General features: G+C 37.6%; 2 protein-coding genes across 6 annotated transcripts; both read right to left on the bottom strand.

Annotated features, from left to right (window-relative positions):
• Positions 1-26,804: 26,804 nt before the first annotated feature.
• LOC129133762 (uncharacterized) lies at positions 26,805-71,236 on the bottom strand. 2 transcript variants are annotated; one of them, XM_077171016.1, is made up of 12 exons: positions 63,660-71,236; positions 60,109-62,631; positions 57,516-57,698; positions 54,077-54,244; positions 52,367-52,468; positions 49,505-49,615; positions 47,733-47,911; positions 40,239-40,396; positions 39,212-39,254; positions 36,064-36,250; positions 33,804-33,939; positions 26,807-33,081 (listed from the first exon to the last, which is right to left on the bottom strand). In XM_077171016.1, the coding sequence occupies exons 1-12, from the start codon at positions 63,715-63,717 to the stop codon at positions 32,982-32,984; spliced, it is 3,948 nt and encodes a 1,315-aa protein (XP_077027131.1). In that variant the 5' UTR covers positions 63,718-71,236; the 3' UTR covers positions 26,807-32,981. The 2 variants fall into 2 exon arrangements, with proteins under 2 accessions (XP_077027132.1, XP_077027131.1); XM_077171017.1 differs by lacking the exons at positions 52,367-52,468; positions 54,077-54,244 and having other exon boundaries at positions 26,805-33,081.
• A 148-nt stretch (positions 71,237-71,384) lies between these two features.
• On the bottom strand, positions 71,385-84,359 carry NUDT12 (nudix hydrolase 12). 4 transcript variants are annotated; one of them, XM_054653440.2, is made up of 8 exons: positions 83,859-84,042; positions 83,608-83,657; positions 83,194-83,407; positions 79,995-80,587; positions 78,870-79,037; positions 77,773-77,886; positions 76,193-76,392; positions 71,385-74,632 (listed from the first exon to the last, which is right to left on the bottom strand). In XM_054653440.2, the coding sequence occupies exons 3-8, from the start codon at positions 83,397-83,399 to the stop codon at positions 74,522-74,524; spliced, it is 1,392 nt and encodes a 463-aa protein (XP_054509415.1). In that variant the 5' UTR covers positions 83,400-83,407; positions 83,608-83,657; positions 83,859-84,042; the 3' UTR covers positions 71,385-74,521. The 4 variants fall into 4 exon arrangements, with proteins under 4 accessions (XP_054509415.1, XP_077027134.1, XP_077027136.1 ...); XM_077171019.1 differs by lacking the exon at positions 83,608-83,657 and having other exon boundaries at positions 83,903-84,359; XM_077171021.1 differs by lacking the exon at positions 83,608-83,657.
• Positions 84,360-144,179: the final 59,820 nt, after the last annotated feature.

Below are 144,179 nucleotides of genomic sequence, written 5' to 3'. Positions count from 1 at the left end.
GACTAGACAAGTCTCATTGTTGTTTAGTACAAGAATCCATTTTATTTCTCCCCCGAATCCCATGCTGGGGTGGGCAGGAGGTGGAGGCCCGGGAGCCCGAGCAAAGCCCAGAGAGCCGAGAAAGCAGAGAGAGGACACAGTCTTGGGGCTGGGGTTTTATCTGGTGTCCCATGGGAAGAGTCTTAGGATCAGATTACAGCCTCCTCAGAACGGAAAAGCTCCACAATTCTGCTGAGAAAAGGGTAGAACCAGGCTTCTGTACTACCCATGTTCAAAAATTCCCTGTTCCTATTATGTAAAAACTACTGTCACAGCATAGTTAAAGACAAAAGTTCTGACCAATTCTCATGTAATAATTACTTCCAGGCTCACATTTCCCTATTGTTGAGAAGCAGCTGTATTTAAATGGACATTTCTTTTATGAAATTGTTTCCTAGGCTGTTCTGTGCTAATCTAAATTTGGACTGAATAACTGTTGGAATGCATGAAATGGAAGGCTCTCCGAGTCCCTCAGAGAGAGAAAAGAATGCGGAGTTTGAATTAGAGCCTCTAGAGAAGCTTAAATACATTAAGCCACACAGATACGAAATAGAAATGTAAGTCTTAGTTTTAAGTAGAAATATATCTTAAGTGCCTTAAGAGACTGTATTAGCTAGTAAAAGCCCTAAAGCCTAGTTTAACTTAGCTCCAGACATAATAAAAACATAGCAGAACATTATTTGTGTTTCTAGATGGAATAGATAGAACTACTCATGTAAATAGATCAAATTACATACCTAGATTTTAGGTAAGAAAACAGATAGTATATTTACGTGAATAAATAAAATCATGTACATAAATTTTAGGTAAGAATTGAGACTACTTTTGCAAATTAGAATTAAGATCGGGTTGGTGTAGAAAGAATATTTTACAATCATGCTTTCAGCTGATTGGATGTTTTATGGATAAAAGTCCCCCTGTATTGAAGTGCAAAAAAAAGAAGAAAGAAGAAGAATGAAGAAAGGTGGGAGCTGCTTCTGCTGCTGCTTCTGCTCAGGACTTTATGCCAGAAAGCTTTTAGCATGGACTTTAATACTCTGGACTCTTGAACTCTGAACTCCTCCTCCAAGACTGATGCATTCATGCAATAAACAACTTTACTACAACCAACATCTGCTCTTGTCTCTTTGAAGACCCAAGACCCACAAAAACCTTGACAAATAACTACAAATGAAAGCCAACATCTGATATGTTGACCGTAATGATGCAAAAAGGTGCTTTTTAACATACATCTTCCTAAGAAAAAAAAAAGAAATGGTAGAACACAAAAGTGGTGGTGTTCCATGCTGCCAAAAATCTGAAATTTGCCAGTTTTGCTATTTATTTTGGCTTAGTATGTCTCATTAATTAAGATTTTAATTCAATCCCCCTTCCATTATGTTTCCACTTCTCACTTTGTGTTAGCAGTCACAGTGCACCACCATCTATGAGTTGCCTTATCTTGCTAGAATGATACAAAACAGATAAATTCTTCTGGAACAAGTGGCACATTCATATAACTCTGCAATAACCATGTGCATATTATCCACATTGTTTATTTTGAATTCTTGTTTTCCCCTTGCCCCAGTGGTCCCAATTAGTTATTAGTTAAAATTAGCTATTTTCCTCTACATCACAAAACTAACTGTGTCTCAAATTCAGTGTTTAAAAATTATGGAATCAACTCTCCGACAGGGTTTCAGAACTAAGTAGTAAAATTAGAAAGTACACAAAGCATTACTCAGAAACATAAATGCGTTCCTTGCTTGGGTATTAACCCTCTGAAGTGTACATGTGTCTTTGTTGTGTAAACATGAACAATTTCTCAAGACCAAAACCTAGTAAATTTTTGTTAGTAGGCTGTGGAGCCTGGGGTCAAACTGAATCCAATGGCAGTTGCTGGGGTAATGAGCATTATTTGTGATTGCTTATAAGAACTCCTCTTTGTGAGAGGGCTTTTTCCTTCTTTCCTCCTTTTTTATTCTCTTCTTCTTGCCTAAAAAAGGGATGGAAGTGGCATTTCATTTCCACACATTTTTTACAGCAAAACATGATGGGTTTTGACCCCTATTTTAACTAATAGAAAGAGAGAGGCTTTCATAGATAGGGCCTCATTTATGTCTGCAAGATACGTTGAATTTTAGAAGAACACATTTGACTTTTCCAAGCTTTTCTGTGGCAATAAATTTTGCTGCTGCTGAGAGCACAAATGCTTTAAGCAGAATAAATATTGAGAAATATTGGGAAATATTGAGTGCTGTTATCTTGCTTATTATTGTAACTCAGTCTGAATTCATAGGAATCCAAAGCAAATAGAGCACTATTTGCAAAAAGAGAATGTTGGTTTAACACAGCCTCGCTTTTTGGTGGGGGCAGTGGAAGCAACAGAGGCAGCTTCTGAGAGAAGTTGCTCGAAGCTTCTACTATGTCTGGAAGAGCCAGTCCCTGATGGCTCTGAAGCTGGACAAATTAGAAAACTTGGTCACTCTTCTGTGAAAACATATTTAAGAAAGGAAAAAAATTGCCCATAGTCCTCCTTCCAAGGAATGGGAGGCATGGAGGCAGGGCCCGCACTGTGAGTGGCCACGCAGCTACTGTCATCTTGGCACAGCCAGCAATGGACTTTGCCTGCCTGGCTGCTTTTAGCCAGCTGTGCTGAGGACAGAAGGACGAGGGCGGTGGCAGCAACTTCTCCTTTCCAGCACTCTGCATGGAGAGGTGCTGTGGCAGCTGGCACCACCTGTGCTGTGCCGGTGGGGACCACATGGCCAACATGAGTGATTCCCCAATGTGGAGCCTGGACAGGATCAACCTTTCAGCACTGCTAAACCCTGTAAGAACTTTTCAATTGATAGAACTTGAGAAGAAAAGAACCCATGGACACCAGTTCTCTCCCAGGTTAGAGAAAAGGTGTCTTAGGTTGCAAATGCAAGATGTCAGTGGGGGTGTGTATTCTATTGCCATCTGTTAAAACCAGGTGGGTCAGTTTTCTTTATCTCTTCCATGACCCATCCTCCCTCTAGGGAGACATCTTCTGTTAATGGGCCATTGAGTCTCACTGCTTGACTGATAAAATTAGATCATCCCCTTGTGAGATGCTTTGCCCAGGGGGAGGAGCCAAGCATTCCTTCCTGGATATAATCTGAAATTTAGAACACCACAGGCAGCCTTTTCCCACTGGACTCCCAGAGGAAGACCAGGCCCATCAACACCACCACTGGACCTTCACAGGAAAACCACATCCCTTCTACAGGTTTGTTGTTTCAAAAGAACTACATCTGTAACACTACATCTGTCACTCCAGGAGGACTGCAGCCACCATTTAATCAGACTGCTACCAAGACCCTGACCAACTGGGTGTCAGGTTGTATTCTGACTCTGTTGGTGTTATTTTGTATTACTGCATTTTTATTTTCATTTTTATTTTTATTTTTTCTTAATAAAGAACTGTTTTTCCTACTCCCATATCTTTGCCTGAGTGCCCCTTAATTTCAAAATGATAATAATTTGGAGGGAGGAGGGTTTACATTTTCCATTTCAGGGGAGGCTTCTGCCTTCCTTAGCATACACCTGTCTTTTCAAATTCAGACAAGAGGAAAAGGTGAGGACACCAGAGGAAAACAACATGGCAGCACTAGGGTCGATGAAAGGAGAGAGGGGCAGGAGGTGCTCTGAACATTGGAGCTGAGATCCAGAAGCCATGATATGGACTATAATAAAACAAACAGTTTCCCTGTAACTCATGACGTGCTTGGGCAGATGCAGAGGTCCACTTGCTGCCCATGAGAAAAGGTGTTCACACTGGAGTGCATGGATGCTGAAAAGCTGTATTCTAGTGGGAAACTCAAAGAGAGGGATAGAAGACCCTTGTTTCCAGAAATAAAGAGAGCCATTGCTTCCAAATAGAGCAGCTTATCCTTAAAAGACTACATCCCATGAACTAAAATGTCCCATGCCATGTTGTTGGAGAAGACTGTTTTGCCCATGGGAGGGACTCGTTACAGCAGGTCGGGTGGGACTGCTACTCATGAAAATTAGAACCACGTTGGGGAAGTTCACAGAGGACTGTCTCCCATGGGGGGAATCCAATGGCATAGCAAAAGAAATTAACCTTCCTAAGCAAACTGAAGGTTTTGAGTGAAAAACTGACCAAAACTCCCACATCCTGTCTCCTTGTACTGTCGGTGGAAGGGAGGGAGGGGCTGGAAGGGGAAAAAGATGACCTAAAGGTTTATTTTAGTTTTCATTATTATCTTTTAATTCTGTTAATAAGTTATTTTCCTTATACCTTATAAGTTTGAGTCTGTTTTGCCTTAAGTATTCTCTCCTAATCCTTAGCTCATGAACCCTTCAATTTTTCCTTACTTCCTCCTCCACTCAACTATATCAGAGAAGAATGATTGAATGTTTGCTTGTATTTTTCATGGCTGCCTGGCTTTTAGCCAGTGTCAGACCATGACAAAGACATAAACATTTCATGGATTTCTTTTTTTTAACATTAGCAGTTATGGCAAAAATACAGTGTTTTACCTATTCATAGCAAAAAGGAGAGAACTACTGGCAATGCAATAAGTTGGTTTTAAAATTTTTTCTTCAATTTGACATATTGTTATTTTTAATTTTAAAGACATTTGCAAGTGTATTCTACTTAAAAGTGAAATATCTATTTCCAATCCTTTTCATAAAAATTGTGAAATTGTGCTCTCTAAAGTTGTTGGTTTTATTTAATCAACAATAATATATTTTTTACTTTGAAACTGATAGAAATAAGCACAGTTGATATTATTTTATTGCCAAATCATCTTTCTCTGTGTGTATGTGTGTGTGTGTGTGTTTTGGATGAAAATAAATTTGAAGGAAAGCTGAAAAAGCTTATTATTTTCAGTGCAGCCTTAGCAATCAAACCTACTTGGTTTCAGAAGATACTGCAATTTGTAATACTTACATGAAAATTAAATGTCACATTGATTTCTTTAAATAATTTGAAAAATAATTGCTTTGCTTTTGGTAATTTTCCTCATATTCTATGGAAAAACAAAGCTGTTTGAAACTAAGTACCAGCACTTAAAATGTTATTGAATTTAGCCATTATTTCTGAATGTGAATGATCTTTTATTATAGATGCTGCTCTTTTATTGTTATTTGCTGCTCTTACTGAAACCAGCAAGCCTGAATGCAAAACATGGGTGCAAATTAGGGGATTTTAGGAATTCATGTCTGTAAATGGTAATTGACTTAAGCAGAAAAGATGATCCCAAACCTATTCACTGGAGGTATACTTTCTATTGCTTTTAGGCATGATAGTTGATGCTTGTTAGAATACACAAAAAAAAAATTAACAATCTGAAAAAAAGTGGTAATTTTTTTTAGCCATTCTCCAAACTATTTACAAGCTCATTCTGAATTTTCTAAAGAGTTTTTAATGAATCATAGAATAAAAACATATGCTGAGTTGGAAGGGACCCACCAGGATCATGGAGAACAACTTTTGGGCCTGCATAGGACCCTCCCAAGAGCCACACGATGGGCCTAAGAGAATTGTCCAAACACCTTGAACTCAGGCTTGATGCTGTGAATACTTTCCTGGGGAGCCTGTTCCAGTGCTCAGCCACCTTCTGGCAGAAGAATCTTTTTCTAATATTCAACCTAAATCTCCCCTGATACAACTTCAGACCATCCCCTTGGGTCCTGTCTCTGGTCACCATGAAGACATTGCTGAAAGTGATATCTTACAAAAATGGAATGATAAGTTCTCTGTTTTCACCAAGGAACAAGTTTCTGAACAGGGCAGGGTTTGCAAGCACAGATTATCTTACAAGATCAGAGTCAGAACTCTTCATGACTGAACCTGATTCTCAGTGCTAGATTTAAGTGGCACTGGTAATCCTGTAAATAAAAAAAACCTGGTGTCACAGCACCAAACAGAATTGAAATGTGTATCAAAGGCACCTTGGGCTTTTTGTATGGTAGAGTTTACAAGAAAACATAGAGTTATGATGACATTTCCTTTCCTGGTTCTTGAATTCACAAACTAGAAAATTCTGGTTGCTTCAATAACTATGTAAAGTAATTTGATATTAAGATCAAACAATGCCTAGAGATAACTACAAAAACTGTAAGCTGATGCAGGTGTGATTTTGCTAATTGGAATATTGTTGGATAATTTCCCTGTTTTAATGGTAAGAAACTTGGCTCTTTTCTAGATGCTATAATCTCTCCCTGTAATCTGCAATAATACAGGCTAAAATTCATTTTGTTGTGTATGCTTCTTTTTCTGTGTCAAGATACTTCACAGCTTTTGTTAGGCTTATTAAGGCACACAAAAAGGTCTGTTACTTTTAACTGATGTTTTCTTATGTATCCTAAATCACTGAGAAGTAGATGAGCAATTTTTAAAATGGGATTTAGAGAGATTTATTGCCAGCAAAACAAAAAGGAAACATTCAATGAAGAAAGGTAATCATAAGTTTTCTTTAATAGCTCCCCAAAAAAGTGATCTGAGCATGAATGGGACTTTTTGGATTTCTAGCAATAACTAGGAATGACTTTAGGAGGCACACTGCAAAGCTACAGTTTTTTGTACCTATTACCCTGTCACCTGTATAGTCTTGCAGAAATCATAAAACTTTGCAGAAGAGTTGTGAAGAAGCATGGTGGAGAGATTGCTACAGTATGTACAGTGGGAACAACCTAATTGCGCTATTGCAGCTCAGGGCTTGAAATAACATGTCCTCCTAAGACAACTGCTTAAACTTAATAGAGGTAGACTGTTGCTCTGGACGTGAGTGAGATCACACATAGTTATGTATTTATTGTTAATCTAGTCCATGCAACACTGGGCAGAGACAATTCACTTCTCTTGTCATCTGCCAGCACAATCCCTGTCTTTGTTGCTCCTTTACTTTTTGTTCTTTTTCACTTAAGTTATAACTTCATTTTGGTTAAAGAGTTTATCTCTTTGGACAACATCTCTTCAGCTGCACTAAATATTGTGACCCTTAGAGATGGTAATAATAGTATTTAGAATAAAAGAAACATAGAACCATGGAATGGTGTTGGAAGGGAGCTTAAAGATCATCTAGTTCCAACCTGCTGCTGTGGGCAGGGACACCTTTCATTATCCCAGGATGCTCCAAATCCTGTCAAACACTTCCAGGAATGGGGCATCCACAGCTTCTCTGGGCAAGTTTTCCCTAATATAACTTCCATTCTCAGTCTGAAGCCATTCCCCTTAGCTCTGTTATTACATGCTCCTATAAATAGTCCTTTTCCAACTTTCTGGTGGATTCCCTTCAGGTAATGGAAAGCCACAATTAGGTCATAGATTATAAGATTCATTCTCAGCTCATGCTGGTTCTAGGTTTTTCCAGTGCATTTTATCTTCCACCTTGATGGCATTCTTTCTTTAAATTATTAGTACTAATACGGAAAGATTATTTTTAATTCTTGAATTCTAAAATAGGTTATTTACTGAAGATGAAATGACAAATAGCTACAGACAGGAGTTGTGCAATAGTGAAATTAGCTTAAAATAAATTATACCAGTTGAGGGAAGTGGGAAAAAGTACTTTGAAATTTTACTGGTTTTATGCTAGGATTTAGAGAAGTTTGTAAGAACTGGCCTTTCCTGTAGAAAGTGAACTTTATTTTTCTAAAGTAAATTCTTGCTGTTCTTTCAGTAGTAGGAATTTTTAATTCTGGACTTTAAGAAAGCAGTGAGGTGGCATTAAGTATGGTAAAGTATATCGTTCCACATCTGTACTTGAATAAAAGAGGTTTTGGGGTCTGAATTTGTGCTCTAAAAAATCAATGTCAAAATGGCGGAATAAAATACAAGGATAGAAATTTGTTAAAAAACCCCAAAACCTTCTGTCAGAAATGTCTCTTGTAGTAATATTTAGCTTTATTAACAGTCCATGTCAGTATAGTTCACAGAATGACTAGGTTGAAAGAGACCTTCAAGATCATTGAGTCCCACCTGTTCCCTAACACCTCAACTAAACCATAGTACTGAGTGCCACATCCAGTCTTTTCTTAAACACATCCAGGGATGGGGACTCCACCACCTCCCCAGGCAGACCATTCCAGAACTTTATCACTTTTTTTGTAAAAAATTTCTTCCTAATATCCAACCTATATTTCCCTTGATGCAGCTTGACCCTGTGTTCTCTGGTTCTGTCAGTTGCTGCCTGGTGAAAGAGACCAACCCCCACCTGACTACAACCACCTTTCATAAAGTTGTAGAGAGTGATAAGGTCTCCTCTGAGTCTCCTTTTCTCCAGGCTAAACAGTCCCAGCTCCCTCAGCCGTTGCTCATGGGACTTGTGTTCCAAGCCCTTCACCAGCCTTGTTGCCCTCCTCTGGATGCACTCGAGTGTCTCAACATCCTTTCCTAAATGGAGGGGCCCAGAACTGGACACAGTACATCCTCACCAATGTCGAGTGTAGGGGGAGAGTGACCTCCCTGCTCCTGCTGGCCACACTATTCCTGATACAGGCCAGGATGCCATTGGCCTTCTAGGCCACCAGGGCACAGTGCTGGCCCCACCAAGGCACACTGCTGGCTCACATTCAGTCGGCTGTTGACCAGTACCCCCAGGTCCCTTTCTGCCTGGGCGCTCTCCAGCCACCCTGTCCCCAGCCTGTAACATTGCTGGGGGTTATTGTGGCCAAAATTCAGGACTCGGCACTTGGACTTCTTAAACTTCATCCTATTGGACTCTGCCTATCCATCCAACCATTCCAAGTCTCTCTGCAGAGCCCTCCTCCCAACAGATCAACACATGCTCCCAGCTTACTGTCGTCCACAAATTTACTAATGAAAGACTCAATCCCCTCATCCATGTTGTCAATAAAAATAAAACAAAACTGGCCCCAGCACAGATCCCTGAGGGACACCACTGGTGACAGGCCCCAGCTGGATGCAGCACCATTCACCACCACTCTCTGAGCCCGGCCATCCAGCCAGTTCCTAACCCAGCAAAGAGTGCTCCTGTCCAAGCTGTGGGCTGCCAGCTTTTCCAGGAGTGTGCTGTGGGAGACAGCGTCAAAGGCCTTGCTGAAGTCCAAACAGACAACAGCCTTTCCTTCATCCACCAGGTGGTTCACTTGGTCATAAAAGGAGATCAGATTGGTCAAACATGACCTACCCCTCCTAAACCCATGCTGGCTGGGTTTAGTACCCTGGCCATCCTGTAAATTCTGTCTGATGACACTCAATGTAACTGTTCCATAATCTTACCTGGTACTGAGGTCAGAGGTTGCTTTCTTTCATCACTTAAATAGAATCAAATAAACGTTTATGGGTTGTCATTTGCCTTGTCAAAATAAACACCATTTTTTAAATTTTAAAAGGATGCTATCTGGAAATGAGTCTGTAAAATAGATTAATGATGTAATATGAACTCTGTGTGTTCTGTTTTGAAAGCAAAACCAGTGAGACACTCCAAGTCAGAAATAGAATTTATTAGGAAATGGGAAAAAACCCAAATACATGCAATAATACAAACAAAAACCCACTGACAGAGTCAGAATACAACCTGACACCCTGCTAGTTAGGGTGGTGGTTGCAGTCCAGATGAAATGGTCTTGTTGGAGTGGTGATCCCATAGAAAAGGTCTGGAAGCTCTTGTCCTCTGGAAACCAGTGGGTAAGGGCTGCCTGTTCTGTCCCAAAGCCCAGATTATATCCAGGTGGGGATGCTTATGTCCTCCCCCCTGGGCAGAGCATCTCACAATGGGCTGATACCATTCTGAGTCATGCAGTGGGTTCTTGATTACCCATTAAATAGACATGGGTCCTGGAGGGAGATATCTCTGAGTCATGCCACAAGGCATTGATGGACCCATTAACAGGAGATAAGGAAAAAACAATGCCCCTCCTGGTTTCAGCAGCTCTTGAGGATGGGAATAGAATACATCTTTATATTGTAACCTAGGACAGTGTGTTAGCATGAAGCATATGCTAACTGCTGTGGATTGATTAGTAAGAGGAGAAAACTGAAATAACTAGGAAGTAGCAAAATGATGCAGTAATATATATTAATGATACATATTAATTTCTAATAACCAAATATGAGTTTTCTGTGGCTGGCCTGTATTTTCACATGTACAGCTAATTAATAGCAAGATTTCTAAGGAGTATTTTTTTAAACTGGAATAAACAAGGGTAGTAAAAAAAAAATCAGTGTTTCTGTCATTGTTTGGGGGTTTTCTTGACTATGTTTGAGATGAGAAGCTGAAATACATTTTTACAGAGTTTTCAGGCCCTCTCTGGAAATGAGTTCAAACATTCCAGTCTCATGCTTTCTATCTTCATTTTCAGAGTTGAAACACCTTCTGGAGGTGTTGCATAGTGTGAAACCATGCTGGTGTTGTTTTAGGTGCATGGTTTCTGTGCATGTGCACACAGCTGAACAGTTCTGCATCCCTAGCATTTGTAGCTTCTTTGAAATTCAGCCCAAGGAAGATGAAGGTGGCTATTTGTAATGGTAGTTGTTTCTGCCTGTGTTACACAGGCAGTAAGTAAGATGAGGCAGTTTAAAATCTAGAATATCTAAAATACAGGGAAAATTCAGTCACCACTTGGGAGAAATGAAATGTGAAGGAATTGTCAGACCTGAGCTGAAATGTTTTTCCTGGTAATTGAATACAGTGTAGACAAGGCTTAACAGTTCCTGATACAAATGTTTTTCTTACACAATGGAGAGATGGATGGGGAACCAAATGCCATTGCCTGGCTGGGCAGTAGAAAGTCAACTATCATGACATATTACTATCAGAGATGAATACTCAACCTTCTCTTTTATCTGTTCACACTAGAAAGCAGGAGCATTTGAGAAACATAGAAGTAAGATAAATTTTATTTTGATTTATAAGATGTGAAGAAAAGTTGTTTCTGTAGTGGTGCCTAAATTATTTTGGCCTGCATATGAGAAATGGGATTTTTTTTTAAACAAGAATTGCTTCTCATCTCAGTTTTAGCATCTCTCTTTTAACTTCTTTTTGAGACAAGCAGAATTTATATGCACAATAGAATTAAAATCCTTGTATGGTAAGAATTGAGTTAAAATAAAAATTGCCAAAAGGAATTATTTCATCTTATAACCCATGGCATTCTCCAATATCACACTTTTAAAGATTATTTCCCTGATAAATCATTATTCAACTGCTGTGTAATTATCTACTCACTGTATTATAGTGCCTTTATGGGTACATTGCATAAAAAGGCATATTCAAACTTACTTCTTCTTTAAGAACCAACCATCTGCAAGACCATTCCTCATTTGGCTGCTTCAATGTAGCCTTTATTCCAGCCTATATATCACCATTACATTTGGGCCAATTATGTCTCCAAAACTAGACTTCTCTGTATAACTGGTATTTCCTGCTAAATAGCTAATAATTGCATCTTTCCTGAATGATAAATACTTATAAGATTAAGTCTGAAAGTTGAGGGGGTTTCTTGATCAGGATGTAGTTGTTCCTGATAATCAGGAAAAAAGTAATATTTAAAGGTTTGCTGCAGGCCCCTGTCATAAAAAGAAAACACCTGAGTCCCTGCTTTCAGCCCTGGCAGGGGGCTTGCCATTTGGGAATAGCAGAGAATTTCTAAAAACAGAAGAAAGTGTTTGAGAAATTTATAGAAAATATGGGAGAGGAAAGAAAGGATAAAACATAAAAATATCTTTTCTGAAGATATTCAGTGAACCTGAGTTTGAGATGAGCACAGACCACATAGCTCCCTGGTTTGCATCATTGCTGAACAAGGGAGACGTGGGTGTGAGCTGCAGGCAGAACCACAGCAAAATAAATAATAATGAATGCCATCTAAGCTAGGTTCAGATATGCAGTGGCTTTAGGTGGAAAGCCAGGAACTGCTTAAAATAATATCTTCAGAAATTTTATGTGTTTGTATCAAAAAATCTTGAACATTTACTATGATTTGGGGTAAGGCATTAAACCAACACAAAGCTTTTCAATAGGCACTCAATGCCTATAAATGTTTCAATAGGGATTGTCTTGTTCCATTAGGATTCTAAGAACAGAGGTTTTCCTATCTGATTTAAATCAAAGTCCAATGGAGCAGCTAATGAGATGAAGAGTTGAAATATAATCTTAAGAGCATATTCTCAGATTTTAAACAGAAAGCTGAGTGTGAGATTCATTGAGTACTATGTACTCTGGATATAAATCACTTCCTGTAGCATCCAGTTAGAGGGCTGATTTTTATTTACCTTTCATTGCCCAGACAAAAATAAAGTCTGGCTTGAATTAAATCTTAACCTTGGATAATTTTGCTTAAATGTTTTTAATAACATTTAAATATTTTATAAATTAAATACTGAACTTCAAGCTGAAAAATTGAAATAAGGTCTTTTTTTCAATTTCACTTTTGAATCAAAACAACTGAAATACCTTCTTGTTCTTTTAATGTTAAATTAATGAACTTTGGAAGTTTGGTTGAAAAATCTTTCTGCAGGTCAGCTGGAAAAAATCCTATGCACTAGGATTCTCTTCACTAGTCTGTTAATAAACTGATCTGTGGTCATATACCTTTCTGTGCTCAGATTATTGCTGTTTCCTCTGTTGTTTCTGTTATATGCATTAAAAATAGATAAAAATAATGAAAAGCACAAATAGTCAAATAAATATGTTTCGTTTGGACTTACATATTTTTTCTTTTCCTGTTGATAGAAGTATGTACTTAAACCCCTTTAAGCACACTTGAAATGACTGGAGTAAATCTATATGAGACTTGAAGAGTGTGGAGCCCACAGATATTTGTATCATGTTTTTATTGCTTCAAACTGACATCATTAGGATCTCAGAAGAGATGGCAGCGGAAAAGGATTTGGCAAAGATCACTCTCTATTTGGGTGTAATGCATGATGTAACCTGCCTGGGAAGGACAATTACAACCTGTCCAGCTTCCTGAGTGGAATTTTTTCATGAAGTATTTGAGAATTAAATGTGAATACATTGTGAAGGATCTATTTCATATGCATTCCAAAATAATAGCAACAAAGCCCAAGGATATATATGAAATATTGATTTCCTCAGAATATAATCCCTTTACCCCCAGATTTAATTCCCAGCTATTCAGCTTGTACTAATTGACTCTTCCTACAGGTATTCAAGCAATTAATAGGATAGATTTTATGCAAACATATGGTCTCATATCTATCCTTCAGTCATAACAATAAAGAGAAAAAGAAGGATGAAATAGAATTTCAGGAGAGAGGAATGGAAGGCTTTATGAAACCTGCAGTATGTAACTCTCATAGTACCTGAGTGATAGGTAAATGTCAGGGCTATAAGATGTGTAATTATGGTCTTCATAACTGAAATATTTTCTCTTTTGGTCAAAAATAGAAAAAAATATTAAGCAATGGATTTAACATCTCATTCTTCCTTCAAAGATTTGGCTTCAATATTGCTCCTTATTGTCTGCACAAGTAGCTGATACCCATCCACTGCAATAACAAATTAACATTGCATTTTAGTATCTCTGCTCCCTCCAGTATGAATATATTTGTGGATGGCATTTTAACTGCTGTTTCTCCACAAAGAGCAACATTTCACAACTGAGAAAGGTCTGTCAGACAGGCTATACTGACTTACAGTAGGATATCTCAAGTCACTATTCAGAATTCATACCTACAAGGGTAAGCACTGTATTCGGAATACTGCTAGTTTAGCTTTGGTCAGGATCTATGTTTAATGTATGTCAGTTTCCTATATTTCCTGAGAATAAATAAAGCTTTGGGTATATGATTATTAAACTTTTCATGAGGCAGATTTATACTCCATCAGGGTTGCTAATATTTATGGTCCTTTTTCATTATTTTGTGTATATATTAAAATATATATAAACACAATCTATGCATTTATATTCCTTATATTAACTGCAACAAATTCAGCTTATCGGAAACCACTTATTCAATGCCAAAACAGAAAATAACATACAATAATAGAAAATCGCTTACAATGTAATAGAAATTGTGATCTCTTTTAGCTTGTTAAAGTAGCACTATGAGAAAATTATTGACATTTATAGCTCTGCTTGTTAGAGAGCCAAATGCCTGCAGGTCCTGTTGATTCCTTCTGGGGTGGATATTCAGCACTCCTGTAAACCAGTCTCTAAGTGCTTGCCACAGATATCTTTAAAATAGTCATTGCTTATTTGGCAAGAACATGAATATGAGAAAAGTACTGGTCATCACCTCAGTATATTCCAGAAGCAAACAGTATGTGAGGTGTTGTCCTCCTGTGGTTCTGCAAGAGCTGTTAATAAACAAACACTACTCCTTCCAAACCTCTACTATTATCACTGATGATGCTGTTGTACAAATATGTTCTGATGTGATAAGGAGATATGTGAATTGACGTCTTTTTTGAAACAGGAGGTGTTTAGTCATTTCCTGTTTCAATTTTGATTTTGTATATGCTGTTTGCCTTACACAATGTGAAGACAAACTTATTTAAATTATGTGTATATGGGTAGTAAAGCAAGGTTGTAAAGGAAATACTGCCTGAAAGTTTTAATCAGGATGTATTAAAAGTATGTCAGTTTCAGTATATATTGTGTCTGATTTGAAAACCAAAAAATCTATTATATATTTCTGGGCTATGTATACAAGATATACTGCCTTATCTTTCCCCTTGCTTCAGTGGAAAGGGAATTTTAGACTTGCTATCACAATATTGATATCGGGAAACCTCCGGTGTCTTGTATCTATACAAATGGCTACAAAACCAAATCTAAGGTGAAACACCAGCTAAGCTAGGCAGAACTCATTACATTTGTAGGTAAAGAGGGTGACATTTGTAAAGGACATGTAACAGAGGCCTGATTTCAGTATAATGTGGAAGAGGCTCACTGCTTTGCATGTTCAGGTTATGATTACAGAGATTTTTTTCTTATCTGTGTTTCCGATAATTATGTATATAGTTGCCAGAATGGTAAGTGAAATCTGCACTCAAACTTTACTCTGGAAAGTGTACAGGAATATCGTAGCTCTATAGTATGAGGTCAGAGGCATGGATCATGAATCTCAAGAAACATTCAGTAGCTAGAGAATGCTGTGGGCATTTTGAACTACACACAAAGGAAAGGTGCTTTTGGCCTAGTTTCACTTACACCTTCTTGTGACACTGACATTTCTCCTACATGACACCAACAAAGTCTTTGCGCTTTGACATTTGGGATTTTAGATCTGATTTATTTTGCAGAAGGCTGACTAGGGAACGTTCCCTGATTGCAGTCTAGTTTTTCTGGTTGCAAGATAGAAAGTAACATGTTGCCTATCACCAAAGTGATGGCTTTCATGAGGTTCACTAACTTGGTTTTGTCTTCAAGGTGAAGTTCAGATCTACTGTTTCCTGTTAAGAAAATGTATCCATCTACAAAAATACCTATAAAGGTATATAAATAGCTGAATAGGTACAGCAACTGCATTGGCTCTTTGGTGAAATGCATTTGGTATAAAATTTTAGAGAGGGCAAGAAAAACTTTCTGGTCACATGACAGATGTAGAAACCATTTTCAATTCTCTTTCTGTTTACTGCTATAAAGGAGGTTATTCTTGTGTTTAACCCCCAAAGAGAGAGACAGACAAACAAAACCACAAAAGACAGACCACAAAAAACACAATACAAACTATTTGTTATGAGAGAGACCTCAGAGCATTGAGGTAGCACTACAGATAATCTGTCGATCTGAGGTATCACAGTAAAGAATTTGTTGATGATTGCTGTGGGTTAATTGAGTATACACAGACATGACTTAAAGATAAGAATGACTGGGAATAATACTTCTCTGCAGAGCAGGCCCGATGCTTTTACCAGGCTTGTTGACAACAGCTTTATGCAACAATTGGCTTGTTCTGTAACATGGAACCTGCTGTCATCTTCATTAATTCACAATGTCGCTCCAAGGGCATATGGAAGATGAAAGAAGAACTGAAATATTTGTTGACTGAGGTACTATTTAGGTAAGCAAACCTCTTTAGGTTAAATAAGTTAGAGTTTTAATGGCTATTTTTCCAGACTTGCTTTACAGAGAAAGGTTTGAAGAGACTTTCTATGTTACCAGTTTTTCAGGTTTTAATGGTACCCAGTATTAGACAAACATGACAGGTGGCTCAAGCAAGGACAATCTGTCAAAACGCAATGTTCCTCTGCCCTATCACTGCCAAAACTTTTAAAGATGTCTGTGCTGTGCATACACTTATAATGAGTTGTAATGTTATTTGTTTACTTCACATTTCTGCCAGCCTTGCTCCCTCAGACCTATGAAGTAGCAGCTTTGCTGAGGAACATTAGAGACTGTAGTTTAGCTACACCTCCACTTTCTTGTGTGTCTTCATTGGCATCATACTTCACTGTCTTGCTGTACTCAAAAAAAATCCCCATTATTTACTACTGCTTTCCTTTTCTTCCCTGGTTTGTTTCTGCTTGTCATGCTCCTTCCTTTTTATATCCTTTCTTTGTCTCTCTAGATCTCTGCCTGGTACTTTTTCTTGTGCAGTTCCTTTGGCCTGGATAGCTGGCTGTATCTGTCAAATTCAAATCATCACTGAAACCCTTAAAATTTTGGTTTATTTGCTTTCCCTGTAGTCTCTGTTCTTAGTCTGTTTGGGTTTCCTCCTTCTCCCTTTTCTATTGGATCGTATGTGCAGGGGCAACAGGAGGCACAGAAACCCATTAATCTGGGCTTGGGAATCTGTTGTGCATTACTGAAGGCTGTAGCAGTGTCTAGTGCCTTTTCTACTCTTGGTACACCAAAGATACAAAGCTGTTAAAACTCCAGTTCTTATTTCATGCTTTTGGTTCTGGCAGTTCCATCAGCTGGACAGCAAAGCAGCTGCACAACCTGTATTTGCAGCCCTCCTTTCAATGTCACCAGTGGCTGTTTGATTAGAAAGAGATCAGGGAGGAATGTACTGTTTTAAGCCTGGCTCCAATGAAGTTGATACATGAAGTCCACAAATGATTGCTTCGTTGTCACACTTTCTTGCTTGCTCTTACTGCTCTTACAGAACCAGAGCAGTTTGCTGTTCCCTTACTGAGACGCTGAAGGCAAAGGTGGTGGAGATGCTGCTGGGGTCAGAAGACTGAAAAGTTGGAGCTGACTTGCTGAAAGACATCTATCTTACTGCATCTGAAAGATACCTTTGCTTCTTTGCATAACCCCTAGGAAATCCATTGTAGTCTTTGAAGCTGACAGACTGTCGTTTGCTTTAATGGTTATAAAGCCTGCGTTGCAGTTTCACTCTAAAAGCTGAGTGTGAGGTTCTATGTATACAGTATGTGTTCAGATGTGTATAATCCTTTTGAAACTGTTTCTCTAGAACTGTTCACTTTTTGTATACCATCAGGAATTTTAGTTTTAGTTTGTAGCTGAGTTTAGCTGCTTTTGCTGCAGGAAGTTATTTGTTCCTGTCTTACAGTATGCATTTACATTAGTAATACATAAGTCTTTTCTATGCTTGCTCTCTGGCATACATTGCATAGGCACCATAATTGATTTAAAGGGTTTTTCATCTCTGAGGTGAATCCTTTTTCTGAATGCTTAAGAGAAGAATGTTAGAGGCTGCTGGTTAGAATTTAGAATATGGAAAAAAAAGTCCCATACATGTGTTATATTTGTTTAGGAATTAATGATTTTACAGTATGATTTAGTGTTTAATGCTTTGTAGTTTTCCCTCGCAGGAGAAACATTGATAAGAAGAAAGGTTATGTGGAGGGGAAAGCAAAAGTAGTGTGTCTCTTTGTACAGTTAAAACAACAACAACAACAACAAACTATCTCAGAGGGTAGAGCAGAAAAAATGTGTGATTTTAGTGAATATCATGGGATCAGAAACTGTATTTCTCTTTGTGTGATCTTGATTAATTGCAGTGCATCCCTTGTCACCATTGAATAGTTCTTCAGTGACCATCCCCAGTGCCTCCCTTATTTTACCTCCTACTATGCAAGAACTTTCTTTTTCATCACAGTGCCACTTGCAGATTTTAAGGTCAAGCAGCTACACACTGTGGATATGTATAGATATTTCTGCCGAGTTGTTGTTCTTCCACTGATCCAGCCACTAGACTGAAGATGCAAAGGAACAAGAGAAGAAAAACTTCCCATAAGCACTTCCATCTACCAATTTGCCCCTCTCTGAACCATAATTTCTAGGGTTCAGTGCTTTTGTAAGAATGCCAGTTTGGCACTCTAAGCAAATAAATGAGGGGAGAAAAACTTGAAACTGAAAAAATGTCATGCTTTTAATTAGGAGAGGCCTGGCTTTGTATTAGAAATTTTTATGCTCAGCAATATGGAGATCTTAAAACTGTTCCCTTAAGGGTTTCTTGGTAGAGACTTTCCAAAAGGCTCTTTCTAGCATTGTTTTTGCTAACAAGTTTTCTTTTTACTTTCTGTTGGCACTGCAATTCTCCAGTAGCAGGTTTACTAACTGCACTGTGCTCAATTTTTCTTCTGAAAGAGTTTTCTTTTCTTTTTTATTCTCTTTTATTATTTCTAGATGCAGAAACTCAAACTTTTAAAGGAAACCACCATTTTTTCTGTTAACCAGCAGTATATTTTGCATACATAGTGGCTATAATGCAGAGGGAAGTTTGCAAACTTTCATTTTATATCAACAGGGGCTTAGGTATCCCAGACTGTTAAGCCTCAGCCAAGTTGGTGAAAAGCCTGCATGTGCAACACACCACAACTGAGACATACCTGAATGAGCTTGTCACCTCATAGCCCAGCCACAGCATTGCGCACCCCAGTGAAGCTGCCCTGGGGATCTAAGACAGCCTGTTTGAAGCAACCCGAGGGTCAGGAAGCATGCTCTGTGTCCACACATGGCAGTGTGGACCCATAGGCTCATTTGCATATTTAGCAGTTTTTGTATATTTATTTTTACCACTAACATTGAGAAATCACTACTTCTTTGGAGCTATTACTTGGCTATTCTTAATGGGTCGCAGTCAGTTTATCTCTTCGGAGGTAGCTCTGAGTAGTAGTTACAGGCTTATTATACTGCTGGGTAAGAACTTACATTTTGTGATTACTAGTACAATACACATAATAATATATAAGAAAAAAAATTCACAGCTCAAGACTGTGGCAGATGAAAATAGAAAAATATTTTATGTCATTGTTACCTGGACCTGAAAATAGTATTTTTCTGTAACAAAAGTCTTACAATACAATATCTGCTTCATTCTAACAACTAAAACTCAAGAAATTAGGAGAAAGGCTAATGACATGGAAACATGACTTTTCAAATTCTGTTCTTTATCCTTTGCCTTTGATCTGAAGTCTCTGAAGCTGGAGCTGTGCTCTTGAGAGATCTCAGTAGCTGATAACAAGTATTGAAATTTCATCTCCAAACTTGATGTCAAATAAATTCCCTATGAAAGCTGCACAGCACCCTGTAACAAAGAATATATAGCTGCTATTAATCTATACACTGCTCTAATCTGAAGGACGGAGTATGCTTTTAAAAGTCTTCAAGAGTAGCCTTTTCTTCTCATTGATTTTAGCAATCAATTGTTATTTCAGCAAATCAGCACTTAGAGCTCTCTGTAAGAGTTCTTCATGCACTACCTCTTCTGCCATTCCTGCATGTTTGTTTGTGTGTCTGTGATGATGAGGGGGTCTTGCTGATGCCACTCCGTCCACTTGTTGAAAATTCTTGATTAAAATTGAGATCCTTGATCCATCTTCCTGCTTGATGGAGGGAGATGACTGTTCTTACTCTTTTTTTAGCATTGAATAAATCCTGTGGGATTACCTTGTTTACACTGCTGTGATGTGGGTGGAACTCCATCAAATCCACACTTGCAATCAAATCAAAGCAACAGTCCTGTCCTATTTGCAGCCTACATTTCTTCCCACAGATTGTCCTTGGAATGATTTTTAAAAGTATCTGGCCATATTCTCTTCTCTGTTGTTACAACTTGTTGATAATGTTGGGATTATGCTGTAGTTGTTTTGCAATCATAATGAAATTGGCAATGACCTAGCGATGGGACAGAGTAACTGCAGATGAACAAGCTTTGCAGCAGTGAACATACCCTGAATGCATGGCACAGAGTGACTGTTGCCAACATAGTTAAACTTCGTTTTGTGCTACCTTGCTAGCACAGGTATTTACCATCATGAAGGCATAGCAGACTCAATTTCACTGGGATTATGTGTATTTCTTCCTATTTCCAATCAGCGCCAGCTTGTATTGTGTCTAAGATACAAAGCTAGGATTAGATTTCCCTGCCCCTACTATATCTACTGTGATTTACTCTGAGAATCCCCTTTTCCCATGGATTGTCAGTCACTGTGTATACTGCTGCTCTTCATTTAGTTACTGGTGATCATTTATGTTAATTCTTTTCTTCTACCTTTGCACAATAGCTGTTACTAATATTATTTTAGCTTTCATGTTGTCTCCTTGACAGTGGATTATAATGAGTGTATTGTTGTCTAGGGCTGCATCTTGAGTTCTTGCAGACTGAGGTTGAAAATTTACTTCCTGGTGGTTCTCACTACTTCAATCCTTTCCTTCATCAGATTACTTTGCTAATTATGTAGAGAGAAGTCTATTTCATTGGTAAATTTTCACACTTGTTTGTGAATCATAACTTGAAGTCTCTCTATCTCACATAGGAGCACAGAGTACAGACTGACGTGCTGGCTCTTTTCTGTGGTGCTGCACAAGGGCACCCTGGATCTTGCTTCCAGCCCTCCAGCAAACTGTACTGGGCCACCAGCAAATGGTCTTTTCACTCTGAGTGATTTGGCCAACACATGCCTGATGCCAAATTTCCTTACAGGAAAAAAATTCAAATAAATAATTTTAAAGAAGAATATTTAGCTAAAGAATTCATAGTGTTCCTAAATAATATTGCATGTTGTCTTATTTCAGAATAAGCAACAATGGTGTTATTTACAGAAAAATCTAGGCCAAAATCCAACAGAAGATTTAAAGAAAAAAAAAAAGCTGCAATTTATTGCATATTGTATATCCTTTAGTATTGACTCAATATTAATAAGTTTACTTCTCAGTAATCACATCTTGAATTTTGTTTTTCATTCCTAACTGGGACAAGTGAAAGTACATTGCTACTGGCAACTATTTACAGACTCGAACAGGATGGGACACTCGAAAATCAGTGTCTTGAACTGGTTTATTTCAACATCAGTCTCAATGGAGACACTCGATGTGAACAGCTCACTGATTTACACAGAATGCTAAAGAAACGCGATGTTACAACACAGCATAAAGCAAAATCATTCTAAGTTTCAGCTAATCACATATAGAGCAAAAGCATATTGACATTACTTCTACTCAATTACATGGAGCACACGTAGCTTCAGTTAAAACAATAGCGGCCTATTTTCTAACACAATGGCTCGTTCATGTTAGCCTTCTAAAATATACATTAAGTAAATTTGTTGCAACCGAAAAGGACAAACCACATAGGCTTATTGTTCTATTTCTCATGTCTAAGCTGCAGCCTAAAACTCTTTCTGCTATCTTAGCATTTCTCTGTCTTCGCTGGCTTTTTGGGGCCTGCTTTTTTACCTTTTTCTCAAAACTCTCTAACTTTATGGATTCCAGCACTTCCCCCTCTCTGTTGACCTAAAAAGAGACCTTCATACTCTTGCCGTTTACTACTTGTGTTCTATAGCTCTACTCTAAATTTTTTGCTTCATGTCTGCTGAAGGCTTATTTTTGCTGATACTAAGCATTGCTATATTACAGCACAGCAACTTAATGCTGTGAAGGCTCAGTCAGTGAAAGAGATTTGAATCACATCTGACATTGGTTACAAGTCATTGTTCAAAAAATTCTTGTCGATCCTAGGGTCTTAATTCAAAACCTTCCTCTATTTCTATACTTTCATCTACCATTTCTGTCAGATTTTGAACACTCTCTGCTTCTACTTGCTAATTCTCTCTCTTGTATGACAAAAACTTTTCTGAATGCTTTGTTCATCATTTGCCGCACACAATGAAGTATGCAGGGAATTACTATCAATATCACTACTAGAATACCCAATACATAAAGACTTATCTTGCAAAGTTGCCTTAGCTAAGGTGCAAAGCTCCATTCTTGGAACAAATTATCTAACTAGGAGCTACTATCTTCTTTAATTTGGGCTGTCAAATCTTTCGGTTTTTGTATGCTTTTGTGAATGGATTCGAATGATCGGATGAGCTCATACAACACAATCCTTCAAATTCTTCACAACCATGTCCCTGTGCCATAAAAGAAAATCAATTGCTGCTCTATTTTGAAGGGTAAACTGCTCTGGGAAGTTTTTTGGCCCAAACATTCCAATTCAATGTGGGATTGTTCGCATTGTTGATTTCACCTGATTTACCATTGGGTTGTTTTTTGACCAAAGGCAACTCTTTTACTGGCACACCAACCAGACAGGTTGACAAAGGTTTTTTGGTTCTGAATTAGACAAACATATAGTATCCGAGCCGGCTGCCTTGGCTAAGGTCACCTAAACATTTGTTTTCGGTTGTTCCACAGGCAAATCTGCACGACAAAAAACAGTTAAAACCCACCAATACCAACATACAACTTGCATTTGCTCCATCTTTTTCATGAGCTAAATTTTGGCAGAATCCTTACATGTATATCAATTTCAAAATTTTGCTCTCAACAAAAACAAAAACTTCAACTTTTGCCAAAAATTAGCTCTGTTAAATAAACATTTAACATACAATTGACACACTTATAAAAAACATTAACACAAAATCAGTTTGCAGGTTCTGCTGATGCTCAAACAATGTCAGGCACAAGGAACGTCAGGAGTGACCTGGGATCCCTCTGCTTGGCTCACGTCTGCGTACTTGCTTCCTCAGTTCTGGGCTCATCAACATGTTCTGGAGTGCGATATGGTTTGACGTTTTTGGCGGGGACCCACTTAATTCCAGCACTTGTAGAGACAGAAGCATACCCTTTGCCCCAAGTGATTAATCGAAAAGGACCTTCAATTTGACCAGACTCAGGGTTTTTAATTAGAACAGGAGGATTTTCTTTCAATTTTGCCTGAGAATTATTTGAAAAGTGCCTAAAGATTGGTGGATCAGTTTCTGCACCCGAACTGTTTAGAAAATTAAAAACATACAAAGCTTTGTTCAGCCTCATCTGTGGTGTCACCTCAACTCCCCCTCTCTGTTGATCTAAGACGTGTTTTAACATTTGATGTGTTTTTTCAATAATTGCTTGGTTTGTGGAAGAGTGAGGAATACTAAAGATGTGACGAACACTTCATTCGTTTAGAAAGGTGGCTAATTTTTGAGATATATATGCGGGACTATTGTCAGTTTTTATTTCTTGAGGTACACTCAATGAAGCAAAAGCTTGCAAAAAATGATGACAGGCATGGTTGCTTGTTTCACCTGTGTGAAGAGAAGCAAAAATTGCACTGGAGAACATGTCTATTGAGACATGAATATTTTTAAATTTACTAAAGGAAGGATATTTAGTGATGTCTGTTTGTTATAACTGCAGACTTTGCAAACTTAGTGGATTAACAGCTCTTGTAGAAACAGGAGGTTGCACAAGCTGACAGTCAGGGCAAGTGCTGATGATTGCTTTAGCTTGATTTTTAGAAATTTGAAATATTCCCAGAAGTGCTTGTGCATTTTGATGGAAAAAAGCATGACTCAGTTTTGCTTGTTCAAAAATGTTTGGCAAAGTATTTGAAATGACTATTGTGAGTTTGTCTGCTCTCGCATTTCTTTCTACTAAAAATCTAGGAAGCGAAGAATGAGCTTTGATGTGAGAAACAAAATATGGATTAGTTCTATATTGTGAAGTTGTAAAAAGACATGAAAGTTAATGATATAAAGTATCATTATTAACATGTTTTAAAATTGATTTTTCTAATCTCTTAACTACATTAGTAACATAAGCAGAATCTGTGATTAAGTTAAAAGGTTGAGGGAAAAGCTGAAAGGCTTGAACAGCAGCAAGCTCAACAATTTGAGGGGATCTTTCTACTATTTGAATGTCAGATTCTCAAGCATTAGTTTTTTGATCTAACTAAGTTACGACTGATTTGTGATTTTTGCTAGAGCTATTAGTGAAGAGAGTCACTGCATTTAAAGGTTCTTCACTTAATTTAGGTTTTTTTTTGAAACTCAATTTTGCTTGTAATAGTTTGTGAGCTGGGTAGTGAACAGAACAAATACTTGGGAAACTTAGGAATGCATATTGTAAATCATTAGAATTTTGCATTGCCTAAATAAGGTAATCTTTTTTCAATGGTAAATAGATAACTGAAAACTCTTGGCTTGCTAACGTTAACAATCTGGTTTTGGCTTTCATTACAATGTGTGCAATCATTTCTAAAACTGTGAAAATAGTCTTTGAAAACTTGTAAGGAGGAAAAATTTACTCTATTATCAGCAAAGGATCTGGCTCAGAAGGGTTTTATTGAAAAATGAGATTACAAAGTTGCATATTTTCTCTTAAAACTGCAAAAAAGAAAGGACTTTCTGGAACACAGTGATGAGCTTGTCTTTTCTGAAGAGCTTTTGTGATCTTGTCATCTTTGGAGAGTTGATGTCTTAGCTTTAGATTTTTTTGGTAGAAATGTTAAGTTTAGCATTTTGGATTTCAGTCACAACAATAGCACAGGTTGGCTCCATCTCTGTTTGCGTTGGAGCTGCAATGGGCAAATCATCTATGTAGTGTAGCATTTTGGATCTTGGATACTTTTGTCGAACTGAAGATAAAGCTTGCACAACAAGGTATTAGCAAATCATATACATCATGACAACTATATTTTACAGGTAATGCAAGGAATTGTTTCTTTGAATCTAAATATTTTTCTAAATTTTGATTAATATTAGACTAATTAGATAATAACGAAGGAGGTTCAACATCTGATATAGGTTGCGTTTGATTTTTCTTTCTCATCACTGCTTTCTTTGATTCAGGAGAACAGGTACTTTCACTGACAGTAATTGTTCTGGGAACTCTGCCAGTGTCTGAATTTGAGACACTGTTGCAACAAACTTTTCTGGGAACTTTGCTAAGATGGACAGAAGAACATGCCCTCTTTGGTTCACTGCCATGAGGGATGGAGGAGGAGGGCTCAGCTAAACAACATACCTTCTCCGAAGCCTTGCTTACAGGGGCTGGGCAAAGGGCGTGCTCTTCGTTTTGTGGAGGGAAGCTAAAATTCGAGCTCTCCTGGCTTCTTTGGGAGACTGACCTTGAGTTGTTACTTTTAGTAATTTCTACTGAACAATGACACGTTTCACAAAGTCTCTTTGCTTGTGAAAACTCAGTTGGAGAACAGCTAACATCTTTTCTCTCAACAGCAAAAGAAATAGCTTTCGAATTCTCTAAAATCTCAGTTTCTTTTTCTCCAGAAACCTTTTGAAAATCTCCTGCTCTTTTTTCAAACCTCTGTCTGGGCAGAATTCTTCTAACTTGGCTTAATCCTTGACTGCTGTCCATTGCATGTGTCTGCCACCTTGCTCTGCTCTTCGAAAACTGAGCTGCAGTTCTAGCCATTTCATTATCTGTATCAAAACTTTGACAAACCTGGCACTGACTTATTTGAACAATTTACTAAAAAAGAACTCTTCGAATCACAAAGCACCCTATTTTTCTGAACCGAATCTGAGGGGTTCCTTTCTCAAGAACAACAAACAGTGACAGGAGTGGTCTTCACAGTTTTCTGAACAGGCAAAGCAGATTCTAAATCAGTTTCAGTTGTCTCTACTGGTACAAATTGAGAACACATAATTCCTTTAACACAAAACCTCTGCGAATTCTCATCTCCTCACTTTGCGCGGCTTGCATTCCCCCCTGAACAAATTTCATGAACTCTTACATTCTCGGAATACAACGAAACTCTCGAACGCTTTTCTTGACATGGAAAGAGTTCATCATCTCCCGGAGGGGTGATAGAAAGATTATTTTCTGCCGCAGGGAGACTTGAGGAACTCAGAAGAAACTCGGGGGACTCAGAAGACACGACTCTATCTGAAAGCTATTCTGGTTCACAAATAACCTTTCTGGGAGATTCACCGGGTGAGTCAGCAGATTCCTCTCGACTAAAACTCGAAATCCCCCCAGAGAGGGACGCAAGCGCAATTTCATTCAGATTTAAAGGATCTGAACAAGATAATTTGTTCTGTAGTTCTGAAGAATTTTTGTTACAGTCATTTTGCTTAAAGCTCTCCAGCAGAGCTCTAGATACAGGCACTAGCTTGTATACAGTTTCGTCTTTTTTAAGAGAGAACAGATTATAAATCTTCCAGTTTATTTGATCCTAAAAAGCAAAAGTAAAAGCAGACTGTAACATTATATTTTGAGTATTGGCTTTCACCTAAATTAACAACTCTTTCAGTTCAGTTTTTGAGATGTCTGAACATCCTTTATATTGTAATATTTTCTCAAGCCGGTAGAAAACGTCCCATTCGGTTTTACTTAAATTATTTCCCATCTCTGTAACCCAAGCGCCTCTGAAAAACTACTTATGTACACATGAGATACAAAGTCCAGGGGATGAACTAAGCTTCCGATTAACACTTGGGTCTCCAGTGGCCAGAATTATCTAAGATTTTCTTCTTCTCTTTTTTATGCTATTCTACCAACGTCCTCACAGAGGGGCACCATTTTGCCACTGGCAAATATTTACAGACTCGAACAGGATGGGACACTCGAAAATCAGTGTCTTGAGCTGGTTTATTTCAACATCAGTCTCAACACTTAACAATGGAGACACTCGATGTGAACAGCTCACTGATTTACACAGAATGCTAAAGAAACGCGATGTTACAACACAGCATAAAGCAAAATCTTTCTAAGTTTCAGCTAATCACACATAGAGCAAAAGCATATTGACATTACTTCTACTCAATTACATGGAGAACACATAGCTTCGGTTAAAACAATAGCGGCCTATTTTCTAACACAATGGCTCGTTCATGTTAGCCTTCTAAAATATACATTAAGTAAATTTGTTGCAACCGAAAAGGACAAACCACATAGGCTTATTGTTCTATTTCTCATGTCTAAGCTGCAGCCTAAAACTCTTTCTGCTATCTTAGCATTTCTCTGTCTTCGCTGGCTTTTTAGAGCCTGTTTTTTTACCATTTTCTCAAAACTCTCTAACTTTATAGATTCCAGCATACATTTTCAATTTCTTGCAGGATGTCTTTGTTTCTTCCAAGTATTTTCATTTAGAAATGTAGAAATTAATTTATATTTGAATATTTTATTATTTTTAATGTAAAAACCTCTTACCATTTATTTTTTATTGAAATATATAATCTCCTATTTAATTTTTTCAAATATTTTTCCTAATCACAGTAACTGCAGCTTGCTATCTAGCACCAGATGGTGCTAGATAGCAGATGTTCTCAGCAATGTAAAATTAGGAAAATACTGTTACAAATTATAAATATAGATATGATATTATACATTACCACAGCTAATCTAATCTAACATGCAAATGAACCCGCCATGAAATATAATCTTCAAAAACTTTAGCTGTCCTACAGTATTGAGAAATTACTTTAGGTCTTTTTGCTTGTGTATTTTCATTAACAGGACACTTTCTCCAAAATGATGTAGCCTTTAGATGAAAGCAGCACCTTTTCCCCAGAAAAATGAATGTCTTTCCTGACTCTGTCAGCATGTTTTCTGTTAGTAAATATCTGTCTTCGTTGGCATAAATTGCCCTTGAGAAGATCATCTTGAATAAGATTTGTCACATTCTACATATTGCTGAAGTCATTCCCCTTTGTTTAGATAAAATTAGTGTATTGTCTTGAGAGGGGTTGTGGTGCTGACAGAGGAAATGGTCATGCGCTCACGAATCAGCAAAGTCTGGGTATTAGTCAGATTTCTGTCCCAGAGTGATGCAGTGTTTCAGCTTTTGCTACTATGTATCTCATAATTGCTGTGTTTGAAAAGTGGATTAACTGTGAAAAATTAAAAATAATTTCCCACTAAAATGACTTTCAGCTGCTAGTGGTTAGTAGTTCTGGTATCAGAGTCTGGGAGAAAGAAGGTAAAAAAACTAACGCCAGTGCCTTTATCCTTCAAAAACCTGCTACAAAAGGGAGTTATGCACTTCGCAAAAATATTTTTGTGGATTCAAAGCTAAATATTTCTAGCTAAATAACTCATCTCTTTGAAGAATGCCTTGGTGACCCTCTGTGGCTTTCCTACTGCAGAACCTTGTACATATTTTCTGCTGAACAGAGCAGAAAAATAGCTCAATTCGGAGGGCAGAAAACCGTCTGAATAAACCATGCTTCAAGACCACACCCCCATTTCTTCTCAGTACAATATCATACTCTGTTAGTGGAAGCATTTTGGTTTCTACACATTTGTGTTCACTCTTGTTCCTGGTAGTGGAAAGAAAACCTTGAAAGTAAATATACCTCATACTAATTATGAAGCCTTCTTTGCAAACAAATGAGCCTTAAACAGGATACTGACAATACAGTGACTGCACATCTTTCCTGACCCCTAAGACAGCAGTGAAGTAACTCACCTCAGTTTCACTTATTTTGAAAGAATTGCAACAAAAGCTCAGAAGGGAACTAAAACTTAAATTCCAAAGGAGAACTTTAACTAAAGTTTTAAATCCAAACTTCCATGGCCTTTGGAGAAATCTGGATTTGGATTGATTATTATTTCTTTGGTGGCAAACTCAGAATTCTCTGTCTCACAGAAAAATATATACCACTGGTGGGGTTTTATTATGGTTTTTTATTTCTTTTTTTTCTGGTTGGTTGGTTTGGATTTTTTTTGGTCTTTTTGTTTTGTTTTGTTTTGTTTCTTCAATTGTATTATCTAAGATGTGTCTAATTTTCACAGGCTTTCTCTTCCTGGTTCTTCAAAAAGATTTCAAATCTACTTTCTTGAGTTTCCATTTAAAGCATTGTAAGTATTAAGACAATAGAATTCTGTTGACATACTGAAATAACTTGAAGACTGGAAAAATTAGTGTTCATGTTCTTTCAGACAAGGAGTGTATTTCTTTCTCAGTTCAGTGGGAAGGCCTAAAACGACTTCATTTTCCCAGGATGGAGGCAGGGTTTTTGCTGTGATCAGAGTTTTCTCACTGTTCTCCAACATTTTTCTCACTGTTCTATATCATTTTTTCATATATAGGTAAAGCTGTCAGTAGTAATTTAAACTCTTCCATTTTCATTAGAGAAAATGAGGAATTATTGCACAATTCTTATGGCTCAAAAAATGTATCATTTTAATGTGTATCTGTCCCTCAGGTGAGGATGATAACAAACGTGGGGGTAAAAACAGCTCAGCATTTTTTGGCATTTATTGCCGCAACTGGAGGTAGACTGCATAAATAACAAACTGCGACTTGCAGAGCAAGACCAGTGTATGGGCATTTTTTATTAACAAAATACTGATGCTTTTTAAGTTCACAAGTTCACATGTGTTCTGTTTGTGCTATAGGTATTACTGAAAGTGTTTCAGATTTTTGGTTTTTTTAAACAACCAAGCACTTTTGTTTATGGTTTTAGTGTTATTAAGGTGATAAAATATTTATTACAAGATAATTGCTATATATATAAGAAAATGGTGAGCTTTGATGCTGAAAAACTACTAAACATGAAAATTTCTTAAAATATCTTTTATGAACTACAGATCAAATAATGAGGAAACTATTTTATTTGTTTGCATCCAGGATACTTTCTAACCCATTTTAAACCCAAACATTTTTATTATTTGTTTTAACTCCAAATTAACTGTGCTCTAGCCTAGTGTGGATTAAAGTCACAGATGTAATCAACGGGATGTAAACAGCAACCACAGATATGGGACTTTTAAGTGCTAAGCACCACAGACATGCTCCTAACTTGTAATCACATGTTTAATTTTAAACAGACAGAGGAATGAAACCATATATTTGACTGTCAGGATTGGATTTGGAGTATTTTGTAGATTTCATATTTGCAAATTTCATATTTCAGCCCTCAGACCGCATGCATTATGTTGTAAAAACTAGAGAAAAAGTATTTTTTTCTGGTAAAATGTGCACATTGCAGTGTGCTTTATGCTGTGGTGCAGTTACCCAGGAAGGGAATGGATGTGACAGTTCTACTTATGGATTTACCCTACTTTGTCAATAAAGGCACATTGTTTATTTATTTGGCCTTAAAACTTTCCACTATAAAGATCTCAAATAATTAAACACAGACTGCATAGTACTGAAATCATGCATGTTGAAGGTTACATGTGTAATAAACATCAAAGCTGTTAGAATTAGAAATTAATTCTACATTCCAACACATGCCATCCAGTAACTTTAGTTCTGGCTATAGGTACCATGTTTGCCCTCGAATAAGTGGAAAGGTCTTTTTTGCTATTGAACTGCTGCAATTTCTCCATCAAACCACCTCATCCAATCCCTCAGCTTTTCCCTGCCTAAGAGATCCAGGTTTTAGTGTTTTTTTACTTTCTTCAACTTACCCATAACTTCTTCATTATTTCTGTTTGTACTTGGAGCATGGTAATAACATATCCTCTGATATGAAATGTATTTGGATTAAATGTTTAGGCTAGTGAAAGGTAAAGTGAGCACACTGGGTACTCTTTTGCTATTCTCTTTCCTACCTTAAAGAGACATTCTTGGGAAGGGCTATTCACTAGCTACATGCATGTATTAGATGTCTCATTATAATAAATAAAATCTGGTTGTGTTATGGAAAGGATGCAGAAGTAACCTCCCACTTTAGTTTTTTTTAAAAGGCATGGCTGACTTGATGACCATGACTAACATTTGTCCTGTAGTTCATATGTAAGCCAAGCTTAAGTGAGCTATAATTCATGCTAGAAATATTGCCCAAAAAGTGGTGTGAATACCTGGTGAAAATCACAGTAAAATCACGTATGGTCACTAAGCTTGAGAATTTTCAAATTTCTCTGGTGATAATTTTCATGATACATGTTGAGAAAAACTTCAGTATACTTTTCAGAATGCCTTTGGTTCTTCTACCAAGAAAAGGAGATGAATTGGTACAAGAAGGAGTGCATGGCAGTCCAAGTCTCTGGGGTCTGTAGCTACTTCCTAGGAAAAAAACAACAGTCATGGGCTAATCTGATCTCTTGTCAAGCAGACAGAAAGGAACAAGCTTTGACTCAAAGAAATGTAGAAAGCGTGCATTGGCTCCTCCTCAAATTCCCTGGGTTAAAAACTAAATGTTCTAAAGCTTGATAGTTTTGGTTTTCTCTTTCAATAATTTTTCAAACTTTATGGTCATTTGAGAAATCCTAAGTTCACTCACTACACTGAATTTTTTAAATCACAGACTCATTAAGGTCCCCCTAACCATCCTTTTCTCCAGGCTAAACACCCCCAACTCCCTCAGTTGCTTCTTACAGGATTTCTACTCCATACCCTTCTACAGTTACATTGCTCTTCTCAGGACTCGCTACTGTTTCTAACAGAAAATACATTTCTTGTGTTTCATTTTGTTTGCATTTGTTTTATATATTAGTTTTTTTGTTTGCTTTTCTGCTTCCTAGCTCTGAACTGTCACTCTGAATTGGATAGCTGTTCCCCAGGGAAAGTAATTCGTCTCAAGTAAACAGCATTTGTACTTGACCCATAAGTGTTATTTTCTTCATTGTGAAAATGAGTAAGAAAAAGAAGTAATTCATAGCTATTTCATTATTTATTCTTGGAGTTGTAGCAGAAATGCAAATTGCATTTCTGAACAAAATTTTTTAAAAATACTGTAGAATGTAGAATACGGCTGTGATGACAGCTTTTTTTCAAATATAGTTGTGCATTTTACCTCAGAATGCAGATTTATACAAAGCAAACATGGTAACATATCTAGGGTTGGGTGCCTGTTTTCAAAAAATTTCTTACACTGTTTAACTAACCACTCTTATTTCTGAAATAAATCACTGTAGCAAATAATTGGAACAGATTATCAGCATTCTTTGAAGTACTATTGCTTCAAGCATGTAAAGCTAATGAATCTGTCTCCTAAAAAATACATTTCTAGTGGCTGGGGGAGCATCACTTGCTTTTTTAAAACTTTTTTCTGCATTGCAATTGATATTTTCCAGGCTAATGGTACCAGCAAGTGAGTAGCTGAGTTTCTAGTGTGTTCAAACAATCTTAAGGTATAAGGATCATACAAAAAGCAACTATCACAGCTTTTATAATTAGAATTTTACAGATGGGCAATTTTTTTTGTTTATATTGGGTCCATCTTTGAACTAACCTTTGTAATTTTACTTGAATTAGTGTTTTGATAAGCTTGGAAATTGAATATCCAGATTTATTCATAGGAAGAGTTATACTGCTGTCTTTTACTGCTAGCTTTGGAGGAAAAAAATAATTTGACTCTTGAATTGATTTCTGTTCACAAATGTGCTGTGATGTGATGGCAGATGACCAAATCAAAATCATCATAAAATTAAGACAGAATGTGCAATAGTACAACAAAAATGTACAGATTTATTCCATGTAATAGTATATAGCTGCTAACCCTTCAGTAAACCCAGCTGGTCTCAAGCATCACAACACCTAGAAACTTATAGGTAAACCTACATATAAATTATCTGGATGAAAAAACAGAACACTTTGCAAAGACTGCATTTGCAAAAAATCCACCAAAACCCCAAAAAAACCAACAAACCACAAAAAAAAAACCCGAGCAGGGAGTACAAAATGTATGCGGAATGTATGTCACATCACAGTTGTAAAGTAGACTCTTTGTGTGGTCTGAGTTGAAGTAGAAATACAAAATACAGTGACAAAGAAGGCAACATTGCTTTGCATTTATTTTTTAATGCTTCCAAAAGTTCTGAATGTGTAGCAATGCTAAAGATTTGCTGCTGCTAGAATATCTCTTGAGATGACTCAGAAGATATAGTATGGAATTTTAAATGCAGAACAGAAACAGGAGAAAACCTGAGCTTTCTTCTCACATCCTTGTCTCCTCCAGTGGTCTGTTCATGAAATCTTGGATTGCCTGGTGTAGGGGTAACCATTTATTAATCGAAGCTTTCAAAGCTGTAATCCACCTAGAAGAAATGAAAGACCAACAATTGTCCCTGATCAAGTGTTATGTATACATTTCTCTGCCCTTTGAGACCAATTCTGTTACTATGTGTACTCATAATCAGTGGATTGGAGAGATGCAGAAGGTGGAGGAGTTGGCTACAAAAACAATATAGCTTAACAGCAATTTTCCAGCATACTGAAAAGCTTGAAAAGCTTTGTCTTCTATTCATTAAGTTAAAGCCTAGGTAGTGTAATTAATAGGCTTTAGGTAAAAACTCCTACAGATGCTGGAATTTGACTGGATTATGGTGAGGGAATTTACCTTCAGAATGTGTTTCCATTGCCCAATTTGCTTAAATTAATTAAATTACAATGGTCATTGATCAAAGTCAATAATTCTTGGGAATGAGAAGGATATACACTCTACTTTCACTAATGAGAAGTGCCATAGCTTTTGTGTTCAGTATAATCACCCACACATAATTGTGAAAAACACCTTATCCAGGTTTATTTCCAAACTTCTGCAAGCCAGCCTTGCTGTTGTTCCAGCACTGAAAAGAACAGAACTGATGACTCACCTGTTACAGGATATGTTTTACTGCAGTTTGACTAAGGCTACTGCTAAAGTAAAAACAGACTGCAAAGCTGTCACTAGATCTTCCCAAGTTACAGAGTTCCTGGTCTCCTAAAGTCTGGTAAATAAACTGGGAAAAAAAAGAGAAATTAAAAATATTTGGTTTACCTTTTGTTTTCATTTACATTCTCTGCACATAAGTAAAAAGTTTTAAATTCTTCGGATGGAGGTTTGAGTTCAATGACAGATCTCTTGGAGCCCAGGGACTGCTCACTTACATTATAGCCCTGCAGGTAAAGGCCACCTGGATAGAATAAAATAGTATGCATTATGTACATTGCAGATACCATTAATAGAATTACTGCCAATTACAAGCACACCAACAAATCTGGCAAACTGGATTTTCAGATTGGTGTCTTCACAGAGTTTTATATACTTAATATTTAAAAATCTGAAAGTTCTGTTTCTTTTATGAAAATTATCTCAACAATGTTAAACAGGCTTTTTATCTATCAAATGATGAGCAATAAAGATTTATTTAGCTTTTGATTAAACAGGATATGGCGAAATATTTTTCCTAGTTTTTGGCTGCCATTAATGAGGCTGCCTCTAGCTACTGTAAAGTTCTTTGGAAGGGAGGCTCTTGTCACTGATACTTTCTTTCTTATTCCTTTAAAAACTAAAGGGATATGAATTTCAACATGAAAAACAACGTGCCTAAAATCAGTTTTGGTTACTGCTGATGCCATTAGTAACTGAGGTGTCATTGCAGGCCACATTACCCAGCTGTGAAGGAGACGCATTAGACAGAACTTGATCTTCTGGGCATTTTCATTTTAACTGTTTTTTGCTTTGATCTTTTTATTTAATTTTTTTGCTTCAGACTTTACTTCAGTGCAACTTAAGGTGTAAGTTCACTTTATACATACATGGTAAATAGCCAGAAAGACCTGCAGAAAACAGTCTTTATTTTTGGGGAGTCTCATATTTAGGCACAACAGCACCAAATTAATGTTCTAGCATTGAGAATGATGTAACAGAATGAGAATATGTGGTGAAAATGGAAAAGAAATGCACTAACAAGAAAAAAATACTCCCACATAGAAGAATTTTTATGTGGTAGGATATTTAAACACCAAAAGAAAATATTTGGCAGTAGGAACATAAGCTTCAGGGTCATAAATGCATAAAACCTAATTTCTGGATTTCTGATAATTCATTGTTGTTCTCTGTGGAAACCTTAGCTTTGGTTTAATGTAAAGAGGAAATCCTTAGTCAATTTGTAAGTATGGCCTTGGGCAGATGAAGAGTGTAGCAGTCTGAATTGCTGCTAGCATAGTCCAGGGTAAGGAAGCAGAAAAGGCTTTTGCATAATATCCACAGATGTTTTATTCAGCCATGTTGTGAGATGTTCAGGTTCCAGCACCAAACTACACGGGCCTGGGGGCTGAGCCTGGTCTTGGGGCAGTACAAAGATGAGGGTCAATCAGGGAATAGGGAATAGATGTGGCTCAGGAACGTAGGAATAGGGGAAGGAGCCAATGGAGTCTAACAGAGCTTTTTGATGGAAGCTTCTTGTGTCTCCCTAGACCAGGGAATGCCCCCCAGGGTCTCCACAGAAGAGAGTTATGCAAATGACAGAAAGTGGAGTACCTTCTGCCTGATCATAATAGCATAAGTGCTAAGAAAAGTTTTTCCCTTTTGGTCTGAAGACTGGCTAGCAAGTAAAAAGAAAAGTATTTTCTTTCTGGTTCTTCTGACTGCCAGCTCCCTTAGCACAGGGAGGAAGCACTTACAGGTCCTCAGCCATCCCCCCTCTGTGTGTGAAGTAAGCTCTGCTTGCAATTGACCCCAGTAGCATTATTTGCTGCTTTGAGAGCAGGCAGTCACCCTCTCCTGCTGTGGCAGGAGAGATGGCAGCTTTAGCTGCAAATGACTGTGGCCGAATCCCGGACCACAGGCTCTCCAGCAGTAGGAAACTTTTGCAAATTGAGGGATGGAATAGCTTTAACAAGGTCATGTGAAAACCTGGTAGTTTCAGGGCAACCAGTCAGAGTTCATGATATCTGTGGATACTTCCTAACATGCAGGATTTGACAGCTTTCAGGAGACTACCATCAGTGGGACTGCCTCAACCCATCATAAAGTGCTTTAGAAGGGTGAATCTTGTTTCTGATAACTGCTCCTAAGATAATGTGTGCAGAATTAATTCAATTTCAGAAAGAAAAAAATAAAAATGTGGGAGGAAAAAATACTAGGGTCAGGAATTAGGTGGCTAGTGAATAAAGAGAGACTGAGTCATTCACCTTCATGGAACAGCATGAATTTCCTGATAAGAAACTCCCATTGATGGTAAAAGTTCTACTTGGAAACTGAAGTGAAACATTTCTACTTCAATAATAAATTAAAATCTAGCAGCCATCCCTACCTTGGGCAGGTGTAGACCGGAGAGTGGCATAAAAGTACAAACAACCATCCTTCAGAATGCAGTAGTGCTGAATCCAGACATCTTTGCTCCTGTCCAGCTGGTGGAGAAGCCCCAGGCACTCGGGATTCTTAATAGCCAATGGTGGGAGTGTAGTGTTATGCAGTGTGACATCTACCCACACATGGTTCTGTAAAGTAAGTTATGTAATGAAATGTTCTGGTAAAAAATTAAGGAGGACATGCCAGTATTGAAAAGACACAAGCTCTAGTCTTCTAAGAAATTAGTTTTTGTTGTGAAAATCTTCTGAAAAGTTGTGCTGACTCTGGCTGGAATAGAGTTGATTTTCTTCACCGTAGCTAGTATGGGGCTGTGTTTGGGTTTTGGGCTGAAAACAGTGTTGACAACACAGGGATGTTTTAGTTATCGCTGAGGAGGGCTTGAACTGATCCAAGGGCTTTCTGCCCTTCACCCCACTAGTAAGGAGGCTGGGGATGCACAAGGAGTTGGGAGGGAACTCAGCTAGGAAGGTGACCTTAAGCAACCACAAGGATATCCCAGAACATACAACATGATCAGCATATGAAACTTGGGGAAGAAGATGGAAGCGGGGGGAAGTTTGGAGTGGTGGTGTTTCACTTCCTGAGTACGTATTGTGGGAATCCACAAAATCAGAGGGTTTTGGGAAGCTGCAAAAGGCAAGCCTTAGAGACAGCAGAACTGTGATTAGAGCGAAGCAGCAGCCATGAGATAGGTCAGCAGAAAAATTATGTGAAATGTAGAAAAGCAAGGACAAATAGAACAATGGTCTGTGTATTAACGCTTGTCTAGAATAACTCTCTAAGCTACAGAAAAGTTTATCTAGCAAGATATTAGGAAGGTTAAAGCTTAATAATGGAGCTCTGTGCATTGTGTTTTAAGGCTTACAAGATTCAAAATAAGCAAGCATTGTTTTAACCAAAGGTACGTGTGCTTATAGTGGTTGGATAGAACTACTGTCAATATGCTTTTGCTTTGTGTGATTGGTCAAGAAACTTATAAAGTAGGTTGTAACATTAAGTTCTTTGCCTGCTGCCTAGGATGTGAGCATCTTCCCATTGTCATAATCATGTAATGAGACTGATGCTGAAAAATAAAACGGCTCAAGGCACGTTCCACAGCAGCCCCGTCCCATTTGTGATTTGTACATAGCCCCCAGCTGGCAATACCCATTACATGTGATGAGGCCCTACTCTCCTGGGGATGGCTGAATACCTGTCCAGCCACGGGAAGGGATGAATGAATCCCTTGGTTTGCTCTACCTCTGTGTGTGGGTTTTGCTTCACCTCTTAAAATGCCCTTATCTCAACCCACTAGTCTTCTCACTTTTAGTCTTCTGATTCTTTCCCCCCTCACACTAGGAGCTAGTGAGTGGGCAGCTGTGTAGGGCTGAGCTGCTACTGGGGTTGTAACAACAAAATTCAATGCTGAAAATGAAATTACTGTGTATGTGATAGAAAATATCCAAATGTCTAGTTTCTTCTTAAAATAATGATTTGCCTTTTCTGCACCTATTTTATTTTTCAGTACATGTCTTTTAGGTACAAACAGGTCTACTTCACAGCTGTATGAAGTTTTTTTTAAAAATTTGTCATGTTGATTACTTGACCTCAGTAGTCTTTATATAATCTGGCAAGAGAAAACTCACCATCTGCTCTTTGGGTTTCAAAGAAAATGTCGTGGTGTCTGTCAGTGGGATACTGCATTCACACTTGGATGGAAGCACTACCACACACTAAATGTTTCCCTTCCCTTCCCTTCCCTTCCCTTCCCTTCCCTTCCCTTCCCTTCCCAGAACTTCCCAGAACTTCCCAGAACTTCCCTTCCCAGAACTTCCCTTTTTTTTTTACTGTGTTGTTAATGGATGAATGCATGAGTGATCTTTCTGTATGTCCAATGTTGGAAATTTTATCTAACAGTTTTATGCATGCTACACTAAAGATTGACTCTTTTGATGTGTTTTGTCTGTGTAAGCCTTTATTATCCTTTTTGGCTCAGGTTGTTTTAATGTTTCTTTAGGTTCGGATACACACTTTCAATTATGTGATCTGTTTTTGCTGTTTTCAAGTGTGTGGATTCCTTCATATTGAGAAATGCTCAGGAAGAATATACTTGGAAACAAGTTTGGTTTCGCACTTAAAACCTCATGTGAAAGTTAAGCCAAAAGAAATATAAGTTCAATCAATTTTACATCAAAAGGTATTAAAGCATCAAGAAACACCGTTCACTGTTTTTAAACCTAGCATGAAATACTGGTGAAGAAATCACTCATATAATTTTTTTTTTTCACTCATTAATGCAGCTTTTAATTTGTACCTTGCAATTTTCATATTTTTATAAAGGTGGTTTGTCTATAGCAGGAGAGTAGGACTCATGGGGCCAGGAAAGGGCAGACTAAAATGTCTTTGACCTCTATGGTTCAAAGTCTGGAAATACTAAAATTAGCTTTTCAATTCCCATTTCAGGCGTAAGCCAGAGACCATTGATACTGAATTATGCTGGGCTGAGTAACGTCTCCATGTAGCAGCTCAAGATCAATTATGACTGTATTTTTCCCAGCCAGAGGGGCCAGCAAAGAACATAAGAGTGTAAAGAGATGGTTAAGTCAATTTTTATCAACATACTTATCTTTCTTTATCTCTGAAAACACAGAAAATAAGAACTCAGCAATCATGTCTCATTGTCACCCAATATTCTGTTGGAAAAAGTGGGTTGCCTGCAATCAAGGCAGAAATGTGGGGAATCCTTAGGAAGATATGGCCCTTTTCTTCTTTTACACCGAACAGTATTACATAAGGCTTAACACAAGGCCTTGCTTTCTGTCTGCTACAATAATTTCATGTTATGTTTCCAAACCAGCCTAAAGCTGCTCATATCTGGAGAGGAAGTATTTTGATTAATTCCACCATATCGCAGCAAAGCATATAAGCTGAGTCATAATTCTGTATATGAACCACTCTTAGATTGGGAGTGGTTCACAGTCCAACAGAACAAAAGTGTGCAGCTTCCATGTTGTTGTCGGCATCTGACCATGTACAAACACAGCTAATCTCTCTCTCAGTCTTCTGCACAATCTGCTGTACACATGCTTCTCACCTAAACACAGCATTACCTGATGGATGGGATGCACTGCTTTATCCATAGCCTCCAGCCACCTGTAATATGATAAAAAGTGAGAACAGATTAATTTGGTAGATCAGAACAAATATGCTTCACTGCCTCTTCTAATTCTTGTTGGCATATGCAGCATCTAAAGGGATGCACAATTTTCAGGACATATTTAAGGCTTTAAGTCAGAAAACAAATGGATTAAATCTAAATAAACATTGCTGGCTCTCCAAAATTTAAGTCACAAAGCTTGCTGTATAACACTTTGTAATAAATAAAGGCAATATTGCGGACAGGAGAATCTACATATCAAAATATATAGTTCAAATATAGTTCAACTTGTCAGGCTAAATGATTACTCTCCTTGTGTTTGTTATAATGTAGACAATGAATTAGTGGGAAATGTAAAAACCCTTTAAAATATTATGGGTGATTTTAATCTCTTTGTTTTGTCACCTGTTATCTTTGGGAAATGCAAAACATTATTTTTAAATTCTCTCTCTGTGTCAAACCTAAATACATGGCCTCTTATCAGTACCAACATGTTTTTGTGGCACATTTGCATTTTAAAATACTAAAATGAAAATGTGACAGAAAGACAGAAAAGGAGATGAAGATGGGATTGTATTTATTACTAGCACTATTCTCCTTGTTGGGCAGAAGAGAGACTGATAAGCAAGTTTACATCCACAGGAAAACTTACATTTCCATTTGCTATAAAATTGGGAGAGAAAGCATGAGAATAGGGGTGAAGTTTTTGTTCTCAGGATAAATGAAGAAATCAGGGGGGTAACAAAATGTGAATGTTAAAGATTTTATTTAAAGAAAAAAAGCTATGAAACTGAAAAATAATTTTTGAAGCTTCTGCAATTGAGAAATAGAAACATTATCTTCCCTTAAATTGCTGATAGATTTTTAATTTTTTCCCTAAGGATCAAGGTAGGTATTGTGAACATCCTCCAAAGATGCAATCTCCTTCTTCCCACACTGGAGTAACAAAACAGAAGCCATTAAAATGAAAGATTTCTTACCTCTTCATTTCTTGATTGGAAGTTGCACAAAAGTAGAAAATCCTGTTTCCAGCTTGAGGTATACATTTAAAAACAAATGGTTTACCCAGACTTGTGTCGACACCAATTTCTGCTCCTTCCAGCTTTGTTACTTCCAGGGGTCTGCACTTCCCTTCATCCTGCAATTAGAAAAAAAGAATGCCCAAAGTTCAGAGCTAATATGAAACTAATCAAACACCCTCTAAACTTGCATCTCTGTTTTTGCTCTCTTAATTGCTTTTGGTTCATCAGAAGCCATATCTGCATGCAAAAAAACTTTCTAGGTATGTGTATATATTCCAAACATTGAGGGTGCAGCTGAGTGATACCAGGATTTTCAAAGTGCACTGAAGAATTTAGGATCCTACATCTCTCTGATAATCAATGCAGTAGTCGCACTTTGGTTTATGCAGAAACACTCATCTTAAATGCATAGATACAGGGAAAAAATACTTATACTTGAAAATAATGAGCATAATTTCAATTCCTTTGCAAAGTTGCTGTAAATATCATTATGTTCATAAACCTTCCCACACAACAACAACCTTCAATGCAGAGCACTTCAAAACCTTTTTGCTTGCTTCTGATTGTATCAAAGCTCTTTGAGAGTGAAAGGCACTGCTAATGTCTTTCCCTGTGGTTAGCAATAAAGAGCCATTAAGCTCCTTTATGCACATGGGCAGGTGAAGCAGTTTATTCCCACAATTTCCCAGCCCAGCTCTCCTTAAATACATGTCATAACTCAAAATAAAGGTGCAGACATCTGGACAATGAACTCTGGCTGTATTTTAAAAAATATTCTCAGCCCCTTTTCCTTGACAATCTGTGACCGGAGCTCTAACAATTGCATCAAATTTGGTGGGAATAAAATTTAAAAAGAAAGTTAATGCTGGGGGCTCTGAAGATCATGAGTGCAATCTGCAAAATACACAGATGGTGGAGTCTCATAGAATAAAACTAGTTGATTGCTGGGAATTAATTAAATTTAGTCAGAAGGAGCTGAACTGTAACTGCCTGATGTAATTTTTTCTTAGCCTAAAAATAAACATAAAGAGCTTTCCATGAAAAAAAATGCTCTTGTGGGAATTAAATAGTTAAATAATTGATTGCATTTTCACTGGCACATGGAAATATCACTTTGTTACACATAATTCTTCTGTAGAAATAAAACAGTCCCTAATAATGACAACAGTATAAATAAATATTCATGAATACATTTCTTCAATTTCTACACTTCCTTGTCTTCTTATTTTTTTAATGCCAAACTAAAATTTTTTAATGTAAAACTGAAGATGAAGGCAATCCTGCAAATTGTCAGTGCTATGTGACTCCTTTACTTATAATGACTTCAAGACACAAAATAACATTGCAAAGACAGCATAACCAAATTTGGGTCCAAATCCCGTTCCTACAGTGAAGCACAACCTGCGCTGTGCCAAGGAGGAATTCTTCAGTAGGATCCTGTCCATGGTCCTGAAGACAATGGTCGCTTTAGATACTGAAATGACTGATCACTATTACTGTATATCCCTATAAACCTATTTTGTAAACACTTTCTGTGGTGTCTAGAATGAATGTAAATAGAAGTTCTGTGGCACCAAGAATTATTTATGTCCACTGTGTCTCAAATACATCGAGGAATGGAATAAAATGGATTGGACGCATTTAAAGGGAGACCAAATGCCTTTCACTGAATGATAGAGAGCCGTGCTCTCTCTGATAATCCAGACCAGAGAATCATAGAATTGTTAAACTTGGAAAAGACCTTCATAATGATCATGTCAAACCATTAGCCCAGCACCACTTTGTTCACTGCTAACACCATGACTTATGTGTCACATCCACACATTTGTAAGGGGTGTTTTTTCACTCATGTGGCTTTCATGAATAAGAGATCATTCCTTTGGAAAATATCCCTTTGCTAAAAGAATTGCCAAAGGTATATTGCTAAAAAAAAAAAAATAGAAGTATTTTCTTATGCCTGAGACTAAAGTTCAACCCATTGATGATACTGCCATTATGGAAACTAATATACCTATGTGATGCTGCCTGAGAGGATCATGTTTTGTACAGATTTTAAATGCACTAACTCAGATTTTAGCTACTACTGTTCCATTCTGCACTAATTTTTTTTTTCTTTCCTCAAGGTTGTGATCATCTAGTTTATGAATTCTAGGCAGTCTTCAGTATCAAACATGGATGAAGTTTTCTAGGTAGAAGGCAGGAAGCAAGTGCTTCTCTGGTACATGCTATTCTATGAACAGGAGAAACATCTGAAGTAACCATTCCTATACTGCTGGTTTTCCTAAGATGATCTGAGTTTTAGGTTAAATGTTTCTTCAAAAGAAATTTAGAGTATTAAACAATGTATAATGATGAGAAACAGAAATCAGAAAGAAATAAAAATAGAAAGTTAGATGTCTCCTTCCTATATTGTATCAAATGTTCATTAAGGTAGCGCATGTAGTCCTATTTAATTTGGTACAAGTAATTCCAGAATTCCAGTTAATGCCATTCATCGTATTTCCCAAGTGATTCATTGCATTCAAGTTTTGTTCAAGCACAGTTATACATGCTTTAAATTACAAATTAAGTTTCTTCATGTATCATTAGGAAGATGCTGAGAAAATCTATGCACATTTCATGCTATTAGTAGCAAAAAAATACAAAAAGTAATGACATGAGTAACTATGAAATGAACTTGAAAGTAATACACAAAATAGTCTATAACTACTAGTAAGAGAGAATGAAAGCAACTTTACAGAAAACAATATCAAATCCTAGAAGGAATCTAAAAGACAATGAAAACTGAGCAGGGCTAGACAGCAGAAAAGGAAGTCTTGGCTAACTTGGGAGACTGGCAGTAGGAAGTGTGAGGCAGTTGCCCTGAGGTCACTGGTTTAGATTGGTTTCAGGTAAGTAGTGGCATGACCAAATTTTGACTTTCTTTCAAAAAATATCTTCCTGGATGTCCCTCAGTGTTCTTAAATAGACATCTCAACTGAGACAGGAAACTGAACTTTTTTTTCTTTTTGCTAATTTCTTATTTGCCTAGCTTTCTCCACCATAGCAGATGAGTCCACAACTCTCGCTGGAATTTTCACCATCTGTTATTTTCTGGTTTTCTCTGACCAGCTTCTCATTGAGGTCTGGTGCTGCTTGCTTAGTATATCACTGAAAATTTCTTCTCCCTGTGTCTGTTTTTCTAATCACTGTATTTGTGGCAGGCTCATTTTTTGATTCTTTATGGATATTACAGCTGAAGCCTGTTTACTCCTTCTTTGAGCTGGGCAGACATCAATGCAGAGAAAAAACAAATGCTTTTTATGTCTTTTTTCCTTACATCTATTTCCTTTGCCCTCGAGGAAAGGCCTTGCGTTATGTCAGTGAACAGGGAGCTCTAGACTCCAGAACAGTTTGTATGGCATTTTTTGCCAGTAGAGATGAATTTACTTAGTTTTTAATTTTGTTTTGCTTTAAATAATTTACATATAAACTAGAGAGAATATAAATACACTGAAGAACAAAGCAATGTGGAAAAAACATTTAAAAGCTTCTCTGATTTGAAGAACCCAATTATCACACACCAAACAATCCTGGCTGTCAGATGAAATACAATCAAACGGTCTCATGGAATGGTTAATCTTCACATTCCAGTTGGTCCAATTGGTTCTTTCTAATTTGTTGCAATTAATTCCACAAAAGGTAATGAACAGTTTGCAAGATCAAGTCTCACAGAAAGAAATATTCAGTTAAAATTTTCAACAACTTGAGTCAGATCAAATAATGTATCTGTGTATGACTTTCTCTGGGTCAGGGTATGCAATCTTTTAAGCCCAAATTAACACATATATCATCAGCTAGCATTATTTCTCATTTCTCAACAGAAATAATAGAGAGGATGTATTGGAGTCAATGGATTCAGCAGGTTCTTAAAGGTCAGCTGAAAAATACATTCTAGAGCCATGGGAGTCATGGTAAACATTAAGAAATCAGATTATACACAGGCTCTATATAAAGTGGCAGCTTCCAGAGTATGGTGATACAGCTCCAAGCAAGAATGAAGAACAAATAGCAGTGATGCCTCTATGAGCAATGGCTTAGATCTAAATCTATTTCTAGCTAAGCCATTTATATAAAGTGATTAGGCTTAGCAATGAACACACAGGCTTGTTCAAGAGAACAAAGGACTGAATATTTGCCATAGATTGAAATGCTCTGAAGGCTCTGCATATGGCACGCAGGGGATTTCTTTCTTGGTGTAAAAACTGGACTCCATATACCACAGAAATGAAAATAATTTAAAAGCATTTTTTTCCTTCACTATTCTATTCTAATGGAGACAGGGATATCACCTAACACCTAGTGATTTAAGTGATGTAATAGCTTTTTACCAGATTGGAGTGTAATTGTTTTGGATGATAAGAAATGCATGTCTTTGTTCTCACTGACCTGCCCTCAGCTTTGAGATGCTTTGTCTTAGTCACCCACAATATGCCTAAGGGCTTCCTAGAGGCATTAAACTTGGGAGCTTAAGAAATGCAAATCATAATTCTCTTTTTAAAAGTGACATTATTATATATGATTACAAAAAACCACATTCCTGTCCTTCAATGCTGCCACAGGAAGAGTGCTTTTCAAAAGCGTATGTTGTAGTTTCAGAGCATTACCAGCATGAACTGTCATGAAGGCCATTTCTCTGAGACTTGGGGCTACACAGGAAAGTCGATTTTCTCTTTATTCACAGTTCAGTCTCTCACTACAGCTGATTCTCTAAAGCATGCTATTTTCTATTGTCAGGGCAATAGTTTCCAACTTGACTATTCCTTCCAACGTAACTGCTCCTACTTCTTTGCTATCACAGCTTCTTCTTTTGACTTTCCTACTTGGAGTCCATACAAAATGCTGGCAACAAACCCATACTCTTTAGATCTTTATTTCTAACTACTATAGTTCTACATCATTCTTAGCTGAGGGAATTGGACAGTGAAATGGAATAAATTATAAAAGTAATACAAGGACCTGATAGAGCTGGTTTGACTAGAATTAATCAGTCTCTGACATCTGGAAAGGAAGTTTGCATGGAGATACGTTAATAACTCTTTCCTGTTGGAGACAGGCCTCTTTAGAGTTTCTCCTAGATGATAACCACAATGATATTTATTTCTTCATTACCTTTCAGGAGCTAAATTAGTTATCTGTCTTGCTATCCTCTTTACCAGGGTCTACTTATGTCCAAAGGGCTGAAAACAATTCCTAGAAACACTGCAAGATAAAAACCAGATAGGAGCTTGTTATAAATGTTTTTTAGGAAATTCTGGCTTTCACTGGCACTTTCACTTAGTGGTTTTGTAAAAGCCAGTATTAAATTTGTTGAACACCTTACATGATGGATATTTGTAATGAGGAATTTTAGGAAACTAATTTTTGACTATAATGCCTTTTTAATCCTTGTGTTTTCCTATTAAGCCTCAAACACTGTTAGCACTCTAGCAGGTATTTCCCCATGATAAATGAATGCATGCTCCACAGTCTTTAAACCCCTTAATGGCCCATTTGTTCCTGAGTCCTGGAAATTATATTTCTTTTCTTTAATAAAGTCACAAGACCAGTATTTTTTTTATCCTGAAGACTGCAACCAATTTTAAGGTTTTCAAGTTAGCTGTCATGTTCTAAAAGTGACTTGCTGATGGCAGTTTAGAGATTTAACAGGTTGAAGTGATGCTCTGCTGCTGTGAGGTAGATCGTTTTTTCTATCTTATTGGTCTCATGTAAAGCTGATTAAGACTTATTTGTCCTATACTTCACTACAAACATTTTGTGGTTACTTTGCAGCCCCTTTACTGTGATGAGCAGCGAATGGTACTTTTAGAGGAGCAAATGTTGCTCCTTTAGAGCAAGCAGAGATTAATCACCCTCTTCTTTCTCCACTACAAAACATTATATTCTGCATTTCAGGCTTATATAAAAGTTGTCTTCTTACACAACTGGAAACAGGCATGGCCTTGCTGGAGTCACTGGAAATACAGCAATGTAAGCTGATGTTCTTAACAACAGAATGAAGATGAGTAAATTGAATATCCTGGCTATTTTGCTGGATAGTGCCAGCTTTTCCTGATTTTTTTTTTTAAATTCCTGAATTATTCTTGCCTTTAATTAACTATTTCAAAGAACTTCCTAGATACAGTAAGTGAAAATTTTTTTTCCTCCAGATTGAGGCAAGATCAGGAACATAATATTGCCAATTTAATCATGCAGCTGGCATAAAACATAAAAAGTTGCGTTAAACGAAAAATATTGTTTGTAATTCCTGTAGAAAAAAAAGTGGGATGAGCAGTCCTCTTTTTAGATCCTGAGAGAAATCATACCAAAAGAAAGAAGTGCCAACAAATACATTTGACATCCCTCTTATTTCATTTGGGCATTAGGTTCTCTCAGTAGTGAAGAACTGTATTTGTTTTAACTATCTTGCTCCCTCTCTCTCTTACTAAATGATTCTTCAGAGTACTCTGTAAGCACATGAGGCAGTAAAGAAAATCCTTGTGTGTTCATCTGCTAAAATAGCACCTCAATATTTCAGTATTCTGAAATGTATTCTTTGGAGTCCAGGGACAGAGAGCAGAAAATCAGCATGAAATAATTTAAAAAGTAATTGAAGGGCGCTAGTCTTGGATAATGCAAGAAAATAAGCAGTAGTTAGCTATTTCTATAAAATATTTATGCAATGCTTTAAATGTATTTACTCTTTTTAAGAAAAAGCAAATGCACAGAGTTTGCATGATTGAAATATTTATTTTCCTAGTGCAACAAATAAGGTAGTTGAGGAACAAATGAAATAAAAGAAATTTAATTCTACTAGTTGAAAGGAAGAAGTGAAATTGTAATTAAATCTTAGAGAATGTAAGATTATGGGGCACCTTCTAATCCTCACTCCAATTTATCTAACACTCTGTGATATTTAATTGATCAAAAACTGGAAAGTGTTTAAAGTATAACTAGATATGCATTTTTACATTGCAAGAGTTTGATGATGGATCTGGTTATGATAAAATGAAATCTCTCCAAAAGAATGTTTCCTACATGTTTGCATCTTTTTAGTGTGAAATTTTTTACTTGGTTTTGTTTTGACACCAGAATAGCTAGTGCTGAAATAAAGCACTCGCCAGACTCTTTTGTTGCATACCCAGTGGTTCTGCAGCATATTCCTGATTAGATGGCTCATGTGTCTACCATGAGAGATGCAGAGAAACAAGACTACCAGCTATTCTGCTGGAAATGTAAGGTGCATAGAGAACTGTAGAAGAACATTCAACAAGCCTCCTTTGTACACTTCATGCAAAATCCTGTAGCATTGATGTTATGCTGCAAATACCATAAGTCAAGATAATGATCTGCAAATTTGAGTGCAGAACTGCTACACTCCATAATTCAGGACACACTCCTGAATTATGACTTCTCACCAGCCACTCTCCTTACCTTCTTGTGTTTGTAATAGTGTAGGTAACCACTGTGTTTCAGCACAAACCACCTCTTTCTCCAGCCCTTCAGTATTCCTGATTGTGTTCGTTTGTGCAGATATCCTCGGCAGGTAGGTTTGGGGGTGTTGGGGTAACGGCTGATGTCTGATCCCACTATCATCGTCAGGATATCAGGACCTAAAATATTACATGTGAAAACATAAGTCAAAACTATAAATGCGTCAGTATTTCTGAATACCCATCTAGGGTAGGGAGAAGGAAGGCGGTGTTCTATACCATGCCCATGTCCTCCCAGTGTAGCTTCTAGAAGTAAAAGGAAGCAGAGCAGCTGACAAAGCATATTAAATCAAGTGATATTTGGCCTTCTTTTAACACAAATTCAGCAATGGAACTAATTTTGTGTTGAGAACTAGTAATGGAGCCAGCTATCTGAAGACACATCTAAAAAAATTTTTGTGACCTATCTTTGCCAGCAGCATCTTTGGTACTTGTCTATTTTATCAGTTAGGAGAAGTAATTTGAGTAATTTCATTGCTCAAATGGGTGTACATAAATTGAGGTTTAACAAAAAATTGCTGAAAATGCTCTTAGGGGCACCTTCAGTCAATGTCATTTTACATATGCTCTTGAGAATTCTTCATTTTCCATGCCTTGGAGTATGGTAATTTTTTTCTGTGCCCCTCACTGAGGAAGATGGCTGCTGGAAGCAAACCTGTGTTAAAGCTTCTAGTTATCATTTGCAAAATGTAAGGACTCAGAAGAGATTATGGCTTGCAAGATTAAAGAAAAAATGTTATCTTCATCATCAATGAGATGCAACATCACAATATGTGCTGACAGTATCAATATATCTATGATTTTGACCCTAAAGGCCTGAAATTCTGATTGTATCAACACTAAAGAGCAGGTGGTAATGCCTGAAGGAAGATTGAGAAATGTGACTGTGACACAATTTCATCTGCAAAACATTTGCTGGGTTTCTTTTTGGGGGACACTTGATTTTGGGAATGTTGTTGATGTGCCAAGATTCAGTCCAGGGGGTGTTCTCTGAGGAGTTGAAAATACCAGTAATCACAGATTTATCTGCTAAAACACTCAATATTCTCTTAAACAGTGTGAATGGCAGTTCTATAGTTAAATAATACAGTATGTGTCAAGTCAAATTTGACATTGCCTTGTAAAAGTATTTTAATTTATTGAATTTCCCATGATCCTTTGTCAAAAATTTATCTGGGATCAATATGGGAATAGCAGTAAACTAATTTTCCCCATGTAAATATGGCTATCTTTGGGTTTTAGTCATCACAATTCTGGGAAGGATATACTGGACTAATATCCCTGACTGTCTCTGTGGTGCTACAAAAGAATGCCTCATGAAATAAACTCTCCTATCTCCTGACTAGACTTCAGATCTTGGAAACAGAGAAACAGAAGGAAGGTGTGAAGTCTTTCCCTGAGGAAGTATAAGGCATAAATAAGGCATTTGTGTCTCTCTAGTCACTTTAAGGGCTTTCTGAGTCACTTTCTTTGTAAGAGGAAAGCCAAAACCATTACAGTTACATGCTCTTTGGGGACTAATTTTCTAAAATGTCTAAAACACAAGGTCTAGATAAAAAAGTTACCACGGCAATACCACTGTATGAAATAGTAAGGGATTAAACTATTAATTGAGATTTCAGTTGCATATATCACCCCATTTCTCTGGATGAACTTGGAGCATTCAACAGAAAACCTGACCCATTAATTTAATTTATTGTGATTCAGAATTACCTTTCCTTGCCAGATTTGCAGCTTCTGAATGTGGCATGCTGGTGACATCAGTTCCATTTACTGCTATCAGAATATCCCCAACCTGAAGCCCTGCTTCCTCAGCTGCACTATCTGGAAGAAAAAGATAAACAAAATAAAAAAGAGAAAAAGAAAAAGAGAATAAGAAAAAGGGAAAAAGAGAAAAGAAAGAAAAAAAGAAAAAAAAAAAGACAAAAAGAGAAAGAAATGAAACCAAAAACAAACAAAAGAAAACCACCAAAACCAAAAATCAAACACAAAAATTTATTTACTGCTAAGATATCAAGCGTGTCTATATGATCACACTTTTTTAGCAAAACAAGTATCTGTTCAACCAATCAAGAATTATGTTTTAGGGCCTTCATGATGTCAACTTGGAGGTGAAACAAGTTTTACTCACCAACCTGTTACTCATCTGTTAAGGAAGCTTCAGGATTTGGATATGGATGCAACCCTAGATAATCACTGGCAATGGAGAAATTCCATTTAAAATGCCATTAGGATTTAAATGCTTTAAGATTCAAATAGACATTTCAGTATCTGAGAGTTTTTTGGCCTGAAGTGCAAAGAAAGATCTGATGCAAAGCTCAGTAGAGTCAGTAGAAAAAAATATCTATTATTCTGATAAACTTTGAATTTAACCCCAAAAGAGTACCTTCTGTATTGATATTTATCTTTGCTGGTTAATAGAATTCGGATATAGCATTTTGAGAATTTTTGGCTTTAGGAAGAAATTACATGGTAAGTTAAAAAGGCACCAGTGAAGGAAGAACTGAATCAGATTTTTAATGCCTCACCTTTTGTTTATTTGTTAACCATTGCAAAACACATGCATTCCTAATCAAACACTGCTCAGACACATGCAAACCAGGAATGGAAACAAACTAGGGAGGTGATAAATATACTCTATTCATGGGCACCAATACACAGTTACTTAAATCCCAGTTACAAATTTCTCAAATACAGTATTTATCTTCTCATTTATAAATAAGCATTCTGAATGTACTGTAAAATAATAGTTTTGGAAAATATTATTTAATGTCCTTAACATTTACTGTATGCTTTTAAAGATTTTGCACCCTATGATGCAGTAAATGTGATCCTTCAGTGTATTTCTGAGAATGTTTAGAAACTGTAGGGATAAGATTAGTAAAAGCTTAATAATAAACAGGCACAATAAAACCCCAGTCCACCCTCATGTGTATTAAAAAGAATTCGTAAATATCAGAACATTTTGGGTTGTGCTGGCCTTGAGCATGCCATACCAGACTTTACGACCATAGGTGGGCTATAAAAATATTATTAAAATATTCATTATAGAATCATAGAATGATTTCAGCTGAAAGAGACCATCTAGTTCCAATCCCCTTCCACTAGACCAGGTTGCTCAAAGTTCCATTCAACCCTGCCTTGAACTTTTGAAGGGATGGGGCATCCACAGCCTCTCTGGGCAAGATGTCTGAGTGTCTCACCACTCTCACAGGGAAGAATTTCTTCCCAATGAAATAAGTTATATTTTGAGAAAATATAATTTTACTACAAGCTCATCTGAAAAACCTTATTTTTTAATGTTGTCACTGTTTTAAAGCAACTGTGTTTGAAAACAACATACAAATAAAAGTGTGATATAAAATGTGAGTTGCTGTACTTAATTTTAAGTGGTAGGGATAAATTGGTAAGTGTCAGAGCTATTGTATGCATGATGTATGATTTTATTTGTACTTAGGTAAAGAACTTATGAACTCACATGCTCCTGAATTCACAGGCTTTCTCAGTGTTGTCAGGATAATGGACAATCTAATACATAAGGCTGGTAATAGTGACAGAACTATTCTCAGATGCCAGAAGGCATGCACTAGCTTTCTCTGTACGGGATGACATTTTGCATAGTATCTGCTATTTTTAGTAAGAATCTATCATAGTCTCTTGTACCTTCTGCTCTTCTCCTAATTCTACTGTGCCTGTCCTGAGATGCAGAGCAGTAGAGCAAGCAGTACGCTCGATTTGGAAAGGTCTTAGGCAGCAGCAAAATGACAGAGTGCCTGCGTCTCATTCTCTCTGCTGTTACTGACTGAGTCAACTTTTAGCCAGATTTCTAAGTTGACATTATGCACAGAGCCAATGATTTCAGAGACTTTTCAGTGGTGACTTCCAAGATCTCATTCCTGAGCGATAGTGCCAACACCATTATTAAGGCATGGTACAGCTAGCTCATTCTTCTCTAGAAGCAGTATCCTTACATTTCATCTTCTCTGAAAATTATCTGCCATTCTTTGCTCACTCACTTGGGTTTTGGAGTTTCTTTTGGGGTTTCTTACAATCATCATAATTACCAGAAGAAGTTAACAGTCCACCTGTCAAGACTGACAGATGGCTCGATGGATCCAAGTCGAAGTGTCCCTAGCCAATAAGATTTTTGGAAATATTAGAAGGATCACTGCATCCTCATTTTAATTTTTAATGGCCTATTGTCATTCATTGACGTCAGCCCACAAAAGTTTTAGACTTTACATCTTGAGGGAAGCAAAATGCAGGCACTTGCACAAGGTATGAACTGACATGGAAGAAGACAGGGCAGTGGAGTCTGATTTACTACTAGGGATAGAGGGGCTCTAAGACAGTTGCCCATGAGCAGTTCTTGCTCTCAAACATCTTTCCACTAATTAAGGAAATTATTGTGTACATCAATATTATAAATTAATATAAAACAGATGTTCTGTACTATGTAGATCATATTATATCATGTAGATATATATCATATAATTATATCAGTGTATATAATATTATGTATTTAATTTTTATATATTTCCACAGGCGAAATTAACCAGTACTAACACAACTTACTTGTGTCAACTTCAGTCACAAGGATAGGCTTTGAGAACTGGATCCTGAAACCCCAAGGGTAATTGCCAGTTCCTTTAGCAATCTTCACTGTTCTTTCTCGAACTGGAGATAGGAAGAAAGATACCTTTTTTCTTTAAACATTCAATTTAATAAGCAGCAGTCTGTTTTTAAAACTTTTTGTAGGTACTGAGCGTTACTGATTTTATAAATAGTTGGGGTGCTTTCACTATCACTCCTGGCTGTTTAGTGCTGGTCCTCAGGCGGGTGATACCCCTCACACCACAACAAATCAAGTATCATTCATGTCAGGGCACAGGCAGACAGCAATTTAAATTAAATGCCTGGACTTTGTAATGTAGGCTGAAGTATTCAGGTATTCCACTCTACTGATGGTGTTTTAGGAGAGAAAAACACTCATGCCCTCTGTGTCAAACCTCTATTCTGCAAATACAAAATACACTCTAATTTCTCAAATGAGTTTAAATTTGTTGCTTGTAGTTTCATTCTTTTTATATTTCATAAGGCTCTATCTTTTGGATAGTTGTTTCTTCTCCTTTTGTTTATCCATCCACTCCACACTCTCAGAATGCCTTCCAGTCCTGTAGTTTGACCTCCCCACCCACAGTGGCATCTGCTGCCAAGGGGAGCTGAAATATCTTTCAACTCATCAGAATTTAACACTTAAAGGGATCAACTTCCATAAAAAGGAAGATCAGGGTCTAATTGCTTACTTCCATCTTTTTCTCAGGGTCTATTAGTATTATTATTCTGACTTAAATGGCTGGTTCTTTAGCAAATATACTTAAGAATGATTTCAGTGTAAATTTGATTTCTTGGAGTGTCAGATTTTGATCATTTAACTACCTTACTATGTATTTTTTCTTAATGGAGGCCAATTCAATAGTAATTTATGACAGCTGTTTTGTCTTCAAATTGTGTACTATGCAGAAGACAGAAATGTCAAGATTCAAGATTACTTTAATATCAGGCCAATTGATGTTATCTGTCCAAAATAGATACTTCAATACTGACTTTAACAATCATGCTGAAGTTCTGAGCTCTCCCCTGGGAGAAGAAGCAACCAAAATGGTTTTCCAGAATATTCTCATCTGTGTTAAGGAAAATTTTTCATACCAGAAGATTTATAGTGGACATTTGTTTTCTCTCATATTCTGAATTATTTATGAGCTCCAACAAAGGACAATTTCCTGGAAAGCTATAGGGGTGTTTCAGCTTGTCTTAGTTCTTTGAACTGTGTTACTTTTGAGTAACTTAACATCTGAGAAGTGAAGGAAAACCTCCCCTCCAAAAGAAAAAGTTGTTCACTATATCTGTTTGCACAGATTTAAACTACAAATAGAACAATCCTCCATACTCCTAGCAAATGATTAATTTCTTCCTGGATCAATTATGCCTGAAAGTTTGATGTAAACCAGGTTTTATGTCCATTATAATACTTTATGACCATAAATATCTCTAAGATTTTGGCAAGCTTGAAGAAGTCATGGAATTACATTGCCTCTAATTTGCAAATAAATAAGAATTGTTTATTTTTTAAATAAGCTTTTAGATTCTTGGGTTGCTCCCTTTCCTTTCTTTAGCATAAGAGACCAGCACCTACTCCAATATGTTGTTCCCCTGAAATCCTCAGAGTGCCCAAAATTAATAAAATTTTATGACATTTATTACCTGTTGCTCTAGCCAACTTACTTGCCACTGGTCTAGGTCTTTTGCTGAGACATCTAGGACTGTTATCTGGAGAGACATCATCTCCTCTGAAAACCCAGGAAGCAGAATGAAAATTTTCTGTATAAAAACCTCTGTCCTCATTTTCAGAATATAGTCCCAGATCTACTGATCGAGCATCCTCTGAATTTACTGTCATGGTGATAAAACAAGTAAAAGTTATGTCAGGAGGGAAAATGTATGAAGAATAAGAGACCTCAGCCACTCAGCATGCAAGAAGTGCCGCAAACTTCTTAATTAACTGTTTGTAATGTTTATACTGAATTCCTCAATTCTGTTGCTGTTGAAGGAGAAGTCTGCAAGGATTTCCAAATATAAGATCACAATACTGGAGGCTAATGCACGTTGGACTTGAGTAAGAAATGAAGTCTTAATGCAAGTGGTCAAAACAGGAGCTACAACTCTTTAAGACAAATCTGGCTTTAGCTAGTTCTTAAGCTATCTAATGTGACCCGTTTGATTGGGAAATCAAACAAATCTTCTAAAAATTTTGTATGAGTTCAGTTCATATCAGAAGACAAAAGAGAAGATGAAAAGTATCTTCCATGACAGGGGCATTGATGACCATATTTTCTGTTTTCTTAATCTTAGCTCTTCTAGGCATGAAGTTTTTTTTAAAAAGGAGGTGAGGAAATAATAGTTGGGTAGTTTTTGTTTGTTTGTTTGTTTGTTTGTTTGTTTGTTTCGGGCTTTTTTTGTCTTTTGCCATAGAACTCCTGGCTAGTTCCTTCATTGGCTCTTGAATATGTGTATGATGTGTTATGCTGAGGATTTTCAGATTCCTACTTTATAATAATTTACATTCCCAGTATCTTGCAATGAGTTCACATGGAAATGGAGGAGAGCTCACATGGAAACGGAGGAGAGCTCTAATTCTCTGCTAAAGTTGAGACTCTCAAGGCAATAGGATGTCAGGCAGCTGGCTGTGACAGGTTATAAACAACAAGTTGAATGTAAATAAATAGTCCAACAACATCCCAAGCAGACCAGGAGTTGGAACTTCAAAGTTAAGACTGGATTGTGAAAGTCAAATATAAGTATACATCATCAGATGCTGTGCTAACAGATAGACTGAAAATATAAATGGTTTTTATATGAAAATATGATGGTTTTTTCTGAGAGGAAAAAACCATCACATACCTTTCAGTATGAAATGCCTGGTATAATGCAGCTAGATTTAATGCAGCTGGAGGAAGGATCTGTTTGCTTTGTTTATCCTGTGTTTGATGTAAAATGTTTCCCAGTTTAAAAACAGAGAAGATAAAAATATACCTTTATTTAAAGTTATATTTGTTCAGGAAGTCACTCCTTGAATACATCTAAGTGGCAGTCCTTTCTTCTCTTAAAAAATGTGCTCAGTTGTGTCTACCTAGACAAATACTCTAGGTCCACTGGCTCCTCCCTTATGCAGAAAGTATGAGATTACATGATTAACTGTTTAAGAAGCTACTAGCAAATAGACAAATAAATAAATATTACTATGCCGATATGTTTAAAGCTCATTTTTCCTCAAATGCATAAATTAAAACCTAGACTAGCACCAAACAACTCAGTACAGCACAGTATTTTGCCAGTTTAATGCTGAATTTTTGTAATTTTCGTAGAGTTAGAGTAGATTAAAATGTGACAAATAGGCAAAACTATATACACTGCCATGCTGACACTGCCATGGAATTATGCCAAAACATTTCCTTTCTCTTCTCCTTGAGTTTTTGGAACAGATGTCAAACTGGAGAGTCACAAACAAGCACACTTAAATTATTCCCAGACGCTGGAAGTAAGAATGTAAGGAGCTGCTGCTTCCGTATGTCAATCAGAGTTGTCTGCCAACAGAGGATAAGTCAAGCTACCAAACCAAAAGGGACGGAAGTCTCAGGCCTGTGGCATACTATCCAAAAAGATTAGATGTGAGAATCTGTGACAGAATTTTCTGCCCACTCACCTGTTCTGGAGACCACTCTGGGTATATGCCATATGCTACCCAAAACTTTGTCTCAAGGAAAGCAATTCTAGCTCTTTTAACTTGCTCTTTTTTGACTTGTTTGATTTGTTAAAGATATATATATGCTTCCTCTATGAAACCAACACATGCCTAACTTAGTAAAATTTATGGTCCAGCTTTATATTCAAGAGACATCACTGTTGAAATCAAGGAATAGTTTAGCCTGTTGTATATAGCTTCTGGTAAGTTTTTTTGAGCACAGGTGGTTTGACATGATAACTTTCTAGTCTTAATATGATGGCTTAGAACCTGTTTTAGGGGCAAGCAATGAAAATTGCTACCAATAAAGACCCTCTTTATTCCCATGTGAAATGTTAGTCATGCCTTCTTCTTTGTTAACAGGCATTAAAACCATAGGGAGTGGCTCAGTTACCTGAACAGAGGTGGCCTGTACCATATTAGATACCTCAGGGTGTCCTGCTTGCTCTTCAATTACTACTTCAAAAAGGCTTGGGTTCCCTGCTGGTTCACGTATCTCAGGTCTGGTAACCCAGTTGCCAACTGAAATCTATGTATAAGTAGTGAATTAATGTAGGATTTACCTCTTTGGTACAGGCATGGAACATATTTATACTTAATCATCTATTGGACTTGCACTGAGGAACTCAGAGTCTTCTATAGGTCCATATTTTCCCTTCTTCAAAGAGGAGGCTATACACCTACAAATAAAATTTCCTATACCAAAAGAACTCATCACACAAAATATTTCCACAGGGAGGTGCACATTTCTTCATTCCCACGAAGTATTTTTTATATTACTAAAATAGCAAAACAGGAGGTAAGGCAATGTTAAGTAAGAAGTACCACGTATCCACATAGTAGATGGATAATAGACTGTGTAATCCTTGTTTGGTGGTTCCATCTGCATGCAATTTAAATTCACTAAGCAGTTAATCTTAAAAATTCCTTCCCATGAAGTTGAGGCTGATGAATTTGCATGTGGCAAGGTGACAGATCCCTTAAAGAGACAGTTGAGTCACAGTGAATAACAATTTAGGCAACAAGTGTAGATTAAAGTTGGAGCAGATGGTTACCTTTGTGAGGAGGAAAGACTCCCAGCTCAGCATGCTTTGACATAAGTAGATATCAGGATTATGATTTTTGTTATAACCTCAAACCTGCTGCCACATAATTACATGTTTGTGCCTAAAGTTTGTCTTAATATTATTTGAACATATAATTTGAACATGTCCTACCATGAACATGCATGGTAGAATCAACTTTTTTTTAGTCAGATTGTTTGCTTAACCAAGGAGAAAGGATGTTTTGTGTTACTCATGATAATGACTAACACAGACATTTGGATAGTAAACTGGAGATCAATTTCCTTAGTTGAAAAGCCTGTCATATTACCAATTACACATACAGGAAAGATAGTAAGTGTAATACTAAAGTACTCACTTGATCCCTCAGTGATTGTGCTGTTTATGGAGCTTCCTCCAGTTGAACTGCACTTTTTGCTGTCTTTGAACTGTTTCCGTCTTCTGGCCCACTGGTCTATTGCATCTTCCTGGGAACTGTCACTGGCTCTGGCGTCTTTCTTCAAAGGCAATTTTCTGGTTTTATTCATTTCTGATTTCAAGTCTAAGTTATAACCAGATGTTGTTTGTGAGAAATATGTGACACAAGTTTGTATAAGTAATTTTACTGTGTAATATCTCCACATTCTAAATCCAAGAATAATCTAACCAATATATAAATGAAAATACCAAATAATACTGAAAATATTCTGAAAATATACATTTGAGACTAATTGAGTAGAAGTATCTCTAGTTAAATACCTACATAGCATAGTACATCACTATTTTAATGCAGAAACTTGTAAATTGCTCATGGATCTTCAGAAATATACATTTCTGAAGTGGTCAATAGGTATATATATAAACTCCTATTTGAATACTAATAATCTTGTGAGATATGCATGAAGATTTTCCTGGTTCAGACTTTTTTCTAGTTAAGGCAGAATAACCTTAATTGTTGCATTATTATTTCAGGTAAAACAACAATGGTAAAACAGATCTTGTATTATATTCTGTATTAAAAATGTGACTTTAACCATTGGCAAGGACAGATAGAGAGAAAGTCCAACCTCCAGAGGCTCCCTGGAGGACTCTGTAGATACACTCATGGCTGCACAGCCTTTTTCTGGCTTCAGCCAGATGTTCATCACATGTAACTCAGCAAGGGCATTCCAGGGCACTATTCCAGACCATTGCTGAGACTCAAGAAACCTATCTCTTGCAATGCCCTTCTAGTGCCCTTTGCAGGGGTCTTTACTTCTTCGATACAGTCATGAAGTACCCAGAACACTAGAGACTTCTAGAAAGCCTTTCCCCCATCCTGTTTACCACAGTACCATCTCTTCTCCTCTGTTGTAGAAGTTCTCATTCTTTGCAGAAAAATGACACATTTGCTTTCCAGTGTCACTGGATTACTATACTCCATAAGTCCCACACTGCCCAATGTCTTGGTGAAGTAGGTTGTAAAATTTATTCTGGATGTACACACTTATTCATTTAAAGGAGGATCTCCACAGCATTGCTGGGAATGAAGATAAATCAAAATATGACCCTGGACCAAAAGAGGGCCAAAGCAAGATGACAGGTATAGATAATTCTTAGCAAAGGGCAAAAGGGAAGAGAGAATAAAAGAAGAGAAAAGAAAAAAAAAAAGAAAAACATAGCCATATCTCACTTCTGTGCTGTGTCCTTAACCATTTAGGTCTAATGTCTGAGAAATCAAGGATTTTGGCATACTGTTTCCTTTAGTATCTTAATTTTATACCTTGCTCTATAGAGATTTCCATTTCATCAATTCTCCAGTTTACATATTGATAGCAAGATACTGGTATTGAGATACTTATGTTGAGATACTGGTCTATATAGCAATATGAATCTATGTAGTATATCTATATCGTGTATAAAATACTTCAGGTATTTTTTTTAATTTCCATTACCAATGCCAAAAAAGACAGCCATGGAGGTCATACTAGTCTTTCTGCAGGTATGGTGAACTAAAAGATTTTTTTAAACTTCAGCTTCCTTGAACTAGGATTATATAAGACATTTTCCATAAGAAAATGTATATTTTTCAATTATATAAACCTCTTAACCTCCAAATCTGCTGGAAACATTGCCTTCTGGAGAGGTGAATTTGAGATGTATTTGCATATAACCTGATTAATATAAAAAAAATAAAATTAAAGCGTTTGGAGTGGTATTTTAACAACACATACACACATACATGTGTGTACTGACTAATATGTCTTACTGATGATGACATATCTGCAGTCTCATAATAATGTAAAAGGCTCACATTGTAGTGTGCAATATCCCAGGATGACTTAAAATTTTTATACTTCACTAATTTTGAAAGACAAGTTATGGATATGGGTAGATGGATAGAAAAAAGGAAGACAAGAAATTTTGTAAAATTAGCTATTAAAAATAAGCCTTTTTCATACACAGTTTCTTCAAACATATAAAAGAGAGGAAAAAAGCAGGTTAAAGGATCCCCTCTGGTCATCCAATGAAAATGTTCAGCCAGAATTAAGACCGATATGTACTCATATATATTCAGTATTCATGTCGATCACATGGATTTGAAAGCCAGATTTATGTGGTTTTAAACACAGGCTTGTGCTCTGAGTTCATATCACACGGCAACTGCTTTTACTATTTCTTCCTGCAATGATGCTTTCTTCTCTGACTAGATGTACAGAATAGGAGGGACGTTTAATGTAGGAAAACTGCTTCTTGATCAAAGCTGCATTAACTTTTTTGGTTTTTTAAAATTTCAATTTCTTAGCTCTGCAAGATGGATCCTAGAATCCTCAGCAGAATAACTGCATATTATAACCCCATAGCTAAACATATACCATAACAATATCATTGAAAACTTTTAATATACATTTATTTACCAAGTAAACAGATGTCACAAAAGCTCCTATGCAAAAGGTGTGTGATATTAACTTGAGAAGTGTTGTAACACCTACCTTTCTGACTAATATGTCTTACTGATGATGACATATCTGCAGTCTCATAATAATCTTCTTTCATTTCAAAATTTGATTCAATTTCTTCAAAGTTGGATTTGACTAACAGAGGTTGTTGATTTATTCCAGGCTCTCTCCTTAAACTGTTGTCAGTTGACTGTTTACTGCAAAAGTCCTCCAATCTTTGCTTAATGTTTAGATGTTCTGTGAAATTCTCTTTATTTTCTGTGCCTACTGAAGAGGTAGATAACACGAAGATCTGTGCTGAATTATTACGGCAATCAGATTCAACAAGGACATCTCCAGATATGTACTGTACCTCAGAAAGGCTTTCCAACGCTTTATTCATGTCATTCTCTTTGTGATCTATCAAGGATGACAGCAAGGATTTTTCTTGTATACTGCAGGTAAGGTTAGGTTCTTTCTTCACTGCAGAGCCAAAACATTCAGGTATCAATGTAGTGTTGCCTTGGATAAGTCTTCCTTCTACTTCTCCAATTATCACTGGAGGGTCAGTCAGTACTGACTCTCTCCTTTTATTTGTTACCTCAGACTCTGCATAAGGTGGGTGAACATTTAACTGTAAAACTGAACATTGTTTTGGGATGCTTTCTGTAGATGCATAATTAGTACTTTCTTTATCATTAATGAATTCACTTGAAGGGCTTGTAGAAAGTGGAGAGGCTTGTATCAGTTGAGCTTTGTTTTGCCATTCAACATGCTTTTCTACAGAGTTGAACTCTGATTTCTCTTTATCTAAAGCTTCAGTAGACTCTGAGTCGTCTTCCCACATGGATAGGTTTCCCAGAGCCTCTTCATGGTCATTTTCTCTTTTGTCAGGTGTAGTACCTCTGGAATGAAGACTCTCCATTAATGTTTCTTCTGTTTCTTCCTCTTGCCCCACACAGTCTGCACAGTCTTTCAGTGAACAAGTGCCATCTAGACAGACACCTTCTTCAGGCTCAGATGGATAAATGGTAATATTACGATCAAATGATGTTAAAGCATACTGATATGAAGACTTAAGACTTCTCAAATTTCTCAGTGAGGAGGTCAAGTCGGGATACTTGCAAAGCTCTGTCAGAGAGGAGGTCAAGTCAGGACAGTTAAAAATTTCCTTGTATTTCGTAGGAATATGTGAGCTCCTGTTATGGACATCTGCTTTGGTCTCCTTAAGCAATACATTTAAGGATGGCAGTGAGTAAAAGCCAGAATCCCTTCTAGGGTGAACTGGTGATGGTACCTCCAGGGTAGTATCTGGGAAAGACTTTCTTCTTGCTGTTTTGGGTCCTCTGTCTCTGTGTTGGTCACAGTTATTTCTTTCTTGACATAATACGTTGCTCTTATTAACACATTCTTTCCCGTTGTTTGGGTTATGCAAGGTATTAATAGCTACAAGACAATTAGTATTATTTATTTTTGAGAAAAATATTTTATCCTTAGAAAAATCTTCCTTTTCATTGGTATGGTCTTCATAGTCCTCTGTGTTAAGTTTACAGAAATAATTTTCTTCCCCCCAAATACTCAAGGCTGTAGTGAGACTGTCAGATTCCTTTCTGCTATTAACAGGGTATGAAGATATGCCTTCTGCAATTGTATCCAGGTGCATTTTGTCACAGTCAGCAAATTCTTTAGGTGGAGGAAGAAGTGTATATCCATCTGGGAATGTATAATCTGCTTTTTCATGAAAGCTAAACAATGACTCACAGTCTGTGTTACACAGTGCCTCTGTAACAGAATTATCTGTTTCACTCCAGTATGTATCTTCATGTTCCCTGTTGAATGGTTTGCTCTGTTCCTGCTCACTGGCTTTGATGTTAACCTTCAGATTTTTATTTCTGATGGTATATTCCACCTGAATGTCTTTAGTTTCAACGTTTATTTCCAGGGAGGGAATTTCACTGATGGCACTTTGAATTTTATGTAGAGAGGATCCCTTATATTTCCCCCTGTGTTCTGCTGAATGTTCAGTTAAAGGGTATTTGTACTTGGAACATTTTGAACACTGACTTTTCTGGCATTGTCTTTCATGACGTTTCTTGTTCTTTGAACTCTTCCTCTGTTGATCTTCAACTTTTGTTCCAGAATCAAACAAAGAAATATTCTTAATTTCTACTTCAATATTAAAAGAGCCATATTTTACTTCTGCAGAAATTTTTCCAGTAGCCAAGCTAACCGAGTCTGAAGAATCTGGCTTGCGCCACAGTATAATTTTTCCTTTGGATGAGCCCTCTGACTCACCAAAAGTTACTGTAGCTAGGATTTCATCTTGCTGAGGTGAGATCATTTTAGGAGTGCAGATCTTTTCCTTCTTCCCTTCTTTTTCAGTGTCTGATACATTATCAAGGTCTTTATCTTCAGAAGCATCTGAGCTACTCTGATTCTTGTTTTCATGATCTTTTCCATTTTCTTCAGCACCCTGTACATCCAGTGGCTCTGTGAACTGAGACAGAGCCTCATGTGCTTTATTTTCAAGGCTTCCTACACTTTGCTGGCATTTACAAATGGGTGACAACTGTGCATCTAATTCAAGATTAAAAAAAAGAAAAAACATTTTCCCATGATTTGCTAAGCAGTATCATAAATATGTGATTAGCTTTGAGACAGTTTTCATAGAAAATGCCTACACTATCTTTAAGATCTAGTGTATTTTCCACATTATTACTTTTCAATTTCAGTATTAACTAGTTTTGTCATAGTTAACTGATAAGTAATGCAAAATGAGATAAACAGGATGGGCCACATTAATTCACTCTGATCTGAGAAATTCAATATATTTGCAATTTTTTAAAATAAATTTTTGCTTTTGTTAGGGTATAAGATATTCTATTTGTTTATAATAAGAGCTACATTAGAAATTTTATTACTCCTCCTAATATTTACTTTGTTCCTGTGAACACACTGGGTCAATCATCATCCCACTGCCTGCTTGCAGTCTGGGTAAATTCTATGGAAGATGGCTTTTATAATCCTTTTACAGATGAGCAAACAAAGGGATTAATTAATAGAATCACACAGCAGGTCAGTGGCACAATGCCAGAAGATGTGAGTCACAGCTACCTGATTTAAGTAGAATAAAATAGTGTTTTCTGGCTGTAGTAGGCAAGATTTCATGGCATTGAAATGATATAAAATGGCACACAATGACATAAAATTCTCTCTTGCTTTGGTTTTTGTAAGAAAAGGTCATATGCATTACAGGGTAACAGTTTAATAGTGACATCTACTTAAACAGGATTAGAACAAGCTATTAAACTAAGACAACACTGAGATTTACACCAAGAATGGTGACATTTTGAGGCAATTGAACAACAATATATTTGGATAGCTTTTGCCAGAAATAAATAGGATAGCAGCTTAACTAAAATAAAAGAACTAGCTTCACCATTATGTAATACATTACCTGTATGTGTCCACACTTAAGTGTAAATATTTCCAATCTGACAAACAGCTGGGCACAAAAGTGAATTTCTGTCTTGATGAGTAAATTAAGAATAGCCACATATGTTTCTGTTGATTTTATTTTATATTAAACATTTCTGTAAACTTACATTCTCTGGAATCTGAGCTCTTTCTGCTCTTGCAGCTTTTTCTTTTCTTTCTGCTCATTTCTAAGAACCAAGGGCATCTGCGTTCTAGTTTTCTGTGTGGGAGGGAAAACAATGGATAATGAGAAGGATTCTCTGGAATAGTTTTGCCCTCTAACTCTCAGGTTTACTAACTTGTTTTATTATAACTTGTTATAATAAAAAATAGAAAAGTTCTAGTGCATAATATAGTGCAATTATTTCTATAATTTCTATTATTTCTATAATGCATTTATTTCTTCTTTTATTTATTTAGGAAAAAATTTTGAAGATTTAAAAATAATATCTTAAAATCAAGATCTCATGACCTCAGTTACAGGGCCTGAACCAATACCCTTTAAAATCTGTGGAAGCTTTGAGCAGTGGGTGATCTTTTACAGTCTATGATTTTATCTGATTCAGATTTTTAGAGATTAATACTTTGTTTTAAGCATTCATTTTAAATTCAATCTCATTTATATGTGTAACAAAATACTTATAATAATTGTTTTCTTCTCTTGAGAAGGGATTCTTTGAAGTGAGAAGTATTTGAACACCTAATACATCATAGGTGTGGTCTTGGAAATCAATTAAGTTATTGCTGGGAAAAATCAACTAATTACAAGTGTTATTAGTCATAATAGTCTTTGGATGTTTGTTTATCAGAACATGCTATACATCATTGTGGAAGGAGTGTGAGTGAATTTTTAAGGCCACAAACTTACTGGAATTATGAGGATATATGCATCTTGTTACAAGGATAAAGCTTTTAAAATAATTACACTGAAATTTTAAGACTCATGTTACATGTCACTGTATGCCATGATCCATAGTTAGCCAAACAACTGGGATGAAATTTTTTCAAGACACAGTCATTTCTACTTCTGAAAAATTTTAAGTTAGTGTGAGGCTTGAATGACTGAATATGGCAGTATACATTCTTTAGCTGGCTGTAAAATGAAGGCAATTCTCCTCTGTCTTTTTGGAAGACACTGCAGGTAGACTGTGAAAATGGTGTACTCATTTTACAGCAGGCACTTTGGAATGTTTACACTCTCAGTTTCAGTTTAAAGATATATCTGTACTTTTCCAGGAGTTTTTAGTCTATCAGCTCTTGGATATTAATTATAGTATTTACATATTACTTTTATTGTACCTGCAGTATGTTAAATTGTTGATACCTTAAATTTCAAAAAAACATTGGAAACAACTTCATGATGCAAATAGTTTTGCTGCCCCTACTACATTTCCATATGTTAATTTATCCTTTCTACTCTTAGGCCTACCATATCAGAAGAGGCACCCGTTCTTTGCTTTTCATTTATTCTACCCACGCATTGTCTTGGTCTATTCTTGTCTCATTGATCCTGGGGCTGAGATGTGATAAGAGAATTAGGAATCTCATCAACTTGAATCCTACTCCTGAGTAGACCTATTGACTTGAGCAAGGATTAATTGTATGCATCAGGACTGCAGGGTAAGACCTTGTCTTAGGAACTATTTTGTTCACTGTTGGACACTAGATGTACAAGAGACAAATTAGCTTAACTGGGAATAGAAGCATTCAGCATTTGCCTAGATGGAAGCCAAAGTCCATTGACATAGTTTCTTACATGATAGATTACTCTTACTACATAGATTACTGCTTGGGGTAGCTCAGAATAACAACATCCTAATTTTGAGTAAAAGATCAATCTAGAAATGTTTGTATTTATATTTATATCCCTACTATCCCACTAACAGGTAAATCTCTGTTTAGAATGTATTTATTTTCATTGTTGATAGCATCTATAATGCTGTTTCCTTCAGGTTAATGCAGATGATGACAAGTTCTGAGATAATGAAAGCAAAAACAAAAAAACCCAAAACCAATGTAATGAATAGCTTTGAGTTCATCTTGTTATGCAGGAAAAGTTGCCTTAAAAACACTGATTGGAAGTAAATTTGAAAACATAGGAGCTATTTTACTTTATGTTTATATGTTTATATAGTGGAGATTTTACGTGAAACTACATGTTTTGTTTTCTAAACAACCATGTTCAGTGAACCTATAAGGATGAGACTGTCAGAAAAGACAAAGGTGAAAAAGAAAGGAAAATACAGAGAATATATTTGCTAATGCTGAATCAGAATGGTGTGATGACACAATAATTTTGAAAAATATTTTAAGTTCTTTCAGGATAATATAAACCATCCTTTGAAGCTTTAAGTCTCTTTCTTATAATTCAGAATCCTATGCTCTATTCATAGCCAAAACCTATGAAGGTTTTGGCTATGATTATATTCAGAGGTACCTTGCTGAATACCTCCCTACTGAATTCTACAGTGCTCACAGACTTTAGAACAATGATGTCACAGCCTACCAAAACAGGCCTTTCTCAAACAAGAATATTTTACTTCTCTTTCCTTCTGCATTTCAACATTAAACCCTTCTATCTGTTTCATCCCTTTTGATACAGAATCATTTTTGTCCCTGTTTCCCTAGATGAACTTAGTAACACTGAATTTAATTCTCATTTATTTCCATTGTGTCTCTTTGTATTTCACAATATTCTACTGTTCCATACTAATCATTGCTTTGACTTTGCTTCTCAAGTTACTAGCTATGTGTGGTCCAGTCTCTAACTGCTTAGTTCCTCTCCTCTAATTACTAAGGTTTGAATTTTCCAGTGTGAATTAGACAATCACAGAATGGCTCATGCTGGAAGGAAACTTAAAGATCATCTCATCCCAACACCTCTGCCATGGACAGGGACACCTTCCACTAGATCAGGCTGCTCAAAGCTCCATCCAGTTCGGCCTTGAACACCTCCAGAGATGGGGCATCCCCAGCTTCTCTGAGTGACCTGTTTCAGTGCCTCACAGTGAAGTAACTGACACAGTTAAAACCATATAAACTCTAAATAGAATTATCCAAAGCCATCTGAGATTCTCAAATATGTCTAGGCAAATGCTAAAGTTTACTACTTGATTTATTCTTTTTATTTTCTGTATTGATTGTGGTCTGTGTTATTTTCCCTACTCTAAATTTCTTACACTGGGGTAGATGCCCCACATATAATTTACAATGTCATTAGAGTGAGTAGTATAGGACAGTCTTGAGTTCCACAGAGAGCAGGCAAAAAGGGTTCATCACTGATTTACCTTTTACTTATCTCATTGAAATACATCTTATTGAAATACCTTCTAGTTTTGCCTTTTTCTCTTTACCAAGCTTCCACTAGAATTTTATTTGAATAATTTCTGAACACACATTTCTGAAGTACTGTAGAATACATTTCATGTCAAAGAATGCTTATGTCAAACATATATAAAATGTGCCATAAAAATGCCTGTATTAGCAGTGTTTCTCACTCTCTGCCTCAGCTGGAATGGATCCTATCTTCACTTGCTTAGTTTAACCTATGTATTTTCCTGAAAAAACCGGCCTTCTCAAAAATGTCTGCAAAATATCTAGACAAAAGGAAGAAGCCAGCCATTTACAGGGACTGTAACAGTACCATATAGCCCTTTGTAAAATTATTAAAATCATGAACTCTATGTCTGAAAATAATCAGATTCCAATCAAACGGAACTCAGTGGATATATGACAGTATCTACTTAGTTCTGAGAGTAGAGGACCCAAAGTAGAGGACACACAATAAAACATGGACTAGTGAACTCAATTTGCAACAGGTGTTCTGCTAGGACCCACTGATCAACCATTTTATGTCATGAACTGTACTATTGTTGAGCGTGCCCATAAAATCTTAAAATCCTTGCTTGAAAAACAAAGAGGCGGGGAGTTGGGGCGCCTTCATGAGCTAAAGCCTTGTAGGTTCTCAATTTTTAAAATTTCTATGAGACGAAACAAACTGCATGTGAAAGGCAGTATCCTTTCAACACGAAGGCCCATCTAAAACCTCCTGTGATGGTAAAGGACCTACTGACAGCAGAATGAAAGGACCACTGGCCTTGTTGACATGGGGAAGAGGATATACCTGCCTCTCGACAGGCCATCATGTGCAGTGGATTCCATCATGGTGTGTGTGGCCTTTTGTCACAGCATCCTGAATTAATGTATATATATAGTCACTATGTTATAAGCCTATGTTGCAGTTTTTGAAAAGTTGTAATATTTATTATTGTTTTCCCTGTTATTAATGTCTTAGGAGTTGTTTAGGTTTTTCCTAGTACATTTTTCTTGCTTAATAAAAAATAAAAGATTTTATGGGGTTATATATTATTATGGGGTTATAATTATTAAAGTTGCTAAGGCTTATGCTCATCAGAAGGCCCCATGGGAAAGGCACAGCTGCAAGTTGGACAGTTGGAAGTCGCTTGAGAGGTGAGAGGCAGTTATGAGTGAGGAAAGAGTCAGCTAGAAGTGAGATCGTGATTGGCTGTATGAACACATGGACAGTTTATGAGCAAGAAGCTGATTAGATGATAGGACGCATGGACAGCAGCACTGCAGCTGAGGCAGCCAGTGGGTGCCTTCTTTCTGTTAAGTCTCAGTTTGGTTTCAGTCACGTCAGGTAGAGATTAAAGGCATAAAAAGGGTGTGATTTTTTTACAATAAAGGGATCTCCTTCTGATGCATAAGGGGGTTCATGTCACTTGTTCCTCACTGCTACCGTGGCACTTTTTTTTTCCAGACCACAAAAAGATTGCAAACACCAGTCAGTATGTCTTTGGTTCTGATTCAGATGGAAGGTTACTGTCTAAACAACTAAAACTATCACATATGCCATAAATCCACATATTTAGGAAACCCAAACCCTGTGTAATTAGATTTTGCATTATTTTTGACTTTTCTACAAGCAGAAATGGACACAATATGAATTGTTGAATAGATTTTGACCAATCTTTTGAAAAGAAATAATAGTTATATTATTCTCTACAACATATTAAAGCTATCTCCCTGCAGACACCTCACTTTGGATTGAAAAAATGCTACTACAATTGCAGTCAGTCAAATGTTTTCAAGATTATTTTAACTCAGCACTAAGAATGCAGGTACCAGCAAAGTTGCAGTGAAATACAGATTAGCAATCATGGGCTGTATATACACAGGTATTTCTGCTTTTTTAGAGAGAAGTGAAGTCAGTTGTTTGGTTTTTTTTTAATTCTGCTAAATCATATGTAAAACTCATGTCCTGTAAAGCTCCTGTCTACTTATTAAGTAATTCTGCTTTTTGGTTAATTATTTTGAGCTTTTGCAACAGAAGACAATAATGTATTAACAAAGATAAACATTTATTTTAGATGTTGGAGATACTTAATTTCTGCAGCAGCATTTTTCATAATTACCTTCATTCAAAAATGTGCACTGCCATACACTACAACAGACTAGTAGGTAGCCTCTGTGCTGTAAATGGTCTATAAAACATTCCACCATGATTTTAACACAATTACTAAATAATTATTATTCTACACTTTACTACAATGGATGTTCATGTATTTATTATCATATAAGTAAAAACATATTTAAAAACAGAGAACAGAATTTGCTGTGCAGGACCTCTCTTTTCTACTGCATAAAATAATTTTCCTTAATCAAAAGCTCTGAAAATGTGTTTTAAAAATCATATAAACTTCCATTTCTGTTTACATTGTTGGACATCTTTTATTTCTGTTTTAGAGACCAAAGGAAAACCTCCTAAAGTATCAGCCGATACTACTGAGTATCAGCTGGATTAGCCTGTTCATGTCAGTGAGTTTGTCATTCTGATATTCAGAGGGTTATCTATGGAATTCATGCTTTGTCAGTACCAAAAATGACAGCAGGTATCAGAAATACCCTACAGATGTGATGCAACAATTGATAACGAAACTAGTAGAAATCTCACTATAACATACATTAACAATGACATCTATAGCAACCATAACAACCATTTCCAAAAATGAAATGGAGTTTCTATACTGAAAGAAATTACTGTCATGTAATACTACAATTCTTTCTCAATCATTCTCAAATAAATTTCCTTCTCAATTCTTTTTCAAATAAATTAATCCAATTTATGTGAGCTTCAGAATTCCTTGTCCCTCTTAACTGAAACCAGGTAAATTCAAAGTATTTGCTTATAATTGAAACTCAGCCCCCCAGAAAAACCCTGCAGAGTAATTGCACACTATAAAAATTTTACCTGAAAATGAGGTAGTTTTTTATTTTCAAAATGTCTGGGAGTATAAAATATAAATTACTGTTATAGATGAAAAAAAAAACTTCCATTGTTCATAGAATGCAATATGGGCAAAATCTGTCACCCTATCCTAACTTCTAGGATTTGATTTCTGGTGTCTGAAATGGGAACCGTATTTCCTGACCATGCAGTTTCCAGGGTCACTTTCTCCACCTGAGCAATTCATACAAAGTAAGTAAGGAGCAATTTAGACTTAGAGTGACAAAAGAATTTGAGACGCTTATTTCATACACTCTTTTTTAGCTTTGACAGAAGTCTTGAGAAAATACCTACACTTCTTAGCTGAACATTAGAATGCTTCTCTCCTTGGAAAGAAATAGAGATGTACTTTACCAAAGCTAGACTAGTTTGCAGGATGATGAAATGGTAGGAGGAAAAAAATTACTATCCAGGTTTACTTAAGTGCTGAAAAATTATAATGTAAGCTTCTCCACTCAACAGGATCCTCTTCTCTCAACTCAACTCTCAATATTCCTTCTTGACTACTAATTCTGTAGTCTTATCATAGCACTCCTCATATTCCAGTGTGAAATGTTGGTTGCAGAAAGGCAATACTTCTAACAAATTTATACAAGTTCATACAAGTAGGCTTTAATTTTCAAAATTATATACCTAATAGTATATAATAACACTAAACTTATAGTACTTATATGCTAAAATAAGATAACCAATACAGATTTAGGAATCAAATATCCATCTTAAAAATCTATCACTTAGGAAAAAAGTCATATTTCTTTACTGTGAAAAAAATCTGCAGAATTTCTATTTAACAAAATTTATGATGAATTGTAACAATTAGTAGCTACAGAATACTAATTAAAACAGTCTAATTTACCAGAAAAAGGTTTATACTTACCATTGCCATAAGCCAATATTCATTTTCCTCAGATGCTTGCTGTTACGGACTGTGAACAGTTTGCTTTTCTAAGCTCATGAAGGATGGGTTGGCTGTCTTACTAAGGCTTAATAGGATAACAAGTTCAATTTTTTTTCTTTAGACTTACCCCCATAAGTACCATCAAACCCAGTCAGCAATGATATACAGTATATACATATCCTTCAAATCAATGAAGCAATAAAGGACTACCACTTATTTAACTCTTTACAGATAAAGCAGATAATAAAATAACAACTAAATTATCCAGCAGCTACAAAATGCCAGCTCCGTCTGAAAAGTCTTAATCAATCAGATTACCTAATTAAAATTAAAGATAAAAGAGGGAGCAATGTTCACAGCCTTGTTCCACTTCTTTTTCTATTTCTGTCTGCTAAGCTCAGAATCTGATTAGTATATTTAATTCCATGAAGCATCATGACTGGTCTACCTTTAATCAGCCTCTTAACATCCACCCATTTTTCCCTCACATCTTGCAGATTTCAACATAATCAGACTTCAATCAGTAATCAGTTAATTGGCAAGAACTGACTTGTCAATGCTCCTGTAGAAAACATAATGTTCAAATTATAGAATCAATACTGGAATGATTCTACTTTTCATGTGTTTACATACATCTAGAATGAAAAATGAGTTTAAAGAAGTATGTTTATTAGGACAAATGCAAAGTTCGTAAAAATATCATCATCAGTATTATACTTACATTAAATGTCATTACATTGCATGAGATTTCAGTTTCATTAGAAGTATCAGTTTTGGTTTGTGTTCAAAGACCTAATTATCTTTTCCTGCTTTATTAAGCTATTATTTCTATTATCTGTAAATTATTATAAAAACAGATAAAATACATAATATTTTCAAATTATATATTGCATAGAAGGTAGTTCTCTTTAGTACACAGGCAAACTGGGATAAAAGGCATCTCCAGAATTTTCTGCCTTGTACATTTGACATCATGAGTACTATTTATGGTCTGATATCCTTGTACAAGAAAGGGAAAAAAGTGATAGATAATTACTCACAGCATAGAAAAAAAACACTCTTTTTAGTAAGTAACACTATTCTCTTAATCTACTGCATTAACTTTGTGGCAAGAAACAGCCTGCTTTAAAAGCTGCTGCTGTCTTTTGAAGTTGAACTACTGAGATCTTCTGGAGGTGTTGCCCATACAATACTCCAGTCAGAACCACTACACTCTCTTCAACTGTTTCTAAATTTAATTTGGCACTTTCCTGAACTGCTGTAGTTGCCAGATAACCAGAGCATTTGGTTCTTCAATTTGACATTTCCTGTGTAAACTGGAAACAGTAACTGTCCTTAAAATGTATAGGTAATTTTGAAATAAATTTAAACCCTGACCTGCAAATAGGGAAAGTTAAGCAATAAAATGCCAGGAAAAATCTTTCCTTAAATGGATTAAATTTATCTAACTAGCTTTCTTAGATTTGTCTTCTTCCCTGCAAATGGAATTGTTCTCTTGCTAAGGGAAAAAGGAAAAGAAAGCTTCAAAACCTTTTTCAAAAGCTTGGCTTAGATTTTGAATATCTATAAAGACTAAAAATCGTTGACATACCTAAATTATTAAACCTGAAAGATCATTAAAAGATTACTCTCAAAATCAGAGATTATTTAAGTGTTGTTCCTTTTGTCATATTTTTCTGGTTTTCTTCATACATAAAAGTGTACATTTTTGATTTACTTATTAGCATTGTAACTGCACATATATACTGGTATACAGATCCTCAAAAAAAAAAATTAGGCAGATTACTAACATCAGTTTTAATTAGGGATACTGTGTTTGGAGTTTCACTTTTAGAAGCACATCTCTATAGCCACTCACCATAATTTTCTACAAAAAAACTATTCCAATAGTTTTAAAAGTATTCCTATGGGTCTTAGTCATGTACATTTAGCTACCTCAAAGCCACAAACTACTTATTTTTATGCTACCTATATTTGCTCTACACTTTATCCTTCTTCTACCATCTGGCTCCTCACTCCCTTGTTCATCTCTCCAAATGTAATCACCACAGCACTAGTTGAAACTTCCTTTCACTGCTCAGCTTCCACCACTTTTTGCATACTTTCCAATATACTTTCCAACATACTTTCCTTTACTCTATGAGCAACCTGCAACTGATAATTGCCATTGGTACCATACAGTCTTGCTGGTACATGTGCCCTACGACAGCTTTCCATAACTCGCTTTCTCTGTAAAAGCAATTTTTAAGGGAAGGACTGTATTGTTTCCTTCTCCTTGCCAGACAAGAAATAGCCTGTATTTATTTTTACATATGGCTAAAACAAGGAAGAGAATGAAGCAACATAACATGTCAAATACTCCAAATCTGTCAGGAAGGCTTCTTGCTTTAAAGTTTCTTAGGTACTGCCTTACAAAAAAACCCATGAAAACTGCTGAGCATAGTGTGACATGGATGGGGAAAACAAAGTACAATCAGAATTTGTACAACAGTTTTACTGATTCCAGGTTCCTGAGAATTTTGGAAAAAAATGTGACACCATTCACTGTTAAAAACAAATTACTCCAAATAAACAAATCACAAAATAATAAGTTTACATTTGTCACTACAACTTCTTCAGGTCATTTGCATTTCTTTTGATATCACTGCAATGACTGCAGAATGACAGAGTACTATTACACAATGAAATAAATATTAAACCAGTATACTTCTCTTTTTAGAACATCAACACAATCTTAAATAACTTGATAAATTAAGGCACAAATCTGAACTGTAGCATTAAAACCACATAAATACATATTTTAATTAACATATCCCTGCAGTCTTATAGCTGCAGTTAATATACTTCTTTCAAATATAAGATTCTTAATAGCAGTAACAATCTTGGCATCTCTATTTCCATAATGAACTTTGTGCATATTTTGAGATACGTCTTGTTCCTCCTTCTCCATTATTCTGTAATTTCATTTCTAATTATCAGAGAATGAAATTACTCACTGCCTAGCATCAATAAGTACATTATTATCTTATGAAAACACTAATACTTAGGCTTTCAGGGATGGTTCTCCAACACCTTTTTCAAAAACAAAGTATTGTGTTATACCTTTAAATTCAGGCTGACATACAATTGGATAAGTGCAGGCCAAGTCAGAATGTACGAGTAAATGCTCTGCTTTGAGCATTAACATAAATTATTAAAGTAAAAGATACGAAGTACCACATAGCTACATATGCTTTCACTAGTTACATAGTTTCACTAGTTACATATGCTACTGACTTTAAAATAACCATACTTGGGTAAGGCTTTCAGCACTGAATGTAGATTTTTGCGACAGGTCAAATTTAAAAAATGGAGATAAGCAAAAATGAGAAAGAAACAATTAAGGCCAAAGAGGAGATGTAAGTAGAGAATTCAAAGAGCAGGCAAGGTCAGACAGCCCTCTTTGTAATGCTGTGAATCCTTCCAGTGGGGGAAGACCAAATCAAACATAAAAAGTGTAAAGAAAAAGGCATAATAATTTCATTCTAGAACAAGAAACACAGCCTGTACTCAACAAGGTACCAATTCTACTTATTTGGTGCTTGCTTGCTTGAGATAATTATTGGGTTTTGTCCAAATCTAATTCAGGTCTGAAAACACCTACAAAGATTGCATGGTTTAGCTCTGGAACCAACGTAAAGGCTCAGAAAATCACTTGGTTACACATTCACTAGACAAAAAGTTCTAATTTGTTCCTAATTAAGCATTCAGTAGAAGAAGTAACTTAAAGAAATCAATTATTTGAACTAAAGATTAGCATTCATTCCAATCCAATGTTTCATCAACTGGTGTGCAATAGCTCGACTTGGTGGTACAAAGAAAGAACGCTGGTTTCCTTTAATGAGAACTTCCACGACCTGCAATAAAAGCAGACTTTTTAACTTTAGAAGATAGCATTATAAACTATACAGAATCTAACATTGTATTAATACAGAAATTATCTTCCTATAATGATCCATCAGTCTGCTACTGCTATACCTATTAAAGAGCTACTAAGAGATTCTCCAAGGTAAATGCAGAGAAAGTCCAACATTGTGTGAATTATGACATTTTTGAGCCTAATATGCTCCAAAGGATACCTTCTTCCTAACAGAACTGTGGAGACCACTAATATATTATTTAAGGTTTCTGCGAAGCTTTTTTATGGCAAGGACCACCAGATGGTGCTCTACACTGTGACAAAAATATTTTTTTAATGTTTACATGTAGTGCCATGGAGATGTGTTTTCTTGGTCATCTGAAGAAGTTGCAAGTAACATGTGAATTCACTTTCATCACATTTTTGAAGCTTATTTCCAGCTGTATGCCAATCTGCATGCAACTAGTTGTATTCAGAACTGATATTCCTTTAAAATAATGCTCCCAGTGTTAACAGAAACACACTGAGATTGTACGTGATTAACTTTGCCTTCAAGGTGACTTGCAGTCAAAATGCTTTGAACAGCTAGGCAGATGTCCAGTGTTATTAAAAGCTTAGCTTCTAAGTTGTCTATAGGAAAACCTGTGAAAACTAAGTTGTGCAAGCAACCTTTCCTTCTACTCATGAACTGAAATATTTCTGTGAAAGTCTTTTCTGCCTCACTTTTATTTGACTGTATTTTAACTACTGATGGAAGCTAAGTGTAGGATTTCTTATTAATGCACAGTAAGCTGCATTTAATAACAGAGTATTAAAATAGTACTGCATGAAAAAAAAGATATTCAATCTAATTAATTCCCAGAGTCCTTACTTTAACTTCCACCCTCACAGCATATCTGGTAGCATGCCTGGTTTGAGAAACTGTAATGAATAATGCTATTAAATACTACTACTGCATGAAAAGCACAGGCTTGCTAAGGACACGGGTTAAAATAACTTGACTATCTCACAGAAGGGAAAGGTGAAGAGCAAACTGGCAAAAACCTCATAAAATGAACATGAAAGTAACTCAGACATTACTGTGAATACCTATCTTTTTCTGGTTGTGTCTAACCTACGCCAATATATTGCCTCTCAACCCTCCAACTATGATTTATCAACCTAGTCACAAAACAACTAATAATACCCCTAGACAGAAAAGGACACAAATGAGCCCTAATTTTAACATCCCTCATAATCTTCTTTCCTACTCATTAATCTTCTAGGCCTATTGCCTTACACATGTACCCCAACCACCCAATTATCTATAAACTTAGCCCTGGCTTTCCCCCTATGACTAGCCACCCTCCTAACAGGACTGCAAAACCAACCCTCTGCCTCACTAGGCCACCTCCTGCTAGAAGGCACCCCTACTCCACTAATCTGAGCTCTGCTGTATGATAAAATGAAGAGTACACATGCTTATTTGACTTGCTGAAAAAGCAAGTGTCTGTTGTATGCCAGAACCAATACAGTCACAGACTAATCAATAGAAGAAGAAAATGAAATTGAACTTCACCTGTTCTCTAGTGAACCAGCGGGCATCCTCTATTTCATTCTTGTCAACTCTAATTTCTGTGGACACTGCAACAGCTAAGCAGCCAATCATGAGGGAAGAAGGCATTGGCCACGGCTGACAAGATATGTACTGAACATGGGCAACTTTGACTCCAGTCTCCTCCTCTACTTCTCTTCGAACAGCATTTTCTATGGTTTCACCTTATCAAAAAGGGCAAAGAACAAGCAGCTCATGAAAATACTCCAAGCAATGATCACATGCTGTGCTTTGAACTGACTCAAAAGATTTGGAACTGCCCAAGGCAATTATCTATAAAGATCTAGTTCACAGATCAGGGCAAAGACCTCAGCACAAGACACAAAAGTCCAATAAGGTAAAACAGCCAAAAAAGCAAAATGGAACTTTGAAAATAAAGTGTAGTAATTTCTCCACAATAATATTTATTTTCTGAATTGATAATTCCTTATGCACATAAACCATTATCACTATATCTAAAATGTCAAAAATTGAGTAGAAAATACATAATTCCTATAATTATTCTTGAAACATTCATTTGTAACTAGCACTGTGTTAATTTCTGGATTTTCAGTATGATTGCAACAGCATGTACTACAACTTGAAAAATCAGTATTTAGAATTACAATAGTAAGAAAACAGAGATTTAGAATACTTGCTAACATTTCTGTGTTGTATTATTCCCTTTGCCTGACTCATTCTTCATTGTCTTAATACATGCAGACAATACTGTAAATTGAAACTGCAATGGAAAGCTCTGCTTCCATATCCATAGAAAACTGTAGATGCATGTGTGCGGAATGCTGATGGTCACTAGCCTACATAGGCACACATGCACTGTGCTGTAACTGCTGCTTACAGGTTCATTAAAGGAATCATGTCCATCCATCAGAAATAAATATCTTGACTTCTTTCAAATGATACCTGAATAAACTTGTCCATGCTGTCACTGTATGTCAACCTGCACATGTTTACTGAATATATTTATTCACTATAATTTCACTGGTGATGAAGATCTATTCACAATACAGAATATTTTGCAAGTTGATCTGCAGGTACTTATAATTGTAACTAATTTCAACTATTATTGCTTGACATAGCTATTGAAGAATCTCTTTATCTTTCTTTCAGAATTATGGAATGTCTACTTATCTTTCACAGAATCAATCAGGCCCTAAACATGTAAGTATATGCTTAACTTCATGTTAGCTTTAACTTAGACTTTAACACTTACTTTTCCTATGCTAAAATCCTTTGCCTAAAGTATCACCGGCCAAGGTGACATGTTTTAAAATAATTTTTTTTTTTATTTTAAGTAGTGATTTAAGACTACATGATTTGAAAACTGTTCAGTATTTTTATTTACTCAAGTTGCTCTTTGCTTTTTTTTAAATAAATCAACAGCTGCAAAGTACAGAATGGGTATATTCATTGTAACAACTCATCTATCAGGAAGCAAAAAAACTTCAATTTGAGATAACACAAATTATAGTTCTCTGTAATTGTAAAGGTATAATACTTTCATTGAGAAAATACATTTGATAAAGGAAAACAAAATTACTCACCAGGTTCTACAAATCCGGCAAGGCAGGTAAACATTCCTGGGGGAAATCTCCTCTGCCTACCTAAAAGGCAATGGTTGCCATCTGGATGGATGACTTGCATTATCACAACAGGATCTGGAAAGGACATGAAATTAATATATTTCAACATTTGAGAGACTTAATGCAGTAAAAACTTCTAGTCTATTCCATACCAATGCATATAAGGGCAAAAATTATATTGAAATCATAACTGTGTCTGTACCCAGAGTAAGCTGTTATTTCATTTCACTTTGGGGTTACCCTCCATGCAAGATACCTCTTTATATGGTTGTGCAACATACATGCTTAATAGAAGCAGCTTACTAACCAAGGCTTGAAATGCAGGACAGAAATTACCTGTAACCAAAGGACACAATTTGCTAAGAGTCAGTACTAATCAGCAATACTAACCTGTGCATCCAGCATATACCAACAGTTTCTGCAACAAACTCGTTTATCATCGTCTCTTCACCACAGAGGTCTGAGGAATGTCTTTTTGACTAAACACCAAATAACTAGACACTTTGCTGACAACATAAATACTGACTAACTACTGACTACTTTCCACCTTTGATTTCATTTACTCTTTGCTATCGGTTTCTCATATGATGTTGCACTTTGACAAATTTTCTCACTTCTGGTCATTGTATCTTTTTCTTTCCAACTAGTAAAACTTTAAAATATTACTAACATAATATTTTCTCCTATTGGTCTAAGCAGCCCTATCAACTTGTGATCTTTTCCCCTTTTTACTGTCATCTAGTTTTAAGAAAAAAAGTAAAATGTGACCCTTTATACTGCCAATTCTCATTTATACTCTTGTAACTTCTAACTGATATTAGTTGTTGAAATAAGGTTTGCATTTTCACAGCAATTCTGTATCACAGACTACTGAAAGAAAGAGAATCCTACTTAATCCTAAACAGAGCTGAGACACACACAGCCTGTGGAGAAACAAGTATGGAAGACCTAGAACAGAAGTAAGCAGCTGAAATAACTAGAAATAAATTGATATACATGCATAGCAATTTACAAGCAAATGATTTAAAAGCAAGCCACTTCTCAGTGAATATTCTTACCAACTCTTGGATATGATGTGTTGTGAACTCCTTGGAGACTGGGACAACCTTCTTTTAAGCAAGTTTTCTTGTAACCCCCTTCTTCAATCTTGGTTGCACTCCCACATGTTGGACAGAATCGGTAACGCTGGTGCCATGCTAGAATAGATCTCGCCTGGGCTATTACTCCTTTAAAACAATACATTGAGAGTGCACAAAATCAAATACTAATTCATGTTAAGGTTTTTTAAAAAAAAATCAAATACTGAGTTTTAACACAAAAAATCAGAGTGTGGTTTGAATCATAATTATGGCTACAGGAGAAGTTGAGCAAAATGAGTTATGCAGACCTTTTTCTTTGCAGCACAGCAAACACAACAGAACATAGTATTAAAGAGCTACAGGGCAATTTACACATATTCAGGAACAAATTCATCCAGATCAATATACCCTGTTTCTCACAGAAGTCTCTTTGTGTAGGCAAACTGCCAAAATTACATGTATCAAGTCTTCTTCAGATGACCATTTTAGGGCTACTACAAGTATTGACATAATAATGCATTGTTCCATTTAAACTTAAGGTTCAAGTTGAGCTTTTCTTTATCCTTATGTAAAAACATAACTGTTACAATAGCAGTCATTAACAACATTTATTGTTAATGTCCTTACTAACACAAATTCACTTTGGTATCCTAAATTTTCAACACTTTCTTGTCAAATGAGTATCCAACACACTGTTATGAAGGACTTAGGTTCTCATTTCCTGTAATTAATAATTTCATAATTATTAATTTTAATTAACAATTTCATTACTGAAAACTCGGTAATGACAGCTTTTTTCCCTTTATGTTTACAATGTTCGCGCATTAATAGTTAAATAGTACCGTTTAAAACCCATGATGATCAATAGGTTTTACAGTCTAATACTGTCATTGCAGAAATCAGTCCTTTGCAAATGCAAATGTTCTTACATACAAAATTCTTCACAAAACTACCAGGCTTTTAAAATCAAAATATTTCTAAGACCACTGAAAACACAATTTCTTTGCAGTGTTTTGTCTTTTCTTTGAATTAATACCTCAGGAAATACCAAAAGGAATCTTTCTGATTATGCATCTTGTACTTGCTGCATTTTATGCACCTTACCAGCTTCTTTTTCAGGTAACTGCAGTAGCGCTGGCATCGGTGGGTGAAGAAAGTAACAGTCCTCATGCTTCTGTTTAAATTTTTCAGCAGAAGCAGAATCTATGCTAAGAGCAAACCAAGCAACTAACCCATCTTCATCTTCTTGCTGAACTCTTCCACTGCAAGCAGCCATCAGGTTCATATCAAACTTAAGGTCCACTCCAAGAAAAATCAAGGTACATTCTTCAGTTTGGTTCATGCACAGTTCCACATCCTTGTGGCACAACCTGCAAAGCTTTACTTCTGGTTGCTGCGAGCTCTCTCTTCCCCCACCCAAAGTAACCAAGGGACTTAGATTTGAGAAGAGGATGTACACTGTAGCTGGATGGCTTTGTTTTTTACTTAGCCACTTAGAATCTGTTCTTTTATCACTCCGTCTGTCCAGAAGTGTCATGCCAAAATAATTTTCATATTCTTTCACATCATTTGACAAACAACTAGGTTTCTGATCACCTTTCACATTAGCCAACAAATTAGCTATGTGTTTGTACCCCCAAAATTTAGCAATGTCCAGAGCTGTCTGCCTTGATTTATTAACGATGGATCTGTCACACCTGAATAAACAGAAAAGAGCTGAGGTTACCAGAATAAATATGTTTAGGAAGGGTCCTGTTGCTGTATTATTCTTACAGCATACATATCTGACACTATTAAGGTACAAGAACTTCTAGACACTCTGTCAATACTGGGATAATCTTTAGGCAAAATGTTTAGCATCATGGTAATAAAATATAATTTACTTCTTCCTTTGCCAAGGCTGTATTTCACATTTTTGTTGATCCCTTCTTGTTGATCCTCTCCAGATTATCATTCACCAAAATTCATGAAGTAGTACAAAGGCAATGAATTTATTAAAATTCCACATACTGTATCATTAAAAAAAAGGCTCAAAACCAGAGCTTTAAAAGTCAGGCTATAGGTCTGCTCCTCATAATCAGTAATCAAAAGGGGAAAAAAAAAGAAAAAAAAAAGAAGCCTAACAAGCATTACCTTCTAGAAGCTACTGGAAGCAGCAACAAAACATTTACAATAAAATATTTTATTGAGGTTAATTGGCTTGTTCAGCCTGGAAAAAAGAAGACTGAGGACAGACCTTACTGGGGTGTCCAACATCCTCACAAGGGCAAGCAGAGGTGCAGATACTAATCTTTTCACTCTGATGACCAGTGACAGGACACAAAGCCGGACTTCAAGGAATGTTTAGACAACGCTCTCAAACATGGGCACATGGCGGGATTCTTGGGATGACCTGCACAGCTGCAGGAGTTGATCCTTGTGGTCCCTTCTAACTCAGGATATTGGATAATTTACCATAAAATTAGAATCAAGAATACACCCTCTCCTTAGTGACAGAAGCTGGTTCCTGTAGGGATTTTTAGTCACCCAGATGTCTGTAAAGTGAAACAGGTAAGGGATATGTTGCCTCATCACATACATTTAAATACTAAAACCAAAAAGAAACCCAAACTTTAAATAGGTTGAGGCTGACTGGGAGGTTAAAATAATACAATTTAATTATTTGCTAATCTTAAATTGGTAAGTAAAACAGAAATGTCACTGTAAATTACAAATTATGTAATAAATACTAGACTCATCAGTTTTTAATACCAGAAGATGCCAGTATTATTAATGTTGCTGATACACAGTTAACTGTACCACAGGCAAGACCATTTTGAGATTTTATATTAAACTCAGTAGTTTTTGAGGGAATTTGAGTATACTGTTTAGAAAACTACTCAAAACTTAAATTACAAGTTTTTGCTGCTAAAGCAACTCTTCGCATGACCAGTAACAGGACTTACGGGAATGAAATTAATCTCTCTCAGGAGAGTATTAGGTTGGCTATCAGGAAAATGTTCTTTATCCAGAGGGTAGCTGGGCACTAGAAGAGGCTCCCCATGGCAGTGATCACAGGACCATGGCTGACAGAGCTCAAGAAGTGTTTCGACAAAGCTCTCAGGCACACGGTGTGATCCTTGGAGACAGTGCTGTGCAGGACTATGAGTTGGATTTAATCCTTGTGGGTCTCTTTCAACTTAGGACATTCTATGATGCTACAGTTCTGTGACAAAAATGCAACTGACTAGATTTCTAGAATTATTGTCTGTAATGTTATGAAATATTTTCTTCATAGACATTCATGTTTGTATAACCAGCAACTATAATTGTCAAAATAATTATTCTAAGCATTAACTAAAAGAAGAGCAATGAGGGTACAGCATCATTTCATGAACTTATTCAATTGCCTAACAGAGCAACCACGAAAAGGACATTTAAAAGTGATATTTACCTTTTATTTTATTAAGAAAAGCTTAAGATAAAAAAACTGATAATCCTATTTACAAACTGATAAATTTCCCAGCATCACAAAAGATTCCTCAATACCCAAAATCTTGCACTAAGATACTCTCTACATACTGGAATGTACCGATTATAGTAGAAACCAGTGGTTCATCTAATGCCCCACTCTGAGCCCCAGCAGAGGCTACAGGCCTTGGCTATGACTGAAAAAAAATCAAGAGTGGGTGGGATGATTACTGGAGGATGTGGAATGCTATGCCTGAAGTTAGTCATTAACTACAGAATGAAGTAAACTTCCTTTTTTCTGTAAGTAGGAGTTCAGAACGGAACAGCCTGGGCTTGATTAATGTTAAACTCAGTTAAATGCATTTGATTTTAACTTAGTTTTAAAGCATTTTCCATTTGGAGTAATTTTGGAAAAGGTGAGTCTGTGATGTCCTACTGAAGAGTCAGCAAACATTCTACACTAACAAAGATTCAAGTGGCTTACAAATCAAGTTTAGAGAAAAAATTTAAGTGGACTGATCAAATACATCCAATTTATCATACAGCAGTTGAAATTAGGGTGCAAACTCTGTTCTATTCTGTTGGCCTCTGTGAAAAGTGACAACATATCCTTGAATATCAAAGGAGTAACTTTAGAGATGCTTATAAGTTTTAGACTTTCTTAGCAAAAATAAAAAGTATGATGCAATAGCAGAACCCAGTTATAAAATGACACAGAATAAATTTTCCTGAGTTTTATCCCTGAAAATTCTGCCATTATCTGTCTGGTAAATTTACTTCTGAGACAAAACTGATAGGGGCGAAAAGGGGGTGCAAAACAGAGCTCTTGAATAGGTTCTACTAAACAGCTTACCCCTCTTGAAGAAGAACCTGCACAACCTCAAGGTGTCCATTTCTAGCACCGTACATGAGGGCTGTCCAGCCATTCCCTGTGGCTGCATTGACCAGTGATGGTGAGCGCCTGAGCAGCACTTTCAGCCCGGCTGTGTCACCAGCAGCAGCAAAGTCATGCAGCTGAGAAACCATGTCCTGATGCAGGCTCTTTTCAAAGTCAGTCATTGTGCCTTCTAAGATTAAAAAAAAGAAAATAAAAGTGCCAGAGAGCATACCTCCCACTACTAAGACGATTTAAGCAAAAGATTGAACTTTAATCCTGTAAAATCAGTATTATTACCAAAAATACAGATACAAGAAATTCTTATGATTGGTGTGATATTATTATTCCAAATCTTCGTCCCACCCATCTCCAAACATTGTGAAACTTTACCTTAACAATCAAAACCAATTTTAAAGAGGATTGAGGACCAGAAGATTTCACTGTGGAAACGAAGATTCTGAGTGTGAAAACAATACATCAAGGTTTCTAAACCAAAAGCACACAGGCACATAGATACAGAGAGATAGACAGACAGACACACGCACATATGCACGCACGCACACGCACACACAGACACTGCTGCCGTGACCGCTGCGCAACGCATCGACAGCTTCTACTTCCTCAGGTCCCGCTCCACTCACTTCCTCAGGGCCGCGACCCGACCTCAACAGCGGGGCCACGTTACCGTGCGCAGCCTCCGCGGGCGGCCAGGCCCTGTGCCGCTCCCACCGCGCCCGGCAGCGCTGCGGAGGAAGGCCCGCTCCAGTGCGAGCCCGAGAGAGACGGAGCAGGGCCGAAAGGGGCCGAGCCGACCGCGATTGCCACGCCCGGCCTTTCAGGCGGGCGCCGGGCTTGAGACGCAGCGTGTTCCCGGAGGAAATTGCCAGTCGTTCCCCGAGCGCCGCTGCTGGATGGGTTGGGTCGATACACAGGGTTAAAGGGCAAGCAGCCATTTTGTCCGCCGGGCAGCAGTGGTTATAAGGAAATGATCAGATTGATTTTTAGCATTGCTTTACCGCGCTAGCAGAAGGCAAAGGTGGGTGGCAAGAGAATGCGGAAGTAGTTGTGGAAAAGGTGCAGCTACTGACATGGCAGGGGAGAAGAGTTAGCGGCGAAATCGGAATGATGTAATCAGCCAGAGGTGTGTCCTGACTAGTCAGGAATATTCTACGAACACCAGAGGTTTATGTCCAAAAAGGGGAGTCCTTCAACTTTTTTTCGAATAAAGGGGGAGACTCCACAGGGGCACATGGCCTCGGGATTTTTTCTCTTGAAATTTCAGAGGGCGCAGCCTCATTTTATTCCAAACTCTCAGCTATATGTTGCCCTCTTCCTTTCCCCATTGCTGAGGTACTAGGAAGGTACCACCTTAGGAACCACCTACCACGTATCCCCCCGTTGAATCTACTGTCATTTTACCCCAAAGATCAGAATTTCAGGCTTGTGCAGACCCTTGTCTGTCCCAGGAGTGTGAAAAATGTATATTTTATAATTGCCTTTTTGCAAATATTAAATGAATATTATATGTGTTGTGTTAGAAAGTAGTGCTGTATTAATTCTCTTCAGTAGTGTGTTAAGTATAGTTTTAGGTTATAGGAAATGTTAAAATAGAATCTATGTTATGTAGGATACTTTTTTTGAAGAAAGGACTCGCAGTGAGATAGCAGCCACAGGACACCTACATCTTTCAGAGAAAAAGAATTTATTGCCCTCTTATCAGAAGAAATGAACTTCTTCCCACCTCGAAGGCGCTGTTAGGATTCGGAGGAAGAAGTTGATGATGACCAGACAGAATCCTATGTTTGAATGGAATTTATGCATCATGTATGAAGTGTATGAATATGCAACAGGCTATTGTTTTTAAGGGTTAACAGGTGTCCTTTTTCGGGCTTGTGCTGTCCAGAAAAAGGTACCCGGATGTCCATAACTCTTTGTTTCTATTGTCTCATATTGTTCTAATTCAAATTGTCCAAATTATTATTACTCTAATTATACTACTATTTTTATAACCATTTTATTACTATTAAACTTAAAAAAAAAAATTAAAAACAAGCGATTGACATTTTTCACAGGAGCCAAGCAGTCTGGGCTCTGCAACAAACCTGCTGCCCAAAGTTAGTAGAGAGACTGTGACCCATTTCAAAGATGCTAACACCCACACCTTCACCCATCAAATTGTATGTAAAGACATTAGCTTCCCTCTCACTAAGAAAAACCTTGGAAAATCGAGGCAATATTAGTCCTATAGAAATGAACATGGAACTGTTGTCCTAATGCATTTGCACCTGGAGAGTGCAGGGGAAAAAAAAGGTGTAGCTTTTGAAATGTCAAAATAAAAGTTTTGTACTGTACAGGGTAATCCTGCAAAACAGATTGCGGTTATTCCCATTGCCTAAAGTTGGAATGCAAAGGTTAATCTAAAACCAATTCTGACATGCAGAGAAAAGACTCCACAACCAACAAGGCTGAAAAGTAGGTATTTTATTCAGCGCACTGGACGCATGGAGGATCACTTCACCACAAACGTGTGTGTCCATTGTTGTCATTTACCTCACTTTTATACACAAAGATATTTCATATTCAAAATAATTATGAAAAGTCTATACATATTCATAACATTTCCCCAGAAAGGCAGGTTTTATTATAATGAGTCCTGGGAAGTAATTTCCATAGTCCCCACCTTTAGCTCCTTTTGATTGCTCCTGTGTAGTGCCTCCTGGTGGTCATGGGCTGGGGGCTTTAGGATGAAGTAAGCTTCTCTTCTTCATGCTGAACTTTTCATCTCTGTTCTTCATGCATGTTCCTTGGACCCTTGGCATTTCTCCAGACCACAAAGCCAGTTTAAGATGCTCCAGGAAACTAGTCCTTACTCTTACCAGGGACAAGTGCTTGTTTTTATCAGGAACTGTCCATAACAGGCCTTTCTAGCCCCTTTATCAATAGAACAGGCCTTCTTAGCCCCTTCATCAGTTCTTCCATCAGTATTACATTATTGGTTTTCCCACTTGGATTTGTATTAAACATGAATAGCTAACTCATATGAATCTTTGTGAGATATTCACCATTGTATTCAAATAGTAACATGATTGGTCATCAGCTTCTTTTTAAATGTGGCTCTCAGAAGCTCCATAAAGTTTCTGTTTTAGCAATAGAGTTTTAGCTGGAGATACATACATATATAAAAGTATGTATATATAGAGGTATATGTATATATCTACATAACCTATTACTCAAGAGCAGTGTCATTTATGATTCAAGAGTATTGCAGAAGTTTAGTAATGTATGAACAGGAATAAATAGCAAAAGGAAGAAGGTTTTATGTCTTGCTGATGGTAGGATACACTCTCTGTGTCCTGATATCATGTCAGCAGTTCCCAAGGTCCATGATTTTAAGTACTTCTGGTGGAATTCATGTCATTTTCAAGTGCATCCTTGTGAAAACAACTTAGTACCCCTTGTTTAAAATACCAGTAACTATAATAAGTTCAATGTGACTTCAAAATTGTAACAGTTAGAAACAGGTCACTATTTGAAAATTTTTTATAAAAGTTTAATAAGAGATAAAAGGGACAATATCCACTGCTGGGGTGCTTGACAATCTGCCAAAAGTATACCATAAGGTTCAAACAATTTTCTTACATATGTTTCGTTACATTGGTTAAATGCTTATTAGTGAGGGTTATACATATTGAAACATTCCTGTGAGTTTACAAAAGAGTAGGAACTCTTTTGTTTGGTTTTAACCTTTGACATGCCATCCTGTAGATTAAATCAATATATTTTATTTCTTCTGGAGGGTCCATTCTATTGTTTTGACACTTCCTAATAAGAGAGTCAGCAGTAAATTTTTCTCTTAAGTGTCCTGGTCCTTGTCACTGTAATAATTCAGATAAGATAGTCCACAACTGTGAGAAACAGCAAAGCTATTTCACACCAATATCTGAGATACTTACACCAATAAAAGCATTTTTACATTACATAACCTCTATTTTAGTATTGTGATAAGGCCTAAGATATATGTTTATCACACTACTATTTATGTAAGCTATATAGTGCATACATTAGATGACAGATTATATTGTACCAAAAAGCAGTTTAAAGGAATTACAAATTGTACCATATCAAAATCTTTGTGGTCAATAATAACTAGCAAAAGTCAATACATAGCTGCAAAAGCCAATGCTATTTTGTCATTTAGAACAGTAACATACAAACTTGTGAGTTTGAAAATAATTTGTTTCTACTAACAGATGTAGTTACTTCACTGGATAAAAGGTTACAAATTCTTGTGAATATGTCAATCTCTATTTAATAATCACTGAGCTGAATTTTCTAAGGGCAATTTAATTTTATTTAGAATGGAAATATGTAATAGTAACTTGCTTTAAAAGCTGTTTTTAGCTTCGGTGTAGTCAAGAGCTAAGTAAAACTCACTGATGAGGTCAAAACAGTGCTAAATGTAGCTGTGCCATAGTTCTTGAATTTTGTAGAAAATAAAGCCTGTACTGGCCAGTATTCATTCAACTTCACTGAATCTGTTAGCTCTTCAGTAGTGGAGAGCATGGTTGTAGAGGTGTAGTGCAAGGCTTCAGGAGTCCAAGATTGTCAGTATGAGAATAGAAATGAATGCAACATCACTAATTTACACTGATCCTGAAAGAAATGGCTCCATGTTGATAGTGACTAACGATAGTCTTTTCAAAATGCTTGCTGATTGCTGTGGACAGCAGTCAAGGAGTAGTATCTGAATGTCTTGATTCATTTGGTGCTGCAGCCTTTAGCAAAAAATTGCATGTGCTGTAAAGAGTGTACCTAAATGCCATCGGGAGCACTGCAGTGATTGGGAAAAATAAGTATTGGAGTGCCTGCAAGAAATGAGACAATTGTGCTTCTGTCTGGTCTGAGTTACCTTCTAAATCTCTTGGGATTTTGCTGAGGTGTATGTCTGAAAAAGACACTAATAATTCTCATTTAGGTTAATAGAATTATTAAAAATAATGTAAAATGTCATTATTTTTATATTTATATTGTCTAGATTCTTTAGAGCGAGAATCTGAATTGTACCCATTTTAGTGTAGGGGCTAGGTTACACACAAGAATTATCTATTTTTAATGCTTTTCAGTAAAACAGTAACAATATGACAAAAGGTTTGTTAGTTCTTCATTTGGGCTTGCATTTCATTCTTAACCTTTTAGTTCCACCCATGTTTCATGAAGGCTCTGTTCAGAGTTGATGTGCTAGGTAAAGTTTAAAAGAAGTTCTGATTTTAAGTTGTTCATTTGAAGTGAAAAAAGTGAGACACTGGATGTGTGAAAGGACCGTGTTGTCAAATATTTTAGTTTATGTACATTGTGATTAGTGTATTGTAATAGACTATGCTTTTCGCACTTCTTAGTATCAAAATAAAGTTTTGATTTGTTTTAAGGAGTCAAAGTTTTTATGAGGGAAGCAGAAATCAGTATTATCAGGCACTTAAGCATTCTGCAATAGTATGCTTTGAAGTTGTAAACAAGGACTTTGGGACAATACAACTAGTGCCTTTCCTAAGCATCTCTCTGATTAGTTTCCAAGCAGTCGTCCCTGGGAAACATTTGGGCAAATACTAAAGGGCCTGATCCAAAGCACCCATTGGTCTAAATATGAGTTTCTTGGTATTGAAGAGATGGAATCCTTTTGGTGGGAGTTTTTACTTTCTTGTAGGAAAGAGCTGTAATAAAGCTGTATGACAGTATTTATTATGAGAAAAATCCATTTACACATATCAGTTAATTTCAAAATACTGTTTTTAGTACTAACTCTGGACCTCAGCAGTCTAGAGAATAGGGAGAATAGGAATTCTTTCAACTTAAAATGCTTTCAGTCAACTGAGCAAGAAGTTTCTTACAGCTGTGGAAGGTACTGCAATACATGCTGTGTCTGACAGTCTGACAAGATAAAAGGCATGTAGAATCTGCCCAGAACATGTTCCTGAAAAGTAAATGGTTTGTCATATGATGGTTATGAAACAAATTTTCTCCAAGCAACTGATGTAGGGGTGAGAGGTGATGAGTGCTGAAGCTTAATGTTCCTGAATTAAATTTGTGGGGATGGTATGCACAATATGGAGAGCTGGAAGGCAGAAGCACAAACAGCTTACTTTTTCAGAAGGGACCACTGCTATGAAAGGTCCCAGCTGCTTCCTCTGTGAGACTGAATCCCTGACCACTGCCCCATTTTCCCCTTCTGCACCTTGCTTAATCTTGATTCATTGGGGAAAGATGAAGCAGCTGTTCAATGACCTAGCACAAGGTGCAATCCAAGTGGGGAATGTTTCTGGTGTAGTAATCTGCTGGAGTCTCCAGAACCTGAAAAACTGTGAAGGCTATAGGAAGAGAAGTAGTGTGTCTAGAGTGGGCATGAGACAAGATGATTATAGTATGGGTAGGATTATTATATGTGCTTTGTGATTGATTAGGATTTTCTAGTTCTTCTCCAAATTATTCTTGGATTTTCAGTTTCTTCCATATTCTAATTTGGTTGCATTTGTTAAGCACTTGTGTTTAACTGATCACTTATAAATTTGGAAGCATAGCTCCCTGAGTTCTAGACTGGTTAATTTAGTTTCTCAAATTTCTCAGGTGATGGCTGAGCTGGTATTTGAATTTTTTAATAAAGGTTTATTAATAAAAGTGGTTTTAATAATTTCTCAGTGTCTGGCTTGCAAGTACTTGCTCATGATCAGTGAAGTCATATTTGCAGCAAATTTGAGTTGAAATGGCTGTTACTCTTCCTGTTCTGTAGACTCTCTGAGGCCTGGAGTTGGCATTAGAAATATCTGATAACATTATTTTTCAAACTGATATGATACCTGCAAATTATTTTTTGCTTTAATCATAATTATCTTCATGCCGCTTGTTTCAAATTCAAAGGATGACTTCCTTTGAAGTCAAATTAAAGTGTATTTTAAAACCAGGAAACTAGTTTTGCTTGTTTTGGGAAAAAAAAAAGAGACTTTCAATATATCTGAGGGAAATAGTGGAACCGATTCAGGGATAAAGATTTAGGTCATCAAAGCAGGTTTCATAAAACTGTTCCTTCTCCGAGTTAATTCTTTGTTTTTATCATATTAGCCTTCTATCTCCTGGGATCTGTGATCTTGCTTATGCTCACTCTCGCCAGTGCCACCCACCATATATTTTGGAAACAAGCACTATTCCTGCCTATGACAGGAGAGGCCCCCTCTTGCTCTCTGTACCTTGTGCTGGGATCCCTCTCCTCACTCCAGTCTCTGATGCCACGGGCCAGGAACACCCACATTCCCAGGTTTACTCCAATGGCTGGCACCACATTCCATTCACACACAGGCAAGTGCAGGTCCCCCCAGGTACCTGGCACTGAGTTCTTGCAGCATGCATATACATGGGACAGTGCAATCAATTATGTAGAGAGGAAGATAAGAGAATTTTTAATAAGAAGCTGCAAGAAGACAAGACACTCTGTGGCCATCAAGTACAGGACTAAGCCAGATTAATGTACTGAGTGGTACTTCTTTACAGACAACTGTACCCCTTTTTGTCCTTTTTGTCTATCTGTTTTTCTTTGCTCTCCCTTTCCTTGCTTGTTGCTCCACAGCTCTATTGATTCCCTCACTCCACATGGTTCAGGGCCCCTGGATTTGCAGAATGATCAGAGGACCCCTGGGTTTGCAGACTGACTAGCTGAAAACTCCAGGTGAGTTTTCATCAAAGTAGTGGCCATAGTTGCATGATAGCTCAGCAGCTGTTGGACTGGCAAGGTTAGTTTACTGTTTCTGTTGACATGTTTGCTTAGTCAGGTGTCAGTATATTTTGCTTCATGCCTTACCACTGTTCCTTTGGTTTGCCAACTGACCAAGTTCCCAATTAAGATAACCTTGCTGGAATAAATATTCCTTTGCCTTCACATGTCTCCTCATCAATTTGTGTGGCTGACCTGACCTGGCTGTCATCACCACCTTCCTTATCATTTTGTGGTCAGGTTTGTGTCCCTGTATCTTCCTGTGTATGGCTTCCTCCTTTTCTCATTGGCTGCACTGAAAAAGGTCCTTTACCAGATAACCTTGAAAATACTGACACTCATTTCCATATACCCTTGCTGCAGCCATGGTGGAACATCTTGTATCTGCCAGCTTAAACTATTTGCCCATCTCCTGGATCTGCTCATGTCTGCAGTCTTGATTCCTATGACAGATTTTCAAGCTCATTACACTGCTTTCTCTTTCTCACTATTCATCATCTTAGCATCTTCCATAATTTTGTCCCACACAATCACAATTATGTCTTCAATATAGCTACTCCAATTGCTACATCCAGGCTGCTGTTATTCAATTGTCATTTCCTATTCTTCTACTTTTCTCAAGATAGTTTAGCATGCTTTCAGGCTGGTGTTTGCTCAGTTTTTAAAGTCCAAGATATCTATTACTTCTTTGACAGTGATTAAAAACATACCTCATGGTGTTAAAGATTGCAAGAGTTCTTCCTTAGACCCTCTTTCAATAATTTGCAGAATACTTTGGAGGTGGTATTCATGGTTATTAACAGTCAATGATCTTTCCTAGAAAGGGTTTTAAAAAAATAGGTTTTCTTTCCAAATAATTGATTTCTAGCATCTGCAGTATTCAATTGCAGGGAGCACCTTAATTGCAGGTTGTTTGGAAAAAAACAAGGTTTTTTTGTTGGTATTGTTTTTGCTTTGAACCTGCCATCTAGTATGTTCTTTTGATTCTTATGCTATTGGAATAGAGTAAGCAGTCATTTCTCACCTATTTTATGTCACTCATAGTACAATTCTTTCATATTCTCCTCTGTCTTTTCTTCAAAGGAAACAGTTGAACCTAATTATTGCTAACACCATATGACTGCTTATTGTACTCTTAACATGTAATTTATATTCCCATACTGTCTTAATGTTGTAAATGTCCTTGTTCAGTCAGCCCAGTCCATCTGCTGTCCCTGTTATGTATCTACAATTCCTTGTCAGTATAGGGGCAGTCATTTAGCTAAGGGATTCTTTATAGTCAGCATAGTGGGAAGAAGAAAGAATTCCTATAAAAAGTATGTGGTGGGTTGACTTTGCCTGAATGCCAGATGCCCACCAAATTCACTTTGTCACTCTCCACATCAGCTGGACAGAAGAGACAATATACAAAGAAAGGCTTCATGGGTGAGATAAAGATAGGTACAGATCACTCACTGGTTACTGTCATGGGTAAAGCAGACTTGGGGAAATTAATTTATTACCATTCTAACTAGAGTAGGATAATGAGAAGTAAACCCAAATCTTAAAAATAGCTTTCTCCCATCCCTCCCTGCTTAATTTCTTAACTTTATTCTGACTCTCTACTCCTGTCCCCTAGCAGTGCAAGTGAGACAGTAATGGGAGTTATGGTCTCTGCTACTGCATCTTCCTTAGGAGAAGAAATCTTTCCTCTCCTCCATGCACTTCTTCAGTATGAGGCCTTCCTACAGGCTGCAGTTATTCATGGACTGCTTGAACATGAGTCCCTTCCATGGTCTGTAGTCCTTTAGGAATGGAGTGCTCCAGCCTGGGTGCCCTTTGTGGTCACAAGTCTTGCCCACAAACCTGCTCCAGCCTAGGCACCTCTCTCCATGGAAGTCCTCTCTCCAGCAGGACTTCTAGTCTTCTACAAGCTCTTCCTACAGCTTCATTCAGATATCTACCTGCTCTGGCACAGCGTTGTCCTTGTGCTGCAGGTGGATCTGTGCTCCACCATGGCCCACCATGGGCTGCAGGGGCACAGCTGCCTCACCATGGGCTACACCTTGGACTGCAGATGGAATCCAACTTCAGTACCTGGAGAATTTTCTACCTCTCCTTCTCCACTCATCTGGGTATCTGTAGAACTCCTTCTCTCATGTATGCTTACTCCTCTCTCTGGCTGCAATGGCTTTGGTGCAGTAACTTTTTCACTTTCTTAAAACAGGTATCCCTGAGGCAGTACCACTGTCAATGATGGGCTTAGCCTTGGCCAGTGGTGGGTCTGTCTTGGAACAGGTTGGCACCAGTTCTGTTGGATAGTATCCTATAGAAACTACTACTAAGAGACTACTTTCTAATAGAAACCACCCCTATATCCCCCCTGCTATGAAAACCTTGCTATGGAAATCCACTGCAGAGCAGAAACAAGTCCTCAGTTTGAATCTTCACATCTGCCCCAAAGGATTGTTAGTGCTTTTTATCCCACAATCCACTCTCTTCATTTTAGTATTTTAGCAATAAACTTTTCTGGAATTCAACCTTCAAGACCAGGCAGTGGAAAGGAACATTTTCCTTCGAACACAATATTCTGAGCAGCAATGTAAGGCAAGCATCATGATAGCTTGGCTTACTTAGTACCCCTGAAATTTAGTAGTAGATTTAGGGCAGTGTTATATGCTTTAACAGATAAACATATAATTAAATAAATTTATAAACTCCCCCACAAACATACATCTCATCTTTTTCTCTCTCTATACAAACTTACAAGAATAAAGTATGTATATGTACCAAGTTTCAATTTCAGAAATAAAATTATTTTTTAATTTGTTTGCTCTTTTGTCTGTACAGAAACCTAGTCTAGTTCTAAACAGAGTTGCAAAGGAAATGTAATAATTTGTCTTTCATTGTTGAATAGCCTCTTCTGATTAAATTCACAGAAGTGTATTAATACCATAGAGCTGAAGGCCTAACTTATATTATAAAATCCCACAACAACTTACTAGGTCTATTTTCTAAAGAGTAAAAGTTACTTCTTCAACATCTAACATCTCCTGAATTTCTGTGCTACGTGTGTTGGCCTAAAAATTAAACAACATAATTTAATAATTTTTTAATTAGATTATTTACTTTTAAATTTTTTACTATGTGAAAACATCTTAAGAAACACATAGAGGAGTCTAAACAAACACTTCCAGAAAGCAGGCAGGAAGTCTTGCTTCTTTAGTGTGATTATTCTGTGCATTTAAAAAAACCATGAGAAGGAGAAAATTATGCATCCACTGCCATAAGAAACTGAAATAATGAGCAGCGTTTTAAATGGTTAAAAAAATCAATGTTGATTGCACAGCTTTCTAATAGATGAGGTGAAATTAGCTGTACAAAGTCAGTAGTTAAAACTATTGAGCAAGAAACAAAATTAAGATGAACAGCAGGTGGCAGTGCTGTCAAGAGCAATGGTTTTGATGAACATCTACTGTTCGTTTACTGTCAGCACTTCTACAAGAGTTAAGTTAAATACCACAACATCAGCTATGCCTTGTGCTTTTGGGGTAAACAATAATGAGATATTAGCCAAATTGAAACAAATCTCTTGTTTCAAGTGGTTTCTCCGACTGCAAACATGAAATTACTTTCATAAGAAACGTTGTATTTTGTTCTACAAAATGACAAGCTTATTCTGTGCTTCCTTCTAGATGGAATTATGAGTGATTATATACAGTTTATATAAGAATAAATACAGAAAATCAAGAAAAGTGAAATCTAATAAAATAAGTTTTGTTGTAAAATTTCAGACATGCAAACATCTCAGTCCATAATTCTGCTACCTTAATTACTGACTTGTTATATCTTTGCTAGTGCAATGTTCTTTGTCGAAGCTGAGACATTTGTTGATATTTTAGAGAACATTTTAAAAAACATTACTGAAATAGTTTATCTTAAAGACCATATTTTAGCATCCTCTCATATAATTGTGCTAAATCACATTTATACATTTTATTACAGAACAAATTGCTAAGCTTAATATTTTTTACTTAATAGTCCTTGGTGCAATATGCTGTTATTTGTGACAGCTTATCCTTTTGCCAATGGTTAGCATCTTGCAAGGAGCTGCACAGCTAGAGAATAAAATCACTGAGCTTCAGTGTGCTTATGCTTCTTCTATTGGTTAGCCTTAAAATCATTCCAGCAGTAGAGAATGCCAGGATCCCAAGTTCCCAAGTGCAGAAAGCATGAGACCAGTTACTGCTGATGACTGTCCCCAGAGACATTTCTCAAGCACTGTTGTGAGGTTCCTCTACAAGTCTCCTTAATGTTGGTGGAGTGCTCTCACCGTGCTTCTTGAAAGAGAAATTGCTAAAAAAATCAGAGGTAATCTAAAGGGAGGTTAGAAGAATAACTTTTGGACTTAAAGGCCCTTTTATGAGATCTTTGCAGTCTGTGGGCGTTACCACAAATTTTTTTGAGTGTAGTATCATTGTAGAAAAGTGAATTGGGTCATGTTGTTTCTGGTAAGTCTAATCATGACTTCCCGATGCTTTCAACTGTAGGGACCATGACCTGCCTTAATTACACCTTACGTAGTAAGAGGAAGAAGGTTGAAGAAATTCAGAACAAAGACGTAATACAAAAGCATTGTGTATAAAATGTGTTTTTTCAAGATTTTTGTAGGGTGTCAGCAGATCCTTAACATTCTACTTTGAATTCAAATTGTCAAAGTTTTCAGTAGATGACAGATTAATATAGTTAGCATTAGGAGTTTAAGCAGCTCTAGTAGTTGTGTCAGTCTGGGAAGAAGAAAAAAGAATTTAATGAAGTGTGTTATAGATGGTCAGTTTTTCATAAAGCTTTACCCACAGGAATATAGGGCTTTATCAAGTCTGGTTTTAGTAATCTAGGTAATAAAACACTGCTCTTTTCAAATCACTGCAAAGAATTCGTTTGTGTACATTTCAGGCAAGGCAGTTTTCTTTGGATTTTTGGTACTGAATTTGCCTTGCAGTTAAATCATCTTTTCCATGTAATTAAATATATATTGGTTGCTTCACTGAGTTGAAACTGCAGAAATATAAGTTAAAAGTCAGAAATATAAGTTAAAAATATAAAAATGCCTTTTTTTCCCCCTTTTTTGGTTTGTTTTTTGTTTTGTTTTTAATAGAAAGATACTGGGATACTCTTTTCTTGCATGAAATACAGCAAATGAGAAGGCAGGGTACTCTGTGTTTTAATTTAAGCTATTTTAGTTGATTTGACTAAGTATCTGAAGAAAAATTCATGTTGTCTTTAAGGAATTTCAATGTCTTCACAGAAATACTAAATTTATTTTACTGATTTCTTTAGTATGTTTTTCACCAGGTGAAGAGTGTACCTATATTCCTGAGCTTTGAAAATAGCTGGCTCTTTAGTAAACTCATTTTTGTAGCAGTAAAGCCCACCTGAGAGCTATGTTAAACTGTCTGGTTATGAGCAAGACTTCAGTTAACTGCTAGTGCCTGAACCAGCTGATGTAGGATGGCAGTATGGCCCATCAATAGGGCATGTGTGACAGTGCTATGTTATGCAATATTGCAATATGCATTCAAAGTGTTGTTTGAAATCTATGGAAGATTTTAATGTTAGTATGTATTTTCCTCAAAGGGATCACAGCAACACTTAGTGTATATGAATGAGTGGGGGACAAAAACCCCCATTAATAATGTGATTTTGTCTGAGTGCTAACAAATTGCTGAGTGCTTCCCTGATTTGTCTGACAAATTAGGGAAGATGTTACAAACATCAATAATTGGTCTGACAACCTCGGTTCTCATGAAACATGAGAGAGTACAAACCAGGGGATCATTCAGATTTCTGAAGAGCTTAAAGGAAACAAAAATATTATCCAAGGGAAAAGAATTTTTTGTTTAAACAAATAAATTTTAAAATTGTACAAGTCAGTTCAATTTTATAACAAAATATATAGTTTGCAATACAGAAGCTAGGGAGTGTGTATTTGTCTACATGTAAGTTAGTGACACTGGGAGACATTGTATTGCACAATACAGAAAAACTGAATTTTTTCTTATCCTGCAAAGTAAGCAAAATAGGCTGAAAGCAAAGCAATGTGTGTGGGTCTCTTTATATACACACATACAAATGATTTTAATTTGTTTTGGGTACATTTATTAGTTCTAAATTTGCCATCTGAATATTAAAGTCACTATCTCAAATATGTACAGAACCTGTGCAGTATCTGATTTTGAGTGTGATTTGCTCTTTCTTTGCAAATACCTAATTTATTTTGTTTTTGAAAGGTCAGTTTAGGTGATTTCTTTAATTGGAATTGGACACAGCATTTACCAGGGAAAGCTCTTCCTTATCCTTAAAATGGAGAGCCAAAAGATGGAGAGGAAAATTATCAGGATAAAATCAAGTTAATATACCCTATGAATATTCACATAATCTCCAGTTAGACTTAAAATAACATGAAGATATTTAATCAGGTATTTGCAGTGATTACAAGAAGACTGTGGAAGAAGTTCCAAAAGTGAGGTGCTTGGTAAAAAAAAAGGCAAAGAAAACTACAACCAAAAAATGCTGTAAGCATTAATCACTAAGTTTTTACAAAAAATGTTTATTTTATGGCAAAGAAGACACTTCAGATGAATAATAGACATTGGAACTAGAAAACTAGGTATGAAGGATAGAAATTTTGCTCATGAGCCTAACAGCTCATATACTAAAGTATTCTGATGTGTACAAGTTTACTAATGCTGTAGCATGCATAAAAGATTAAATACTTCATCTTATCTTTATGACCATAATATGTACAATTGAAACTGGTAATTTTCAGGTACATAAAATCATTATACTACAAAGTTGAAACAATAGTTTTAATACTGTTAATACATGCAGCGTTTCCTAAAGCATTTTTGAACCATATGCTACAAGGCAAATTAATTCTGTCCTTGTCACCAAAATAATTCACTCATTTTTATTTAACACTATTCAGTATAGCATGTCTGTTTAACAGTGATCTATCTGTAAATTAGTAAGGACTTTTAAGAAAAAATGTTACTTATACAAGCCCAGGATTGGGCCTCTTTCTGTAGATTCTATATAAGTGCTTGAGTCAGAATACATTTGTTTTAATGGTGTTCCCTTTCAGTTATTATAAAGACAATGTTTTAATCAATTATTATAGACAATGGATTTATTAAAAACAAAGAATGTAGCTAATTCTATTTTTGGAAACAGTTCAAGTGCTGCTTGCTGCTGAATGAAATACAACTGCATGCGGTTCATGGTAGAGATTGTCTGAAAAACAGGTAATGCATAAAAAAGGACACCCTTCTTTTGTCAAAGTCAGCAAAATATTTCTTTACAGGAGATGTGACAAGCAAACAGCTCTCTGTCAACTCATTGGAAGTAAACTCTAAAACTAGGACTTTATGTCTTGTTAGTATAAATTAACAGCATAACATGGTTATACTTACAGTGGAAGTTCATTGGAGAATAGCTTCTTTATCTTTTGGTGTGATGGTTTATAGAAGTTACAAGAATTCTACCATCTCAGAGAGCATCTGTCTGACAAAGGCATTCTGCAGACCACTGCTCCTTTTCTGTGTATATTCTGTGTACGTATCCCTTAACCTTCTGTAAGACATCTACTAGTCTCTGGGGCTTAGGGTAAGCATGTATTTGCTCTGACTACTTCCATCTGTTTAGGATCACTAATTTGAATTTTGCTTTTGTTATAAAATTGACTCAAAACGAGTAATTTCCAATCAAAGAATTTATTAATTATTGAAGCAGTTATACTACGTAAGCAAAGGCTCAGCGCTGGGCGACAGGGGAGTCTCCGCTCCACCTACTGTCGCCCCAACTAGTTTCTGATTCAGTCCTTTTATCATCTCCATCCTTCAGGAGTCCATGTTATCTCGGAGTTCTCTGCGCCTGCGCTGGTTGTTGCTAGAGGGTCATCCTTCTGTCTCCTGGTGGTCGGTGATAAAAGGCTGCGGAGTCTTCCTCAGCTGCGTCTTCTTCACCCTATGTCTTTATTTGATGACTTCTCCGTGGAAAATTACCAAAATCTTATGATTAACGCAATATGTGCCCTATCAAGCTTAAGCAAGCAAATATCCTGCCTTGCAGACTGTTTATCTGCCCCTGCCCCTTCCCCAGCTTTTCCCTGGTCGTTATCTCTGTGAGTTATCTGCTTGTGCCATTTGTCAGCGGGAAAGGTTTCCCTGCTGGGTGTTAATCTGCCCCTGCCCTTTCCCCAGCCTTTCCCTGGTCGTTATCTCTGTGAGTTATCTGTTTGTACCATTTGCTGGGTGGGACTATGTGTGGGCTCCTGCAACCCCTTCCCTGGTATTCTTGTAGCTCATATCTCATGAAGTAGTACAGAAATAGTCAGCAGACAACTCTTGTAACACACTGGTCTCTTTTTCATGACGAACAAAATGTAGTCCCTCATCTCAGCTTTCATTGTCATTATCTCATCCAGAATCTTGAATTTGCTTACAAATATTTTTTAAGCTATACTCATTGTTTGTTTGTTTACCTATTTATGGTTAGGATTAGTCCTTGGCTGGTGAATTTAAATTTTTTTTTGCTTCTTTTCTCTAACTTCTGACCCTCCTGGTTATCATTACTTTGTGTTCTAGTCACACCAGAAAATCCAGACAAAATCATATTCAGTATTGTGCAAACTACATTAAAATTGTGCTAATCTAGGGGATGTGTGTCTGTAGCAGTTGGATAGGGCTAAATTCCAGGTGTTCAAGAGAGGCATTTATTGATTTTGGCTAAGTAAGTATCTTGCTAATGAAGGGATGGCATGAGTGATCTTGGTTACAACAGAATTATCATGAAAATTTATACAACCTGCACAGTCCTTGTTGCATTGCGACAATCCATTTAAAATTCATATAAATAAGTTCAGCTGTCGTGTGTCATGAAACAAAAGCTGAAATCCCTGAGAAATAGGGAAAAATTCCATTTAATAAAGGGTCTGTCTTACATTGACAGTAAAGCTGAGAAAGGGATACAATATTGAATAATATGGGTGCTTTGTTGGGGAGTTTTTGCCGCTAGAGGGTGCACAATGCACAAGGGCAGCTAAAAACTCTGCAAAATCCTTTACTACTTGAACCATAGGACAGAAAAACATGTCTGAGGAACCTTCTCTGTTTAGCATTTCAGGTACCATTCAAAAGTTCCCAGAACATTTCTCTTAGTCTCTGAGTCTGCAAGTGTCTGTGCTTGAGGTAGATTTAATGAGTGCTTTCTTTACTTAAGTCCTCTGAAGAACAGATTGTCACTGTTTATTCTTGAAAACCTAAAATATCTATAAAACTATTTTAAGAAATGTTTTTAAATATTGTATTAAAAATTGCCTTTTGTACTCTAAACTTTGTAAGCATTTACATGAAACATGACTAATCACTGAATGATTGGAGTTTACCTTCTAAAGTTTCCATAAGAATCTGACTTTTTCCTAGATATTGGAGATCAAGTATTGTGTATGTAGGAAGTATTGATTGAGTGAAAAATGTAAGAGCAATAGCAGGTGATGCACCATAATGGTGGACCATAAAATACCCTTCTCTCTTTTTTTTTTTCCTAATAAATTACTATGTCATTTGAATTACTGAGTGTAGTTATTCTGATCTCTAGGGTGTAATCCTCATTCCTGCTTCGTGTCCAAGTACATGTTATGTACATGTGATTTTTCCCTTTCAATGTTGTTGCTTTTTTGAACCTAATTTTGGGTGCCAGAACCCCATTAAATAAGAAAATAGGACCAAAGTTGTCTAAAATACAGCCAAAGTTGTCTAAAATACTAAGAGATTTTTTGATCTTTACACTGGTTGATATGAGGCATTCCAGGCAGCCTTTTATACTTGATTTTCTGGTTTTCAGTTAATTAATGGGTCTCTGGTAGAATCAAGACATAAGCCAAGAAACAGGTGGAAGGTATGTGAAAAGTATGGCCAAATGGAGTGCTCATTTTCTTGCAGTATGCTTCAGAGACCAATATCCTTGGTCTGGAGATATCAGCTGTAAAGGATCTCATATATCAGAACAACAGTATGAGGCCTGGTAGCAATAACTAGTGGGGGGCTGAAGATAATTTCTGTGCACTCTCTTCTTCAGTGTTGTCAGGGAGGATAATTGTGAGGGGACTCTGGTGAAATCGGTTGTGCACACACAAGTTGTGTTTGTATTTTCCCATTTACTGTCTCAGTCCAAGGACAGGTCCATTTTCTCCCTGTGTCCTGGCAACTTTGCTTCTTGGAGCCAGCTGCCAGGGTTGCCTTCTGGCAGCAACTTTTGTAAAAAGAAAGAAGCACAACAGGAAAAAAAAAAAAAAAGAAAAAAAAGAAAAAAAAGAAAACAAAGAAAAAAAGAAAAAAAGGAAAAGACTACTGTGACTAAACTGTTATACAGTCTGATTATTTCAGTGAAGGTAAAGATTCTTCCTTTTCCTCCCACTCCATCCTCTGTGTAGTTAAATTCCAGACTATGTGCTACTATGAATATTTCTATTGTAAAACCTCAGAGATCTCTGAGCAACAGAGAAGGGTTAAATGGTCATGGAATTGGTCCACATCCTTACCGCTCTGCTTAAAATTTTACTGTACCAAACAGAGCTTTATGCAATGTGTAAATTCTGAACTAAAACACCTTTTCCAGGGCTAAAAGAGAAATTAATTTCATAGACCATAATTCTGCAACCATTCTTTGGAGACTGCCAACTCCTGTTAACCAGTGCCACATGTGGTGGGTTTCTTGATATGGAATAGAGCACTGAGCAGACTATATTTCATATGAGATTTTGGGACATAATTTCATATGGCTTTCATTGTTATTCTTTCATTGTTATAGCATGAAGTTGAAAGGCTTTCTGTGCCCTTACATAATAATCTTCAATCATTCAGGACACTTGTTTCAGATTGTTTGAAATACTTTGTAAACAGCTATAGGTACCCACTACAGCTCTGGAAGAAAAAAAAGTCAAAACAATACTAAGTGCATTAAAATGCTACATTAAACTGCTAATAATATATACCATTTTATAACGAGAACAAAGCAAATATTGGGAAGGAGTAGAGACAAGGAAGATGAAAGCAGGAGACACATTTTCAGCATGTTAGAAAAAAATTATTGAGGAAGATTCAAGAAAATTCTTGACTTCTGTGCTTTCCTTCCTGTTTGGAAGGTAGAGGGAGAAAGTACTTTTGTTTCCTTCCAAACAGAGGCAGAGCTGGTCCTTTTGCAGATTTTCTGATTTTTTTAATGTCAAGATTTGCATTGTAGTGTTTTAGGAGGCACAAAGTAGCAGGAAAACAGAAAAAAGATTGCCAAAAAATGGTTTAGGAGAAAGGAGAGTGATGAAATTAAAGCCATACACTGTATACTTGTACACTTATTCTTTTCCCCCATTCCATCTTTCTTTGGCTCACACCTGCATCACACTGTTTGTCTTTTGCTTAGTTCTGCCATGATGATTCATGATCACCTTGTACACTGTTTTTCAGGATCTTAGTACATGGCTCACACACTGACAGAGCTTTAGAAAATTTAGTCACAGGAGCTGCTTTTAGTCACAGGAGCTGAGTCAGAACTGTGAACTAGAGAGGTCATTCTTCTGATCTTGATGTTGTGTGGCTGTTGGAGCTGAAAGAGGACAAGGAAGAGTTCTTTCAGGGAATGAATGGTGCTGTGATTGTGAAGCTGATTAAGCTTTAGTGACCTCTCAGCTGTCTTTCTAAGGAGTCATGGTCTGGCATTCCTAAATAGTATGAGGTCTAAATGTCATACAATTATCAAAATTTGAAAAGCTATAGTAATTAAAATACATAAATTTAATGTAGTAAGCTATACAATGGTGTACCATCTATTCTATGCAGTTTCTCAGTAACTTCCAAATCAGAGAGTCAAGAAAAGAAAGAGTCTGAAGACAGAATGAAAGGAGTGGTCTGTGTGGCTTTGTACATCATGTGGTCCATCAACACCTTGAGAGGCTCTTATATATTTGAGTAGATCAAAATGCAGCATGAGCAAAGGTGTCATACGCTTTTCTCCTATGTGCTTTGCCTCAGAAAGATTACTGTGCCCTTGAGAAAACATACCCCAAAGTTTAACCAAAGGTTTCAGTTTGTACAAAATGTATATGTGCATTTTTTTCCTCTTTGTCAGAAAAGATTAGATGCTTCAGGAGGTTTTTGCCCAGTGTAGGTATGGAACAAAATTGAAAGTAGTTGTTAACTAGATCGAAGGCCTTTTAAATGGGCTTTAAATTGTGGGTACAGTGGTGCTGCAAAGTGTTTGCAGGATGACTGAGAATTGTAAACTGTGATTCTAGATTTATATGAAATACCATGCTTTTGATATACTGGCAATAGTTTGGCAGACTGTTTTGGCTTTTCTTATAGAAATGGGATGGCTTTTTGAGCATGTTTCTTGGGACATTTGGGGTTTTTACTAGTGCAGATCAGGATGTTTCAGGAATGTCATCTGTTGCACTCCTGTATTTTGCAAAAGTAGTTGATTCTATAATTAGCTGTGCCAAGTAAACACTGGTTTTTTTAAGTGCTTACCAGAACCACATGATTTATCATGTCTTTTATAAGCACACAGATATTGACATGTGCTAGCAATTTAAGCTAGCATTTGCAAGTTCACGGTATAACAGTTAAATTACTAGTGCAATAATTTTACTAAGGGGCCCCAGAATGTAGTATTAACAAACTCTATGGCTAATTAATTTTGCTAACATGAAAAGAACATCTGGCCAAACATACATAATCTAGACTAAAACCAAATTTTTTGCTTTTAAAGTCTATGCCTTGTGCAAAAAACCATGTGTTTCCTGACCCCTTCTAGATAAACATGTCTTTTCTGAAGTAATTTAATGTCTGACTTTGTAAGATCCCAAATAATCTACAACTGGCTAATAGAAACTTCTGAGCACAGGGTAGAAAAAGACCCAAAATATTATTCTGTTGAGACCTTTCAATCAGCAATTCTATTTCACATCAGAGGATTAGGCATTTTGCTGGTAGCTCAAGTAAAACTTAGGTTAAAAGTTATAACCTTTGTCAAATGTTGGCAATGTTGTTAGAATTAATTAGCTTACTGTTTTTAACTTTTTGAGATCATTATATTAGATGCTGTAAAAGTAAAAGAATTGCTTTATGCTTGCAAGAAATTTTGGTCATAGTAAATGAATAAAAGATTATGGTAAACCATCATTCAGCAAATCCATAAAATCATGACTGAAATAGAGAAAATGACAAATAGAGTAGAATAGAATTAATATGTAATTTAAGATTGTGACGAACATTCTCAAGACGAAATATTGTTGGTCTTTGACATGACAACACAGTTAAAAGTTTAAAAAAAAGAAAAAAAAGTGTCCTATTTTTGCTGAACCCACCTGCTACTGATTTTATTCCAAAATGTAAGTATTGTGAAGTTTATTAAAATTGGATCATTCCTATGACTGCTAATGTTATTTTTATTAAGAATGCATATGTCAGAGCATGCAGATTGCATTATGATTATTGAGAAGAGGCAGATGAATTTTTTTTACTTGTACTGCCTTCACAAAACCTGCTTTTCCCTTAAAATAATGATTGCCCACTTGCTACAATACTTGGACAATTTAGTGTAACACTATTATAAACAATTTAAATGAGGTCTGAGTTAATAGTGGAACCTGTAATAGAGCCAATATTTTCTCATGCCTGCTCTATGTCTTGCTTTCCAGAGAGAATCTGCCATTTGTAAGCACAGCCTTCATAGCCACACTGAAAATACTAATTTCAGTCTCCTCTGTAGTGTGAGATTGGAGTTAGGCACATGAGAACAGGCTTTATTGGTCAGACTTGCCTCCAGAAAGGAAATCTGCTTGTAACCATTCATCTTTTCTCTTTCCGGAAGAAAAGCATGTAAAGTTCCCATGCTGTGACTGTGACAATCACTCCTCACGCCTCGCCTTCTTATTCTCTGACACACAGATTGACTGGAACACATTCCCTGCACAGCTCCACAATATGCTTCTGGCTCCCGACTATTTCTGAGGAGAGCACTACCAGGTTACTGCACTACAACCAGGCATGTATCTTTTGGAGAGAAATCCAGGCTCAAGGAAGGTTGAGTTTACCAAGGCACTGGGCTGGCACTGTGGTTGCTGTCCATCGACTGTCCTATTTAGCATGAAGGCATACCCATCATGTAACTGCACATATATTCATATCTGTCCTGTGGCTGTAGAACACCACAGGCCTTTGCTACAGCTTTCCTACCTGGTCAAATAATTGCATTCTTTTACATCAGCATTCAGATAAGTCAGAAAGCTTTGTCAAGCAGGGGGTAGAACTCAAAAAGAGTAAGTCAAACTTGAAAAGAGCTTTAAAACATACTTTGGGGTTTTTTACTCTTTGGAATGCAAGTGTGCTGAATTGTTGTCAAGTGTAAATTGGTATAATTTGAGTACAAAGAAATGCAAGCAAGTTTGTTGACTCATTGCAGTTGTGAGACAAGCAATAATTTTAGTTAGATTCTAATGCAAATAAAATGTCATGTTGTGTCACCCTGCTTCTCCCCTGGCAAATTCATTAGCTGATTATTCAAAAGGGATAAATAATTCCTTATATTTGCATTCCTTTTTGCCAAGTGATATGAACTTTTCCTTCACATGAACAAAAAATGAAACTGACTAATAATGGAATCACTGAGCATACTTAAACATGAAAAGAACCTTTAAAACCAGAATGCAAGTGTGGGTTCTGCACACAAAACAATATGGATTTCCTATCAGAATAACAGATGAACAAAATATTAACAAAATATGAATTTTCTTGTGTCTTTAGATAGGTTTTCCTGTGCATATTTCTGTCCACAGAGGCCTATTTCTATCCAGGAGAAGGGGATGGAGAGCTGTAGTTTTGCTTTGATTCACACACTCATTGTATCTTGAAGAGTGGGTGATGTGACAGTATCCTCCAGGAGAAAAGGCAGAATTCAGGACATCTGTAGTAGAATGTTTTTTGTACATTCTAGAATGCAATTGAGCTCATACTCCATATGTAATTAATCTAAAGAGAGCGTTATCTCTATAATCTCTCTCCCCCCTTTCTGAAGAGAGTTACTGAATAAAGACTGGGAATTGAAAACAAAATTAAGTGCCTCATACTCACAGACCCTTTCATAATCATAACTTTTATTATATATGGCCAAATATTTAAATATATCTTCAGTCCAAGCAATTTTTAAACAGTAGAAAGGCTACCCCAAAGAGACTCAGTGGTTATCACCATTTAGGTAGAATCATCAGGCAATTTGATTTATTTTGTTTTCCGTTATACTTTCAGATATATTTCAGACATATGGCCCTTTTTGTTTGGAGTCTAATCCATACTTCATTAAATCTGATAAACTTGCACTTGAATGGTTCTGGACATTTTTTTGCATAGATGTATGTTGTAGCCTGAATAGCTGCTAGTAAAGTCCAAGGTAAAGAAACAAAAAGGGCCTTTGCATAGTATCCACAGATGTTTAATTCAGCCGTGCAGTGAGATGTTCAGGTCCCAGGCACACACATGCAGGGTCCAGCTCTCTCTCTGAGGGGCCGAGGGGCTGACCCTGGTCTCGGGGGAGTACAAAGATAAGGGCCAATCGGGGAATAAGGAAGGAGTGGCTCAGGGACACAGGAACAGACATAGGAACCAGGGAAGGAGCCAATGGGGTCTTATTGGCTTTTTGAGGGAAGCTTCAACCCAGGGGAAGCCCCCCAAGGTCTCCACGGGTGTGCATGGACATCAGTGGGATGTAAGACAGAGGACTCTAAAAGCCGCTTTGGGTCATTAAGTACAGACCTTTACTGTCACATCTGGGCACATCTGAGAATCCTGTTCATCAGCTTATCAAAGTGTGATTTAAACCCAAACTTACTTGTTCTCCTGCACCTACAGAATCTAAATTTGACTCTTTTGAAGGTCAGAGAGTAGGAACTGGAAAATTTGTCCTTTTATCTCATGTGAAACTTATGCTACACATAAAATCACTCTTAGAATATATATGTTTCCACAGATAGATATATAAGATTTGCTTAAGAATTTTTCAAATGAATTTATAAAATGTGGTGGTTTTCTTAATTTTTGGGATTTGTATATAACACTTTTTTCTAACATGGAATTAACAGTGGCGTTTTCTTTCCCTGTGCTGACCTTGAATTCACTGATACACCTTCCCTCATAGCAATTTAAAGCACTGCCAACAAAAGATGCTTTGCCATGTGTTGAATCTATCAAGCTTTTAACTAGTTTCTCCTCAGGTGTCCATTGAAGAAGAAGCTGGTTTTGAACAAATGTGTCTTGGGGACTGTTTGTTAGCTAATTTTTCATCTGGGTTTCCAGCTGTACCAGCAACCTGAGCAAGGAAAAAAGAAGGTGATTTTCAAGACAAATTCTCACTAAAATAGAATAAGCAATGCAGTGTTTGGTACTTGTCTTTTGAGATAGATTACTTTGACCAGTTATCTTCACTTGTTGCTTTGTTATCTCTACATTTGTGTAAGTCACCAGCAGTACAAAATTTGTCTTGAAATACAAGCAGAGATCTTTTAAGCACATTTGTTTGTACTTCCTAGAAATTGAAGACAAGATTGCTACTCCTGTAATAGGGAATTCTAATTTTGAAACAGCTGTGTCATTCATAACATTGTCAGTGTCTAATAAACTTACAAGTAATTATGGTTCATTATGACATAATAAAGTAATCAAATAATCTGTCTCCCATGCTGCCAGTGAGTGGCTGAACAAGCTGGGGAGAGCATGGCTAGCAGAGGTCATCCAAACTGGCCAAGAGACATTCCATACCACAGAATGCCATACTCAGTAAGAAAGTGAGGTCCTGGTTGCTACCTGAGGACACTCTAGGCATCAGCTGGCAGACAGTGAGCAAATGTATTGGCCATTAATTTGACTTCTTGGTTTTTAGTTCCTCTCTTTTATATGAATTTATTACTCTTCATTATTATCATGATGTGGATTTTTGGTTGTTTCACTTTTTCCAATTCTCCTCCCTATCCAGTGTTGGTTGGCAAAGGGAAGGGAATGAGTGAGCAGCTGCACCATAATTTATTGCCCATTTGGTCTTTACCACACCTATTAATGCCTCTGGGTGCTGCTCTTTCTCAGTATTATCAAATCAACATTTTCTTACAGTGCCTACTAGACACTGTAAGAAAGAATTCTGGCTGAATAATTCCTGCAAATCACCCACAAATGACTAAAGACCAGGAAAGACGTAACATGAGGAGTTTAAGTGGTAGGTGTTAAAATATTTACCCTTCTGCTTTGCAGTATTGTGTGTATGGGTTTTCTAACATGCATCCTCAGACATCTGAGTTTTCTCCTTTTCCCTGAAAGTCTTCAGAGGTTTCTTCTTTGCTATTTATTATAATGTGGATATCTTTGAGTAGGGTAGTCAATTAATTTGGCCTTCCTGTTCTTTCTGCTCAGATTTCCAAAATGCCTAGTGGCTTTACCAAGAGTGAAGATATTTAAATTTTTTTCTTTTTTTCTTTTAAATGTTTAGCTTTTTATGTGATGTGTGGTGTTTAGTAATCATCCTATATCTAAAAATTCTAATCAGCTGTATTGCATGAGGCTATTTAACATGTTGTTTTCTTCATGATGTTAGACTTCCATCAAAATCATGGGCCTTAAAATAACAAGATCTCACTCTGTCCAGGATAGAATTTGGATATGTAGGAAATTTTTCATTGGTGCTTATCAAGCTGCATGTAATCTGGACAGTTTGTGTGGGTGATTTCTCTCCTGGGCTACCTACAGCACATATCACAAAGGCTAAAATTTGGCTTTGAAAGAAAGCATTTGCTTCTCAGACTAGCTAGTAGGTAACTTCTCCTAATGTTTTGACTTTAATAAGCTGTATGCGTCATGGTCTTGTGAGTTCTGCTTTTTTTTTTCAAAAAAACCCAACCAACCAACAACAAAAAAACCCAAAAAACAATACCAAACCCACAAAAAACCCCACAAGTGAGATATTTTGCACATCCAAAACCAAGTAAGAAAAGGAGAAGTGTGGAGAGCTTGGTGGACAGTTGGCTAGCTGAGAAAGGTCATGTCGACATGATACCGTTGGTTAAGTTAGAAGGGGACAAGTCTAGGATTCAGCAGTCAGTGTCCAACCACTGACAAGGACATTGTGCCCTTGCTGCAACAACTGGATAGAGGAGAGGATCTTTTGCCAAAAATATGAGGACAGTGTCAGCAGAATAACCACAAGAATGTAAAAGCAGTAACAACATAACCATAATATAGAAGTAGGCGTGGTTGACTGATAAGTAATTAACCAATAATGAGCTCAGCTTTGCAATATGTACAAGCTTCATTAACACCAATATAAAATATGTGTGAACTATCAATAAAGTTTGAGACTTGCTGATCACGCATATTGTGTGCCGCATTTCTTCCGCCGATCTGACAAATGGTGATCCCACGACGTGATACCGGCAACGGCAACCACAGTGGATTGGTGTAGGAGTTCGGGTCCTGTCGCAGCAAGGACGGCGAATAAGCACCATTGAGAAAGGGAAGGTGCCGCGCCCTGGGTGACCTCAATGGCTAGCCCGGCCAATACGTGCTGCTGAGACCTTGTAGGGCTGCAACAGCACTGACGTTTTTAAAATGGATAGAGAAAGGCAAGCAGCATATGATTTATTTACTTGCTTTTTACAAATGCTTCAAGTTAAGGGCATAGATTTGCAGAAAGAGCTTCCTGGGTTGTTAGCTTATGGGTATGAACAGGGAGTTTTTCAAAATCCTCATACAGTACATGAGTGTGGTGGTTTGACAGGAAATGTGTTTTTTGGGATGCTGTGTTTTTGGCCAATGGATATTCAGACTTTAATATTGGCATTTAACCTGGCCATTGGGACATTAGACACGCCTCTGAGAACACAGGATTAAAAGCAGAGCTCTCCCCTGCGAGGGTCCTTTTGGGTTTCCGGCAGGAAAGAGTTCGGGTCTCTCCCCCGGCCCAGCTGCTGGCTGGGCAGGGGGAGGGGAAAAGCCATGTGGCCGTGAGAGGTAGGCCTGAGCCCGGGGCTGGAAGGGTGGAAGGGAGAGAGAGAGACACCGGGAGCCATCGGGCAGCCCCCCCCGAGAGACACAGAGAGAGAGAGAGAGAGAGAGAGAGAGAGAGAGAGCCGCTGCCTGGGACTGTAACCTTGAGACTGGATAAACATGGGCCTGTGCCGGCAGCACGGCTGGGATGGAGAAGAAGGGGGGTTCAGCCGGCCGCTTGTAGGAGCTTTTAACCCCTTTTCAGAGAATGAGAACTTTACAGATCATTGACCTCTCCTAGAAGATAGAGTGGAAGATGAGGAAGGAATGTGCAAGTGTGAGAGAGGTCTGGGCGAGTGAGAAGTAGTGGAAGAATAGAGAAGAATCCTAGTGGGAAGAGATGATGGAGTGGCTTTTGCTGGACTCTTTTTGTACAGCCATGGACAGAACCATGTTCCTTGTGATACAGAGACTGCATTCTAGGGGGAGGCAATGGCCACAGAACCAAGAGGGTTCAGTGTTGGTGCCCCTTGGCCCCAGGGGGTGAAAAAATATGGGGGGGACCGGTGTCCCAAAGGAGAGACTGTGCCTTTTTTGGATCGGGACAGAGCATTCTTAAAAAAACAACCCTAGAAGCAGCTCTGGTCCATGTTCAGTGGTGAGAGCACTGGACATGAAAGGAAGAGGTCACGACAGCAGATGTACTCTGGGAAGTGCCACGAGTGACACGGAAACACACAAGGCTTCAGCTGTGTTTCCAGGGGAAGCCCATGGTACAAGAAGGACTCCTCTCCTCTTGATGAACTGAGGATTGATTGTTTGAAGAGTGATTCTGGACTAAGAGTTGGTGATTTGAGGAATAGATGTATTGTGTTGGGAATTTGGTGGGGGGAGGAGGAAATGTACTTGTAAGGTTTTCATTTTCCCTGTGTGTGTTCCTTTTTATCTATAGTTGTTGAGTAGTTAATAAAGTTCTGTATTCTTTTCTTTTCCTAAGTAGGAGCCTGCTTTGCTTATTCCTGGTCACATCTCACAGCAGAAACCAGGGAGAAGGTATCTTCATGGGGGCACTGGCATTGTGCCAGTGCCAAACCATGACAATGAGTTAACAGAGTGGCGTAAATTTGAAGACAAGCTGTGAGAGGCAGTCATAGATGATGATAAAACTGCAAAAAAGTTGGGAAAGTTGTGGCGAGCTGTGCATGATGAGTTATTACAATATCAGGCAGAAAAGAAGGCTGCTCAGCAAGCTAGCGTGGCGCATGAAAAGAATAAGGGTTATGGGGACTGGTTTAATTGTCCGGTACCCCCTGCCACATCTACAGTCATTTTGCCACCAACATTGGCTCCTGCTTGGAGCAGCAGCTCACCCCCATTGGCTCCTGCTTCGAGCAGCAGCTCACCCCCTGCGTGTGCTACAACAGCACCATCTGCACCGCCTGTGTCAGACCCTCCATCTCCTCCTAGTAAATGAGCCAATCCCTGGGTCAGAAAGTGACCTAGCAGGGGCCATTTCATGGGGGCGAAGGGAGGCATGGGCAGCGGTAGCAAAAGATATCATGGATACGGTGGGTGAAGAGGCTATAAAAGCAGCTATGGATGTTGCTTGTCTGGTGATATATTCACCCATGGCAGGGGGTGGGTTTCAAGCAACAATAACTGCTCTAGACTGGAAGTTGTTGTTGCAATTACGGTCCACAGTTAGTCAATTTAGGGTAACCAGTGAGCCCACAAAACAAATGATTGATTATATCTGAGAGACTCAGGTTTTGCTGCCGGCTGATTGCAGAGGAATAGCGAAGCTTATCTTCACTCAGCATCAGCAGCTCTTGTTTAATGCACACTGGCAGTCACTCTGTCAGGAATGTGTAGCAGTAGCATGGCAGCCAGGCGACCCCTTACATGGAATAACCCTAGAGGAGTTAATGGGTCAAGGGCCTTTTCTTTGGACAGAAGCACAAGCGTTAATCGGTCCTGATAAATGTAGGGAGGCTATGCGCCTGGTGCAGTTGGCTATAGATAAGATAAAAGAGCCAGAGGAGATTCCCTCTTATATGAGAATAAAGCAAGGAAGAGATGAGTCATTTAGATCTTTTATAGATAAGGTAGCCAATGCTATTGAGTGGGCAGGAGTCCCTGATTTCATGAAGGGTACTTTGTTAAAACAATGTGCACTCCAAAACAGTAATCAGGCTACAAAGAACGTATTAAATACCCTAGGAGCTAATTGGTCTATAGAAGAAGGTTTAGAACCATTGGCGAATGTGCCCGTAGGGAATCAAGCAATGTTAGTAGATGCTATTAAGGAGTTAGGAGCAGGATTACAAAAACAGGCAGAAGCTTCACAGAGTCAGGTGTTAGTTGCCCTTGCCCCCCCCCCCCCCCCCCCCCCCCCCCCCCCCGATAAGCAGCGGCAACAATTACTCCACGGGCTCCATCTACTGGCCAATTCAAATGTTACCAGTGTGGAGGTATAGGACACATGCGACGGGCTTGTCCAGCAGTCAGCATCTGGTGCCAAAATTGTCGCTTGGATACCCACAACACCGGAGCTTGCTGACGCCGCTCAGGAAACAGGAAAGCCAGCGCGTCCACCAGCAGCCGCGCCCAGACACAAGTAGCTGCTGTCAACACCTCAGCCCAGCTTCCCTTCAACCAGCCACCGCCAGGAGCCTTGGATTGGATGTGGCAGCTGCAGCAGCAGTAACCTTGATGACCACCCAACCAGAAAAGGTTGCAACTGGAATAAAGGGACCAATCATCATTGATGGATTACCTATGGGAGCTTTACTTCATCAGGATGATCATCAGCCACCATGACAAGATTATTTGTTTTACCTGGGGTAATAGACGCTGATTATATGGGAGAAATTTGTGTTATAGTGCATACTCTTTTTCCACCTATACAAATCGAGAAAGGACAAAAGATAGCTCAATTGGTTCCATTGGAACAAATGGCTAAAACTTTACCCCCTCGGCAATCACGGTCGAGAGGAAAGCGAAGATTTAGTTCCACTGGAGGACTTACTTTATTAACAACTTTATGAACCTGAATGATCAACCAAAGTGCACTGTAATAATGGAGTATCGGGGTGAGAAGCAAACCTTAGAAAGATTATTGGATACTGGCGCAGACTCCAGCATTATTAGTCCAGACTTCTGGCCCCACAACTGGCCATTACAGCCAACCACAGTGACAGTTACCGGGGTTGGAGGCCTAACACTTGCAAGAAAACCACCCATGTTACCTGTAACTATTGATGGAAAAACTTTGTGGAGTGTTTTCTCAATTGTACCTTTACCCCCTACTGTGCAGTGCCTTATTGGTCGGGACATTTTGGCTCAAATAGGGGTGGTGCTGACAAATGAGCACCCTTTAGGCTAATGGCCATTGTGTGGACTTTCCCAATCCCATTAACTTGGACCACGGACATTCCAGTGTGGGTTAAGCAATGGCCGTTAAAAAGGGAAAGTCTGGAACAAGTTCATATACTAGTACATGAACAATATAAGCAAGGTCATTTACAGCTGTCAACATGTCCATGGAATACCCCTATCTTTGTTATTAAAACAAAGTCAGGGAAGTATTGCTTACTACATGATTTTCTGGCTGTAAATGAACAAATGGAGCCTATGGGAGCCTTACAACCAGGATTACCTAATCCGGCTATGTTGCCAAGAGACTGACCACTTTTGATTATTGATCTTAAGGACTGCTTTTTTTACTATTGTTCTTCATCCTCGAGACACTCGGAGGTTTGCCTTTAGTGTGCTGGCTTTAAACAGGGAAGAGCCGGACAAGAGATTTGAATGGGTTTCTCTTCCCCGGGGCATGCGCAACAGCGCCACCTCGTGTCAACTGTATGTTGACAATGCTTTACAACCTTTGTGGCAAGCCTGACCTGAAACAGTCATTTATCATTATATGGATGATATTTTATTTGCGCAGCCACAACCTTTTACAGGTCAACAAATTCAAAAAATACATGATGTTTTGAAACTACATGGATTGGCTGTAGCTCCTGAAAAAATTCAGTTATCTGCACCTTGGAAATATTTAGGATGGACACTTACCGATCAAATTGTTACCCCCCAGAAATTGCAATTAAATATTAAAATACATACATTGCATGATGCTCAAAAGTTACTTGGTGATCTACAATGGCACCATCAGATTCTCCAGGCTTCTGAGTTAGATACTTTACAAACATTGGAGCTATTGGCTGTTGTATGGGCCATTATGCACTTTTCTGGGCCTCTCAACATAGTGACAGATTCTTTGTATGTTGAAAGAGTGTGTGAGAAAATAGAAGATGCCTCTATAAAAGAAGTTCAAAACAAGAGGTTGCATGAGCTGTTTATACAGTTGCAGAGGGCAATTAAGCTGAGGAAGCATTCTTTCTCTGTTATCCATATCAGAAGTCACAAGTGAGATATTGGTCTAGGAGCAGGTAACGCACGAGCAGATAAGCTAGTCTGAATCACACAAGCAACTCCAATTCCCAGGCAGACTATAGCCAGAGAGGCACATTCCATGTTCCACCAAAATGCAAAAGGCCTCCATAGAGAAATTCAGATATCTATGGAGGAGGCACGGGCAATAGTCAAAGCCTGTCCCATATGTAGTAATCATAATGGAGGCGGTGGACTAGGTCTGGGAGTTAACCCTAGAGGGCTGAATACAAATGAGACCTGGCAAATGGATGTCACACATGTTGCTGAGTTTGGAAGGATGAAGTATGTGCATGTTACTATAGATACTTACAGTAATCTTATATGGGCCACAGCACAGACTGGTAAGAAAGCAAAGCAGGTAGAAAGACATCTCAGTAGTTGTTTTGCAGTAATGGGAGTGCCACAGCACATCAAGACAGATAACAGGCTTGCTTACTGCAGCAAAAGAATAAAGCAGTTCATGCAAATGTGAGGAATAGAACACGTGACAGGCATCCCTAATTCTCCTACAGGGCAAGCGATCGTAGAGAGAGCAAATGGTACCTTGAAAAAATATCTGGGTAAATACACAGACATCAGAGAGCCGCAAGAAAGATTGTTAAGGTGTTTATTTGTCTTAAATCAGTTGTGTGTTTTTAGGGAAAGTAAAGTTCCTGCTGTAATTCGCCACTATGTACAGGAAAAAGATGATGTGAAGCAAGATGTATAGGTAAGATACAGGGATCCTAAAACAGGACAATGGCAAGGTCCTGCTAAGGTGTTATATTGAGGCCGCAGATATCTTTGTGTTTCTACCCCTACAGGATCTTTGTGGATACCTGCTAAATGGACCTGAGCAGCTGTGTTTGATGGAACACCTCAATCAACTGAGCGAAGAAGATCGTCGGCGAGTGGAGACAAGGCTGTTGATCATCCTTCGATCAATACTTCTTAAACTGAAAGGACAGTGTGATTTTGCCATTGACCAAGCGGTTGATCGGTGCAAATCTGTAGATAAGCTTGCTTTCGGCGCTTTCTACATTTGAATTTAGAAGGCCTAGGATTTTAGCTTGTATTAAGTGTCAAAATAGACATTGTGCTTCATGGATACTGCTTTTTTGCGGGGGTTGTCAGGAAACTAAGTGGGTGCATCAGTCCCAATTACCTGAGTTGTAGTGCAGGAGCTGTGATTTCTATTCTGCAGTTCAACTCCTAGCAAAGAGAACTTGAGGCATTTACAGGGTTACCTGGCCTCCAAGGATTACAATTGTATGAATCCCCAGAACAGAAAATTCTTGCATAGTTTAGGTAACAAACCCAGCACTTAGTCAAAGGCGCTTTAAGGCAATCTCAGTCATGCATTTTACAGTCTAAGTGTGGTCAGGGTATTCCCCTGTCACAGTCAAGTATAATAAGTCCGATTTCAGGAGATCAAGATCCCAACCGATCGTGAGATGATTGTTTGAGAGACCTAAAGAAGTTAAATCTGGGCAGATCAAGAGGGAAAAAGAGAAAAGGAAAGAAGAGCTATTCTTAATGATTTGTGAGAAACATGCTTATTTCCAAAATGTCTAAGTAGTTCAAAGCAGTGCCTGGAAAGATCAGAGTGAGGTGGCAGCCTTCTGCTATTACTTTACTAATCTTTGCCCTTTTTGTGGACAGTGCAGAACATCAAGTATAAGCCCCACTTCAGCCCAAGACTAACATCTGAGTCACCCTGGCAAACTTAACTAACCAGGAAGCTATTTGCCTGTCATTATCTTCTCCTGTTTGGTTAGGTTAGCAGCGGATCCGTGGCCATGCCCCTCACATATACCCACCTGTAAGACCAACAATGCTAGGGCAAGTGTAGATAATTGAGACCAATGGGTTTCCTTTTTTCCCATAGCACCACAGGAACCCCAAGAATTGGAGCTGTTAGGTTCAGTGATGGCAGATGCATGTCTTAATTTCAACCATAGAAGCCAGCTGCCAGCCAAGAACCATTCCAATATTGTAACCTCCAGCATAGCTGTCTACCATAATGCAACAGCCTGGTGCAATTATACCACAAAGAAAATATCAGTCTCATCAAATGACCCTATTCAATTGCCAGCAAAATACTTCCTAATATGTGGGGACCGTGCTTGGCCCGGTATCCCATCAATGCTGCACGGATGACCATGTAGACAGCTATCCAATTAGACAGCTGTCTCTACTTACACCCAACACGTCCATGATACTAAACATGAGCTGCCGCCATCGTCGAAATAAATGAATAGCTCATGCATTTGCTACAGACTGCAAGGACGATATAAATTCTGGTCCCCAGAAGCCATAATTGCAGCATCTTTCCTGGCTCCAGGGGTATCGGCCACAGGTGCTCATGCTATTTTAAATAAGTTGAGATGTTGGCTTGCTAAGCAAACCAATGCCACCTCTTTAGCACTTTCTAGTCTTTTGCTTGATGTTGATTCTATTTGCCATGCGACACTTCAAAATAAAGCTGCAATTGATTTCCTTTTACTTGCACAAAGCCATGGTTGTGAAGAATTTGAGGGCATGTGTTGCATGAATCTTTCTGATCATTCACAGTCCATTCACTCCCAACTCTCTGAGTTGCAGAGGTTAACTGGGAACCTACAGGTAGAATCGGGCTTTGGTATTGATGGATGGCTCAAATCATTAGGCCTGGGATGATGGTTACGCTCTATTGTTAAGGTCAGCATTATAGTGGGCATTATAGCTTTGTTACTAGTATTAATTTTGCCATGCTTTTGCATATGCCTACAGAACATGGTGCAAAAGATGACATCCATTGCATTTAACCAGACCATGCTTGTTCAACAGAAAAATGGGGGAAATGTGGAGAGATTTGTGGAGGAGAGCTTTGTGGACAGTTGGCTAGCTGAGAAAGGTCACGTCGACATAATACTGTTGGTTAAGTTAGAAGGAGACAAGTCTAGGATTCAGCAGTCAGTGTCCAACCACTGACAAGGACATTGTGCCCTTGCTGCAACAACTGGATAGAGGAGAGGATCTTTTGCCAAAAATATGAGGACAGTGTCAGCAGAATAACCACAAGAATGTAAAAGTAGTAACAACATAACCATAAGAATATAGAAGTAGGCGTGGTTGACTGATAAGTAATTAACCAATAATGAGCTCAGCTTTGCAATATGTACAAGCTTCATTAACACCAATATAAAATATGTGTGAACTATCAATAAAGTTTGAGACTTGCTGGTCACTCATATTGTGTGCCGCATTTCTTCTGCCGATTTCCCACAGAGAAGCAAACCACTTTCAAAGATGTTGTATCACAAAGCTGTTAGAAAATATTTTTTTCAATTGGCAATCTTCTATTGTGAAGCAACAATATCTCTTTTGATGTCAAGAAATGGTAAAGAAGAGACTATATTATTCTAGCATTTAGTGGAGACATTTTCAGATTGAATTAATGCATACACAGATAACGCAGCACACTTCTTGACAGACAATGAAAATGGGTGAAAATAAGAAGAAATTTGAGAACAGTTCAGAAATGAATCAACTATTTAAAACTAACTATGTGCCTATGTACTTCTGCTAGGCAGGGAAATATATTCTTTTGCCAGTAATCTAACTGTTGCTTTTCTAATACTTTTTAGCCTTTTGAATGGCTCAGATTATGGTTCATAACACCCTAAATTAAAAATAATAGCAAAAGATATGTTTTACAGGTCAAAGGTAATTATTGCAGTCTGCTTTTTCTAGCTTTAAATATTGAGAATGGAAATCCCATATAAAGATAATAAAGGTTCTGTATAATTTTCAAGAGTGATATAAATTGTATAATCAATTCAATAAAAAGATGTTTGTAATAAATTTATTTAATAAACTGAATGAAAAATAGTTTGAATTTTCCTGTATGGTACATTTGTGCTTTCTCTGGACTTGCAGATTCTGGCAGTGAAACTTATTTATATGTAGGTGACAAATTATGTATTCCTGTTATTGATTTCATAGTTATATCGTACTGTAGAGTTCCTGATGCTTGCCTCTCTGATGGCTTTGATGGAAGCATTACTGCTGTTACTGTGTGTGACACACCTGCAAGCATAGGGCTGGGAGAAACTGATGGTTTTACAATGCCAGTCCACTCTGCTATTCACAGAGTCCAAGCTGAAATGAATATGCTTTTTAAGACTGTCAGCTAGGGACCCTACACTGAAGACATACTTTTACCTCTGTGTAAAGATCCAATGGAGTGCATTATAATTCCTAACAAATGTGTGGCACACATTCCTTGCTTTTTTTCTTAATCTTATTATCTTGAAATATCAAAACCTCTTGCAGAGATGTCAAGAAATGTGTAAGTCAGAGTTTTGTAACTAACATTTCAGTAGATTTAATGGCACACCTGATAAGTTTTGAAAACCACCTGAACTCTATTTAAATTATATAAACAATATGCTAATATAAAAAACATTTACTCATTTTTTAAATAATATAGCCATAATCCAATATATATCATGGAATGAGTTGCAAAAAACAATATTCACAGAAAATACAACAACATTAATTAATAGGAATAAATGTGTTTCTGCAATTAATCTCACTTCCCCTAGTTTGGGGCCTTGACAAGTTTAGCCTAGTAGTATTCTCTCTCCACTCTGATAATATTCTTGTCATAAAAAGCACATCAATACTTAAACAATTTATTAAGAAGAAAAAAAATCTGAAACCTAGACAGATATCCCTTCTTAATAGGTTTCTGATATCTGTCGCAGTGTAGCCAAGAAAGTACAGAGAGCCATTTAAAACTGGTCAAGTCCATAAAAGAAGTTTTGGTGGGCTGACGTCTACTTGCAGCCAGACAGCCATCCAGCCACTCTTGTAGTCCTCCTGCCCCCCAGACTGCTGGGAGAAAATAAGATGGAAAAGCCCACGGGTCAAAACAAAGACAGGCAGATCATTCAGCAATTACCATCATGGACAAAACAGACTCAACTTATGAAAAATTTATTTTACTGCCACTTAAAATAGAGTTGAATTGTGAAAAGCAAAAACCAACAAAAAACTGCTCCCTAAACCCCGTTTGTCTCAGGGTGATGATTGTGGTACTTTACCGGTAATAATGTGAAATATGAAAAGTTTTTCAAAGCTATTTTTAACTCTACCTGTTTCCTGTCAGTAACATTCTAATAAGAAAACCCATTCAATTCACTGCTTCATTAATAGCTTCTCAAGGAACAGGGGTTGTGGTCAGCCCACAATCGGTTGTCTCTTTTGCCTTGTCCCCCTCACACTTTGTTACTACAGTTCACTATGTTTGATCTATTTGTCTTCATTAGCCAAGACACTAGGTGATGATTAACTGTGCAGTTGTATTTTAGGGTAATGGATAACTGATAATCAGTATCTTTACTGCCCATGATGGCATCCAGTAGTTCATCATGCAAGTATTGACTACAAATACCTCTTTAATGCTTTCTATTTTGTTTTGAAACAACTGGACTTAAAATAATATTTTGTGTTTCAGTGACACTGTTTGCACCAATATAACTGTAAGTATATTGTTATTCGACAAAAACTTCATTTTCAAAGGTTTTCAAAGGTTTGTAAGTTAGTCATGAACACAACATCTAAGGAATTTTAGTATTCATATCTTGAATGTAGTAAAAGAAAATTTTCCTCAAGAAAAAGGGCAACATGTTCATTAAAGATTTTGAAACGTGCTAAACCATTACTAAAATCTTGTGTCATAGCTTGCTGCTGGCACAGTGCCAGTGCACACATGAAAAAATATTTTTCTCAAATGGCTGCTGTGAGATGTGACCAGAAACAGAGCAGAGCAGGCTCAAGCTTAGAAATTAAGAAAAAAACTTTATTTACCTACACTAAAATAAAAGGAACACAAAAATTCAGAATGAAAACCTTCCAAAACATTCCTCCTCTCCCCACCCTATTTCCACCAAAGCACAGTGAGACAAAACCTTGCATTGTAAGTCGTTACCACCTTTCAGATAACAATTCTCAGTTCATCACAGGAGAAAGGAATCTCTCTTGTACCATAGTCTTCCACAGGAAACACAGTTGAAACCTCTTATGTTTCCATGTCACACACAGCACCACCTGAGAAAATCTACCATCATGACATCCTCCTTCCATGTACAGTGCTTTCACCACTGCACATGGACCAAAACTGCTTATAGGGCTCCTTTTAGGGATGCTTTGCCAAGTACCAAGAAAACAAGAACTTCTCATTTTGGGACAACAGTCTCCCCCATTTTCACCTCCCGTAGAGCCAAGGATCTTGAGAACAGAGATCTTCTTCCCTGAAGACAGAGGGCACCACGACACCCTCCTCATCTTTCTGTTCACTTCACTCCTGCACATGGTGTCACTGCAGCAGGTCACTCTCACTCCTGCACTGGCAGCCACGGCAGCAGGTCACCCTCTTGGCTCAAGCCATTGCATCTCCCTAGGTGCAGTCTCTGTCTTACAGGAAAATTGGTTCAGTCTATGGCTATACAAGAAAAAGTCCAGCCAAGGCCATTCCATCATCTCTTCCCACGTAGGATCCTTTCCATCTTCTTCTGGTATCTCAGGTCCCAGGCTGTTTCTCTCCTCTTTCAGATCAAGGAGGATTAGTGTTTCACAGAGTTTTCTTTGTCTAAGAGCTAAAATCTTGGGCTCTGCTGGCCTCAGGACGGCTGAAGTCTCACCGCAGCCTGCCCGGGACTCCCACGGCTGGCAGCTGTGTGCTGCCAGCACATGATATCAAATTTCAAGGTGGCTCTCTCTCTTTCTCTAAGGGGGCTGCCTCTCTACCCCTCTGTCCTGCAGGGGCCAGCCCAGTTCCATTCCCTTCACCCCGCTTCTCTGTCCGGGGCTGCTGACCTATCTCAGCCTACGCCCTATGGCTTCCCCTCCCCCACCCAGCCTGTAGCCCTGAACCCTTCACTGACTAGAACAAAAGACTTCTCGACGGCGTTCTCTGCTTTTAACGCTCTGTGTTCTCAGAGGCGAGTCCATGTCTTTAGTGGTTACACCACGTGTCAATATTCAAATCTGACCACTGATTGATTTGGCTATAACTTCCCCAGAAAACTCACTTCCTTGTCAACCTATGGCAGTATGTTAAAAAGCAAGACTATATCATATTACAAAGATAACTGAAAAAAGAGTTAAACATGCTTAGCTTGCATTTCAAGAAATAATATCAACATGCAGTTACAAAACAATCATCCACAATTAATTATTTCCCCCCCTGACTTGTTCTATGGTTTTCTTACTGCACCAGGGATAGATCCTCAGCAGCTGTAAACTGTCTAATCTCCAATTTCAAGAGATCTGTGAAAGCTTGTAGTAGTGAGGATATGCTGCTGCTCTGTTTCTACATATTTGTGTCTTTCCTAATGTACTCCACAGTCTCAAAGAGAATAGAGAGGAAATGCTAAGCCAGCTCACTGGAAGCTCACTTTCAAACTGGCATCACTGGCAATTCTTTTAGAAATGCTTTCTCATCAAATAAACATTATGTATAGCTCCTGGCACTTCAAAACAATATTTTTCCACTGATGATGAGACATATTTATAAATGTTTGCCTTGTTTTCTACACCATTTGTGTCTGAAAACAAATAGCAAAATATGGCAGTATATAGTGCAAGATACCTGCAAAAACTCAATGAAGTCCCAGATAGCACTCTGGGTTCCCATCTTAATGAGTGTATGTTAAGACGTTTGTGCAATTTAAAGGAAAGAACAGTTAGATAGAAGTGTGCATAAGAACTAGGAAAAAGAGAAAATACAGACTCTGTGATTGTGGTGCAGACGTTAAGAGACAGCAGGATCTGAGGATGATGGTAGACTTCCATGAAATACTACTAAAAATTCCAGGCCACTTTGACATCTATAGAAAACATAACATGGGAACTCTGTATGTAACTCTGAATGTGAAGAAGCTCAAAAAAAGGAAAAAAAGTAAAGGTATGTCATTAAGAGTGACATTGTTACATTACACTTCAGCCTAAGGACTGAAAAACCCCAGCCCAAACCCAAAAAGACTGGTTTTTTTCTGCCTTGCATACTGTAGACATGATTTCTTATTTTTGAGTTTTCTTTCATTTGGAAAGCATTATACTAATGGTCACATGGAAAATCAGAAAAAAAGAGTTGAACTTATAGGACACTACTTGGTCAACTGGGTAAATAAGGATTTAGATCCTATTTTGAAAAATAGGATCTAAATCCTTATTTTATTCCTTATATACATATTTACTCTGGACAGTATAATGGTTTGAGGCAAAAAAAAGCCTCTCTATGTTCTACCAGCTATATATACATTTTTGGCACTTTTAAAAGTGCATGAAATTAGGTTTTTTGACTAATAAAAAGGTCTCAAATCTAATGAGTGCATGCAAAAGGAAATATTGTAATGCATTCAAGTGTCAGTAAAACATCATTTGCTGTCACCTACCATAAGATCTCTAATATTTTAATGTACCATTGATTTTTTTCACAGTCACTAATCTCAAAAGTCCAACTTTTATTGTATAGTTTTAGAACTATGTCCCTTTTTGGTAACCTCTGTGTTGCTGTATGAATCTATAAAGTTAATTAACATAGAGGTACTAAGATTTTCAGTATCTTTGATTGTTTCTTTAAATAAATTAGTTGTACATAGAGACAGAGTTAGTCTGAATTCGGGTACCATTTATGGGAATAGGGTTGAAATTCTTTCCTCTAAAAAAACAGGTTACTATCATTCCTACTCCCATATCTTTGCCTGAGAGCCCCTTAATTCCAAAATTATAATAATTTGGAGGGAGGGGATTTGCGTTTTCCATTTCAAGGGAGGCTCCTGCCTTCCTTAGCAGACACTTGTCTTTTCAAACCAAAACATTAGATAAATATTGTCAGTAAAAATTCCAGGATCTTTGTGTGTAATGAACCAAAGAAATAAGAGCCTGGAGAGGAAATCTGGAACATGAAGCCTGTGAGTTTAAATGAGAATATGAGACAAGATGGATGGGTGTAGGGTGAAGTTTTTTGTGTGTCATGGTTGTGTCTGTGCAATTGGCTCTGACTGTGCCATTAATGCTTCCTGGTGCTGGCCCATGTTCGTCTGGACTAATACAGAATCAGAATGCTTCTTGGCATGAATTCAGCCTGTGCCATCCAAAGCCCTCCCCAATACCCTCGCTGGGTGTAATTTGGCAGTTAAAATGCTCTCAATTACTAGAATAGATAAGGATGTGCTGCTTTGGCATGCTCCTTCTGGCATGGCTCTACAATCATCCCAGGAGGCTGTCTGGCATTTCCCAGGGCCTGCCAGGTGCACCTTTGGCATCATGCTCTACAAATGCCATTCTTATGAAGGACTGTGATGTAATATGCAGATTTTTCACAGTTGGAAAGCAAAAAATAGAGTCATGGTATTGAGGAGGCCAGGAGATGACCACCCTCTTTATAATCTGCAAGAAACTGAGTGAAAAATGGAATTCAGGTCTGGCTAGATCCTTCTTCTTCATCCATCACTGCCTAGGCCAAGACTGGCTTGCTTCCCTTTCCAAGCCTGATGATCAGACACTTCCTCTAAATAAGACGGGGTACACGTGTGCCTGTACCCCTTTGGGGGGGAAACCTTCCCAAACCCTGCCATGGGGCATGGTTTTATGATGTTATTGTGGTCTGAAAGTCAGTTGTCTGCTAAGGAAGGCAGAAGCCTCCCTTGGAATGAAAAAATGTAAACCCCCTCATTACAAATTATTATAATTTTGAAATTAAGGGGCTCTCAGGCAAAGACATGAGAATAGGGATAACAGTTCTTTACTAGTATGTATAACAAAGCAAACAAACAACAATGACTGGCACAGACAACAACCAGAATCAGAAGCCGGTGACGGCGCCCTCCTCGGCCGCAGCCACTTTCCCAGTTGGGGCAGTTCCGGTCACCGCCGGCAGGGGCGCTGGTTGGTGGCTCCCGCTGAGACGGGAGGGGATGGAAGAGAGGAGAGGCTTCGCTTCACAAACCCCCTGGGGCAGTCGATCCCGGTGCCCCAGCAGGACACGGAGGAGCACCAAGCTGGAACAGCAGGAATCTCGGGCTGGTGGACGAGATGTGGCAGGGACTCCTGAGCCGCGGCTGGAACCGTGGGATGTCTCGGCAGGCCGGGGGTGCGGGGCTAACGCGTAGCGAAAACTCGGAGCAGTGCCAAGCAAGCAGCGGGGCGGGGGCAGCGGCAGCCCGGCTCCCAGCAGGGCAGAGAGGGGTGAGCCCGAGATCCCAGGCAGACGGGGACAGATCCCTCTTTTAGTGAGGTGGGTGTTCAGAAGGTCCCAGTTCAGTGGCTGCTCTTATAAGCAAAGGCTCACCTCACGGCAGAAGAAACAGCTCTGGGCTGGGCTCTGGCGGCAGCAATGAATTCCCTTCCCAAGCAGCGGCTCCAACCATCCTCCCCTAAAAGCCAAGAGCGAGGGAGAGCTAGCAGCTGCCCCAGCCCTGCCCCAGTCTCCCAGCACCTCTGCCCCTCTGAGAGAAACTCCCAAAAACCAGAGGAGTGCCACCAGACCTCCTCTCCCCGAGGCCTGGTCACCTCTCCACCGTCTCAAGCTCTCAGCCACCAGTGCTTGCCAGCAACTCAGTGGGAAAAATTCCACAAGTAAAAAGGAACAAAAGTAAAGAAACCCAACCCCCAATGGATGTTTTCTCCTCCAGAGGACTACGCCAGGCCAAGATTTAGAAACTGAGAGATGGTCTTATCCTTTTTCTGCTTTTATCATTAATGCCATGATCCTTGTGGCACAGTCTGTCTTACTCAGAGTAAAAATTGTGTTCTTTACTCTTAGTCCTATTTTGGAATCTGATCAATGGAGACACTGACTTTCTGGAACAGCCAACATTATGGATTGTAATTTATGAGAGGGAGAGGCTGTTAACAGAGCCTTAAAGAAGTCTCCCTTGGGGACTTTTGCATTGCTGACAGCATCAGATAAGATAATTTCTTTTAGAAAACATCCACAGGAGGGCCCCATCTCCTGCCTGGGTATGAAGGGGTTTTTCCTATTAAAGGGGATAGCAAAGGAGGCTTGAGTATGCAAGGCATCTAATTGAAAACCAAGAGCAACAAGGACTTGGCAAAGTTACATTTGGATGTATAGCAGCAATATTTGATATGGTGCACCAAACAGAGGTGACCAACCTTGATAAGGCGTGGCACAATCAATTCCACTGATTCATGAATGGAAAAAGATATTTGCTTTTACAAATAAACTTTAGGTTTGCTGATAAATGAAATTAGACATTGAAAGATGAAAGAAACAATGGGGAAGAAAAACCCCTAAATTCCATAAGAATTAAAAATTAAAAGGGAGGGTTATACATTAGAGAGGAAATCTTTGGTATCAGGTGTATTGGGAAGTCTGTACCTCTCAAGTATCTCAGCCAATGGGGAAAGAGAGAAGGGAAATGCGGCTGAGAAATTAGGATGAAAAGAGTCTGTGTCCTCTAAAAATTTGAGAGACTCCAGGGGAATGCCCCATGGCCTCTTCCTTTATTCGAATAAAGTAAATGGACTCCTTTGTCTCCTTTTTGGACATAAACCTCTGATGTTTGTGGATTAATTTTCCTAACACCATGTACATAATTTATTAGGTGTAGAAGTGAAAGAGGAGTCTCTCTTCTGAGAAGAAGGGGACATGACTTCAGGAAGAGAAAGGGGCTGCACAGTGGGAATTTCTGGCATTCTGGAGGAGCAAGTGATGAATAAAGTGCTGAGAAGGTGCCAGCTTTGGTCCTGTCACATCACTTCAGACTCAGTGGGCATCTTGCATGTGATCACTCTCTTTTATATATTGTTGTTAGTAGTATTGTTGATGCTACTGTTTGTTTTCAGTAAGTGGTTAACCCGTAAATTCTGCCCCTTGTCTGTGTCACTGAGGGTGTGGGGGAAGGGGAGTGGCTGCATGGGGCTTAATTTCCAGCTTGATTTAAATCACAAAACTGAGTAAAAAGATTGAGGTGTATTTATCATAGGTCTGTTTTCAACTGGATTTGTTATTTTGAGAGGAAGTTCAGTAGCATAGATATGGGCTGTTCCACATTATTAGGTTCTTATGACCAGCAGCCATTTTTTCTGTGTATAATTAAAAGTTTTAAGGCCTGGGCTCTTTGTTCTTTTTCTGTCTTAGAAGTCAAGCTCACTGCTGGGCTGCATTGTAAATGTCTCTGTGCTGTTGTTTATGTTTCTGGTAGAAGAATTCACCCTTTGTAACTTTGCAACTTTGCAGAGTGCAGCAGACTGTGATGACCACTGTGGCATTGGGATATTGGTGTCTGTCCCTTGTACCTACCACTTGAAGTTCTTTTGTGGTTCTTTGCTGGTTATGTTGGTTGTATTTCCTCTGTCGTGTAAGGGGTTATAGATACCAGAGCAGTAGGAACTGAGGCCCAGTGTTTGCCACTAATGCAACATAGATAAGTGTGCTGCTGGGATGTCAGAGACAGACTAGGGACTTTATTTGACATAGTTTCTTTAAACAGTTTATTGGGAGGAATTACAGTAGTATGTTTGAGACAGGCAAGTCAGAAGCAGATTGCAGGCTGAAGGGGGAGTGATGGTGAGATGCAGAATCATAGCTTATTGCTGGACTTTAGAAAGCTGATGAAATGAAGTATGAATCCAGCCCAAAAGAGCTCTGAGGCAGAGAAAAACAAGGACTTCCATCTTCTTTGTTGTCTACAGAGTAGATTTGGATCAGATGACAATCAAACAGCCTACAGGATTTTCTGATTCACAGTACTTTTATCTTGCTTGGTTCTAATGGTAATACAGATAATTTAACAGCATTGTTGATCAGAGATTTAAAGTAGTAGGTCTTTACAAACATGTCAGTGAATATTATAAATGGAAATGAAATGGCATTCATTTCATAATACTAATGGCATTAAAGATAATTAGCAAGTTTGCTGATGATAATATATTAAGAGGAGCTATTGACACTCTGAAAGGCAGAGAGGCCCTGCAGAGACACCTTAACAAATCAGGGGGCTAGGCAATCACTAAGTGTATGGCATGGGAAAGTTCCTCATTCCATGCCTGGAATAAGGCAACCTGAGATGTATGGACAGACTGGGGAATGAGATGCTGGAAGGCAGTGCCACAGCAAGGGACCTGGGAGTCCTGGTCCCTGGAAAGTTGAATTTGAGTCAGCAGTACCCAGCAGCCAGGAGGGTCAACCCTGTCCTGGGGGGCATTAGGCATAGCATTGCCAGCCAGGCAAGGGAGGGGATTGTCCTGCTATTATTAAATATGAAGTGTAAAATTAATTATTAACATTTAAATTTTATTCTAGCTGCCAGCAGACAGGGCTTTATATTTCTCTGTGAATTTAATTTTGTTTGTGGTAGGTAATGCTTATTGAGCAAACAATGTGCAGTGAAATTTTCCACATGCATATTTGTAGTAAACTGCTTAATTTGGATGTCCAGTGATTTAGAAAACAGTAATTTTTCCATCAACAAACCAAACTGTATAAATCTATAAATCAGTGATTTTTAAAGTTGTAACCATATTTATATAAAGCAATAGGTGAATTAAGACAGGTGTATTATTTGACTTCATTGATGATAATACATAAGTTTCATAGGCAATACAACTGAAAATGAGGATCAGTGCTTAAGCAAACAAATAGTTGAATAATTACTTTAAAGAATAGAGACATGATAGTGTTTAACATGGAATAGAAGTAATGAGGTTAATGTGACTAAGGATTGTGAGGCCCTGTAACAGGTTGCCTGAAGAAGCTGTGGATGCCCCATCCCTGGAAGTGTTCCAGGCCAGGTTATATGGGCCTTTGAGCATCCTACTGTAGGGGCTGGGTGACTAGGATTAGATGATCTTTAAGGTTCCTTTTAACCCAAACCATTCTATGATTTTATGATTAAGTGCTGGCAGTTTTTAAACATTAAAAATCAGGGAATGTGCTCACCAGATTTCTTTAAATATTTTATAGATGGTTATATATCGATATAAAATATATATAATACATATATTATATATATATATATATTACATATATATATGTAATAGATTGTTTGTATATATATATACAATCAATATAAATTGACTTATATTTTACCTAAGCAAATAATTCAAGAAGTATAATATGTAAATATACTCTTATAAATCTAGCAAATTTATGGGGGCACCTATACATTGTTTAGCTAACATCTGTGTACATTCCAAGTAAATTTACAGTTTCTGTTGGGCTATCCATTGCTACTTAGTTGTTTCCCACAAATATCTGTCCTTTTTTAGTCTTTGAAGCCCAAATTGTATTCCCAGACAAGAAGTCTTATTTATTTCAGGATTACACAAACAGAAATTAATCCCAGTACAGGGTTAGGAGATAACTCTGCAAACTGTTGTAAGAAATGGTGAAGAGTGTATCTACTGAATTTGCCAATGTCATTAGTTGAGGAGTGGCTACAAGCACACTGGAATATAAAGTGAAATTCAAAGTAATTCTGAAAAACTGAGTTCTTCCCTCAAGGAGTCAAGAAGAAACCTTAAATATCAGGAAAAAATGGAACTGCTTGAAGAAGATTAGCTTAGAGATAAGCAGAATGGTGAATATGAGCTGAAAGTCTTCAAATACTGTAAAGGCTCCTACCAAAGAGTAGATGGCTCCTGCCATCTCTTCTTTTTGATGAGATTGAACAGCAGGAATTAAGACTTTATTAGAAGACTTAAAAGTGGGATTTTTTCCTAACAATAAAAATTTTTAAGGATGAGATAGAAATATCCCACAATTATGAAGTTATGGGATATCCTGTGTTCATGCAGTCTTAGTATTGTGATTTTGAGTGGAGTGTTCTGTGATGCAAATGGCAGTTACTTATTTTCCCCTACCATCATCTGTGAAGAAGTGAACACTGGGTAGTGAAATCCTCTCCTACCTCCATTCTTCATAGCTCTTTTACCTTATCTGTCAGCTGTATTGCTAGTTCACATGGTATTCTTCTGCATACTTCAGTGAGCTATGATGAAATATAAGGAAACATTCCTTTTAGCTGATATAATCAATCATATGTAGTATATTTGAAAGCATGCCCAGAGATAAAATGACAAGCTAATTTTAAGGACTGTATTGTCACCTCCCAGTGCTTGATTGTGGTGGTGGAAATTCTTCTCTTTCAAAACCTGTGAACCTTCAGAGCCATAAATTCCTGAAACAGTCACACAGACCTCATTGAGCTTTAGGAATTATATTAGATTCTTATTTTTGTTAAAATAGCAGGGAAAGTAATGCAGTCTTCCAGATAAGTATGTGGTTTGATTGCCTTAAAAATGTTTAGTTTTCTTGTCATCTTGTGTTTATTGAAGATGCTCAGGGTGGGTTGCTCTAAGGTAAAACACCAGATGTATTGAATTTCTATTACTTTCTTGCAATTTGCCATCATGAAAATGGATATCCTTTTGTTCAGCATGTGAATATTTTCACCTCAACTTTACATGTTGACTTTTTTACTGCAGTCATTTTGTTACCTATCACAAGTGAGATTTTTTCCCACCTCTGGGCTCTTCAATATCAATATTTATATCATGGGGAAGAGTACAGCATTTTCTCTGATATTTACCAGAATGTCCATTCTGAACTTCTCAGGGAAGTCCACCCTCAGGGAATTAAACAAAAGAAAAGAGAAATCCCTGGAAGTTCAGTGAGCCATTAGAAGTGTCATAAATTTTTTTCCGATGCAAAAGTTGTTATATCTTATTGAATCCTAGCCATGTTAGTGTATCCTGCTCATGTACCCTTTCTGAAACAACAAATTTTGTGTGTCAGTGTACTTGGAGTTGGAGAGATATAAGATGTATCTCTAATACGGTGAGATACTTTCTGGCTGTGAAGGTAATTTGAAAAGCACATAGAAATTGCTGACTACTTGTAGTAGAGGGAGACTGTTGCAGTGTGATGTCATGGTTTGCCTCAGATACATCGGGTTTCTCCCTGTAGATTTCTTCCGCAGGTATGTCAATCATCTCTCCTTTCCCCCACCCTGACCCCTGGTGAGCACTGTCTGTCAGTCCTGGCATTCCAGAAGGGTGTCAAGTGATTGGCAGAGTTCAAAAGATGCCTTACACCCCTGGAGGACATTGGGCCATCCAGGTGTCATTTGTCCCTGAGACTTCTCCCCTCTACCTAGTTGGTGGGATCCTTACCCCTTCCCTCCCCCTCTCCCCGGGGTTAAAAGGAACAACAACCATGTGGTTCGGGAAGTTCTGTTGGAGCAGTTACTGGATTCAGAGGCCTGTGTGCCAGGAATAAAGCTCTGGATCGAAACCCTCCAGCAGAACCCGACTCCTTTTCCTTCACCTCGCCTGAAAGCTTCTCCGCCAGAGGTAAACCTGAGCTCCTGCATGTCTGGACTTGCATCCAAGCGCCCAGCTGCAGCATCCAGCTAGCCAAAGGTGTCTCTGAGGTGAAACCACCACAGCTGCCACCTCAAGCATCAAGGGCCAGACAAGCCCAGGCACGTCCCACCCGGTTATATTGGTATTAATTTCAATAGGAGACTGCTACAGCAAGAAATTAATTCAAAGAATGCTTCTCCCGAGTATGTCAGAGCTATATTGTCATGACTCTTAGTATTTCTCCCCTCTTTTTGGATTAATTCCCTCACCCCTTAATGTTGTAAACATATTCTTATTAATACTTTGAATTCCAATAAGGTAAGGTGTGCATAAGGTAAAGTGCAAGAATGTGCCTGGTAGAAATGTGTTTTGAATGTGTGTCTGTCAATAAAGTGGATCTATCCTCGTTCACTGTTAATGAATTTAGCAAAGCAGGACAAATAAAAGAAAAATGTGGCCATTATGCACACATATATATACTGGAAGTAAGTATAAAGAGGCTAAGTGCTAATGGTGTCATAATAAATAACTAAAAATAAACTTAGCAATTTATCAGTATTACCAACAAAGCAGGATGCAGAGGCTTCTTTATTAAGGTTAGCCTCAAATGCAACTAGTAATTCATTGTCTTTCAGTCATGCACTAGTTTCTCCTAGGTCTTTGCCCAGACTTAATGTCTCAGACACATGCTTAGCCCAAACCTCAGCCTGTGTTTCAGTCTATGGATATGTAGAGAGTTAGCTCTGGCTAAAAGCCATGCACCCAACCTTTCTCTCATTTTTCCATCTGTGAGATGGGAGGAGAAACTACGATAAGAAAAATTACAAATTGAGATAAAGAGAGAGAGATCATTTAACAATTATTGGCATAGGCAAACCAGACTTGACTTGGAAAGAATTATTTCAGTGTACTCACAATTCAACAGATTCAGGTAGTGGGAAACAAGAAGACAAATTTCAATTCATTGCATCCCTCTTTTTGCACATTCCACTTCACTCCTTCACTCTCAACACCTCTACCCATTCTCTCTTATGGCACAGGAGAAGCGGTTGAGGATGAGGATGGGACTGTACTCTGGAGGTGGCAGTTTATCTCTGCTGCTGTTCCTCATACATTTTCACTGCTCCAGTCTGGTGCTTCAGGAAGCAAATCTATTCCACCATTGTCTGCACAATGAGCTGTGGGAAAATCTCATCTCTGTGCTGAAATATGTCCTCCCTTTCTTTTTTCTCTGACATGCTGTTTCTAGCTTTTTCCACCCTCTGCCTGTCCATGATCTTTTTCCTCTGTCTTAAAAACACTTTCACTGAGGCATCACCATCTTGGCCCTGCGGTGGGGCTATTGCAACCAGCTGGAACTGGCTGTGTCCAGCATAGAGCAGCCCCAGCCTCTTCTCACAGAGGCTACCTCTGCAGCACCACTTGCCAGTACCAAAACCTTGCTGTTTATGCCTAATGTAGGATTTTTTTTGTTTGTCTTTTCTATTTGTGTATCTGAGTAGCTGTACACATGTAATGGAAATTGAAGTTTTTCTTATTATATAAATTTCAGCCTTTAGTGCTGAATATAACTAAGGATTTTGGAGGAACCAACCTATCACACCAGAATTTATCTTTGCTTTTCTGTTCCACTTGTTCTTATTTGTACAGCTGGCCAAGGGCAAGCTATTTTCCCAGAGTGTACAAGTCTCCCAAGGGTTTTCTCATCTGCTTCTTAAAAAAACCACCACTACAAAACTGCCTGGTGATTTCTCAGGCAATGCAAGATTGCATATCCCTCATACTGGAAGAATCAAAGTTATGGATGGAAATATATTATTGATTAGCAAACCTCCTTGTGATAAGCTTCTGCTCTTGGCCTGTGTGTTACCCACTCCCGTGATGCTGAAACTGGCTTGTAGACAGCTGCCTTTATGTTGTCACTGTTAAGAAAAAAAAAGGGGAAAGGTAAAAATGCCTCAGCTCAGTTCTTGGAGTTGTATCATCGGCTTTTTCTACAGCTATGTGGGTAAGCAGCAAGATGCTTTTCTGCAGCTGACAGGTACCATTGCTGTGTTGTGCCCAGATTCTTTCCATGATGGGAACCTTTCTCAGTGGCGTATGGCTGCTGCAAATGTTGCAGTGCTTCAGGTTAGTGGAGCACCATATGGCCATATGTTTACTGAATGTTGTTGCCCTTGTGTGGTGTAGCACAACTGAACTTCAGCATACCACACGGCATCAGTCTATATCAGATTTTTCTATGATCAGTTCAAATAAACATTGTCCAAGCCTATGACACATGATTTGCTTTTTCCTGTGTTCAATTCTTGCTGGAAGATGGTACTATGCAGAGTCCAGGAGCTGTATGAACTACAGAGCCTTATGCCATTTTTTTTTCCTCCTTATGAAAGAAAAGGCTTCTTTTCTAACAGTTGGTTGTAGTAGTAAGTAGTACTGTAAACTGCATTCCTGTAATGATGACAGAAAACATCCTTTCAAAGAAGGAATTTGAAATATTTCTGTTAGTGAAGACTTGTGCTTTATATACCCTGAGTGAAGAAAACTGAGTAGTATCAAATATCTTGCAGTATTTTTAAAACCTGTCTTTTTTTTTTTTTTTTCTTTCCTCCAGCAGAACTATAATAAAACACTTACGTGAAGTGTGTATACATAGTGCAGAATTTGACCTCAGGTAAATTGGCCTAGCACAATGGAGGTATATTTGAATGTAATTGAATGTAATTGAATGCAATGAATTTCAGGAATGACTAATCAGAAAGAAATTAAACTTAGAACAGTTTTGAAAAAGAATATATAATATGACAATCAATACAAATGTAGTTTCAAGAAAATTGAGTGGTAAGTGAAACTGTATAGTGCTGTGTTGTGTCTGTATAAGTTGGACTGTTCTGTTCCCCCTATCATGTAATGGTTCTGCCCTGGTTCTCACTTCCCTCCTTTATGCTGCCAGTTATCCCAACTCCTCCCCAGTTGCCTTGGAGATTAATGTACCCTTTCTCAAATCCCTCCCCAGTGCCCTGTCCGTCAATTGGCGCTCCCACCCTTCTCTCTAGAACTCTCTAGAAACTTCCAGCTGGAGCATCGAGTGATTGGCTCAGGGGCCGGGGCCCCACCATCAAGTTATCCCCATTGGTGTTCTCCCTAAGTCAATCTTTTGTATCCCACTCCCCTCTGAAACCCTATTCGTCCAAGGACTGACTCCTCCCTTGTTTCCCTCCCTCCTTATAAGCTGTTGCAACTTCCCCCTCTTTCTCTTTGGTTGTTGGTCTACCCTGGGACCCAATAAACCTGGATTCACCACAGCGAGAGAGCGCTCTCTTATTTCTGCTGACTGTAGCCATAAGCCAAGCCACATCCTATCACAAGGTAGCACTGCTGTAATAGCACATTTTATATTTTTTAATAACACAAATAGAGCATTTGCCTTAGGTGCTGTCCCGAACCATGGAAATCGGGATAGCGCCCCCCATACTGCTAGCAGTGCTGGGATAGCTAGCCGGGACGTCCGAGAAGGACAATCAATCTTTTTTCAGCTGGACCACTTCAGTATAGTAAATCAAGGCAACCCCAATGAAGGAGAGAAACTATGAGGAGGACTCCATTGGTATCAGAAGGCTAAGTAATTACTTTATTATATTATATTATTTTATACTATATTGCACCATATTACACTGAATCTGCACAAGCACTCAATTCAACTGCCCAGAATCTTTTGACTGTCTGCTGACAAACAGTTGCACATGTGCTTGGCCCTTATAGGCCAAGGAAATAAAACACCATCACTCTGGGTCAACAATGTCCATATTGCATTCTACTTTTGCACAAATACAGGTGCAGCAAATGAGCTAAGAATTGTTTTTTCTTTCTGTGAGGTTCCTCGCTGCGATTCCCAGCAATATTCTTGGGAAGTTGTGCCTTGCTTTTCTCTGTGAAGAGAAGTGTGACCATAAGACTGGACTGAGAATTCTGGATTCAGTCTTTTTGTGCTGCTCAAAGATGGAAAGAGAAGCATACCACAGTGATGCCTTAGGCTTTAGTTTTTATATTTTTCAGATTCTGTACTGCTTTAGTGTGTAGTTCTGAGCTTCCTATTAAGGGATGGTAAGCTCTCTTCACAGAGTACCGAGACAAAACAATTCCTTTTCTAGCTTGGGACCAAGGACAACTGATCCAAATTTCAGGCCCAAGAGCATAAACAATGGTGGAATGAAGAGAAAAAAACAAGAAGTATGCCACTTCATAACCTAAAGCTAAAATGAGACAATTCGCTCCAATATGCATATAGACCAGGACTTATAAAGTGAGAGCCATCATGACCATTGTCTGTTTTGTGACCATTTTGGGTTCGTCTTGGGTGCAGCTGTGGCTGGGTTCTTGTACTGCCCAAGGTGTATCCATTGAGGCCTTTTAATAAATTCCTACTTTATTCTTTAACTCCATCTAGCCTCTGTTCTAGGTCAGCCGTCTCAAGGCATCAACAGGTGTGAGTTGTTACTGTTATTGCCTTCAGTGTTTGAAAGCAATGGAGTGATAGATGATATATAGGTATATGATATATGAAGCCTCAATTTGTTTGAAGATGGTGGATGATGAATAGGAAGGACAGAGAGTGGGAGAACAAGACCATAAATATGATGGTCCTTACTGAAGGACTTAGGTTTTCTCTGTCATGTTATTACCTTGCCATTACCTGGGTCAAGGTTGGTTTTCTGCAAATATTAGCTGCTGGAGTTAGCTATTAAGCTCAACAGTGGTACCCATGCAAAACAAGGATCTTAGACATCTTGAAATTTTAATTTTGTCAGCTGAAGTGAATTCAAATTGTGTTGTGGAGTAGAGTGATTATTAATAATATGCTGCATCACAAATTCCCACATAATGGATAATTTATGAACTACATAGCCTTCTGTAAACAGTCATTGTCTAATGGCACAAAATTCTACAATAGCTATATTTTGCCACCACTTACTTAGATGATAGTAATTTGGTGATTTAAAATCGTATTTATGTATGCTGCCGTGTTAATTGGATGCTGCTGATAAGACCAAGAAACTATCAAAATATATTGCAGAGTGACTGTAAATAAACTAGTAATGGTAACTGGATTTGTTACTTTGCAAGGAAAACCAGTAAGTTCTTTTGACTGATTTAAAGGTACAATCAACCTGTTGCTGAACATTTTTGAACTTAGCTATGACATTTTTGAACTAGTTTATGCAAAATAGACCGATCACAAATGCAGCACATGTGGGAGATGGAATGATTAATGTACAATGTGTTGTCATCAAAAAATGTTATTTCTTAAAATATTGAACTGCTGAACTGTAGAGCATGGTAATTTCTAAAAAGTTGCTGTGGAAATAAATAACTGTTAGTACAAGACATCAACACCAGTGTGTTACCCATCCAGAGGAGTTTGATGTGTAGAATATCAAGGTTTTTGTTCTTCTTCTGCTAATAAAGAGGAAGATTCATCTACCTTTCAGGAAACTACCAACCTTACTATAATCACCTTGAATAAGGACAATATTTTCATTAGCTATTGCAGTATCTTTACAGAGCAATTAATACATTGAATATATGCAGCTATGCAATACAATAACATTAAGTTAATAACACTATGCTACAGTGGTCAAAGAGGACAGTTTTTTTGTTTACTGCATTTTCCCAAAATTCTGTATGGATTGCATACCTGTTCAGGAAAAATGCCTCAAAAAGTCAGGAAGATGGTAAAGGAAAAGAAGCAGAAAAAAAGGCTTATTCTCTCAGTCTTCAGTGTCCTCATTCTTTGAATACTTATCCTTAGCTTTTTATCACAGCTGCTTAGCTTTAAAGTGGAAGTCTGATCATTAAATGACATGCTTTTTATTTTGAAATACTCTATGCAGTTTAGTCACTGGAACACTCAGCTGGGAACTTTGCATTAGATTCATTAAGCATTAGATTCTATCAGCTAAAAATCAGCAGATTGTTATGTGTACATATATTTCATTGTCTGTATTTTCTGTGAATGTATTTCTTATTTAGCTGTTGAAGATCCAGAGAAACATAATGGAATTGTTTCAGCTGAGAGAACCTCCATCTAGATTTACAGAAAAATTTCTGTTAACATAGCTTTGCATCACAGAGCTGGGCTTTTAAATGAGTTTTTGCTTTTCTGCTTATACTTTTTAAAGCATTTTAAAATATGACAGCAGTCATGGCCCTAACAAAGAGATATTAGAGGGGAATTGTAGTTAGGATTTCTGGGAATCTTGTTTCTTATTTCATGGCTGTTTTGAGTAGCTCTCAACATTATATCATTATAATGGTATAATTGGGGTATTTGTCCAAGGACATTTAGAATTATTTGCAGTATGGCTTATTGTGAAGTTGTAGCCATTTCTTTATTAATAGGAATTATTAATAGGAATTTATTTATTAATAAGAAAGTCTGTGATTTATATCCTGTTAATTCTAGTTATGCTATTTCCCTCACACATTTGCACATTCACTGGTTTTGCTAGCATGGAAATGGTATTGCATAGCTGTTGGCTGGTGTATAGCTGTTCATCCATGGACTGTGATAACACTAGGCTAATGTGGCAATGACTTGAAAAAGTACTACCAGTCTTTCTACCAAGAATATAAATATAAATAAAAGCTACTGAATTTCTTTGCTACTGATGTCAACAATGCAGATCAGAACTGAAGATAACTCCTTTCTGAGAATGCTGACTTTTAATCTGCGAAATAGAGAGCAGTAGTGTACTGACTAAGCTGAAATTGTGTGTGCATATGTGATATCATACTTGTGGTTTCTGTGTTAAATGCATTTGGACTAGAATAAACTTTCTTGAATGATACATTTTTCTCTGCTCATACATTTTTTACTCTCTCAGAGAGTTTTGTTGTGTAAATACTGACATACCTTACTGCGCATCTGGCACCACTTTACTGAGATGGAAACACAAGATTTACATGTTTTATATGTTTTACATGTTAAATACATATATGAATATATATATTTTAAATGCCAATTCTCTAATTCATCTCTTCTCTCCATCATTGGTTTTCAAATAACCTTCAGTGACTTCTGATTTCAAAGGTAGAAGTAAGTCATGGAGAGTCAAGTCTTGCTGTGATATTTTTGTCCTTCAAAGTTATCAGTCTCAACAGAAAAAAAACTTTTCCTGGTATTATTTTCAAACATATAGACTGGCAAACTTGTAAAGAAGGTCTCATAGAGTTTATCTCATCTTTAGGCTTTCAGAATTTTACTAGAAGATATTTTCTTGTAATTAAATGCTTGACACCTGCTGCTCTCTAGTTATATCTGTTAGCTTATTTCCAAGTCTTTCTTTATGCTCAAGTTTGCCATCTTCTGATGTATTACAGATAATTGATTCATTTAGATTCAGTGGCACCAGTCCTTCTGGACCTGGTCTGGGAGAGATATTTGCAGAAATTTTGAACTGTAATCTATATTGCAAATTTTACATACTCTGATACTTAAATTGAGTAAATGAGTTGGCAGAAATGCTGTCCTTTTCACTACTTTTATGATTTTTTAGGTAAATGGTCTGAAATATATCAGAAAAGATGTAGACACAGCCCAGTGGGAAAAGTCTTATTTGCTCAGGAGTGGCATATATTTGCAGACCTTGGCAAACAATGACTAATTCACATAGATTTTTATTTGAAGAACCTTTCAAAATAAAAAATCTTAAGAAGACATTTGTAGACACCTGCTACATGTGCGGCAGTGGTGACAGAGCTAGTGTTTACTGTGATCTTCTATGTGTTTACAGCTTTAAGCAAAAAGATGTATTGGCAATTTGATTTTCTGCATAATAGGCAGACAATGCAAAATACAAAGCTGGGATATTGTATTTTGGCACAAATACTCAATGTAACAAAAGCTATTGACTTTTCCCACCTGGCTTGCAGGCTTTTGGAGAGATATAACATATGTGCCATACTGTAAAATGTGTACTTAATGAAAACACAGGCATCATATTGTAACTAATATAAAAATAGGTGTAGTGACAAGCTACTTAAGAACACATCATAGTGTTTTGTTTGTTCATAACTGATTTGCTTTTGAAAATGTTGTGAGGAAGAATGTAGACATTGTAGTAGTAAGGGACAGGCGTTTGGAAGATTTCGGGCTGTGACGGAAAATTACAGGAATCCTTCTACCCCCCTCCCCATAGATAAAGATCACCCTTAGAATGTAGCCAAACAGGTAGTCCCCCTAACCTATGCATACCAGTAACTTTCCACTCCATACTAACCCTAGAAAGTGTAGCCAAACCCCTGTCTGATGTAGAGAAACCCCTTAGTCCATAAATACCCTCGAGACCCTTCAATAAAGGCCTTTAACCGTCCACCACATTGGTGTTAGCGTCCGTTATTGGCCACGAGGGATCCCAAGGAGGAGATTACAGTGCTGGACTCTGAAACCAGGTCATCGTGGCCTTCACAAGAAGGCAACAAGACATTTAATTTTCAGTCCAAGAAAAAATAGAAAATGTTCTTAATATGCACCTGTGTTTAGCTCAAATAACAATGTCAATATTTTTGTTTAAAGAATATGTTGTCGTGTTTTTGTTCTGGTTTTCTTTTCCCTTGTGGTTTTTATGAAAGAATTTTGTTTTCTTTATTTGACTTCAACTTTCTGAAGATTTCCATAGAAGCATTTCTTTCAGATCTCAACTGCACACTTGTTGCAGAAATGTTTTGCAAAATGTAACAAAAAAAAATAGAAAAGAGAGAATAAAAAATTAAACCCTTAATTAAAGCGCTAATGAAATTAGTTAAGGAGTTTATATAACCTTGAAGTAATATGAAATTAAACCTTAAATCCACAAAGCCTTGAGAACATGAATAATGTAGTTGTCCAAATTACTGTAAATTTGATTGTTTATCATGGAAATTCCATGAAGAATAAACCCAATCTCTTCTGCTTTTGATGATGAAATACAGAAAAGGAAAACTGGTATTCTGGTCACTGGGCCAGTAGCCAGAAGGTAATCCTTCTCTCCTTTGATTTAAACTTGGTTTAGAATCTGGAAAATGTATGTTAAACAACAAAATGTATGATTAAACAATAAAAAACCCCAACATGTCAAGTTGACAATCTTTTTTCCTTTGCCAGCTGTTTTGTACTAAATAAGTGCATCAGTGGCATTGCCTTCTGTAGAAATTTTTCAAAATGTTGTCATGAATCCATCAGAATCCTTATTTTTGTAAATCCCAAGAGAAAGGTTGGATTCACCTTGTGTATGTTGTATACAAGAATGTATATTCTGAAGCTTCTTATTAGCGGCCACTGCCTATGAGCTATCAAAACTCTGAAGACATAACAAATTAACAATTTCTGCTTCCTCTTTACTATGCCAAGTAAATGAATTATATAGAGTGTCAAACTACTGCATGCCCAGTGTGGTGCAAGCCACTCTTCCCTGAAAAAGTGGGAATAACGTGAAACCATTTACAGACGTAGTAGAATACTGCCAGTATCTTCCTGATCTGAATGCAAACTTTTGTTAAATTTCATGTTAGCCACATGGGATGCTTGTATTCTGTCTAAATGCCATTCAGCAGACACATTTTTATATGCAGCCACTGTCTTTCATTCAGGCCTCTGCTACACAGAAATGTGAGGTCCATACAGAGTCTGAATGAGAAGGGCTATCATAAAAATCTAAATAAATACAACATGTATTGCACCAACAAAATGTCTAAGCCTATGTGCTGATCTGCCTAGACTGTCTATAAGCAGTCAAGCAGTGCTTCTCATAAATAATGGCAATTCCTAACCACATTTTTGGTATACAATTAAAAAACACTGTTTGTAACAGTAATATAATGCAATTGGTATCATCTGTTGCAATAGAACTCAAAAAGAGTACAGTATTCCTAACTTGACATTTTGAAAGGTTAGCACAAGAGCTGCTTTGCTGTATGTGATCAATAAAAAAAGATTTCAAGTAATTAAAATCTCTGATGTGGACATTCCTTATTTGGTGCCTGTCAGAAAAGACAAACCACAGTTGCATTACACAGGAGATAAATATAGACAAAACAACCCCTGCTCCTAGAAGTTCTTATCTTCATGAGGAATTATTGGTGCACAAATCTTTCCTGATAAATGAATTAAGAAAATGGTATTGCTGTGAATTCACATGTTGGTTAGGGAAGAGAAGAACAGGATATAGGACACTATTTTCACATGAACAATAGATGAGAAAGACCTGTTAGGTAATACTAGATGTACATGTCTGATACCTAGATACATCAGTTATATGTGTGTATGTAAAAATATTCTAAATACGTATAGATTAATGTTATTTATGCGTATAGAAATAGATGCTTATAGATTCTTAAATGTCCTCATTATAAAAAAGGAAAAAAGGACCTTTTAAACACAACTATTTGGGTTTTTGGGAATTTGTTGTAAAGATACACTTTCTTATAAGTCCTATTTGTTACTCATAAATGGTGATAAATATTTTGTTATTTATACCCAAAACATGACCTGAGTATGGACCTTTCTATAAAGAAAATATTGTGGTTAGTAGGAGAGAGTAGTCTCATTAAAAGGTTAAGGACTCTCATTGATGTGGCTCTAGAATAAGGAGCAAGGAGGGTTGTTGGTTCAGGAATGATACAAGCTCCTTAGGAAAGAGAAGAGGAAAGTGAGGAGAATTATTTGCCCTTTTGTATGAGTGAGCAGCTGGAATGCATGGAGCTGGGTCCAGTAATGGGTAAGGAGCCAGATGGGAACTTTTGGATGGATGATGGTCAACAGGTGAACCAGCATGGTTGCTGTTGCTGTCGCTGCTGTTGCAGCTACAGATTCCCTGAGCAGGAAGAAGTATAGCTGAGGCCTTCTTCAGATGACTGGAAGAAACATCACATTTACAGGCCCTGGTGATGATGGGAGATTTCAACCACCCTGATATCTTTTGGAGGGAGGGAAAAAACAAAAGGTTCAGAGATTTTCTAGAACATGTAGATGATGGAGCCAAGAAGGCAGGGTGCTGTGCTGATCCTGCTACTTATGAGCAAGGAAGAACTGGTCATGGATGTGAAAGTGGGCAGCATTGGCTACAGTGACCGTAAGATTGTGGATTCCTGATCTTAAAAAGGAAAGAAGGCACGAAGCCAAACAACAGCTCTGTGTTTCTTGAGGGCAGATTTTAGCCTCTTCAGAGATATGCCTGGAAGAATCCCATGGGATACATCCTTGGAGAGGATGAATCTGGAAAAACTACAGGCCAGTCCTGCACCCCCAGTCCTTGAGAAGCTGACGAAGAAAATGTCTTCTTAAACCATTTGCATGGTGATAATACTAAGTGAAAGCAAAGATATAGGGCTGTGAGGCACCTCTAAACAAAACCAACATGATTAGTTTGATTTATTTCCCCCTCCCCCCCATCAGAGCCTTACAGACAGTATCCTTACTGATTTTAATTTGGATGCTCTAGGATCCTTTCTAGAATATTCTGGAGAAGACAGTAGCACTACCTTATTAAAACCTAGTGACCCTGTTAACCTTTGTGATCCCGGTCACATAGCAGCTACTCATTCACAGGTTAAGGGCAAAATTCTTTGTGTCTTTGTGTCCTCAATAGTAAACCTGTATAGTATCATTCTTTTTGTTTTCTCCAATCTTTCTATATGATATATGTGTGTACATCTTGCAAAAATACTTCAGCTGTTTTCTTGTCTGTTCTATACTTCTGGTGAGCAACATACCTTTTTCCCCTAAATACGGGAACATTCTTGCATTTGGGGGACATAGTAGGGAGAATTGAGGTTTTAGTATGATTCACATTAAACTAATATAAATGTGACTGCAGATGTAGCTCTGACTCAATTGTGACAAGTGCCTCCAATTTCTCTTGCTTTTCTGGTAGAAGGATTAACAATAACAGTAGGTATGACTACACTGTGATTTATGGTATTCATTGTTATTTGTGGAAAGTGGGTCAAAAAGGAAACTTTGACCCTTTTGACTATGATCTTATTGTTGCCACAGGTGCTCCAGAGAGGTAGTAAAAAAATGGAAAGGGACAAAAAGTAATGCAGGTGATATGTTCTTGAAGCCTTGACTTTCAGCAGCTGCATTTTAAAGGCTGTCATTCCATTTTGTTGCTATGTCTGTGCAGCCTCTCCATTATGGTGCTAACACAATCTGATTAGAATTTTTTATAAGCTAGTCTTGTCTGCTTTTATTACAGACATCATCTTCAGATGTGGAGTCACCACAGCTATGAAATCAATAATATTTAGCTATTATTTGTAATAAATGTCAGCAAGGCTGAATTGAACCCAGCAGGAAATGTTCAGGGCAGAAAACACACCGACATTCATTCATGCAAATTGTACCACTAGTAGAATTAATCATAAAGAGGGAGGGTAGAACATACATTGCGTTTGTATTACTGTTTTGGTCAATCATGATTCATAATGAAAATGAGGGCTATAATGGGTAAACAGTGTCCTAGAGACAAAGAGCTACATTCAGAGTATAATTAGGTTGAGTATAACTTTCAAGATGTCTTAGTTTGAAAGACAGGTGTCTGCCAAGGATGGCAGGAACCTCCCTTGGAATGGAAAATATGACCCCTTTGCCCCAAATTATTACAACTTTGAAATTAAGAGGCAAAGATATGGGAAAGATATAGGAAAAGGAATAAAAGTTCTTTACTAGTATGCATGTATATAGCAATGCAAACAAACAACAACAATGGCAGCAACAAACAAAAAACCAGAAAACCCAATGAAGTTTCTCTTCCCGCTCTTTAAGCAATATCCAGTTAGGGTCACAGACGGCAGGGGCGCTGTTGGCTCCCAGCAGGGCAGGGCGGGTGCGATGATTCCCCCACCGCTCCAGGGGGTGCTCTGCCACGGGCTCAGCCATGGCTCCCTCGTGGTAACAGCGGCTGGGCTGGATGGCGAAATGGGCTGCAGCAGGAACCTCAGAGCGGTGGCTGGGACGGCAGTGGCAGGCACGCGCTGTACTGATATAGGGAACTTATAACTAAGCTTATGTGACTATAGTTTGATGTGTAATTAAGTGTGTTAAGAACAGATAATCCTTTGCTGTGCAACAACAGGATTTTGCCTGTTATTAAGGACAGATAAAACAGGAACTAGTGCTCTAAAAACTGATATAAACTGTATCTTAATTTGGACTGTGTCCAGAGCCTTGAAGGACAATCTGACACCAGGAGAGCCTGTGTGAAATAAAGAAACCAGCAGGAGTTCTTTCTCCTTTCTAATGCCTTTAATAAGAATGACTAGCTTGGGTGGGGGCCCGACAGGTCGCACGC

This window comes from Agelaius phoeniceus, chromosome Z (assembly GCF_051311805.1).
Source record: "Agelaius phoeniceus isolate bAgePho1 chromosome Z, bAgePho1.hap1, whole genome shotgun sequence".
NCBI classification, from domain to species: domain Eukaryota; kingdom Metazoa; phylum Chordata; class Aves; order Passeriformes; family Icteridae; genus Agelaius; species Agelaius phoeniceus.
Note: the sequence above shows the minus strand (reverse complement) of the source record. Positions and strands in the feature narration are given on the sequence as shown.

Bases quoted from the DNA above. Each gene is read 5' to 3' on its own strand.
- LOC129133762 (XM_077171016.1), bottom strand. From the start codon at position 63,717: ATGAGCAGAAAGAAAAGAAAAAGCTGCAAGAGCAGAAAGAGCTCAGAT. The intron at 47,912-49,504 runs GTAATTCTGAAT...GTAATATTTTAG, and splicing joins TGCAAATCTGGCAAGGAAAG to GTCCTGATATCCTGACGATG. The intron at 40,397-47,732 runs GTAAGGAGAGTG...TTCTAATTGCAG, and splicing joins ACTATTACAAACACAAGAAG to GATGAAGGGAAGTGCAGACC.
- NUDT12 (XM_077171019.1), bottom strand. From the start codon at position 84,170: ATGGCTGCTTGCCCTTTAACCCTGTGTATCGACCCAACCCATCCAGCA. The intron at 80,588-83,193 runs GTAAGCTGTTTA...CTGTTTATTCAG, and splicing joins CAGGTTCTTCTTCAAGAGGG to GTGTGACAGATCCATCGTTA. The intron at 77,887-78,869 runs GTAAGAATATTC...TGTCCTTTCCAG, and splicing joins CACATCATATCCAAGAGTTG to ATCCTGTTGTGATAATGCAA.